Source organism: Chiloscyllium plagiosum, unplaced genomic scaffold, assembly GCF_037043375.1.
Source record: "Chiloscyllium plagiosum isolate Xiang-an unplaced genomic scaffold, Cpla_swu_hap1 HiC_scaffold_12, whole genome shotgun sequence".
Taxonomy (NCBI): domain Eukaryota; kingdom Metazoa; phylum Chordata; class Chondrichthyes; order Orectolobiformes; family Hemiscylliidae; genus Chiloscyllium; species Chiloscyllium plagiosum.
Genome location: NW_028270150.1, coordinates 47,336,806 through 47,480,984, shown reverse-complemented (window position 1 = coordinate 47,480,984; position 144,179 = coordinate 47,336,806). Strand labels below are relative to the sequence as shown.

The 144,179-nt window shown below is 39.9% G+C and overlaps 2 protein-coding genes across 9 annotated transcripts in view; one reads left to right on the top strand and one right to left on the bottom strand.

Moving 5' to 3' along the window:
- wdr3 (WD repeat domain 3) overlaps positions 1 to 30,975 on the top strand; it is a 107,940-nt gene extending 76,965 nt beyond the window's left edge. For both annotated transcript variants that reach the window (XM_087992780.1, XM_087992781.1), the window contains exons 11-27: positions 911 to 1,141; positions 5,126 to 5,219; positions 7,715 to 7,816; positions 8,695 to 8,780; positions 11,293 to 11,428; positions 12,714 to 12,770; positions 13,704 to 13,804; positions 16,600 to 16,711; positions 18,739 to 18,873; positions 21,375 to 21,425; positions 22,296 to 22,361; positions 22,471 to 22,563; positions 24,040 to 24,087; positions 26,911 to 26,954; positions 28,927 to 29,055; positions 29,247 to 29,340; positions 30,500 to 30,975. In XM_087992780.1, the coding sequence (XP_087848906.1) occupies positions 911 to 1,141; positions 5,126 to 5,219; positions 7,715 to 7,816; positions 8,695 to 8,780; positions 11,293 to 11,428; positions 12,714 to 12,770; positions 13,704 to 13,804; positions 16,600 to 16,711; positions 18,739 to 18,873; positions 21,375 to 21,425; positions 22,296 to 22,361; positions 22,471 to 22,563; positions 24,040 to 24,087; positions 26,911 to 26,954; positions 28,927 to 29,055; positions 29,247 to 29,340; positions 30,500 to 30,655 (1,735 nt within the window). In that variant the 3' untranslated portion in view covers positions 30,656 to 30,975. The remainder of the gene's footprint in view (positions 1 to 910; positions 1,142 to 5,125; positions 5,220 to 7,714; positions 7,817 to 8,694; positions 8,781 to 11,292; positions 11,429 to 12,713; positions 12,771 to 13,703; positions 13,805 to 16,599; positions 16,712 to 18,738; positions 18,874 to 21,374; positions 21,426 to 22,295; positions 22,362 to 22,470; positions 22,564 to 24,039; positions 24,088 to 26,910; positions 26,955 to 28,926; positions 29,056 to 29,246; positions 29,341 to 30,499) is intronic.
- Positions 30,976 to 56,575: 25,600 nt separating this feature from the next.
- On the bottom strand, positions 56,576 to 135,544 carry LOC122555198 (kelch-like protein 13). 7 transcript variants are annotated; one of them, XM_087992777.1, is made up of 11 exons: positions 135,419 to 135,544; positions 128,847 to 128,910; positions 114,370 to 114,597; positions 112,002 to 112,060; positions 102,068 to 102,102; positions 74,231 to 74,375; positions 73,723 to 73,855; positions 70,843 to 71,039; positions 68,827 to 69,622; positions 58,874 to 58,987; positions 56,576 to 57,662 (listed from the first exon to the last, which is right to left on the bottom strand). In XM_087992777.1, the coding sequence occupies exons 4-11, from the start codon at positions 112,002 to 112,004 to the stop codon at positions 57,163 to 57,165; spliced, it is 1,923 nt and encodes a 640-aa protein (XP_087848903.1). In that variant the 5' UTR covers positions 112,005 to 112,060; positions 114,370 to 114,597; positions 128,847 to 128,910; positions 135,419 to 135,544; the 3' UTR covers positions 56,576 to 57,162. The 7 variants fall into 7 exon arrangements, with proteins under 7 accessions (XP_087848903.1, XP_087848902.1, XP_087848904.1 ...); XM_087992776.1 differs by having other exon boundaries at positions 128,847 to 128,913; positions 135,419 to 135,507; XM_087992778.1 differs by lacking the exon at positions 112,002 to 112,060 and adding an exon at positions 94,745 to 94,810 and having other exon boundaries at positions 128,847 to 128,913; positions 135,419 to 135,507.
- Positions 135,545 to 144,179: the final 8,635 nt, after the last annotated feature.

The window sequence follows — 144,179 nt, the reverse complement described above, 5'->3', positions numbered from 1 at the left end:
CATTTCATCAGTATGATTTTAAAAGTTGTTCTGATTTCTTGGTGAAAACTAAAGTCAAGAAGAGTATGTTCAAAACAAAAGCTATAAAACTTACCTGGAGCAGGTGGGAATGTTGTGTTGAGGTCAACCATGATCTTATTGAATATAGAACATGCTAGAGAGACTGACTGACCAACTCCTAATTAATATTCACTCTCAGTTCAAACTCTGACATATCTGAAAATATGTTGGGCTTCGTATTTTTATTTAGACATGATTCTGTCAGCAAGAGAGAATCTCTGGAATGCAAAATCATTTCCTTTGGGCAATGTACCTTCCTGCTGTTTAGTACTGATGTCATACATGTATAAGAAAGTATGTTGTATATATAATTCCAGAGCGATACGTTTGGGCATTTCTCTTATTTTAAGCAATATCACCAAGTCCATAAAGGCAAGTCCATAGGTTCCTTCAGCTAGTATTGGTATAGCTCTAATGTATTAAAACTAGGAATGAAATTAAGTTTACATTTATTGTCTTGCTGAGTAGTCAGAAAAACATAAGGAACATATGATTTAGCAGAATGAGGCTGCTTGGTCCTTCAAGCCCATTCACTAAGATCATGGTTGATCTTGTACTCCAATGTCATTTTCTTATTCTGTAATACATGGGAATCTTTTCAATCAATGATTGAGCCTCCACAGCCCACTGCGGAAGAAAGCTCCAAAGATTCACTGCTTTTTGAATGAAGAAACTCCTCCCCATCTCAGTCCTAAATGGCCTGCCCATTGTTGTCATATTGCTTCCATCTTTAGAGGATTTCTTTAATCTTGAATTAACGTTAATGAATTCTAGTTTAGTTTGTTGACCCTGTGGCATAACTTATAGCTTATTGTAACTTTGGCCTTTTGATCTTGATTCACTTTTTTAGATCATTCAATTTTCTTTTATTGCCTAATGGGGAGCTTAAGGTTGTGATGCTGCTGCAAAACAACACTGTTGAGGCTTACAACCTGAACGTAACAGTGAAAGTGCCAGAGTGCACGAAGACAGCCAGGGTTACTATCGCAGGTCACAGGACAGATGCAAGAACCATCGCCTTCAGTTCTGACAACATTGCAGTACTCTCTGCATCTGCTGAAACAGTCAAGATATGGAACAGGTTTGAATATGTTTGTGCATTTGTGTGCGTGAGAGCTTGTTACTTCTGTGGCATCATTTTTGTGTCAGATTCTGACCATATTAAACTCTTGCATCTAAATTTAATATGGATTTTACTTCTGTAAGCATGTAAGGAAAGAAGAATGCCAGCAGTTACAGCCATTTCTTCCAGTTTGGCTTGGTCGCCCTGATTTTGTAGCACTGCTTAATTTTTTACTTTTACATTTAAGATTATATCCGTGTTGAATTTATAAGCTATTCACTTCATCTCTAATAGTTTGAAACTTTCTAACTTCAGCTGGATTCAGGTAGTTCTATTTCTTAGCTGCTTTGAATGCATGCACCACCTAACCAGTACCACATTGTTGACATCTCACACTGCGTACACTGCTTAATCTACCCCAACTTGTAGGGATGCCATGTAATGTGTGATGAGAGGTGAAAAACTCAAGCCAATTAAATGGGGAACAAAAATGAGAAATTCCTCTTTGACTCCTTTCAATGATTAACATTAGTCCAAGGGATTGACTGATCCTCTGAAGTATCTAATTTTGTATGGGTCAATCTGTACCCTGACCAGAAATGTGTCCAGCTTCATTTGAAGAAATTCAAAGATTTTGAATGAACGACATGAGTTTGCAACCTACTCCACATATTCACCACTTCTGAGCAAAGAACCACCTCCTGACATCACCCTAATTTGGCTTTGCATCATATAAGATTGTGATTTCTTAACCTATTTGAAAAATTGTTGACAGAAGCATAATTTATTTCCTTCTTTGTCCTATGCATGTTGTTCAAATCACTTCTTGATCTATGTTTTTTTGAAAATGGAGGCCAACCACTTTTTGAGTTTGTTTTGGCAACTAGGTTGCTTTAAATGCTGAATGAATCTTGTGGACCCCCTCTACTTTTTTTTTGAAGTCTTAAGATCACTCACCTGTATTGAGACAAAAATTGACACAGTATGCTGAGGACTGATGTCTTATACAAGGACAAGTAGTTTGTTTAACTCAAAGATTTTGTATAAAATGACTATTTCTCTGAAAAGTTTAAGATGTTCTCATTTTATCTTTCCAAATACAAACAGCTCATGTGACATTTTACCTCTGGGCTGCTTTGCTATTCTGAAAATGTGTTGCTGGAAAAGCGCAGCAGGTCAGGCAGCATCCAAGGAGCAGGAGAATCGACGTTTCGGGCATAAGACTTTGCTATTCTGTCATGATTTGGAGATGCCGGTGTTGGACTGGGGTGTACAAAGTTAAAAATCACACAACACCAGGTTATAGTCCAACAAGTTTAATTGGAAGTACACTAGCTTTCAGAGCGTCGCTCTATCAGCTGATGAGGGAGCGACGCTCTGAAAGCTAGAGTGCTTCCAATTAAACCTGTTGGACTATAACCTGGTGTTATGTGATTTTTAACTTTGCTATTCTGTGACTTTGTCTGAAATCATCTTACTTGTGGTTTGACTTCAGGCAGTAGATGCAAGGTGGATGAAGTGTATTCATTCATGAAAATTAGGTGCTAATTATGTTAGAAGCACCCTAGTACAATTCTAACCCAGGGCCTGAGCAAAATGAATGCAGGTAACAGGTTAGTAGCAAGTTTGGAGCTGAGAATAATGAGGAAGACCTCCAGGTAAGTCATTAGAAAATTCTTTGTGTGCTCAAGAGGAGTACGGGTGCTTCTGTGAGTCCTACAGGGAAAGCTGTGATATACTTGTCAGGCATTCCCCTTTTGTCTCCTGAAATCCTTTCCACATTACATGCTTAGAAAATGATTACCACATCTTTGCTAGCATGCCACCGCTGTATGTCCTTTTAGATTAGATTAGATTCCCTGCAGTGTGGTAATAGGCCCTTCGGTCCTTCTCTGACCATTCCCCTTAGCTCCAGCACCTTTCCAAGTGAGAAGTTAACCTCTCATTTATATTAGACTTGGCAATTCAAATAATTGGGAACAGAAACTTCTATATCCCATACTCGCTCTTGCCTGCTGTAAAGTTTTTCTAGATGAAAATCAGCCTTTTGGCCTTGACTTCACATGTGTTCATGTCACAGGAGATCAACTAACTTAAGTGAAAGGATGTTTAATACATATCTAATGTGCATATCACATTAGACGCATATCTAATGTGTAACACTAATTATCAAGGGATGAGAATATCACTTTATTCTTTCTTGCAATTTTAGGATCTAGTTGAGTAGCATAATGCTAATGGAATGAAAATGTCTTGCATACAATCACTCAAGATGCATGGTACTTGCTATGAACAAACAATGCAAAAATGTTTGAATTATTACAAATTACCCTAAGCCACAGAAAATGAATGCATAATGGAAATCCACTGCACTAAGTAGGCTGCAATGTGCTACAAGGGTCTTTCCCCTTAAAAAGTTACATACTTTTCCAACCCAGTTTCTTTTACATTTGTGATCCAGTACTATCCAAAGAAGTTGGAACTGTTCTTGCTTGTGTCTGCAGATATAGTGCCTTACCTTGGTGGGATGTGTCCTCCACTAAAAATGAAAATTGATCAGATTTTGAATTGTTTCACTTTGAAAATGAATGCATTGAAAATGAATTGGAATAATTGTGTGTATCTGCTGAAACCAGATGTTGGGACCAGAACTGATTTTATGATGCAATACTTATTCCTCAGATTTCTGTACCAGTTCAGCATACAAAACTGTTATTGTTCTAACGGTGTTCTACTACACGTCCTACTACTCAATATGTTGGAAAATATTCCTGATGAATTGGCATCATTTTTTTTAATGAGGTAACAGAGAGGGTTGATGAGGGTAATGGTGATATGATGTACAAGGGCTTTCAAAAACATTTATTAAAATAGGGCACAATAAACGTTAATGTTCTTGGAATTTAGGAGAGGTTAGAAACATTGAGGTGAAATTGGTTGATTGACAACAAAGTCGAAAGTGAGGATAGCAGATGCTGGAGAGCAGAGTTGAGAGTGTGGTGCTGGAAAAGCACGGCAGATCAGGCAGCATCCAAGGAGCAGGAGAATCGACGTTTTGGGTATACACCCTTCATCAGGATTCCTGACAAAGAGCTTATGCCCAAAACATCGATTCTCCTACTCCTTGGATGCTGCCTGACCTGCTGTGCTGATTAAAGAGTCTCTAATGGATGTTTTTAGTGGAGTTCTCCAGGTAAATGCTCTTCCTGATCTCTGTTAATGACATACACCTTGGTGTAAAGTGCAGATTTTCAAAATCTGTGATGATATAAAATTTGGAAGCATTGTGAAATATGAGGATTTTAACAAAGACCTTCAAAAGGGCATTTAAAAACCAGGAAGTGCTGGAGAAACTCAGCAGTTCTAGCAGCATCTACAGAGAAAGAAGCAGGACATATATGATTCTTTGAACCTAGAAAATGCTGAGTTTCCCCAGCATTTGTTTTTTTTTTCATTTACATTTACAATGGTTTACCTTTTATTTAAAGGATGTAGACAGGCTTGTAAAATGGGCAGACATTTGGGAATTAAATGTAATGCAAAAAGTGTAAAATGACTCATTTTGGTAGGAAGAGCACTGAGGTCCGACATCACAGAAAGGGCACAGTTACAGGTACGGAAGACCTTGGTGTTTTTAAGATATTGATGGTGACAGGACAGTGTGAGAAAGCGGTTAATAAAACATACAGCATTCTAAACTTTACTAATTGGGGAGGAAGCAAGGTGACTATGTTAAACATGTCTAGAGCACTGGTTTTGGCATTAACTGGAGAATTATGTCCAATTCTGGCATCCACATAGTAATGGCATTACTATACTTGCATACATATAGATGTAATTTCTGCAGTTTCTGGTACAAATCTAGATGACCTACTTCAAAATGTGGTAAACCATTGAAATAAACTGTCTATTCCGAAACTGTTTTCAAGCACTTACTTTATTTTTTAAAATGTGCAATGCTTGACTGTTGGATTCTGAGAATTATGTTTTGCCAATCCTCAGATCTACACTACAATGTATCAGGACCATGGCTTGTGATTACGCTCTCTGCTCTCTCTTTGTTCCTGGGGATAGGCAAATTATCTTGGGAACAAAGGTAAGGATTCTCTACGATACCCTGTCTCTAAATTTGAGCTGTGTCTGAGGTAATTACAGCATTATGTAGCAATAATTCACTTCTTGTTGTTATGAACTGAAATAAATTGGAGACAAATGGTCTTTGCTATGAGAAAGCAAATCTATTCTTCTGAAGGCATCAACTCTCAAATATGAGTTTACCCTAATCCGGGTTTGTATGGTTCTGATAGTCTTGGGAATGTATTTACCAGTGGACCATAAAATGGGATTCAATAAAGATATCATTTAACTCCCCACATGAGAATGATATTGATATCCTTAGAAGTGTATAAAGGAACTAGGAGTATACTTAAGAGGGAAATCAGGAGGGCAAAAAGAGGACATGAGATAGCTTTGGCAAATAGAATTAAATATGTTAAGGACAAAAGGGTAACTAGGGAGAGAATAGGGCCCCTCAAAGATCAGCAAGGCGACCTTTGTGTGGAGCCGCAGAAAATGGGGGAGATACTAAATGAATATATTGCATCAGTATTTACTGTGGAAAAGGATATGGAAGATATAGACTGTGGGGAAATAGATGGTGACATTTTGCAAAATGTCCAGATTACAGAGGAGGAAGTGCTGGATGTCTTGAAACGGTTAAAGGACCTGATCAGGTGTACCCGAGAACTGTGGGAAGCTAGAGAAGTGATTGCTGGGCCTCTTGCTAAGATATTTGTATGATTGATAGTCACAGGTGAGGTGCCAGAAGACTGGAGGTTGGCAAACGTGGTGCCACTGTTTAAGAAGGGTGATAAAGACAAGCCAGGGAACTATAGACTGGTGAGCCTGACCTCAGTGGTGGGCACGTTGTTGGTCGGAATCCTGAGGGACAGAATGTACATGTATTTGGAAAGGCAAGGACTGATTAGGGATAGTCTACATGGCTTTGTGCGTGGGAAATCATATCTCACAAACTTGATTGAATTTTTTGAAGAAGTAACAAAGAAGATTGATGAGGGCAGAGCAGTAGATGTGATCTTTATGGACTTCAGTAAGGCATTCAACAAGGTTCCCCATGGGAGACTGATTAGCAAGGTTAGATCTCATGGAATAAAGGGAGAACTAGCCATTTGGATACAGAACTGGCTCAAAGGTAGTAGACAGAGGGTGGTGGTGGAGGATTGTTTTTCAGACTGGAGGCCTGTGACCAGTGGAGTGCCACAAAAATCGGTGCTGAGTCCTCTACTTTTTGTCATTCACATAAATGATTTGGATGCGAGCATAAGAGGTACAGTTAGTAAGATTGCAGATGACACCAAAATTGGAGGTGTAGTGGACAGCGAAGAGGGTTACCTCAGATTACACCAAGATCTGGACCAGATGGGCCAATGGGCTGAGAAGTGGCAGATGGAGTTTAATTCAGATAAATGCGAGGTGCTGCATTTTGTGGAAGCAAATCTTAGCAGGACTTATACACTTAATGGTAAGGTCCTAGGGAGTGTTGCTGAACAAAGAAACCTTGGAGTGCAGGTTTTAGCTCCTTGAAAGTGGAGTCGCAGGTAGGTAGGATAGTGAAGAAGGTGTTTGGTCTGCTTTCCTTTATTGATCAGAGTATTGAGTGCAGGAGTTGGGAGGTCATGTTGCGGCTGTACAGGACATTGGTTTAGGCCACTGTTGGAATATTGCGTGCAATTCTGGTCTCCTTTCTATCGGAAAGATGTTGTGAAACCTGAAAGGGTTCAGAAAAGATTTACAAGGATGTTGCCAGGGTTGGAGGATTTGAGCTATAGGGAGAGGCTGAACAGGCTGGGGCTGTTTTCCCTGGAGCGTCGGAGGCTGAGGGGTGACCTTATAGAGGTTTGCAAAGTTATGAGGGGCATGGATAGGATAAATGGACAAAGTCTTTTCCCTGGGGTCGGGGAGTCCAGAACTAGAGGGCATAGGTTTAGGGTGAGAGGGGAAAGATACAAAAGAGACCTACGGGGCAACTTTTTCACGCAGAGGGTGGTACATGTATGGAATGAGCTGCCAGAGGATGTGGTGGAGGCTGGTACAATTGCCACATTTAAGAGGCATTTGGATGGGTATATGAATAGGAAGGGTTTGAAGGGATATGGGCCGGGTGCTGGCAGGTGGGACTAGATTGGTTTGGGATATCTGGTCGGCATGGACAGGTTGGACTGAAGGGTCTGTTTCCATGCTGTACATCTCTATGACTCTATAACTCATTGTTAGTGAATTGGTCAGTGAAAGGAAGAAGGGTATTGATGAGAAAAGACACATGTTGTCCAAGCTTTGTCTTGAAAATTTAGATTCTTAATGGTATTTTTCAAAGCTTGGAACACTTAAAAATTCTTAATCATCAACTGATGTGTCTTTGACAAAAAGTAAGAGACAGCAAATAAAAGACATTAATCTATATAACATATAAGTAACATCTCTGAATACTAACATACATCTGCATTACATTATGTATTGACTGCAATTGTATTTACTGTCCCTGAATTTACTGTCCCTGCTTTTTCACTGTAGTCTGGAAAGCTACAGCTCTTTGAGTTATCCTCTGGGAATTTGTTGGAGACACATGATGCCCATGATGGAGCAGTGTGGTCCATTTCATTGGCACCAGACCAGGTAATGCATCCTGCTGAATAGTTTATTTTAGGTAAGATTTTAAAATTACTCTTGTGTTGCCCTTACTCAAATTTCCTTGAAATCCATATCAAGCAAGCTGTCCGAGTCACACAATCTGGTACATGTACTTTTAAGAGTTAGTTTGTTGAAAATGAGGCCAATCTTTTGTTAGCAGGTAAGGATGAGTATGAAAATTTGATATGGTTTATGCATGCAGTGGTCATCTAAAGAATAAATTACGGCAACCAATGTATAATTCAGTGCATCTGTATGTAACATTCTGGCTGTGGAGGGAGCACGAAAGCTAACTGCTGAGTAAACCAACTACACCACTGTAAGATAGAGTATGGGTCTCAGCATTAATGTATTGTGTCATCTGCGCAGATAATAGCAACATCTTTCAAACGTTGACTGCAGTCGATTAAAAGGGGTGTAACCATTGCTTTCCTGAAATACATTTGAGATAAACTATATATGCTAGCTTTGCTAACAATGCCTTTTCGCTGTAAAAGAATAAGTTTAAAGAGAAAGTCCTCCTCTTCTACTCTTTTCTTCAGTTTAACATTTTTAGATTTCAAATGAATATCAAAAAGTACTCCTGCACCTTGACAACTGATTATTAATCAAATGGTTCTCAGTGGCAGAAGAAAAATTAATATACCATGGTTAGATATTGAATCTCATCTCCGCTATCCCTTCACAGTAAATGCAAAATGTCTTGATGATAGGAGAAAACTGTCATTGTCTCTGGGTTAAGTTTCAATTGAAAGCCAAGACGGAAAAATAATGGTTTTCTTTTGAACAATGTTGAACAACTTCATCCACTAACACATGTTTTATTGAGATTTAAAAATGTTATATATCATTCTTTATTCCAGCGTGGTTTTGTTTCCGGAAGTGCTGACAAGATGGTGAAGTTTTGGGAATTTGAATTGGTGAAAGATGAAAATACAACACAGACAAGGTATGTAATGAAAGGTAAAATAAAATCGAGCTACTTAATTAATTAACAAATAATGTTAAAGCTGATTGGACTATCATGATAGCTAAACATATTTATCCATTTAATAGACAAGTTATGTATTTCAGGAAGGTCTCAGCTATGACCATTACTCCGTGCTAAGTAATTGATCTCAGCCCCTGGTTCAAGAGAAAAACCTGTTAAGGTTTCCCCTTGTAATCCCTGCTGTGACAATATTCAACTAAACTTACACAAAACATCATGTGTTCAGCTTCTTTTGATCTGAAAATGTGAAATTCATAATCATGAAGGTATACATTATATGAATAAGAAGGGTTTGGAGGGATATGGGTTGGGTGCTGGCAGGTGGGACAGATTGGGTTGGGATATCTGGTCGGCATGGACGGGTTGGACTGAAGAGTCTGTTCTCATGATGTACATCTCTATGACTCTATGACATGTAGATATTAGACAAAGATTGAAGTATATACTCCGTCCAATCAGACGGTGAACACAAACATATCCTCCTAAAAATTTGCACTCCTATGGCACCTTTAATATTTAGAAGAGTCCCATAATGCTTCACAGAGACTATGCATAATTAAGCATTGAGCCAAAGAAAGACTCATTAGGAAGCGTGACTAAAAGCTTGAACAAACAAGCACGATTTAAGAAAGAAATGAAAACTGAAAGATGGAGGGATCTGAGGAGAGAATTTGTAACCGGAAGCGCAAATTTAAGTGTTAAGGGAAAGAAGGGATTGGAATACAAGAGTTTGGAGCAAGTCGATTGGGAAGTTTGAGAATGTGTGGAGCTGAAGGAGGTTACAATGGTAAAGATTTAGGTCATGAAGGGATTTAAAGATAAGACCTGTAAATTTAGAGATATTGGGACACTTGGAATTAATGTATTTCAGGAAGAAGGGGGATTATGCATGAGCAGGACTTTGGGGTGTTTATAGAATCTCGACTGTAGGATTTTACGTGGACTGATAGAAGTTGAAGAGGAGAGGGCAGGGCTCTGGCATTAGCAAATCAGTTCTGGATGATGCAGTACTTCGCCAGTTCAGTCCTGATGCATTCAAGTTTGTAGTCATTGGACTTGAGAATTTGGAGATCTACCAAAAGGAACAGCTAAAATGGGAGGTGGTGAAAGTTTTACTAGTGATGACAGCATCAAATTTGAAGTTACCAGCTATGGAATTATTATAGCAAATGACTGAACAAAGCTAGGCAGTTAGGAAAAAAATGATGTGGCTGGAAGCAACACAGTAGAATTTTGCCAGGGTAGATATAAGAAATGACATTGGAAGGCACCAGGCAGATGTGGATGGTAAGAATTCCAAGTGAGTAGTTAGAGGTGGCTTTGTTAATGATTAAGTCCACAGGAGATGATGAGATTGAGAGAATTATGGGTGGCAGGGTGGCACAGTGGTTAGCACTGCTGCCTCACAGCGCCAAGAGACTTGGGTTCAATTCCCGCCTCAGGCCACTCTCTGTGTGGAGTTTGCACATTCTCCCCGTGTCTACGTGGGTTTGCTCCGGTTTCCTCCCACAATCCAAAAATGTGCAGGTTAGGTGAATTGGCCATGCTAAATTGCCCTTAGTGTTAGGTGAAGGGGTAAATATAGGGGAAATGGGCCTGGGTGTGTTGCGCTTCGGCGGGTCGGTGTGGACTTGTTGGGCCGAAGGGCCTGTTTCCACACTGTAAGTAATTGTCATGAATCTTGGTAAGATAGTTTATATGGAGGGCGAGCTTTAGGCATTATTAGACAGCAATGAACTTGGAATGTTGCTAAGCATATTTTGAGAAGACCAAGGGAGGGACAGAGGATAAATATGTTTAAGCAGAAGGGGTGGCTGGTAGTTGAGGGCAACAACAGTGGAAGAGCACACAAATTGAAGATTAGCAATAAATTAGAGTCGGAAGGAGCAAGAGGTTTGAGATGAGAGAGATAACAATTAGAAGGAATGAGTGATTGGAAAGGGAGATGAGAAACGCCAAAACTATAAAAATAAGAGCCAACCATCTATCTACATAAGCTAACCATTTCATCAATGGTTCTAGATATTTTAACTCCACTACCCTTTTCAAAGTTTTTGTCCAGAGTCTGAAAAACATTCTGACGCTGTTTTTTTTAGATTAGATTATTTACAGTGTGGAAACAGGCCCTTCGGCCCAACAAGTCCACACCGACCCTCCAAAGGGCAACCCACCCAGACCCATTCCGCTACATTTGCCCCTTCACCTAACATTACGGGCAACTTAGCATGGCCAGTTCACCTAACCTGCACATCTTTGGACTGTGGAAGGAAACTGGAGCAAATTTTCCTCCTTGTCCTGCTGCCTTAATTTAGTTATATTTCAAATGTAATACAAATATGTTTTTTTTCCCAAATTGTCTCCTTTCGAACACAGGTCTTTGTAATAATTGATCATATTGATTTTACATATGCAATGTAGCAACTTCTAGGTTGCTTATCTTCACCTATGTTCTGTTATTCCTGAATTACAGACTCTCTTTGAATCATATTCGCACTCTGCAGCTCGATGAAGACATCTTGTCTGTCTGTTACAGCCCTAATCAGAGGTTGCTAGCGGTATCACTGCTTGATTGTACTGTTAAAGTATTCTACACAGACACGCTGAAGGTAAGCATTGCTTTAGGGACCCCATAAAACCTGGTGAAATGCATTTAGAAAATAAGTCCTTCCTCACTGAACAAAAGTTGCTACCTTCATATATAAAATAGATATATGCTTAAAGTCAAACAACCAAGAAGGGAGCAGTATTTAAATAAAGAAAAAAATGTTCTAACAAGCAAAATATTTGTTATCCTGATGCTTACCTTCAAAATGTGATACATGATTTAGAAGGTGGTCCCTTAAACCCACTATGCTATATCTAACCAATTAGTCCCATAACCCTTTCACTGTTTTCTTTTAGCTATTTAATTCATTTTTAAGGGTTGTTATTGCATCTGCTTTACAACTGCTTTTTTCAAAGGAAGATAACGTTATTCAGATCTATAAAGTTATGGCCTTTTCTTTGTTTTGTATTATTACAGGGTATGTAGTGTGTGAACTATTCTATCAGATTAACAATCTTAAAGTTGAAATTCTACCATGATAAAATGTGAATCAGGTGAAATATAGATCTAGGCAAATGCTGCCTGACCTGCTGTGCTTTTCCTGCACCACTCTAATCTAGACCCTGAAATATAGATCTGTAAATTGTAAAGTAACATGAAAAACAAACACAGACAGTTCTGGTGTGTCATAAAACTCCAACTGGTTTACTAATAACCTTTTCAAAAGAAGGCCTGTCCCCCTATGGAAGTTTGACCTACAGATTCAGAGTCCAGCCTGGTACTGCAACAAAACCGATTGAGACTTTGGAGAAAGTGATGTCATTCCACTTTAATTCAGAGCCATCTTAGGCTTTCACACTTGACCCAGGAGTTTAATGGCATTGCAAAATCAAAAGCAGTTTGTATAATCATTTAACTTAGAATTGCACTCTCAATAAATCTTTGCAGCAGAGGCATGCTTGGAATTGTAATGCTTTAAAATCCACAGAGAGGTAAGCCACTGTCCTATGCTGTGGTGTGCCCAAAGTAGACTGTGCAGATCACATCATCAATGATAGTACAAGCTGGAAAGAGAAACAAGATGTGTCAAGTTTATAGTTGAGAAAAAAGTGGTTGAATTTATTGTGATGACTTACAATGATGACCAAATACTGCAGAAGTGAGGCAGCTTCGTAAAATGCATGCAGATATTTCCAGATGCTTAATGTGGGGAATTTTACACTTCTATAAGCTGACTTTGTTTTAATAAAATGATCTTTTACACTTGTAGCGCGAAAAGAAAAACAGATAATGTGATCTAGAAAAATGGCCAGTTCTAATATTTATTCTTTTTGTTTTATGTCTAGTTTTTCCTGTCTCTTTATGGACACAAGCTCCCTGTGCTCTGTATGGATATCTCTGATGTAAGTTTGTGCATCTTTGTGACATCGGTTCAACATTAGTGTTTGTTGTGAAATAAAAAGACAATAAATTATTTCAAGATGTTTTGGACAAATTAAAATACAAATTCACATTTCTTTTATCTTATTACACTTTGGCATATGGTTGCACCCACCACCAGAAATAAAACGGAGGTGGATTTTTCGTGAAATCAAAGCAAAGCAATTGTGCACATCATTGAGTGATTGCTTCATTTCAACTAATTTAGCAAGTCTACTGGATCAGTTTTATTATTTCATGTTCCCAGTAGAGATTGCTCTTATCGGGTCAAAGATAAAGCTGCAACACAATCATGCAAATTATTGATCTGCATTCTTATCATGCAGGATTCCTGTTGTTAATGCAAGAAGCACTGACATGATGCTATTATTGATGAGGTATAGGTCTAAAAACATAATTGAGCTGTCTACTCATGATTCTTTTCTTACACAAAAATACTTTTAAGTGTACCTGGAGGAAAGGGTTTTCTGTGTGTTCTATTCACATAGCTGGTCTGTGTTTTGTTCACATCAATTATCTCCTACTTCTGCAGTGGAAGAATACGTTGAACATTTGCTTGGATAATTCTTCAAAATACAGAGAATTTGACTTTTGTTTTTTGAAAATGAGTTTTCTCTATTGAAAATCATAATTAAGAAGCTGGAAAGCAATAGCATTTATAGGTCACCTATCTGTCAGCATGTTTCCATATATACAGTAATAGGCTCAACATCTCTTTTTGGGACAGATATGAATGCAGGACTGTGTTTATTTTGGGTCCTGGTAACAAAATAACTTTAGAAAATTACCAAGCAATTGCTTTATTAATATGAGTACGTTTTACTTCTCAATTCTTCTTTATATAATGTTTTTCCCTGCTTTTGTTTTCAGTTCACTGTTTTTCGTATCTTTTGTAGGACAGCAATCTAATTGCAACTGGGTCAGCTGACCGGAATGTGAAAATTTGGGGATTGGAATTTGGTGACTGTCACAAATCTCTCTTTGCTCACGATGACAGGCATGTTTTAATTTTCTGATGGACTTAAATGTTTTGCTGCCAATATTGACTTCATGTGATCATGGGAGGAGCACTGACACACTATTTGAAAGACTGATTTTGTTAACAGCATTGTTCCTTTTCCAGATTGTACTAGGAAATTTTTTCAAAGTCTGTGCCAGTTTAATAATGCAATCATCAATGTAAAGGTGCAATATCTATTTCATGACTTGAGATTAATTTCAAGAATTATGTATAGTTAATACATTTGAAGGGTAATATTTGCTTTGGGCAGTGCTGCCATTTAAATGGATATCATTTGTATCTCATGTTGTGGGCTTGGTGAAATGTGATGCATATCTTACTTGTCAGAAAAGATCCAATCATTACTTACTTAAGCAATGTGCTGTTCTTACTCTTTTTTTTGTCTAAACTTAGATTTACATTTGTTGAGCACTAGTTAGGAGTAATCTATGTTCATCTTGCTATTCTGTTTCTGAATGTGTACTGTGTGGAAATAGATAAAAAGAGGAAGAAATATTGTAATTGATATATGGAAAAAGTAATTTGTATGAGTCCAAATAAGTTTAACATTTGTATAAAAGTATTTCGAAGAAATATATGGTAAAAAACATCAAAACTAAGTAGCTGACAGTATAAGAATCCAGGAACAATTAAAGTGCTATACATGTAGGTATATTCCTACCATGGTGACTATCAAGTCCTACATTGATATTAATCTGAAGTCATTACAATTGCTGTCAAATATTTCAAATGGTTGTAATTACTGGAACAGAAATTTTGCAGTTCTGGTAGTTTTTTTTTTAAACTTAAATGCTTTAACTTTTAAATGGTTACAACTGTAAACTTAAGCTGAAATAATTACAAGTTCAGAATGAGAATGCAATGGTGGAGTGGCAGGGTGAAAGACAGAATAACCAGTTAGTTGTAAGGACATTGAAAAACAGGGAGAAAGTGAGGACTGCAGATGCTGGAGATCAGAGTTGAGTGTGTGGTGCTGGAAAAGCACAGCCGGTCAGGTCAGGTAGCATCCAAGGAGTAAGAAAATTGATGTTTCAGGCAAAAAGCCCTTCATCAGGAACCTTCATCATAATTCCTGATGAAGCACTTATGCCCGAAACGTTGATTTTCCTGCTCCTTGGACGCTGCCTGACCAGCTAATCTTTTCCAGCAAAACACTCTTGACCCACATTGAATAACAGGTGATTTTTAAAAATTCACTATGAGTGAATTGAAATACAACTGCAACATACTTAATTATAAATGGAGCTATGTTTTAATATGTATTGAACACAATAAGTTTATAGAATTGGAATGTGTTAAAATATCTAGCTAACCTTTGCCTGGCAAATGTGGCTCATTTATTGAATTATATAACCAATTGGCACACATTTAAAAACTGAACTGCCCTTCAGTTAAAATGTTTTTAATGTGGAATGGGAATATGTTTCAATCTTCTCCAAGAAAATATCAGGAGACCAAAATCGGTGTCTCTGGTCCTTGTTACAAACTCTGTTTACAAGCCACAGCTGTGTTTCCCTCCGAGAACTTCCGGATGTTGAACTAGATTCTTTCCAACATTGGAGTCATACTTGACCATAAGGTGAACTTCTGACTACATGTATATATCATTATTATGACAGTCTAGTCCCAACTCTATGAAATTGGCCAACTTTGCCCTGACTCGGCTCTTCTCTGCTGAAACCTTCATCTGTGTCTTTATTACTTTGGACCTGACTACTCCTGGTTGGCCTCTATATTCCACCCATGTGTACTTGAGATGATCCATATCTTTAATACCCATGAACTAGACCCATGTCACAATTATCCTGACGATAGTCACCAATCTACATGCAACTCCTGATTAAATAACAGCTCTTTTACCTTTCCTATCCTTATAAACTCCTTAGATCCATGGACCTAAGATGTCTGTTCTCCTCTATTTCTGGAATCTTCAGTATACCCAGTTTTTTATTGAGGGTAGTGTTGTAGTAATTCTAAAATTCCAGTTCCAGTTCGGTGTGTTCAATGCATATTAAATATAGCTGTGTTTATAATTAAATACATTACAGCTATAGTATTTCCAAAATCTGTCCTCTACCTTTCAATCTTCCTTTAAGATGCTCTTAAGGCCTCACATTTGATCAAGCTTTTGATTATCTACCTGAATATTTTCTAACGTAACTTGATATCAAAGTGATTCAAAATACACCAGCTAAATATTTTGGGACAAACTGTTACCTGATAGGTGTTATATAAATCTTAGCCCTAATGTGGTCAACGTACATTAAAGAGAGCACTTGCAAAATTCTGCAGTCATATACAATTTGAGTGTTTCATGAAAAAAAATAAACTCATGGTTAATTACTAAGAAAAGGACTATTTTGTAGCAAAATCGAAAAGATCCAATCATTACTTTTTTCTTGTTGTGGTTCTGTTCGCCGAGCTGGGAATTTGTGTTGCAGACGTTTCGTCCCCTGTCTAGGTGACATCCTCAGTGCTTGGGAGCCTCCTGTGAAGCGCTTCTGTGATCTTTGCTCCGGCATTTGTAGTGGTTTGTCTCTGCCGCTTCCGGTTGTCAGTTCCGGCAGATATAAATCACTATAAATGCTGGAGGAAACATCACAGAAGCGCTTCACAGGAGGCTCCCAAGCACTGAGGATGTCACCTAGACAGGGGACGAAATGTCTGCAACACAAATTCCCAGCTCGGCGAACAGAACCACAACAACGAGCACCTGAGCTACAAATCTTCTCCAATCTTTGATTACTTTTTTCTTGCCTGTTTCCCTGCAGTGTAATGTCTTTGAGGTTTGTGCCAAAAACTCACCTCCTCTTTACTGCTGGGAAGGATCGGAAGATCAAACAATGGGATGCTGACAAGTTTGAGCACGTTCAGACATTGGAAGTGAGTATAGCTTCAACCATAGGAATACCAGCCTATACAAATGATAAAGAGTGTGGCTATTCAAATAGAAGTTACTAAGTTATTTTTCCATCTGAACGGTGGTTGGCTGCTTTAGAAAGCCTTTCCTATTTATATTTGTTCGAATAATTACACAGGGCACCATCATCACCTAGAAAAGAAGATTGCTCGAAAAATACTTGTTTTGAATTTATGTTCAAAACTAATTAACTCATTATCAAAGCGCACAGTAGTTAAAAGGTAAACTATAGCTCAAATCTACATGTTTTAATGATCCTTATTCAATCATTGGTCAAACTTAAATTTTTCTTTTAAATACAATGCACCCATCGGCTAAGCAGTATTGTTTTTGAATCCTACTCAGTGATGTTTCAGCGTGGAAAGACTGTACTTTGTACTTAATCGTCTTTTAAAACTCTTGTACTTCTACTCCTTAGCTGATTATCCCCTGTAAGCAGGATGTTAGAAATAAATGTTTTGGAAGCTTAAGATTATCTTTCTGTTTTGAATGACAGGTGGGGTTGGGATAACATCATTATTTTGTAACTATTGTATATATTGCTAGGCTTGGCTTTATTGTTATGGAGAGGGATTAAGCAAGGCATTGCCCCAGGGTCAAAGGGAATAACAATGCTAACTGCGCTGAGTCTATGACGTTTTTAGTTGATTTGCCGATCACCATCAGCACAGAGTGAAAAGTGTAAGATTGGAAAACTAATTTGTAGAAGCAAAGTAATTTAATGTGAGACTTACTTTTGATTGATTTTACTTATTTTGTGAAAGAACCAGAATACCCTATTTTGTACATCTGGTGTGATTCATCTTATGGAAAATGAATCATGTCAGATAGAACAAGCATTATCCAATGCATAGGAGGTTGAGGGATAACTTTATAGAGGTTTATAAAATCATGAGAGGCATAGATAAAGTGAATAGCAAAGGTCTTTTCTGGGGGAGTTCAAAACTAGGGCCCATGTTTTTAAGATGAAAAGAGAAAGGTTTAAAAGGAATCTGAGGAGCAACTTCTTCCACATAGAGGGCAGTCCATATGTTGAATGAACTGCTAGAGGAAGTGGTAATTGCAGTTACAGTTAAAACATTTAACAGAAATTTGGATAGGTACATGATTAGGAAAGGTTTGGAGGGATATGGGCTGAATGCAGGCAGATGGAACTAGTTTAGTTGGGAAACCTGGTCAGCATAGTTGAGTTGGACCTAAGCGTCTTTGTCCATGGGTTGCATGACTCTACAGTAAATTTATTTTGTTGAGTGGCAATGAAAGTATGTCCCAATTTAAGGAAGCGATATTTTCATGAGGCAGCCCTGACATCCCCAAAGGATGAAAGTACTGAAAAATATAAACTCACTAAGAAAATAACTTTGTAAGAAATAAATTTTAGAGATCACTAAGTTATAAGATTGGTTTTGAAAGTTCTTCATTACTTGTTTCATCACTTCACTGACAGGTTCCACAACACAGAATCTTAATCTTGTCATTCTAAATATCAGTGCTTTAATGAGTAAACTGCATATTGGAATCTAACTGGTGTTGGATATCTTAAGCATCATCACTATTGTAAGCAAACTAAAAGAGAAATTGATGGAGAAATTCAGCTGGTATGACAGCATCTGTGGTGAGAAAACATTATTAACATTTCAAGTCTAGTGATTCTTGTTTAGAGCTCTGAACTCAGAGCATTAATGCTGTTTTCTGCACACAGATGCTGCTAGACAGGCTGAGTTTCTCCAGCAATTTCTGTTCTTGTTTGTTTCCGAACTCCAGCATCAGCATTTCTTTGTTTTATATCACTATTGTAAGTATTGATTAGTATTTTCACATGAATTAGTTTTTGTGTTATCAGCAAACTAAATGCCTCTAGAGATATATGTACTCCTGTAATTGTTTGCAAATTATGATGCTTTTCTTGTTTTTTATATATTTGTGAAACCTGCATAATTGCCAATACGTCTGGCTATTGCTTTTTTTTTAATATTTGTTTTCCTAACAGGGCCACCATGGAGAAGTATGGTGTATTGCCATTAGTCCTAATGGAGATCACATTGTTTCTTCCTCTCATGATAAATCTCTTCGGCTGTGGGAACGAACAAGAGAACCGATCATCCTGGAGGAAGAGAGAGAAATGGTAATGTGTCTTTTACTGTTATTGGAGGGGAAAGCAGGTTTGCTTTATTTGAAATAGGTCTGTGAAGGAGCAGGGTTATGACAGAGCTTGTGAGTAATGCGTGTTTTCAAGGCAGCTGTTGCTCAAGGAAAATCTGTTTGTGTAGTGGAGAAACATTGCCTTCTGGAACCTGGGGCTAACTGCTAATGAGGAACTTGTGTTTTTGAGAATCTGGGTTGAAATTGGTTAAAATTAGACCATCTGTGTTTCAACATGTTCCTTTCAGGAATATATTAATTAAACAAAACATCAGTTAGCTGATGAAGAAACAGCGATCCAAAGGCCAGTGCTTCCAAATAAATCTGTTGGAATATAACCTGGTGTCCACCCCCAATCCCAACATTGGCTCTTCCACTTCTTGAACATCTTCAGTCTTTGAAATGTAGAGACATTCACAATACTATCATAAAAGAGGCTGAAGGATTTTGACCAAGAAACAGAGGTCACCATGGTGGAGCAATAAAAATAAGGTCCAGAGTTAGAGGTGTGCAGACATCGTAGAGGTTTGTAAGGCTAAAAGAAACTTTATCAAGGAGGGGTTGGGGAAGTGGATGTCTTAATGATCGAAGAGAAATAAACTCAAAAGCACATCTTGGAACACATATCAGATCTCATACCAGATAAATCGTCTAATTCCACATATTGGTGGTCACTAGGCAGAGGGTGGAATCAGTGTCGTAGGAAGGGTATTGTACCAGAAGGCGTTTAATTGCTGATTATTGCACAATGTTCAACATAATTCAGAACTCCTTAGATACTGAAGCAATCTGTGTCAATATGCAGCTAGACCTGGGCAATATCCATGTTGATAAGTGGCAAGTCACATTTATGCCATAGAAGTGCCAGGCAATGACCATATCCAACAAGAGAGAATCTCATCCGTCACTCCTTAACATTCAAAGGCATTGCCATCAGCGAATTCTTCACTGTCAACATCCTTTCGATTATCATTAACCAGAAACTAAACAGGACCAGCCATATACACTGTGTGGCAAATCAGAATCTAAGAATTCTGCATCAAGTAACTCCCCTCCTGTCTCCCCAATACTTAAAATCATCTACAAGGCAAAGGTCAGGAGTGTAGTGCGATAGCCCTCATTTGCCTGGGTGAGTGCAGCTGCACCAACATTTGAGGAACTTGACACTATCATGGACAAGGCATCCCGCTTGATTGGCATTTTATCCATTACCATCAACATTCACTCCCTACACCACTGACACATAGTGGCAGCGGTTTGTACCATATATAAGATACACTGCAGTAACTCACTAAGTCCTCCCTGACAGTGATGGAAATATATCACTGTCTATTGGTCAAAATCCCTAAACCCCTTTTCTGATAGTATTGTGAGTGTTCCTACATTCCAAAGACTGCGGAGATTCAAGAAAGCACTTCACCACCACCTAAGCAAAGGTAATTAGTGATGGGCAAAAAAATGCTGACCCAGCCAGCGATGCCAGTACCTTGAATGAATAAGAAAAAAAATTTGCTTTTGTTTGTTCCACTATGTAGTTGGAGAAAATTTATGCTGATCCAATACTGGAAATCAAGCAAGCAGTATGACAAATCAGAGTGGTGTGAGTGAGGTAGAGATGGTGCCATCTATGTGTATCTAGAACCTGTATTATGAAGATCAACATGTAGATGAGAAATAGGTGAGGCCAAAGATAAATCATTGAAGAACCTGCCTTGCATATGGAAAGAGAAGTCATATCTGATGATTGTCTGGATAGATGGCATTGAAAGCAAGTTCGAGCAGTCCCACCCAACATAAATTTGCACTGTAGAAAAGGTTCAGTAGTTATAAAGATAGATTAACAAAAGTTCAAATTCCACCTGAGCAAATTGTGAAACAAAATGAAATAAGTCTGGTCACTTGTAAGTAGGTCCCAAGGACATTGCTGTATTATTGTAAAAATCCATTTGCACCCCTAATGCTGTTGAGGGAAGAGAAACAGCCATCCCATCTTTGAACTATGTGGAACTCTGGGCTTACTCAATGTAGTTGATCCAATGCTTTCAGGTAATGTCTACCACCAGTCATTGGTCAAATGGTATAAGGACCCTGAAGTATCCTAATGAAGCACTGGGCTTGATAGTTGGTCTACTATATCTCAGTTTCTCTACCATCCTTACTGTAGGACTTGATTTTAGAGATTTACATCCCGGTAAGTGAGTTGGTCTAATTGCCTGAGCCAATAAATAAGAAAATGAGCTAGAATGCTATTAGTACTGGTTATTGTGGTGGGAAACACAACCAACTCTGTAGAGGAACAAGGCGGCTGATCAGGTCCGAAGCATTCTGCAATAAAGTTTTCAGAATTTAAGATAGATCCCTCAAGATGTACCTGCTAGACATATGGCAAATTAAGCTGCTAGTTTTGTGTTGAAAAATTTTGTCATTTGATTTAGAATTATTGTAACTTTCAAATCAATTCTTAATAAACTCTCTTGCCCACAGCAAAGGGAAGCAGAATTTGAAGAGAGTATGGCAAAAGGAAATGAACCTTTGGTGAGTGTCTTGTTGATGGAGCAATCTCATATGTTTGTTTTTATAATGTTCCATTGGAAATCTCATGTCAGAATTTGAGGTACAACCTGTGAGCTTCTACTGGCAACAATTATTTAAAAGCAGTGCACTAGTTCTATAATCTGTCCATTAGTCCAGTTATCCTTTGCATTGTAACTGTACCTGAAGGCTACATGCAGTATCATGGAGATCAGCTGTACTATTTCATTCTTTTGAATAGATTAGTTTGGCTAGAGAGTTGAACTGGAAAAAGCACAGCAGATTGAGCAGCATCAGAGGAGGAGGGGAGTCAACAATTCAGGTCGGAACCTTTCATTAGGACTGATGAAAGGTTCCAATCTGAAATATCAAATCCCCTCCTCCGTGATGCTGCTCAACCTGCTATGCTTTTTCCAGCTCAACTCTATCCACTCTGACTCTCCAGCATCTGCAGTTCTACTATCTCCAAGTTTTTGAAAAGATTATTCCTGTATGTTTTATTAACTGAGGTCCTTATTATTTATTAAATTCCATTGGAAATCTTGCTAAAATCTTTGTGTGTATGATACTGACATGGGCAAATTTCAATGAGTGTCCTTCCTACTTACTAAGTTGATCCTTGAAATTGCTCTCTTGCTTGTTTGTGGAAGTAGGTTGCAATTTTAGTGGAATAGAATTGTGAGATTTTTGTATTGCTCACTTAGCTGTTTGTTTCATTTCTTGTATTGTAGAATTATATGTAAGGCATCTATAGAAACCGTCAAAGCTGTTCTTCCACTTTTCTCGTCCGTTAACCATTTACTTGTCTGTGAGGTCTGGATAGATGTTGTAGAGTCAGTCATGTACCAATACACTGAACCTTTCACCTTACAGGTTCCTGGAGAGAAAGAAGGAGAAGCAGGCTTAGCTGGGAAGAAGACTATAGAAACTGTTAAAGCTGTAAGTGTGCCCAACCCTAATAGCATGTTACAAAATTGACAGAAAGTCATTCTTTCTAAAATGAGCAACACAATCCGCACTGTAATTACCTATTGAATGTTCTTGGCAGGCTGAGCGGATCATGGAAGCTATTGAATTGTACAGGGAAGAAAGCAAGAAACTGGAGGAATACAATCAAGCGTGCAAAGTTTCAGGCAAAAAGGTTGGATTTGTTCATTTTGTTATTTCATAGATCTTTACTTGGACAAATATTTGTCAAAATAATGAAATGTGAATGCCAAATAGCTCAGCAAATTCCAGAACTGCTACACTCCTATAGGGAAAAATCCATCTCGTCCCACGGAAATTCGATTTGACGGCGAGACTGGAAGCAAACTTGGGGTTTATGAGATTAACCAGCTTTTCAGCCTCTTTGAACCCCAGCTGTCATTTGTAACTGAACTATCTTTGCCTTTAGATTTGAGAAATGAAACAGAGCAAATCACTAATGTGACATTGGTAAACCTATTTGTAAATAGTGATCAGAGGGGCGGCGCGGTGGCTCAGTGGTTAGCATTGCTGCCTCACAGCACCAGGGTCATACAAAATCCAGCCTCTGGCAACTGTCTGTGTGGAGTTTGCAAATTCTCCGGGTGCTCCAGTTTCCTCCCACATTCCAAAGATGTGCAGGTCAGGTGAATTGGCCATGCTAAGTTGCCCATAGTGTTAAGTGCGTTAGTCAGAGGGAAATGGGTCTGGATGGGTTACTCTTCGGAGGGTCGGTTGTGGACTGGTTGGGCTGAAGGGCCTGTTTCCACACTGTAGGGAATCTAATATAATCTAATATAAAACATTGTAGTGTTTGATGCAAGAATGAAGAAGGGTAAAGAATTGAAAATAAATCTGTTGGTCTGGGGAAAATAAATTTAAATCTAGTCAGAAAGAAGGAAAACTGGGCAAAAATGTTTCCATACAGATCAACAGAACATCTTCAGGATGGAAAGAATGCTTTGGTTTTGTTATGTATTTTCATTGCATATTACTATTTGCATATTCTTTTGTCCTTTCAGTTTCTTTTCAGCACCTCAGTGATGGTGTTTAAGTTGTCTCTCAATTTTCTACGAATCAGATAATTCAGTCCATTAGCCACTTCCAGCTTTTCATCTGCTGATTAACTATTACTTTCTAACACCACTAAAATGCTTGTTGTTCATAGTTTCAGTCCTGATGAAGAATTCACACCCAAACTGTACACATTATTTTGTTCTTGTCTTGCCAGATTTGACTGGCCTCTTCCTAGTATTTCTTTGCTCACATCTCCAATTTTCAACATTTGCATGTACTTCCTTTAAATGAATCATAGGGCGCTTTTGTGTATCCAGTGGTGTCAAAGTAACACAGCGCCTTCAGGTTCAAGAAATGGGTTGTACAATTGTATGTTTCTCCCAGCTTAGCTTATGGTGAAGCTTATTAATGGAAAGTAAGTGTATTTTAGATATAGGACAATATGGTGATAGCTTCTTCAAAACAAAGGTAAGTAACGTGCAGTTTCAGCACTATCTATAAAGAAAATTCTTCATCAGAACTTATTGAGAATGATAATCTCTCCTTGCGTTGTTGAAAAATGGATTATCTCTGGCTTTGGTAGTTAGCATTGACGATGTGTGGAATATAATTTGGATGAATTTTCCATCCCCAGCTGCCTCCACCTACTAACCCTATACTGGCTGCGTGTGGAAACATTTCAGTAAGTACTTTTTCCTGGCTGTTTATCATTTTTAATTTTTACTCTACTGTACTATTTAACAATCTACATAAGTTTTGAATTATTTTGTAGGCGTAATCCTCATACAAAATCAGCACATAGTCAATATAATGTTTTGCGACTTTAGGGGAGGTATGATGATTTCTGATGTTCAGCCATATACAGAGTTAACAGGAATGGAGGTGTGTTCAAGGGCACAATCCACCATATCTCTGTCTGCCCATTCTTTTAGAAGGCAGGTGTCTGCTACAAAAGGAGGTAAAAGCAGTGCAGCCTGAAGATATTGTTTCTCCACATTTTACATGCTGTTGCAGAACTTGCACATAGTTTCATGCTGTGAGCCATTTCCAACTATCTCTTCAGTAGTTCCTACGTGATCTTTGCATACTGGGGTCTAGCAGACAGACACCCTAACACCAGGCCTCAAACTAAGCAAGAGACAAATCCTAGTGGGATTTCCCTTATTGAAGTGTTACTTGCTTTGCCAGTTTTGGGAATTCAATGAGATGACCATCTGGAAATGGTGACAGGGAGAAGTAGAATTCAGATTTCTAAGCCATTTCCAATCTACCTGAGACAAGTTCAGTCGTGAATAGGGAAGGAAAGCTATGGTTAATAATAAGTCAACATTCTTAAAAGTGAATTAGAGTCATAGAGATGTACAGCGCGGAAACAGACCTTTCGGTTCAACTCGTCCGTGCCAAGCAGATATGCCACCCTAATCTAGTCGCATTTGCCAGCACCAGGCCCACATCCCTCCAAACCCCTCCCATTCAAAGACCCATCCAGATGCCCTTCAAATGCTGCAACTGCACCAGCCTCCACCACCCCACCCCCGGCAGCCCACCCACACATGCACCACCCTCTGCGCGAAAAGGTTGCTCCCCAGGTCCTTTCCATATCTTGCCCCTCTCACCTATGCCCTCTCGTTCTGGACTTCCCCCACCCCAGGGAAAATACTTTGTCTATTTATTCTATCCATGCCCGTCATGATTTTATAAACCTCTGTGAAGTCACCACTTAGCCTTCGATGCTCCAGGGAAAACAACCCCAGCCTATTCAGACTCTCCCTATAGCTAAAATCCTCCAATCCTGGCAACATCCTTGTAAATCTTTTCTGTACCTTTTCAAGTTTCACATCATCTTTCCAAAAGGAAGGAGACCAGAATTGCATGCAATATTCCAAAAGTGGCCAAAGCAATGTCCTGTACAGTCGCAACATGACCTCCCAACTCCCGTACTCAATACTCTGACCAATAAAGGAAAGTAAACCAAATGCCTTCTTCACTATCCTAGCTACCCACAACTCCACTTTCAGGGAGCTATGAACCTGCACTCCAAGGTCTCTTTGTTCAACAACTTCTACTGGCGCTGATCATATTGAATAGTATTGACATTGCCTTGGATGCTCACCTATGAGAGATTAAAAGGAAGTATTTTCATATTTAGATCCAGTCACATCTCAAGACAGAAACAGATCTGAGGAAACTGTCACCATAGAATCCCTACTGTGCGGAAACAGGACCTTCAGCCCAACAAATCCACACCGATTCTCTGAAGAGTATCCCACCAAAACCCATTTATCAGTGACTAATACACCTTACCTACAGATTCCTTAACACTATGGGCAATTTAGCATAGCCAATTCACCTAACCTACATGTCATTTGGATTGTGGGAGGAAACCAGGGCACCCGGAGGAAACCCACACATACACAGGGAGAATGTGTAAACTCCATACAGACAGTCACCTGAGACTGGAATCGAACCCAGCTCCCATTCATTGCTGGACCTGTGACGCAGCAGTGTGAACCACTAAGCCACCGTGCCGTCCCATACTAAGAGTACTGCCAAAGAATCATGGAATGGTTAGAATCGTAGAACCACAAAAAGAAAGGAAGGAGCTATTTGGCCCATCTTGTCCATGCTGACCCAAAGACGCCAGATGTTCTTTCTTATCCCATCTTCCTGCAAACAGCCCATAGCTCTGCAGCGTCCAGCACTTAAGATGTAGATCCAGGGAGATTTTAGGGTCTCTGCCTCAATCACCAACTCAGGCAATGAATTCCAGGCATCCCCCACCTCAGCAAAAACAACATTTCTTTCTCATATTCCTCTCTAATCCTTCTGCTGCTTATCTTGAATCAATGACCACTGGTTTTTGAACTCTCTACAAAAAGAAACATGTCTAATCAACTTCGATCCCTCACAATTTTATATACCTCAATCATGTCACCCCTCAACATTCTCCGTTCGAAGGAAAATAATCCTAATGTTTCTCCTTTTGGAGCTACATTTCTACAGCCCTGGCAACATTCTAATAAATTTCCCCTGAACTCCCTCCAGCTTAATATATACTTCGTTCGTAAATACCTTATGGTTAAAATTCTGTTGTTACTATTTTAGGTCTTCATTATATTAATTTTTATGTCTATTTGAAAGAATACTATACCTGGATTCTGCTGCATTTGATTAAAGTGTATTGCGTTTGAGGCTGTTATTACCTTAAATTTAGGAAATTATGTTTCCTGTAATTTGCATATTTGAAACAATGCCACTTTCCCAAAATATTTTGTTTCAAGGCTGTGGAGTTATTAAGGTTGGAAAGGAAATTGTCAATTATAAACCATTTTGTTTATATTGTCCCAGAGAATACGATAGCTATTTGTAAAGCAATTTAAACTTATCATGAAAAAGTTTCTTAATTGAATTTATGTAGCAGGAAAAATTCAGCAAGTGTTATATTGAATGATTGTGTGTGTCGCACTGGTTTTGGTTTTTATATAATATCTTATATCTTTCTTAGCCATCCCTCTATGTTTTAGATGTCATTCGAAAAGTCAAATCAAGGTGAGTAATAATTTAATAGACACCTACATTTCAACAAAATCTTGTAGCAAATTAAACCCACTTCTGAAATCAAATGGGTTTTACCTCTGAGTCAAAAGTTTTTGGGCTGTAGTCCCATGCCAAATACCTGAGCACAAAAATTAGACTGATATCCCTGTGCCATGATACAAGGGAACATCATTGTCTAAGGTTCTGTTGTTTGGATGAGACATAGCTCTCTATAGCCCTCGCAGGTGAATGTATAAAATTCTTAGGAGATTTTTTTGACAAAAAAAATTCTGGTTTCAAAGCCAATGTTTTATCCCTTATCAATATTACATAAAAGATAATCCTCCAGTGTCTAACATTATGAGGCGCTTAGAGATATCCTGAGTTGATGAAAATTCCTGTGTAATTGCAATGTAACAGTGATTTGTGCCCAGCTGTTAATGCCTCTACTTCCATAACCCAAGCTGCAGGATAGATTTTTATTTAAATCAGCTTCTTCAGAAATGTTGTTATACACCTCTGAAACAGGTAGGACTTGAACCATCCTGCCTCAGATGTGGGGACGCTACCACTGCACCACACAAGCCTTTCAAGCTGTAGACTAGAAATTTTTAAATAACCTGATCAGAGACGTTATTACATACTTCTGAAGCAAATGAGGCTTGAACCCAGGTCTTCTGGCTCAGAACAAAGCACAGGAACAGGCTCTTCAGTGCACAAAGTCTGCATGGACACATGATGCTTTTTCGAAACCGAAAACCTTTTTGCCTGTTTGCGGTCCATATCCCTCCATTGTCTGTCTATTCATGTATCTGTCAAGATTACTCGTAAACATAACTACTGTATCTGCTTTTACCACCTCCTCTGGTTGTGCATTGCAGGCACTTACCATTTTCTGTGTAAATAACTTACCTCTCATCTCCTTTAAACTTGCCCTCTTTACTTTAAACTTGTGTCTCCTATTGACATTTCTACCCTGGGAAAAAGACTGACTATCCAGACCTCCTCATAATTTTGTAAACCTCTGTAAAGTCACCCCTCAGCCCCTGATGTTCAAATGATAACAAACCAAGTTTGTCCAATATCTCCTTATTATTAATACCTTCCAAACCAGGGAACTTCTGGTAAACTTTTTCTGTACCCTATTGAAAGCATCCACATCCTTCTGGCAACCAGAATTGTCTGTAATATTTCAGGTGTGGCCTAACTTAAAGTTCTGTATAGCTGCAACATGACTTGCCAATTCTTTATGCTCTGACCACCTTATACACGTGTGTTGTCACTTTGAGGGAACTGTGGCCCTGTATGCTGAGATCCCTTTGTATGTTAATGCTTGTAAGGCACACAACCACTGTACGTAATGTCATTCAGCTGCTTATCTTCAAATCCAATTCACCTTTTATTGTATTTCCATTAATACCACAATAGATTTCTCTATGGCTTTTGCTCTGTGAAAAGTTTGTACTGGAGACAGTCACCATGGTATACACTTTTTGGTGACGATAAGGAACAAGAGTCAACATTTTGCAATGGTTTTGTTTGTTCCATTCTTGACCACCAAATCCAGGGACCTTATAGTCACAAATGTATTACAACAGCAGAAGATTCCACAGTTTAATGACCGGGGTGATTTTGCCTCCTTTGGCTGAGCAACTGGGTTAAGTGACTATGATATGAAGCTTTCTACCATAAAGTGAATTATTTTTCATAATATACTTACAGTTGTAAAACTATTTCTGGACTGAAAGACTTGTTTGTTTAGAATTATTCAGAATTAACATATTTGATTGCAGTCCAATTTAGTCCATTTTTTAAACTCAAAGAGTTATTATGGTATATGCTTAAACATTTTCGTGTCATAGCAAAAAGCATGTTTGTAAATACTCACTGAAGGGAGATAGATACTCTGCGCTTTGAAATTACGTGCACTTACAGTTTGAAACATATATTATTTTGGTTATTTTTGTCTTCGCTTCTTTTCTAGTGAAATGGAGGAATCCTTGCTCGTCCTACCATTTTCCTACATTCCTGATCTGCTCACACTTTTTAATGAGTACATTCAACTTTCTCTAGAGGTTGAACTCATTTGCCGCTGCCTTTTCTTCCTGCTGAGGTAAGACGAGAACAGTTTTATTCCCTTTTCCCCACCACTATAAAGTTCCTTTAGGCTCTTTCAATTGGTAGTGGGATGGATAAGTTATTGTTAATTTTGTTTTACTTTAAAACAGAGCAAAATTCAAATTGGACATGAGTTGTAGAGATGTAATGGACTCCTGTTGTTGTTCTGCTTTTTGTTTTCATCAGGATTCATTTTGGCCAGATCACAAGCAACCAGATGCTCCTTACAGTCATTGACAGCTTGAGAAAAAACACAATAGGAAAGATTAATGAAATGAAGGTAAGGTTTCTGTTCTTCCATAGCTAGGTAATAGTTATTGAGCATAAACACTCAGAGAACACCTCTGGGACACCCACACCAACCAACCCAACCGCCCCGTGGCTGAACACTTTAACTCCCCCTCCCACTCCGCCAAGGACATGTAGGTCCTTGGCCTCCTCCATCGCCAGACCATGGCAACACGACGCCTGGAGGAAGAGCGCCTCATCTTCCGCCTAGGACTCCTCCAACCACAAGGGATGAATGCAGATTTCTCCAGCTTCCTCATTTCCCCTCCCCCCACCTTATCTCAGTCCCAACCCTCGGACTCAGCACCGCCCTCTTGACCTGCAATCTTCTTCCTGACCTCTCCGTCCCTACCCCCTCCTCCGGTCTATCACCCTCACCTTAACCTCCTTCCGCCTATCGCATTCCCAATGCCCCTTCCCCAAGTCCCTCCTCCCTACCTTTAATCTTAGCCTGCTTGGCACACCTTCCAAAAAAAAAGATGTTCCTAATGATTAGATTAGATTAGATTACAGTGTGGAAACAGGCCCTTCGGCCCAACAAGTCCACACCGACCCGCCGAAGCGAAACCCTCCCATACTCCTACATTTACCCTTTACCTAACACTATGGGCAATTTAGTATGGCCAATTCACCTGACCCTGCACATCTTTGGACTGTGGGAGGAAACCGGAGCACCCGGAGGAAACCCACGCAGACACGGGGAGAACGTGCAAACTCCACACAGTCAGTCGCCTGAGGCGGGAATTGAACCCGGATCTCTGGCGCTGTGAGGCAGCAGTGCTAACCACTGTGCCACCGTGCCGCCCACAAATGACTAGGGAGTCCAGAAGCAGGGATTGCAGTCTAAGAGTAGACAATTTAGGATTGAGATGAAGAGAAATTCCTTCATCAAGGGAGTAGTGTACCTATGGAATTCTCTGCCACAGAATGTGGTTGAGGTCAAAACGTTGAATGTTTTCAAGAAGGAGTTGGGTATAGTCCTTGGGGGCTAGAGGAGCCAATGGGTATAGGGAAAAAGCAGGGACAAGGTACTGAATTGGCTTATCAGCCATGATCATATTGAATAGTGGAGCATACTTGAGGAATCTACTCTTGTAGCCTACTCTTATTCCTATTTTCTGTGTTTCATTTATATGTCTGTTTTGTAACAGGATGTCCTTGGCTTTAATATGGCTGGACTACAATTTTTACAAAGAGAGATAGAAGCTAAAGAAGATGTAAGCTTTTTTGCTGATGCAACTGAGAAATTCCAAGAGAAGAAGAGAAAAAGAAAGAAGCAAGAGAGAGCTATTCTGATGGTCATGTAGGATTGCTGCAAGGATCTTCAAACTTTATTTAATGATGGACCTTTTAATATCACATAAGACTGATGAGGTTGGCAAAACAGAATCGAAAAAAGAAATGTGCATCTGATCCAAAAACCTGGAAAAATGCTAACTTCCCATTCCACAATATTCACTCGGATTTATACCAGACAAAACATGATTACCTATTGACAATTAATTATGCATCTATTTGGATTCTTTTATGCACAAACACCAGCTCAGCAGCTCATGTATAAGTGTGGTTTAATAAATGCTTAGTTTTGTTTGCATTCCTTCTATGAAATATAACAGTATGCAACAAGTTCCCCATTTTGATTATTCTAATTGAGGTGGTCACTGGAATTCCTGCAAAAAGTTAGATGTAATTTCTATCCCTTTTGGCTACATTTATCTTCAACATTTAGAGAACGTGAGTTCTTATTTCAACAAGGCAGTTTAAAAGCTTTAGCTTGATTTCTTAAAAGAAATCAGATTTTCCATGACACTGCAGGGAAAAAAGTCCTAGCTTTGCTTGCTTGATCTAATTTATAGGATTCCAGTTCCACATCATGGTGGCTGACTTCATGGCACTTTGAATTGGTCATCTAGTTGCAAATGATTTTTATCAGCAACATCCATATTTTTAGGGCTTTCCAACAATTTCTAACTAATTTCTTAATGATCAGTGTGAGCAAAACACAGAAGCTGCCACAGAAGCAGACTTGGAGAAGCATGCAGAGGTCAGTATCACTGTGAAACAGGCTGGAAGGATTGTGCATCATGTTAGCATCACTGTGAGAAGCAAAGAAACTGCAGGTGCTGGAATCCAAGGTAGGCATGCAGGAGGCTGAAAGAACACAACATGCCAGGCAACATCAGGAGGTGGAGAAGTCAACGTTTCACATGTGACCCATCTTCAGGATTGGGGGAGAGTGTAAGGGGAGCTGCAGATAAGGGGGAGGGCAGGGTGGTGAGGTAGGGATTGGTGAACACAGGTAGAGGGTATGACCTGGTTGGTCGATGGGAGGAATGAATTGGGTTGGTAGCTGCAAGAAATGATTGGTCAGAAGAATGGATGTGAGGAGGGGCTTGGAAGGGAGTCAGGGAATGGGGAGGGAGGTTATTTGAAATCGGAGAACTCCATGTTGAGTCCTCCTGGCATCACTGTGAAGCAGACAGGGATAGCGGACCTATATGAGAAGGGCAGCAGCTGCAGGAGTTGAAAACTTACATCAGTTTCTACCTGAGAGATGAGGTTGGAGGAAAACCGGAAGTTGATTCTGTGTCTCTTTTGATTGGCCAGTTGACATAAATAAGGAGACCTTTATTCCAACTCAAGCGTGAAGTTAGGAATTTGACTTGAAAAATATTTAACATGCTAATTTATGAAATAAATAGAGTAGAGATCGCAGGGTAGGCAATGTGTAGCATCTATCAGATACCAAAACAGTTCACAGATTACATCTGCAGCAGGGGTTGGCTGATCGAGGAATCTCAGCTCAGCTTTGATGAGCCGAACTGCAGGCACTACAACATTTCAGGGAGGAGGAAACATTGTTTTAGGAGATGATTGTACCTTTTAGATAAATCACATTATATTTGTTCCCTGGTCAGAACAGTCTGTTACGACTGTGAGTAATGCAGGTTTTGGAATCCAGAGTGTAACTTCAGAGGATACTTATCCAATAGGTTCTTACTCCTGATGTTGATGAGTGTGCAGACCGGTGAGGCGAAGTGAATGATAAATAAGTGGGCTGCCAGGCTGGAGAGGAACTTGGAACAAGGGGGAAAGGATCAAGTTGTTGTGATCCATGTAGTTTCCAATAGCACTGGTAAAACCAGGAAAGAGTTTCTGCCGAGCAATTACAAACAGCTCAGGACTAAATTCAAAAGTGGAACCACTAAGGTAGTAATTCCCAGCTCCACATGCAAACTTGCATAAACAGCTGTAGAGATTGTAGGTGGAATGGATTCTAATTCATGGGGCACTGGCCCCATTTCTGGGGAGAGGGAGGCAGGCTCTGTTTGAACCATACTGATATCAGTGTCCTCGTGAGTCGTATGCCTAGGGTTGTAGACAAGGTTTTAAATTAATTAGGAAGGGGTGGAGGTTCAATTTAAAGGAAATTTTTAAAACTTAAAAAGAAACTAGAGCTGAAATACAGGGTAGTGAAGACAATAAATTGTGACAGGAAGGGGCAGAAAATACAAGCAGAAGAGTACATTAGAAATTAGAACAAGAACAAATAATAGTAAAAAATTAAAACTTAAGGCTCTTTATTTGAATGCATGCAGCATGAGTTGACAGCACAAATAGAAACAAATGAAGATGATTTGTTAGCTTTTACAGAAATATAGTTGCAGGGTGATCAAGATCTGGAACTCAATATTCAGGGGTATTCAACATTTCGGAAAAATAGACCAAAGGAGCTGAGGTAATGCTATTAATAAGGACAAGTCCAGTGGTTAACAGTAAATAGGTGCAATAGATCATGATGTGGAATCAGTTTGGGTAGAAATGAACAATAGCAAGGGAAAGAAGTCCCAGGTCAGTGTCTACTATAGACCTCCTGAGAAACTGCCTCATTGTAGAACAAAGTGTAAATTATGAAAAGATGGAAGTGTGTAAGAAGGGCATGACAATTGTCATGGGTGATTTTAATCAGCATATTGACTGAAAAAATCAGACAGATAAGGGAAGACAAATTTGTCGAATGCCTCAGGGATTATTTCTTGAAGCAGTGTGTTGCACAACTTACCAGGGAACCAGCTATTTTAGACTTAGTAATGTTTAGGTGGGATTAATAAGAAATGTGTTAGTAAAAAGGTCCTTTAGGTAATGGTCACAAAATAACAGAATTTTAAATTCAGGGAGAGCAAATCTAGTCTCAAACCAGTGTCCTCACCTTAAATACAGAGGTATGAGGAAAGAATGTGGGCGGCACGGTGGCACAGTGGTTAGCACTGCTGCCTCACAGAGCCAGAGACCCGGGTTCAATTCCCGCCTCAGGTGACTGACTGTGTGGAGTTTGCACATTCTCCCCGTATCTGCGTGGGTTTCCTCCGGGTGCTCCGGTTTCCTCCCACAGTCCAAAGATGTGCAGGCCAGGTGAATTGGCCATGCTAAATTGCCCGTAGTGTTGGGTAAAGGTAGGGGTATGGGTGGGTTGCGCTTCGGCGGGGCGGTGTGGACTTGTTGGGCCGAAGGGCCTGTTTCCACACTGTAAGTAATCTAATCTAATTGTCCAAAGCAGGCTGAAAGTGAAAATCAATAGGTGAGCAGGGACAGACAGTTAAACAAATATTTCCTAATATTCAGCAAAATGTTTAGCAAAAAGTGACTGGATGAATTATCTTTGTTAACAAATGCATTTAAGTATCCAATTACAAACTTCTTTATATTCATTTGCAGGATGTTAATGTCACTGGCAAGTCCAGCATTTATAGCCCATCCCTAATTGCCCAGATTGCGAGTTAAGAGTTAACCATGTTGCTGTGGGTCTAGAATTCACATGAAGGCCAGACTGAGTCAGGAGGGCAGATTTCCTTCCCTTTGTGGCATTAGTGAACCAGATGGTTTTGCCAGACAATTGGCAACACCTTCATGGTCATCATTAGACTCTTAATCTCATTCCACCATCTGCCATAGGGGCATTGGAACCCAGGTCCACAATCTCTAGATTAATAGTCTAGCGATAAGGCCACTGGGCCATCACCTTCCCAATAATTAAGACATACAGCCCTATGAAAAGAAGAGGTAGATCTGTGCATGAGCATAAAAAAAAGTTAGCATGCAGGTGCATCTAGTAACTAAAGCAAATAGAATTTTGTCTATTACTAGGTGTTAGAGTTTAAAAGTAGGGAAGCCTTTTTCAACTATTAATGAGATGTTGGTGAGGCTGTGCCGAGAGTACTGTGTACATTTCTGGTCCCCATATTTATGACAGGATATGCTGGTATTGGAAACAATTCAAAAATGATTCACTAGACTGATTCCTGGGATGAAAAGTTTGACTTATCAAGAATGGCTAAACTGGCCTTAATTCATTACCTTTTAGATTGTCCTGAAGCATACAAGACTCTGAGTGCGCTTGACTGGCTGGGCATTATGAAGATGTACCCATTTTTGGGGATGTCTTGAAATAGGAGACATTGTTACAGAATATGGGGACTTTAATTTAAAATCAATAAAAAAAAAATTCTTCTCTAAAAGTTGTACAGCACGGAAACAGACCCTTCAATTCAATAGTCCATGCTGAACATAATCCCAAACTAAAGTAGCCCCACCTACCTGCTCCTGGCCATACCCCAACAAACCTTTCCTATTCATGTACTTATCCAAAGGGTAGTGAATGTCTGGGATTATCTGATCCAGATAGTAGTGGAAGCTGGATCACTGAAATCATTTAAAGAGGGAGTATATAGACTTGTAAAATATCGAGGGCTTCAGGGCTTTGAGGAGCTAGCATGAGGAGTTGAGCATTTGAACAAATCCTTAATGATTTTATGGAATGGCAGACAGACAGGCTTTAATGGGCTAAATGGTTTACTCCTACTTTTATTTCTTGTGCATTGGGAGGTGAATTCAGAGATAGCTGCCAGCAGCACAGTACTCATAAATCCACAGCTGCTCAGATTTTCCCTGAGCAACCCAAAGCAACACTCCTTACTTTCTGGACTCACAAAGCATTTTCAATTTACTGTAAAGGGCTTTGCTAGATTCTTCAGTACTTCATACCAGTTTGTATTGATTAGTGAGTGTCCTGTCAGATCCCAGCAGGAGCTTCACCTGTAACCTCACCAAATCTGAACCCAGTGATTGGTACTGTGTCAAAGGACGAAATGGACCTGCTCTATTTTACTGCTTCTCAGTCTATAGCCACCAATCAGGAAGAAGAAGTGGGGCTCTGAAAGCTTGTGTTTTCAAGTAAACCTGTTGAACTATAACCTGGTGTCGTGTGATTTTTGACCTTGACCAATCAGGAAAAGAAGTGTCCTTTTCAATGTTAGTGGGCTGCTGTTTCAGAATGGCCACCACTTCAAGTCTGTACCATTCCAGTAGGGACCACAAGATAATGATTAATGTCAAGTAGGTGGTGATTCATATCAGAAAGGTTATGGTCAGTATCAGGAAAATATTGCTCTTTTATAAGAATATATCATGAACACAAGGCAATTTATAAAGTATTCAAGTTTTGTTTGACTTCAGGGCAAAATAACTTATAATTTCTCAAATCTGTGTGGAGTTTCATTTTTAAATATTCAGTAGATACATTTTCCATTTGCTTTTTAAAATGTACAACACACAAAGGGCCACTTTAGTTATTTAAGCAATGCTCCTAACGATGATATTACCTAAGTATTTTTGTATTGTGCTGACTGCACGTGGGCTTGACACTAGAGGGGGCTATTGCTTTGATAATGGTTATTGAGGAACAGCAGAGGCATCTTGGTTTTTGGCAATATATATGCACAAGTGGGAGGGAGAATGATGTCAGAAATGGCCATAACTTGGCCAGGTATGTCCATTCTGTTCAAATATTCGTACAAGTAGCTCAATCTGGACAGAATCAACTAAAAGAGTGTAGAACATGAAACAGGCTAAATTTAACACGTAGCTATTTATGCTCGAGTTTTCCTGATTTTATGCACTGGTTCACAAATCAATTTGCTCAACGCACAAAATTTTGCTCATCCCTTCATGGTGAGTTTCCACCAATTATGCCTGTCTGATGCCATTAAAAACTATGCACTTAGAATTTTGGTTTCGCAAGCATCCAGAGTCATATTAATCCATTGCTAATAATTTGCAACGGCACTGAGCAGGGGTTAAATAAAATCTCACATAATACTAATTTCTCCTCATAATAATGTTAAAATTCAAAGCAGTTTCAATGAGTTCAGATTCAGATAATTATTCTGTCCTTGAAACAATAACCCGTGACCAGCAATCAATTGAAATCTTTGGTCTTTTCTTTATTAAGGTGTAGCACAATGTTAGATTAAACTAATTTAATCTAAAGCAATCTTGAAATCCACATTCCAGTCAATAATCCATGTGCTCATTAACACTGTTTACTTTTGTTGACTCAAACGAGACTTTATGGTAGAATTTATGTGAATAAATTGCAGTGAAAAATTGAGCATGATTGCGCCTTAGCAAAACAGACATCATTTCCAGCATATTTTAAATGCATTGCATGATGTGTCCAAAAAGTGAAAACTCTTGACCAGTATGCTTAAGGTTATAGTTATTGCTGCTATGACATCTTGTAATATTCTTGGAGTACATACAGATCTTCATACAGATGAAGGGGTTGACTATTCAGCACCAAGGTAAGAAGTTTGTTCATTCAAGGAGTTTGATCGTTTGGAATTCTTTAGCTTTGGATGCTGTTGTTGAGCATCTTCAAGGCTAAGAGCAATCAATTTTGAGTACAGTAGGAAATCAAAACATTTATTGAAATTGTGAGAAAGTGTAGCTGAGGTAGATAATCAGCTATGATCTGTAAGGGCTCCTATGGTCGAAGCCCTCTGGAATAGGAGGGCTTCAAGTCAAACATGCTCCAGAGGTATGTAATATTATTTCTGAGATGGTTAATTAGGAAACATCTGTAACTGTATTTGTTGTGAGCCCAGTTGGTAGAGCATCATAGTTTCCTTACAGTCAGAATCCAGGGAAATTATACTGAACAAGGACACATACTTTGGTTCTGTTTTCAGAAATATAAATAACCTTCCAGTAATGTTAGGGAGCCAAGAGCCTAATGAGAGGATTGAATTGAAGGCAATCAGTGCTGGTATGGAAGTAGTTCTGTAGAAATTAATAGAGTTAAAAGCTGACAACTCACCAGGGCCTGTTAATGTACATCCCAGAGTACTAAAGGAAATGATCCTGTAAATGTTGGGTGCTTTGCTGGTCATCTTACAAAATTCTGTAGACTCTGGAGTAGATTTTGTAGATTGGAGAGTGACAAATGTAACCCTACTATTTATAAAAGAAGGAAGAGAAAAAAAGTAGTGAATTACAGACCAGTTGCACTCTCATCAGGAGTGGGAAAAATGTTTGAGTCTACTATAAAAGCTGTGATAACATTACATTTGGAAGCCATTAATGGGACTGGGCAAAGCCAGCATTGGTTTATGAAAGGCAAATTGTGCTTAATAGGTCTACCTTACACCTTTGAGGATTTAACTAATAAAATAGATAAGGGAAAGCCAGTGCATGTGGTCAATTTGGATTTCAGAATGCTTTTAATAAGGTCTGTCATAAATTGCCAGGTAAAATTAAATCTTAACTCTTTCTTGAATATAGTCAGTGACTTGACCTCCACGTTGTTCTGTGGTAGAGAATTCCATACGTTCACTACACTCTGAATGAAAAAAATCATTCCTCATCTCAGTCCTAAATGGCCAGCCCCACATGCTAATACTGTCACCTCTGGTTCTCGACTCCCAGCCAGGGAAAACATTTTCCCTGTACCTAGTCTGTCCTGTTAGAATGCTATACATTTCAGTCAGATTCCCTCACCTTCTAAACTCTTCTATAAGCCTGGTCAGGGACAGTAGGAGATATCATATTGGAATGGATCAAGAATTGGTTAACAGACTGGAACTAGGATGGGAATAGTTGGGTCTTTTTCTGAGTAAATGACAGTGAGATACTGCAAGGAACAGGTCCTGGGCCCCAGCTATTCACATATATAAACATTACCAGGGTGAGGCAACCAAATACAACATGTCCAAGTTTGCTGATGAAACAAACCGGGCAGGATTGTGAATTGAAAGGAGGATGCAAGAAGGCAGTAAGGTGATTTAGACAATTTAAGTGAAGTGGACCATCACACAACAGATGCATACAATATACAGTGTAACATTATAATCTTCAGTGTGAAAACAGAAAATCAGCCTGTATTTAAATTGTGTGATATTGGGAAGTGTGGAAATACAAAGGGATCTGAGTGTCGTTGTGCACCAGTCAATGAAAGTAGACAGGCAGGTGCTGGGAGCAATTAGAAAGGCAAATAATATATTGGTCTTCATTACAAAAGGATTTGAATTTAATTGGATTAAATTGATTGTCACGTGTACTGAGGCACAGTGAAAAACTTGGTCTTGCGAGCAATACAGGCAGATCATATAGTTAAGTAGCATAGATAGTAAATAATAGGTAAACAACAGCAAAAACAAAAACACAGGCACAGGCAAATGTTAAGAGTTTGTGAGTCCATTCAGTATTCTAACAACAGTAGGGTAGAAACTGTACGAAACTTTCTGGTGCGTGCATACAGGCTTCTGTACTTTCTTCCCGATGTTAGAGGTTGTAGAAAAACATTGGATAAAAGCAAATTATTGTGGATTCTGGAATCTGAAACCAGAAGAGAAAATGTTGGAAAATCTCAGCAGGTCTGGCAGCATCTGTAAGGAGAGAAAAGAGCTGACGTTTTGAGTCTAACTGACCCTTTGTCAAAGCTGACAAAGGGTAAGTTAGACTCAAAATGTCAGTAATCGATGGAGAGCTGGAGCCATCAAATTGCTTCCAGGCAGACATTGCAGCTTCTCAGTCCAGCACTTGGGGCCTGTCCTTATTTAAAATGATACATAAAGAAGATTCACAAATTGTGCGGCACAAAATGCTAATTTTGCAACACTAATTTTCTGACAAGTACCTAGAAGTTATTTCTCGAATAAAGTACGAGTAATTCTTTTTGACAGTTTGTCAGCTAATTGGAACAGAAACCTGGGGCTATCAAATTGTACATGGAAGCCACTCCAAACACAAATAATGGTCACTCATTCATATATTTCTTCAGGCATTAACTGCAACAGTACCAATTTCCATCAGGAAATAACTTGAAAGAAAATAACCTCATGCAATTATATGTAATTTTTGGATCATGGTAAATATGCTTTTAGCAACATGGCTGGAGAAGCATTTCCCCTTGGATTGATTGGAGAAAATACAGCCAGAATTTTGCTGCAAATTAAGATAATGAGCTTACAGCTTAGCTCCCCATTAAAACACTCCACCAGTTTGCACCATTACCTTGGTATCTCAAATTATTTTGCTCCCTACCTCTCCTAATGATTGTGATTGCTTTGTTCATTTAGGGTTTTACAAATATGTGTCATCTTTGCAAATATAATTATGTCACACCTATTTATTTATCACCCACAATCATACCAATTCTCTCATTGTTGAAGGCTTACCTCTATTTTCTTCATCTGACAGAAATCTACAATTACATTGTTACAGAGTCAAAGTCTTACAGCATGGAGACAGGCCCTTTGGCTCATATTGATCCATGCTGACCAAAATGTCCATCCGTGCTAACCCCATTTCCCTGCACTTGGCCCATATCCTTCTAAGCCTTTCCTATCCATATATTTGTTCAAATACCTTTTAAATGTTGTTAGTGTACCCATCTCAGCCACTTCCGCTGCATTTCATTCCATATACGTACCGCCCTCTGTGTAAAAATGTTGCCCCTCAGGTTCCCTTTTATTCTTTCCCTTCTAACCTTAAACTGATGCCCTCTGGTCCTTGATTCCCCAAACCTGGGAAAAAGCTTGAATGTTTGAAAGCTATGCCTGTCATGATCTTACACATCTCTATAGGGTCCCCTTTGGTCTCCACGCTCTTAAGTAAAATGTCCTAGCTTGTCCAACCTCTCCCTATAACTCAGACCATTGAGTCCAGGAAACACCCTGGTAAATTTCTTCTGCACTCTTTCTAGTTTAATATCATCCTTCCTACAACAAAGTAACCAAAACTGAACACAATACTCCAAGTGCAGCCTCACCAATGTCCTGTATAACTGCAACATAACTTCCCAACTTCTATACTCAAAGCCCTGACTGATGAACGTCAGTGTGCCAAAAGACTTCTTCACTGCCCTGCCTACCTGTGACTCCACTTTTAGAGAACTATGAACCTTGACTCCACGATCCTTCTGGTCTCCTTAGGGCTCTATCATTCACCAAGAAACTCCTACCTTGATTTGACTTTCCAAAATACAAGACCTCACACTTATCTATACTAAACTCCATTTGCTATTTCACAGCCCACTTCCCGAGCTGATCAAGGTCCTGATAACTGTCCCTACTCTCCATGATACTGCCTATTTTAGTATCATCAGCAAACTTACTAATTATGTGTTGCTGGAAAAGAGCAGCAGGTCAGGCAGCGTCAAAGGAGCAGGAGAATCGACGTTTCGGGCTCCTTTGATGCTGCCTGACCTGCTGCACTTTTCCAGCAACACATTTTTCAGCTCTGATCTCCAGCATCTGCAGTCCTCACTTTCTCCTAAACTTACTAATTATGCCTTGTACATTGTCATACAAATCATTGAAATAGATTACAAACAGTAATGGGCCCAGCATTGACCCCTGAGGCACTCCACTAGTCATAGGCCTCCAGTCCAGTCCAATATTAGACTGTTAAACTCCATTCCTCTGAGTCTGGCCTATTGGTATTTCCCCTCCGATTGTCTACCATTGCTGACATCATTAGATGTCTACACCCTTCGTTATGAAATTCCCTATTTAAGACCCCTGACTTGATTTCCATCCTTTGATCCCACCATATAAAACCAGTTCTTGCTCAAAGCATTTGGTCGCCCCTTATAATATTTCTTGTTTGTCATTTTTTCCTTATGACTGTGAAGCAATTTAGCGTCATTTTCACATTAAAGGCACTTTATAAAATAAGTTGTTTTCTACTATATTTATTTTAGCAAATGTGTGAAAAAAAACAATCAGAGGGTGGAAAATGCAGCATAGTACCTTTCTAATTTCATCTACCCTCCCTCCTCTGTATTTATCTTGTCCATAAAGCAAATTAGAATCAGTGTCAAACTGTTCATCCATTGTTGTTTAGTTGTGGTAAGGCTGCTGCTAATTGATTTGACATGGAGACAATATTCCTTGCACATAAATCAGTGTTTCTAAATGTCTGGGCTGCAATGACATTCATTAATTTATCAATTTCCAAAACTCATAAAGCCTATTCTTAATTAGCGTTTTAAATGCTAATTAAAATGTAGAATAACAGTAAAAAATCTTTTTTATCGAGTCAACACTTTCCAATTACTTCGGTGAAATGCACAAATATAACCATATAAACTAAACTAATGAACTGCTTTGTGTATACTTAGAAACATTTATATATGATTTGCTGTATTTTAGTGTTCATTCTGCATCTGTGGAAATCTTGCTATTTTATCCTATTGGAGTTTTGTATGTTTATAAATCAGCAATGAAAATGCCAATACATATAGAGTTTGGCCTATCTGACAATGGTGATTGATCGATGGACCATTTCAGTTAAAATAGTATTTGCATTTTTCTGCTTGGGGACCCTGCAATCTCCTGGGCTCAATGTCAAATTCAATAGGGGAGCAAATTACTGCAGATGCTAGAATCTGAACTGAAAACAACAAATGCTGGAAATCACAGCAACTCAGACAGCATTCATGGTGAGAGAGCAAGTTAACGTTTCGAGTCTAGATGACTCTTCAAGAGAGCTGAAGTCAAGTGTGGAGCGGACAGCATTTATTACCGACGGAGGGAAAACCAAAACAGCGTCAGAGTAAAATTCAATACTTCAGAGTTGGAACTCTCCCATGTCCTTAACCCAATCCCCACATACTAGGCCTGGTTATCACATGGTCTGCTATTACACTCTACCCACTGTTGGCCACTAACAGTCTCCATTAATAGCTATTCACCCTCCTGGCCAGATTGATATCCACTTCTTTGTCTAGGCAAGAGTGAGGACTGCAGATGCTGGAAATCAGAGTCTAGATTGGAGTGGTGCTGGAAAAACACTACAGGTCAGGCAGCATCCGAGGAGCAGGAAAATCAACATTTCGGGCAAAAGCCCTTCATCAGGAATGCGTTCCTAATGAAGGGCTTGTGCCCGAAATGTCGATTTTCCTGCTCCTCGGATGCTGCCTGACCTGTTTTCTTTTCCACTTCTTTATCTGTCTAACCGTTCTTCTCTCTCTTTGGAGTCTATCCCCACCTATTGTTTACTCCTCAACCCCTCCCCTCACCTTATCTTCTGCATTTAACCAACAGTTTCCTAGCTACCATCAGCTCTGAGGAAAGGTCACTCAACCTGAAACATTAACTCTGATCTCTTTCCATTGTTGTTGCCAGACCCGGTGAGCTTTTCCAGCAATTATCTGCTTTTGTTTCTGCAACTGCCCCATTCATGGCAGTCCCCACACACTTCAGAGAAATAGCTGAGATAGCATCAGCTGTCACAGTGGATTCACAATTGAGGAGTTGTCAGAAATGTTCTCTCCAGCATTGTTGGATGGCATTGTCATCCTTAAGAAGAAATGCCATCCAGTGAACAAGGGATTGTTTTCCATTTGACCTTGGTGAAGAGATGGTGCAAGTGTAGCTACAAAACTGTTCACACATCAGGACTGTCAACATTGTGCTTAATTTCTTGGGCTTTCTCTTCCCATCATTTGTCTTTAATGTTCCAGATTTGTCTTTGAGTGTCAACCTTGAGAAGTTAGAATGTGCGTGACTTGTAACCAAGCACACAGTGTGACTTTGAACAGTGGGTAGGAAGTTGGGTAATTAGGGGAGTTAGGTGAGCAGGAAACAAAGCTACTCCTTTGTTTGTGCCTTTTCCAACTTCTTTCGCCCTCTTGGAATTGGGTCTTAATCCACTACAGTGGAAGAAGCGAGCTAATCGGTTAATATCTGCTAAATGTGTAAGGTCCATTCTATTCCTAAGATTAAAATTATACAGGCAGTGGTAGTAAAGTTAGTAGAAAATATAAAAGAGGAAAATAAATAATTGAAAAAATTAATTAAAGCACATTAAGTTGTTGTGTCATGGCTGCATCTTCTGGGAATCCTGAAAGCCTGAATTCTGGCAAACATCCCTGTGGTAAATAGAATTTCCAAAGCTCCTTTGATGCCAGATGACACTTGATGGGTCGGTACTTAGTGGATTGGGTTTCCTCTGTGCTGGATTTTGGCTTAGTGTCTAGTTCTACCTCTGTCTTACATCCCAAAGCACTTAGCAGGTAAATCTTATGACTAATTGATTTCAAACATAAAAAAAACCTCTTCATTGCAAGACAAAACTGTCTGAAATCAATTGTGAAGTGCTGCCCAACTATACCTGATTATGAGGTGAGCTTTCGATCAGGCATTTAAAAACACAAAAGAACAAGATGGAAAGGTGAGGATCAAATGGACTAGAAACTTGGATAATTGAGTTTAAAACTGTATTATTTGCTTATGCTTCTGTTTTTGTAGATTCAATGTGCAGAGGTAAATGGTACAATGGACAGCAAAGAAGGTTACCTTAGAGTACAATAGGACCTTGATCAGATGGGCTAATGGGCTGAGGAGTGGCAGATGGAGTTTAATTTAGATAACTGTTAAGTGCTATGTTTTGGTAAGACAAATCAGGGCAGGACTTATACACTTAATAGTAAGGTCTTGGGCACTGTTGCCAAACAATGAGACTTTGGAGTGCAGGTTAGTAGTTCCTTGAAAGTAGAGTCACAGGTAGACAGGATAGTGAAGAAGGTGTTTGGTATGCTTGCCATTATTGGTCAGTGCATTGAGTATGGAATTTGGGAGGACATGTTGCATTTGTACAAGACATTGGTTATGCCTCTTTTAGACTATTGTGTTCAATTCTGGTCTCCCTGCTATAAGATCATAGAATCTCTACAGTGTGGAAATGGGCCATTTGGCCCAACCTTCTGAAGAGTATCCCACCTATAGGAAAGATGTTATTAAACTTGAAAGGGTTCAGAAAAGATTTACAAGAATGTTGCAAGGGTTTGAGAGCTTTGGAGCTTTCTTTGGAGTGTTGGAGAATGAGGGGTGACTTTATAGAAGCTCATAAAATCTTGAGAGGCATGGATAGGCTGAATAGTCAATGTCTTTTCCCCAGCATAGAGGAGTCCAAAACTAGAGGGCATAGGTTTAAGGTGAGAGGGGAAAGATTTAAAAGGGGCCTAACGGTAACATTTTCATGGAGAAGGTGGTGCATATATGGAATGAGCTGCCAGAGAAGGTGGTGGAGGCTGGAATGATTACAACATTTCAAAGTTATCTGGATGGGTATATGAAAAGTAAGGGTTTGAAAGGGTATAGGCCAATGCTGGCAAATAAGACTAAATTAATGTAGAATATCTCATCAACATAGACGAGTTGGACCAAAGGGTTTGTTTTCATGCTGTACAACACTATGACTCTAAATGCCTACACTGGAGGAGCTTTAGTTGTGAGCTGGAGGCCAAGCTGTAAACATTGCAGCACATCAGGGTAGGGATAAGTTACCATAAATTTCCTTGTACCAGGAAATAGTCACACCCCTTAGTACAGGGTCTTCTGATTTGATCCTTAGTCAAGGACAGGCGACTGTGACTGCAAAGGAGGTAAGTAGACCCAAAAGACAAGAGGTCAGGAGCTGGATTAGTGGTGCTGGAAGAGCACAGCAGTTCAGGCAGCATCCAAGGAGCTTCGAAATTGACGTTTCGGGCAAAATTCTTTCATCAGGAATAAAGGCAGTGAGCCTGAAGCGTGGAAAGATAAGCTAGAGGAGGGTGGGGGTGGGGAGAAAGTAGCATAGAGTACAATGGGTGAGTGGGGGAGGGGATGAAGGTGATAGGTCAGGGAGGAGAGGGTGGAATGGATAGGTGGAAAAGGAGATAGGCAGGTAGGACAAGTCATGGGGACAGTGCTGAGCTGGAAGTTTGGAACTAGGGTGAGGTGGGGGAAGGGGAAATGAGGAAACTGTTGAAGTCTACATTGATGCCCTGGGGTTGAAGTGTTCCGAGGCGGAAGATGAGGCGTTCTTCCTCCAGGCGTCTGGTGGTGAGGGAGTGGTGGTGAAGGAGGCCCAGGATCTCCATGTCCTCGGCAAAGTGGGAGGGGGAGTTGAAATGTTGGGCCACGGGGCGGTGTGGTTGATTGGTGCGGGTGTCCCGGAGATGTTCCCTGAAGCGCTCTGCTAGGAGGCGCCCAGTCCCAATGTAGAGGAGATCGCATTGGGAGCAACGGATATAATAAGTGATATTAGTGGATGTGCAAGTAAAACTTTGATGGATGTGGAAGGCTCCTTTAGGGCCTTGGATAGAGGTGAGGGAGGAGGTGTGGGCGCAGGTTTTACAGTTCCTGCGGTGGCAAGGGAAAGTGCCAGGATGGGAGGATGGGTTGTAGGGGGGCGTGGACCTGACCAGGTAGTCACGGAGGTCAGGAGCCTCAGCCTTTTCAATTGACCAACCTTTTGGCATCTATTGGCTCTGTACAGATTTTTTTACAAGAATCTCTTTGCTTCACAGCCCTGTTGCTGTTGTCAATCCTTGATCATCACAGATCTTGGCAACAGGGGCCTGGTAGAAAACTTCACGTGACTTTGTTTAATTTGGGACATCATTCATTATTCTTCACACAATTTTGACAGGTCAGTAGTCCGACTTTGTTGATGTATTGAGCTATAATTACCAGGACTACCTTGCAGTTAAATCCTTCTTCAGCCTTTAAAGCCATAATCATTAGAAGCTAAGCTTGTTCTATCTGACAAGCACCTCATCAATATCAAACTCTAATCTCACAACTAATTTGGATTCTTATGGACTCCAATCACCCCCTTTCAAAACAATGAATTACACAGAGGGGAAACAAAAGATGTGACTTGTGGAAATGAGTAACTGCTGGTGCTATCTCCCTCAACAGGATGTCAGTACAGATTAAGCCAGAGCAGTATTCTTTGGTCTATATGATTAATGATCTGATGTCTTACAAATAATAGCCCCAAGGCCATATTTCGAGGCAGCTTGTTTGAGTGTCAGCATGAAAACAGTATTTTCTCTGTTTACAAATTGAGAGTGTATCCCAATCTTCTTGACATTCTATTCTTTTCTGCAATTTTTCTTCTCTATTATTATAGCTGTGATATTATATCTTTAACTTAAAATGGGTCAATGCCTCTAAATAATAGCTAAGAAAGGAAATTTCAGACAAAAACATGAAAATAGATTATTTGCTGGCCCACCTCTGCGATCTTGCTGAGCTAAGTATGCTTCACTGGAAGTCAAAGCAAGATTCAAGACAAAAGCACAGTGATATTTTCCTACATTACTTCAGTGACTACCCCACAAAAGTATGTAATTAATTCAGACATTGCGTAACTGAAGTGTACAATATTTTCCAAAATAGTCATGAAAGGTTTGGGGTTCATTGTAACATTGATAATTGTACAATTTTAGTGAATTCCAATCATAGATAATTTTCCTCATCGATCTCTGAGGAGATGCTATTACACATTTCTGGAGCAGGTGGACTTGAACTCAGGCCTTGTACTTCAGACATGGAGACACTTACACTCAACCACTTGGGCCCTGAGGTCCAATTCTATTTGTAGACTGAGTTTGAGAGAGCCAATGTAAAAGATCTGCGACTCCTGATTAGTTACAAAACCATATAGAATTCAATATTTTTATAACAATAAATACAGAACTGCAATGGATTCAGTTGATTCACAATGGAAAACCAGCCTGTGACCTCTGATTGACTGGATGCATGTCTCTTGTTCTCTTCTGTTAATGAAAATTTCCCTTTTGTCTTTCATCTTATCACACATTGAACTGGCAAGAGTTACAGTTCATTAACCCTTTCTAGTCACTGCGTATGGTCACAGCTATCCTAATTCGGTTGGGTTGCCAATGCATCAGCAGCACCTGACAATCTCAGATGGTTTAAGTACGGTGTGCCTGATATCTGATTGGTTCCTTTAAGCGTGATGGGAATCTTGCTGACACCATTTCCCGTGATCTCCAGACTTTTTTCTGAAATGTCACTCACTTATAATTAGATTTTATTGTCACATGTGCTCAAGTATAGGAATACATACAGGCCTTTCTGCTATAACACATGTTTCGTTAACACAAATTTGCTGTATCGCAATTGACAAATTGAGAATGCTGTTTCTAAAGCATGAACTTTTAGAACTTTTTTAAAAAACACCGCCAACACTTTAAGTGTTGTTTCTAAAGCACGATCTTTCTGTAATGCAGAGTTGCACAAGAACATAGCCATCGCGTCATACAAGACTTACCTATATGAACGCAGTGAAAAGTGTACAAAGTCATCAATCTCCAACACCAACTTGGTTACAAAGTCAGAAAATCAAAAAAAAAATTTTTTAAATGGAGCCAAAAGATAAGACAACATCTAGATTTTAAGTGTAAAGTCTTATCTCCATTAAGATGTTTGGAATACTCAGCCACAGACGCAGGTACCCAGGCCTAACCATAGCCTGGAGTCTAGGACAGCTGATTGCTGGGAGGCAAAAGTGAGGACTGCAGATGCTGGAGTTCAGAGTCTAGATTATAGTGGTGCTGGAAAAGCTCAGCAGGTCAGGCAGCATCCGAGGAGCAGGAAAATCAATGTTTTGGGCAAAAGCCCTTCATTAGGAACGAAGGCGGGGGTGGGGCTGGGGAGAAAGTAGCCAAGAGTACAATGGGTGGATGGAGGTGGGGATGAAGGTGGTAGGTCGGAGATGAGGGTGGAGCAGATAAGTGGGACGGAAGATTGGCAGGTAGGACAGGTCATGAGGATGGTGCTGAGCTGGCAGGTTGGAACTGGGGGAAGGTGGGGGGAGGGGAAATGAGGAAACTGGACTTCACCCAGTTCTAACCTGCCAGCTCAGCACCATCCTATCACCCTCCCATTTATCTCTCCACCCCAGGGGCTCCCTGTCTTCAATCCTGATAAAGGGTTTTTGCCCGAAACGTTGATTTTCCAGCTCCTCGGATGCTGCCTGACCTGCTGTGCTTTTCCAGCACCACTCTAATCCTGATTGCTGGGAGGCCCCACATTCTTGTTGCCATTGATGATGCCGCTGCCTCTGATCGCTGAGAGGAGCTTTGCCACACCTGCCCCTGCCGCCCCCGAATGCTGGAATGAACTGTGTTGTTGCTGCCTTTGACACTGTCACATCCAATCGCTGAGATGGCTGGGAAGCTGCCACTCACACTGCCAATATCATGCTGCTGCCTTCTCCGATCACCAAGAAGAACCCAGGAGGCTGCTGCTTCTAATCATGCCACCACCTTTGACCACAGGGAGGCTGCTGCCATTGCACACAGGTCCTGCTTTCACTGCTGCCAATCACTGCAAAACCCACTTGTTGGTTTATCCCTTCCATTACAGTTTGTCTATGTCAACTTGCTAACTCTGTTGGACTCTATTTAGACAACCAGAGTAAATTGTGTTTCAGAGGATATGGAATATTACTTCCAAATCCCAAAAATCTGAACTGAGATTTCTGTGTTCTGGGATATTCAAAAGCCTATCAACATCTTTTAGTGAAAAGAACAGTGACTGTTGATGCCTGAAACATGTGAAATACAATTACTTTCAAAAGACCACACTCACTTCTTTGTTCTTCAAAAGGAGTCACATTTGCAAAAATCAACTCTTGTTATTGAACTGAATCTCTACAACCCAGATTGCCTTAACATATTATTGCATGAAACTGCTTACAGAACTTTATTTCAAATTATGTGCGTGCATAGGGCAGTTACATCCTTTAAGTTAAAACCTAAACCAGTTTTAAAAACATAAGCTGTATCCTGAAACCAAGAAGCTATTTTCACATCAAAGGGATTTCACATTTGTCAGCCTGAGTTTATAAAACTTTAAGGTGCAAAAGCAACTTCCAGCATTTGTTCATTTGACCTGAGGGCATTGGAAACCTTCCACTTAGCACACAGGCACACATGAAAGACAAAGGGTTACATAAAACCAGTATCTTTCATTGACCCAAATTAAACAGAATACAATTTGATTCTATGCTTGCTGGATCAGGGTCAAAATTATTGAATTATAATACAATCCTACAACCTATCAATTCCATATTTATGATAACACATCAGGAACATATTATATGGGGAGCATTAAAACTAACCTAGGTGATCAGGCCTACTTGTACACTTATCCTGTAGTAAAATTATTTAACCAGTTGATGAAATAAAGAGGGAGCTGTAGTTTTCAGGATATCCAATTAGCTGCTGCTCTGTAACTGCTGTAATGTTGTCAGTTATAGCTATTTCTTTGGAACAGATTGGAAAAGTCATTGCAAATTAAGTGGCTTGCTTCTATCTTGATTCACCAATGAGATTATGAGCTGAGAAGTTTCATCGAGGTCATATTATTCTCAGCTGACAGAAACATCACCATTGTACGTGGGTGCTGGTGGGATCAACAGTGACCACATCTGCAGCAAGTGTTGGCTGCATGAGAAACTACAGCTCAGAGGTGATGAGTTGGAGTCTGAGCTCCACACACTGTGACAGATCAGGAAGGGAAGAGTTACTTGGACACTGTTTCAATGGACAGTCACCCCCTTTAGATTAATAACATCGCATTTGGTTGTGGTCAGTAGAAGGAGGATGTAATGATGAGTGAGGCAGCTATGGTGTCCCGGAATTTAACTTTGGAGGAGGCTCAGCCACTCCCCTTTTCCAATAGGTACAAGGTTCTTGCTCCCACTCTGGAAAAGGGCACAGTCTGCTGGAGGATAAACAAATTGACTACAGTGCTGCATTTCACATCACTGTTTAAATATGCAGAGAAAATGGAAATGTTGTAGTAATAGGGGTTAACATAGTCAGGGAGTAAGTACAGCTCTGTGCAGCAAAGTCAGTGTCCCAAAAAAGGTATCCCAAAGTCTGTGTTGCCTATCTTGCCAAAGTTCAGGGCAACTCTTCTGGGCTAGCAAGGAACTTATTGTGGGAGGGGAAGAACCCGTTATTGATCCTGGCCCACGTAACTACCAATAACATAGGTAGGACTAGGAAAGAAGTTCAGATTAAAGCCAACATTTTTTTTAATCAGTCCTCGCAGTGAAGGATATTATAAGCAGCTCAAAGGTAACTGGTGAGAAAGGTGTTAATAGGAGGAGAAATCTTGGAATGGTCTCGATCACAAGGGAGAAAGTATTTGACAAACTAATGGGACCTGATTGCCTACATCCAACAGTGAGCTGGACATCGTAGAATATGCGTGGAGCTATTAACCTGGACCCATCAGAAATTCCTGGCTAACATACAAAAGGGGGAGGGTCAGTGATATTAACACTTTGGTGTCTGACTCTATTTGAGGCAGCATTATAGTTTAGGGCAGCTGCTTATATATAATTAAAGGGTGACGAGATACTGGCCTCTGTGGAGTTATTTCATATTGGTCAAAATATTCCTCCACTCACTGGATTCTATGGGGCTTCCAGTGGATTGGAAAATCACTAATGCGATGCCCCTGTACAAGAAGGGCGGGAGACAAAGCAGGAACCTACAGGCCAGCTCACCTAACATTTGTCATTGATAGAATGTTAGAGGCCATTTTTAAAGAAGAAATAGCAAGACATTTGGAAAAGCTTAAAGCGATCAAGCAGAGTTAACATGTTTTTGTGAAAGGCCAATCATTTTTCATGAATTTTCTAGAGTTCATTGAGCATACATCAAACCAATTGATAAAGAGAAATTGGTAGATGCAGTGATTTTGGATTTCCAGAAGGCATTCAATAAAGTGCCATGTAAAGGTACTTACACAAGTTAGGAGCTCATGGTATCGTTGGTAATGTATCAGCATGGGTTGACGATTGGTTAATACGTGGAAACAGAGTCAGGATCAATGGCCTCTTTCAGATTGGAAAGGTATAACTAATGAAGTGACATAAGGTTCATGCCTAGTTCAAATATTTACTATCTATATTAATGGGAATGGAAAAAAGGGCAGAGTGTAACGTATCCGTAATTGGGGATGATACAAAAAATTAAGAACAGGTATATTGTGACAAAGACATAAGGAATTGGCAAAGGAATATTGATCACTTGAGTAAGTGGGCAAAAAGCTTGGCAGGCAGAGTGATATCATCCAGGTTGGTAGGAAGCATCAAAAGGCACCAGTTATTTACATTGAGAGCGAATATTAAACAAAATGTTGCCCAGAGGGAGCTGGATGTTTTTATGTTTAAACCACATTGTATTAGTATGCAGTATCTGCAAGTAATTAAGAAAGATTTTGGCTTTTATTGCTGAAGATTTGGGGTTCAGAAATGGGAAAGCTTTGTTATAATTGTGCAAGGTGTGGGTGAGGCTGTGTACAATTTTGGACCCTGTATTTAAGAGAGGTTGTACTGGCTTTGGAGGCAGTTCAAAAGAGATTCAGTAAGTTGATTGCTGTGATGAAGGTGTTGATACATTGAGAATCGTGAAATGGCTTCGACCTTTATTCATTAGAATTTAGGAGAATGAGGGATGATCTTATTGAAATGTAAGATTTTGAGGGGAGTTGACAGAGCAGATGTTGAGAAGTTGTTTCCATGTGTGGGCAGATCTTGAACTGGGGACTTAATTACAGAATAAAAGGATGTTCATTTATGCTGGTGATGGGAACAATTTCTTCATTGAGGGGAGTGAATGTCTGCATTCTCTTCCGCCGTGAGTTGTGAGGGCTTGATCAATGTAATCATTTAAATAGAAGATAGATAAATGTAATCATTTAAATAGAAGATAGATAAATTTGATGGCTAAGTTAAGCTGTCACAAACATGGAATTAAGGACTGAGGCAGATCAGCCATGATCATATAGAATAGTGGGACAGGCTTCAAGAGCTGAATAGTTTACTCCTGCTCCTGTTTCCTATGTTCTTATGATGTCCAGACAATTCAGAAAATCTACTGTATAGTAATTATAATTTAATATTCCCTTAACCTTCTCTGTCTTCTGAAACTTTGCTTTCCATACTACAGTCACCCTAGTTTTGAGAATTGCTGAAGGCCCTGACTTATCATTACCAACCCCAACTTACCACATTACAATTTTCCATTATTATTTCTTGGCATCTGTGGTCATAGTGATTACCCTGTAAAATTCAAACTAGTGAGGAAATTAATATTAACATGATGAAAAGCCAATATCTATCTTCTTTATAAGATATACCCATTGGTAAACTGACTCTAGGACTGCAAATAGTGCCCAGAGATTGGTATGTTACTAGTCAGGTTAGTAGTCTAATTTTCCATGCGAGTCTCTTTAAGCCTCTGTTTATAAGTGTACAACAGTATTAGTTGCAAATGATTCTCCCCTTTCTACCCACCACCTATCTTAATGTTCCAGCTCATATCACTGGATGTACTCTATTTGGGACAATAGATCAGTTATTTGAAAAAGACTTCTGATTTAAAATAGCATTTTTCAAAAGTCATACAATCCCATACATCATAGTTAAGACCATCGATTCTGAAATGTAAAGATTGGAGCAAGATATTTTATTTATGACAAGGCCCGTACAGTGCTGGAGGAAGAAAATAAGAAATTCTGGAGGCTCAAATAAAATAAGCGTTGGAGAGCACATCATGAATGAAGGTATACTCAGATTTAATGTAACAGCGTATGCTGATGTGGGAAAGAGCTGGGCCCTCTTGCTGTAACAAAATAAATCTTTCAAGCCTCTTATAAAATTGGTGTCAGCTTCTCAGACATAAGAAAAAGTTCAATAGAGAACTTACCGTTGCAGTCAATTACAGTCACTGTTCTGTCTAGTAATTAAGACCAAATCAATATCAGTAGATAAATAAAAGAATAAACCTTTGCTTCAAATGAATAAAGTCCTCTGAATCACAATAGCTTTACTAAATGTACGCCTGGCCTAGTATTTCACTTTTGTTGAACCTAATTCTTCAAAGCATCTGAGATAAATAATTGTTAAAAAAATATTAAGGCTTTAACATCATATTGAAGAATGAAGTGCATGTTATCAAATAAAGATTAGTCACAAGACAATTACTCACTATCTAGGTGTTGTACAGACAATCTTTTAATCAAGTGTTTTGTTCATCCTGCCAGCCTTGCACTTCAGCATTTCCAAATGTTTTGAGTTTTGGCTCCCAAACAGGCAGAATGATTACATTAACCATTTGGAAAGAGAATCATATTAATTTTAATTATAAAGATTATTTCTAAGGCTAAGGATTTGGCATGGGGTCACAGTTATCCTATGCACAATCATTTTCATTGAGGCATACAGCAATAAATGCAGTGTTGCGCTATCATTCACCAAGCATTGAGTTGATCCCTGAGCTGCTAGATGCCTGAATGTTCAGCAAGGAGTGGAACATGATGCAGTTTGTCTTACTTCAACAAATGAAGGACTCCATCCCACTGCCATTTTGATTTAAGAAAGAGCAGAAAAGGCCTACTCTCAATGTGTAACTTGAAGACTTAATCCAGGTCAGTGATGAGGTGAGAGAGCTGTCTCCTTTCTGTACACTCTCAATTCCACTCTCCAGGGACACTGGGGAAATTTAATGCCATTCCCCCTCCCCCAACTGCATGCAAACTCCTTGGTGGGTGTTAGATTAGATTAGATTACATTACAGTGTGGAAACAGGCCCTTCGGCCCAACAAGTCCACACCGACCCGCCGAAGCACAACCCACCCAAACCCCTACATTTACCCCTTACCTAACACTAAGGGCAATTTAGCATGGCCAATTCACCTGACCTGCACATCTTTGGACTGTGGGAGGAAACCGGAGCACCCGGAGGAAACCCACGCAGACACGGGGAGAACGTGCAAACTCCACACAGTCAGTCGCCTGAGGCGGGAATTGAACCCGGGTCTCAGGCGCTGTGAGGCAGCAGTGCTAACCACTGTGCCACCGTGCCGCCCACGGTAAGGTAATAGTTCTGAAATGGTGAATGTTGGACATTGTACTAAGATCCACTCAGTGATAATTATGTTATAGTCTCAGTTTGGGAAATTGGAGATTAGCTTGGATCTTGAAGCAGTCAGGAGTCATCTGTGTCTCTCTTGAATGGAATCTTGTCGGAGTCTGAACAATGTAGGCTATGCCAAGAGTCATGACAGTATCGGAAAGGGGTGAAGGGGGTTTGCCAATGTTAGGCAGAGTCCTATTTAAGGTTACAGTCCACATGTGGCCCGTGGTCATGGTGTCGTCACGGTGTGTCATCTGTTTATGATACTTATGTTCAGCAGCATTGTGCCAACACAATCTGGAGCAGTCAGTGGTCAGTCCTGTGGAGTCAACACAAACAGAGAATTTCGTATTGTCAGGCAGAGAGCTGAAAGCAACAGTCAACCATCTGGTCAGCCTTGTCTAGTTGTTGGTTATTTGGTCAGAGGTCTGGGGAAATCGAGTCCTGGGTGTTAGCCACTGGGCAGTTTGGAATTTCTTGACAATGTGTATGTCCTAGGACACTGGAACTGAACTATGCCGGATGCTGGAGTGGGAGTCTATCCTCTCCCTGTGGCTGTGTAGGTCACTGTCACTCTGAACTTCAGTACATCTGACTCCTTCCAGGCAGTGACTGGTGACCTCTCAGTCCTGCAATCACAATGCATCAGGACAGTGATCAATGCCATCTATGCAAGGTCACACCGATTCATTTCGTTTCATTCCCTGTCACGAGGTCAGTGCTGCAACCGGGGCTGTAGGATTCAGGAATATAGCTGGGTTTCCCCAGGGAGGGTGCCATCGATTGTGCACACACTGCATTGAGAGGGCTGAAACATATTACTATGGAATTTACAAAGCTGGTCACTTAGGGACAAGAGCTACTCACTGCGACCATGGCTCATGACACAATTGTGCAATCCCCCGACTGATGTGGAGCACAGATACAATGCGGCCCATGTTTCAACCAGGCGATAGGGCTGCTAAAGGTACATTCCAGCTGCTTGGACCAGTGTGGAAGGGCACTGTCCATTATAGCTCAGGCAGAATGTCATGCTTCAGCCTGGCTTGTGGGGTCTGCACTATTAGAGCAGGCAATGTGCTGGGATGCTGAGGAACTAGGGGAGTAGGAACAGTCTTCTGAGGGGGACAGTTGTACATTGGGGCGGAGGAAGCCGTCATCATCCATGATGGGGCTCAGCTGGATTGGGGATGCTGAAGGTCAGACAGAAATTCATTGATACCATGAGAGCTGAGATGCAGGAGACAAGTGTTAACCGTAACGTATTCATTGGCTATGATGCTGAAACCTGGTTTATGTTGTTGGGGTGAACTGTAACCCCTACTGGTTTTGTTTGTGCTCCATTTTGCTCACTGTAAATAAAAGCTCATTGCTGGAATTATCTGAATCCTTGCCTGAATGTGACAGTCCTTGACTGGACAATGATATGTTACAGGTTTGCAGTGGGCATTAGGGATAGGATAGCTCTAAATCAGAAAGTGTTCAGGTGGGATGTAGCTAAACAGCAGTAAAGTGTGTGGTCTGGTGGATAAACAGTGACTATGGTGAGAGGATGGTGTTCTATGTGTAAGGCAGTGTCAGCCATGCTGGCTCTGTGCTGTGCGCAATATGGCTACTTTGTGCCATTATATTGCTGGTAAGGTGGGCAATGCCAGATTACCAACATTTATCTGGTTGTAGTGCAGCCTTTTAAAGATTATTTGGGTGCAAATGATGCTGATTTTACAGCAGATATCCACTGTGGCTAGTTGTTCTTGGAATGGCACGTGGTGAGGTAAGGTAGGTGCTCCCAAGGCCGGTTGGAATGTTGCCTGACCTGCTGTACTTTTCCAGCACCCTCTAATCTAGACTCTGGTTTCCAGCATCTGCTCACTTTTGCCTGGGAGCTGCATATGCTCCTCAACACGCAGCAAACTTACAAAGTCAGCCCTGATCAGCAAACTCTCCAGGGCAGAATTTCATCAACAAACTGTCCTAAAATGTTTCCCTTCCACTTTCACAGATCCACACTTCCAAATTCATCACCACAGGGTCAGGAACATTCGGATCTCTTTTTCATGGACACTTCGTGTTGATAAGACAGTGAATATTTAGTTTGTTGAAACCCAGCTGAGAACAGAGAGACTTCTGAAGAAGTGAAAGAGTCAATAACTTCTAGTTTAATTCAAATCTTTATTTTTACTTCCCCTTTAAAACATGGTGTTTTGACAATACAATGACCAAATATACTATATTACCACAAAGTAAACTTCCTCAGATATATTTTTAAAACTCAAAATACAAAGACGATATTCATTGTTACCTCCTTTTCGTTTACAGAAAGCTGGTCAGTTTTAGTAGTCTCCCAACTAATGCAGGATAATGCAATAAGATGGCAAATGTCTGTACAGATAGAGGTTTCAGAGAAGTTTCATGTTAGTAAAGCAGCAAGAAATACGTTCAATTTGGATTTCTGGGTAGTACAGATATGACATCCAGAGGCCCAGAAATATTTAGCATTTTCTTTTCACCCTGTAGTTAATGATAGAGGTTATTTTACAGTTTGAACAATTTTCATTAGTTGACAGCACATGGTTAATTGCAAACCAATTCACAGTAAGTTCACACGGCATCTTTGCCTTTCATAACCATGTGCACTGTAGACTATTGGACCATATTAAATAGTGCTTGTTGAATGAACGCAATTAATAGATGGCACAATAAAGAGAAACACATAGCAGTCAAGGGTTAAGATTCAAATCACAAAGTAGCATGTGAAGTAACAAGTGGAGATTCACGAGACTGCAACTCTAAGTCATCCTCTGGCAAATGGACTGTCAGAGTACATGCTCGAATACCTCCAAGTGGTTCAGGCACATCGAAAACTTTCTTCCACTCATCCTTTTCAGGATCATACTTCTGGACAATTTCTACCATACAGCGATTGTTCCACGAGTAGCCCCCAATGACGTAAATGTTATTGTTAAAAACTGTTACACCAACATCACTCTGTCCACGTAGCATTGGAGCAATGTGAGTCCATTGATCTGCAATTGGGCTATAGTACTCACAGGACAATACATCATCATAGTCATTTACCCCTTGGAAATGGTTCCCACCAATAACATAAAGCCGATCTTCAATTGAGCACATACAATGTAGCCCACGCACCGTAGACATGTCTGATTTTCGGGACCAGCAGTTAGTTTTGGGATCATAACACTGTAGTTCTTTCTGAAATGTATCATGAGTAATTCCACCTACAGGTATACATCAATAGAGGTTATAAGTTGTTAGAATGAGAAGACAAATGTTAGTATGACAAGATTATCTGTTATATTTGCAGATCCCTTAATTTTTTTCAATCTTCTTGGAAAATCCAATTCTTCCAATTGACTAAATAGTGATATACTTTTAGATGATTTGCTTATGGGTTGAGCTACTTGGATTACCATTGTCCTCATATAACAACAGGAAATATATACCATCAGGTTTATCCTGTTGCAACGTTTGATTGATTTATTGTAAATGATAAATTCTATTCCAGATATGCACCTCAAGTGTTATAACCTTCAGGGTTGCAAACAAAATGCTGGAAAATGTCTTTAGGCTGTTTTTCAGCCAGCAGAGACACAATGGGTCAAGTAACTCATTCTGTGCTATAAATGTGATTTAATTTGGATTTAAGAATCATCCTCCATACATTACAAATACAGATGTTTAAACATCTCTGATGTAGAGAAAATGTGGAATTTATCCACTGAAAATAATGTGTTCCTCTTATTACAGTGCTTCCCAATCTTGGTGAGACAATACAAAACCATGAATTCTAACTCATTAAATTTCTATTGAATTATTGACCAAATCAAAATTGGAAAAAAGGAAATAAATGCATAATTTGATTATTAAAATGATGCAAAATGGAGACTTGAATTCATTTAGCATTTTTCACAACCAACAAATGTCTCAAAGCGCTTTCCAATTTATCAAGTACTTTTTGAAACTAATTTACACTTTGTGAAACCCCACAAGCATAACCTCTTTGGGGATATTGACAGAGGGAATAGATAATTAGCCAAGACAGCAGGGAAAACATAATTGACTTTTAGTGACATGGGATTTTTTGCATCTACCCAAGTAAGGGGATGTTTAAAGTCTTATCAAATTCAACAGCTCCAACAGTGCAACACTCCCCTCTGCATTGCATCCGCATGTTAACTTTGAATATTTGTTTGCACAGGCCTGAGAGAGGGATTTAAATCTGGAACTTTGTGATTCAGAGGTGAGAGTGCTGCCAACTGAGCTGGCATTCAAGTATTCTCTTCTCTGCATCAAAACATCAATACAGAATTAATCATCTTGATGTTTTGATAGAAAAGAATAATTATTTTCTCCTAAGCAAAATAATGTTGTTGCAAACAATTTGTTATGTTGCAAAATATCAGAGTGGTGTTAATTTTTTTTAATCTACCTGATATGTACATGTATCCACCGTAAACAGTTCCGGCATGTCCATAGTGAGGTTCATTCATTCGAGTGGCATAACTCCATTCATTGGTAGCTGGGTTGTACCGTTCCACTGTTGCTGTTAAAGTACAACAATAATAGACAGTTTTAACATTTGTATTCCTCACAATTGATGTCTTAACTGATGATTAACAAAAGAAGTAGCTTATTTAAAAAGTTATAATATAGAGCAGCAATCATTCACAAACAAAGCACGCAGAACTGTGTCCTTCAGATTCTTTCCCAGTAGAACAATATTGGGAATATCAACTAAGCAAATACCAATTATAATGTCAACGTCAACAAAATAACCACCGATGGGTAAATTGAATAGATTTGAATAGAATAGATTTTCACTGCCTGCCGATGTCATTGAACCAAAAATTGGATTGTGCTTTGCGTGGTATTCGTACTTCTTTTGCAGCCTATTGATTGTATGATGCCTCATTTTGTTACATGTTGATCGATATGCATGTGTGAGGAGAAAGTGAGGACTGCAGATGCTGGAGATCAGAGCTGAAAAATGTGTTGCTTGAAAAGCGCAGCAGATCAGGCAGCATCCAAGGAGCAGGAGAATCGACGTTTCGGGCATAAGCCCTTCTTCAGCGCTGACCTGCTGCGCTTTTCCAGCAACACATTTTTCAGCTGCTCCTTGGATGCTGCCTGACCTGCTGCGCTTTTCCAGCAACACATTTTTCAGCAGCGATATGCATGTGTACTTGGAATGTCACATCATACACTACTGCACGGCCCCAAAGTAACAAAACATCGCTCTACATTCAGTATTACCTCGTGTATCCATGTAAAATAATGTTATTATTTCAAACTTCTGAGAGTGACAAGTTGATAGCTGCATGTGTCTATCTATGCTTAGTATCCAAACAATTTAAAAGGATTTAGTGTTGAATTTGGTTGAGAAAATTCAACCTGAACTCGTACCAGAGAAAGAGAAAAAAATCTGAGTGAGTCATGTGTGTCAAAATGACCACAGGAAGGTACACACAGCTCCAGCCCATGTTAAGTTGGGAAGCCAATGATATCATTGGGATATGCGGGAAATGGAAATAAAAATGCAGAGTGACATTCAATGGTTTTTGAAAGGCATCAGCGAAGAAGTGGTCAACTGCACCCTTTCGTAAGCAGGAGAGACAAGTTCACATCTTTTTACGAGCTAGGAAATAAGTAAAGCTGACAGTGAAAATTCATACAGATGTTTTGAGAACATCTGTGCACCGGGTATAGATAAGGTGAATAGCAAAGGTCTTTTCCCTAGGGCAGGGCAGTTCACAACGAGACAGCATATTTTTAAGGTGAGAAGAAAGACTTAAAAAGGGACCTGAGGAGCAACTGTTTCACACTGAGGATGCTTTATATGTGGAATGGACTGTGGATGCATATACATTTACAACATTTTAGACATTTGGATAGATACATGAATAGTATAGGTTTATAGGGATATAGGCCAAATGCAGGAAAATGGGACTGGTCAGCAAGGATGAATTGGACCAAACGTTTCCGTGCTGTATGATTCTGACTCTCCAACCATTATCAAAATGTTGGATCTACAGGTATGAATTTCCTGAGCTTGAGGCATGGACTGGGTGAGACCACTGAGAATTACTTAATGATTAAGAAACATAAACTGCAAATGTGAATTTAAAAAAGGATGTTGCCAGGGTTGGAGGACTTGAGCTATAGGGAGAGGTTGAATAGGCTGGGGCTGTTTTCCCTGGAGCGTCGGAGGCTGAGGGGTGACCTTATAAAGGTTTACAAAATTATGAGGGGCATAGATAGGATAAATAGACACAGTCTTTTCCCTGGGGTGGGGAAGTCCAGAACTAGAGGGCATAGGTTTAGGACGAGAGGGGAAAGATATAAAAGAGACCTGACGGACATTCTTTTCTCATAGAGGGTGGTATGTGTATGGAATGAGTTGCCAGGGAAGTGGTGGAGGCTAGCACGATTGCAACATTTAAAAGGCATCTGGATGGGTATATGAATAGGAAGGGGTTAGAGAGATAGGGACAGGTGGGACGAGATTGGTCTGGTAGGCATGGATGGGTTGGACCAAAGGGTCTGTTTCTGTGCTATACATCTCTATGACAATGACTTTATAACTGAATGAAAGGCTGGTAGACTAAACCATACAGGGCACACCCTAATGTACAAACAGTTCTAATTGGAAAGGACAAGCTCACAATATAGTGTGCCTTAGAGACTGCCAGTCCCCAGGAAGTCATGAGTATACAGATGAAAATGCTAACTACTTAATGGCTATTCTGCAGACGATTCATTTGAGAAAGTTGATGCAGTGAAACAGCAACAAAATAATATATATCAAATGGGAGAGAAAAATATACAAAAGCTACAGATGACTGTATGAATTTACAGGCAAGAACTCTCCCATGTACGGTTCAAATTGCAGGGCTTGTAGAAAGTCCAGTGTTTTGATCTCTGTAGAGACCATTAACGTTTAAAGAGCAATTCAACACACAGTGATTAACTGACAGAAATTATGCCACATGATTTCCCGTTTTGAAACAATAATAAATGTTACCGTACATAAAATAATAAGCAAAGCATTCACTATTAACATAATACTATAGTTTGTCAAAATCAGTTGTTGTTCTTTATTCTTTCATGGGATTTAGATGTTGCTCACAAGGTCAGTATTTGCTGGCAATTTCTAATAGTCCTTGAGGGGGTGTACCATTTCAGAGGACAGTTAAGAATTGACCACATTATTTTAGATCTGGAGTCACATGGGAATTTCTTTCTCTAAGCAACATTAGTGAATGAGGTGGGTTTTTACAACTACTGGTGGTAGTTTCATGGCACCATTTCTGAACCTAGCTTTATTCCAGATTGACTAATGGATTTTAAATGCCACCGGCCGTTATGCTCAGATTATTATCCATGTCTCCAGAGCATTAGCCTTGGCCTCTGGATTACCAGTCCCCTGATATTACCACTATGCCACCATCTTCTCTTTCACTTCCTACATCCACCCAACAGTTAAACATTATAAGACATTCATCATTCCATTCTCCTTCTTGATCCACACCAAGTATTCCAGAGCACTCTGGAATTCACTTTGATTTCTCCTCAGCATACCAGCTATTTCATGGGAATCTTTCCATTAGCTTTTTGCTACGTAACTTTCCAATTATTGTCAAAAGTCTCTTAACTGTGGGCTTCTCAGGTCAAACATAGACCTCACTGCATTTACGTTTAATGATTTAAAAATCAGGAACAACATTATTTTGAATCTTCTAGCTCCTTGTCCTGGCTTTGGACGGATACAGACTGCTTTACAACTCCTTTACACTTCTGGGCAGATTGTATCTCTGCTGGTTCTCAGGCTGAACTATTGTTGTCCTTTTGAGAGTTACTCTAAGCTTTTTTTAGCTACAAGCGAGAGAAATTCAGCATCATTTTCCCTCAGTTCATTCATTCCTTAATTCTTTTGCTCACTTTATCCTCATGACTCAGAGATTAGGAGACATTGTGGATCTTAAAATATGGAAACTGAAACCCAATTCTGGGTTTCGTGGTAGAATAAGGGTGAAGGTGAGTGTAGATTCCAAGCTCACAACTTCTACTCCCACATGGTTGGTTCCATTGCTAAGGCAGGAATCCTAGCTGTTCCTAATTTTTAGGAGTTAGGTCAGCTTTGAAAAATGTCATGGTTCACAGCCCCTCAAAAATATTGCGAACCATGGTCTGGACAAGGAACTTTCCAAAAGGTTTTATACATGCCCTCATGCCAACCTCTATCTCCATACTTACTCCAAGGCCCATCATACAGTCAGTGCCAATCCCTTATATTCTCTATATCCTCCATATATTCTCCATACTGCTTAATACTGTCCATGCTTACCTATCATTCATCCATAACCATTCATCCTGACAGTAAAAATGTATGAAAAAATTTTAAAATACCCATTCATAATTTTATTTAAAAGCTGCTTTTACTACAGCCTTACACAATCTTGAAGCAACCAGGGATATATAATAGCAATAGTAGAAACTGCAAGCACTTGTCACCTCGTTAAATACACTAACCAGTTTAAGTAAGTATTTTATTTTCTCTTAGCTGCAGCTGTTTCAACAAACTATTGGATGTCTGAGCTCTCAGCCAAGAAAGTCGAATAGGTATTTGACTTCCTTGCTCTGGAAATTGCATGAATATTTTAAACTGTTATTGGAGTAACTGTAGAATTCATGTCCTTACTGAAAGCTCAAAGATGGGTTATCCACTGTTAAATTTTCTCATTCCTAACCCTAATATTATTAAATAAATATAGATTAGTCTTTAAAGTATAACTACTACAGCTGTCTCCCAGTTCCTGAATAAAGTGTTTCAATCATATTCAAACTAAATTCTGCAATTAAAAGTTATATTCTTTAGTGTATGTAGTACAAAATCAGAAATTTCTAGTATCAATCGCTGGCAAAATATATGCAAAAGAAAGAAAAATGATAGTAAAGTGGGTGCCAGAGGCAGAGGAACAGGGTGAATAAGAAGGAAAAGTAAAGCAAACCACTGATACTCTGGGAAATGTGTTGAAGAGCAGAATAGACATCAAAGCCATCAAAGTGCATGAAATATCTGGATGGGTCAGTTCCCAGAGAGAAAATAAATGTCACAACAATTCAGATCAGGTAAAATATGAGAAATCAGTCTACAACTGTAAATTTGAAGGTGAAACTTGATATGGGTGTGAACATAGGAGGTATAGTTAGTAAGTGTGCAGATGATACCAAAATTGGAGGTGTAGTGGACAGCGAAGAAGGTTACCTCAGAGTACAACAGGATCTTGATCAGGTGGGCTAATGGGATGAGGAGTGGCAGATAGAGTTTAATTTAGATAAATGCGAGGTGCTGCATTTTGGAAAAGCAAATGAGAGCAGGACCTATGCAATTAATAGTAAAGTCCTGGAGAGTGTTGCTGAACAAAGAGACCTTGGAGTATAGGTTCATAGTTCCTTGAAAGTAGAGTCGTAGGAAGATAGGATAGTGAAGAAGGTGTTTAGTATGCTTGCCTTTATTGGTCAGAGCATTCAGTACAGGAGTTGGAAGGTTATGTTGCAGCTGTACAGGACATTGGTTAGGCCACTTTTGGAATACTGCATGAAAGTCTGATCTCCTTCCTATCGGAAGGATGTTGTGAAACTTGAAAGGGTTAAGAAAAGATTTACAAGGACATTGCCAGCGTTGGAGGATTTGAGCTACAGGGAGAGGCTGAATAGGCTGGAGCTGTTTTCCCTGGAGCATCGGAAGCTGAGGGGTGACCTTATAGAGGTTTATAAAATCATGAGGGGCATGAATAGGATGAATAGACAAGATCTTTTCTTGGGGTTGGGGAGTCCAGAACTAGAGGGCATAGGTTTATGGTGAGGGGGGAAATATATAAAAGGGACCTAAGAGGCAACTTTTTCACACAGAGGGGGATGCATGTACGGTATGAGCTGCCAGAGAAAGTGGTGGAGGCTGATACAGTTACAGCATTTAAAAGGCATCTGGATGGGTATATGAATAGGAAGGGTTCAGAGGGATATGGGCCAAGTGCTGGCAAATGGGATGAGATGAGGTTAGGATATCTGGTCTGCATGGATGAGTTGGACCAAAGGGTCTGTTTCCATGCTGTACATCTCTACGACACTATGAGATGTGTTATGGACCAGACCAGACCCACTCAAAATGTATTTAGAACTTTTCTTTATTTTAAAGGTAAGTCCCCTGGTCTGGATGGGATTTATCCGAGGATTCTCTGGGAAGCTAGGGAGGAGATAACAGAGCCTTTGGCTTTGATATTTGAGTTGTCATTGTCTACAGGTTTGGTACCAGAGGACTGCAAATGTTGTGCCCTTGTTCAAGAAGGGCAGTAGAGATGACCCAGGTAATTATAGACCAGTGAGCCTTACTTCTGTTGTAGGATAGGTTTTGGGAAGGAGTATAAGAGATAACATTTATAATAATCTAGCAAGCAACAATTTGATTTCAGAAAGTCAACATGGTTTCATCAAGGGCAGATCGTGTCTCATAAACCTCATTGAGTTTTTTGAGAAGGTGACCAAACATGTGGATGAGGGTAGGGCAGTTGATGTGATATACATCGATTTCAGTAAAGCCTTTAATAAAGTTTCATATGGTAGGCTGTTGGAGGAAATGCAGAGGCATGGGATTGAGCAGTTTGGATTAGAAATTGGCTTTCTGAAAGAAGACAGCGAGTGGTAGTTGATGGAAAATATTCAGTCTGGAGTCCGGTTACTAGTGGTGTGCCACAAGGATTTGTTTTGGGACCAATGCTGTTTGTCATTTTTGTAAATGACTTAGACGCAGGCATAGGTGGATGGATTAGTACATTTGCAGACGACACTAAAGTCGGTGGAGTAGTGGACAGTGTGGAAGAATGTTACAGGTTGCAGGGGGACTTGGATAAACTGCAGAATTGGGCTGACAGGTAGCAAATGGAGTTCAATGCAGCTAAATGAGGTGATACACTTTGGGAAGCATAGCAGGAAGGCAGAGTACTGGGTCAATGGAAAGATTCTTGGTAGTGTGGATGTGCAGAGGGATCTTGAAGTCCATGTACATAGATCCCTAAAAGTTGCCACCCAGGTGGATAGTGCTGTAAGGAAGGCATATGGTGTATTAGGTTTCATTCGTAGAGGGATTGAGTTCCAGAGCCGCAATATCATGCTGCAACTATACAAAACGCTGGTGCGGCCACACTTGGAATACTGTGTACAGTTCTGGTTCCCATATTTTGGGAAGGATGTGGAAGCATTGGAAAAGGTGCAGAGGAGATTTACCAGGATGTTGCCTGGTCTGGAGGGAAGATCTTATGAGGAAAGGCTGAGAGACTTGAACCTGTTCTTATTGGCAAGAAGAAGGCTAAGAGGGGATTTGATAGAGACATACAAGATGATCGAAAGATTAGACAGGGTAGACAGTGAAAGTCGTTTTCCTAGGATGATGATTTCAGTGTATACAAGGGGGCATAACTACAAATTGAGGGATGATAGATTTAAGATTTATGTCAGAGGCAGGTTCTTTATGCAGAGTGTGGTAAGGGCGTGGAATGCCCTACCTGCTAATGTAGTCAACTCAGCTTCTGGTTCTGAGGAAGCTTCATCCCACCCAACCTTTAAAAAGAAACCCAAGCCTTCACAAGCTGTTTACTTTATTGGCTTTGAGCAGTTCGGCCCCTCTTTCTCAATGTTTCATCTTAAAATAAAAACCAGCACAAAATACACCTCTTAAAGCCATAACAAGAGCTCAGAATAACAATTATTCCACTCAAGCAACACCAGAAGATCATTCCTGAAAATTTGAAAGATGAAGACAGATGCTCTATAATTGAGCAAAGTCACACTAATAGCCTATAGAGAACTGATATTTAATAAAAAGGAACAACTCAAATCAAGGGGATACACAAGGGAAAAGATAGTAGCAGGAAATTCACAATAAATAGTTCTGTAATATAGAGCAATTGTGACGAGGCTGCAGTTGATCTCAGTCAATTATAAGGCAATGAAGACAGCTCCGAGATTTGAAAGTAGTACATTTGAAAGTGTCCTCTTTCTGGAAGTATGGATCTGATCTCGAAGTATCCAATGTATTTTGACAGATGGTTGAATTCTTTGAAGATTTTGTGTATCACATCACCATTGCTTCTGACAAGAAACCAGTGATAAAATGCCAAATCTCTTGTTCACCCTTTGAGGTGAAGATGACCATGTTAATCATCTTGAGATATTTGCTAGGGTTCAAGGTGGTACATGCTTGACTGCACCCTAAGAATTCTTCTACAAATAAGACAGGACATAACAAATGACTGTGGCTTGCCATTGCTCTCCTCATGTTTGCTCTCAACTACTGATGTGGATTTTCTTTCAAAGGTGTAGCAATGCTGGGCAGGTTCTCCCAGAACTCAAAGTCAACGTCAAAACTAAGTAAAGCCTTCAGGGTATCCTTATACGGTTTGTTTTGATTGCCATGACAGCATGAGCTCCCAATAAAAGATTTATAAGGGTAGTGAATGTCTGGCATTCTGGTGAGCTATAGGGAGAGGCTGAATAAGGCTGCAGCTATTTTCCCCTGAGTGTGAGACTCTGAGGGGTGACTTTATAGAGGTTTATAAAATCATGAGGGCATGGATAGAATAAATAGACAAGGTCTTTTTTCCAAGGGTAGGGTAGTCCAGAATTAGAGGGCATAGAGTTTACAGTGAGAGTGGAAGGATTTAAAAGGGGCCTAAGGGGCAACTTTTTCATGCAAAAGATAGTGCGTGTATGGAATGAGCTGCCAGAGGAAGTGGTGGAGGCTGGTACAATTGCAACATTTAAAAAGCATCTGGATGGGTATATGAATAGGAAGGGTTTAGGATATCTGGTTGGTACGAATGAATTTGACTGAAGGGTCTGTTCCAAGTTGTATAGCTCTAAGACTCTATGACTCTACAACTCTACCTGAGCATCCTAATTCGGTTTGTCTGTCTCAATGTGACATGGAAGGAGCAGGTAAGTGGTGACGAATACGGTGATGAATAGCTCACCTCCTGACTCCTCAAAGTCTGTCCACCATCTACATGTCAGAAGTCAGTAGTTTGATGGAATACCCCTCTTTTTCCTGGATGAGTGCAGCTCCAACAATACTCAAGAAGCTTGACACCATTCAGGACAAAGCAGCCTGGTCAATGGCATCAATTCTCCCCATTTATTATTCCTACTCTGGCTTGTCTTTTGTCATTTTCTATCATCATCTTGAATATTACAATGCAGTGATCACTGTTTCCTAAATGATCCCCCACTGACACTTAGGTCTGCTTGACCCAGGTCATTTCTAAGAATCAGGTCAAACAATGCATCCATTCTTGTTGAACTGGACACATACTGTTGTAGGAAATTCAACTGAACACAGTCAAGGAATGATAGACCTTCTCCATCCTTTACACTACCACTGTCCGAGTCTACATTCAGGTAGTTAAAGACCTCATTTTAACTACTCTATAATGTTGACATCTCTTTGTAATTTCCTTGCAAATGTATTCCTCTAATTCCTTTCCACTACTTGGTGGCCTACAAACTACATCAAGCAATGTAATTGTGCTCTTTTTATTCCCTACCTCTAACCAGATTGAAACTTTCCTTAAACTCCTTGGGATGTCTTCTTTCTTCAGCCCTTCAGTATGCTCCCTGACAAATATTGTCCTCCTCCTCCTTTCCTATCATTAGCTAACATCTTGTATCCAAGAATATTTGGCATCCAATCCTTCCCTTTCTTAATTCAGGTCTCTGTTATTGTCATAATGCCATTTTCGCTAATGTCACTCTGTGCCTGTAACTTCCCAATCTTATTGACTAAACCCTGTGCATCCACATTTTTATGTGCAGTAACCCTGATGTAGATTTCAGTACTTTTTCACTTACACCAACATCACCAGTTGTTGTTCTATTCTCTACACGAATATTACTCTCTCTCCTAGTATTTTGCGAAGCCTGGTATCCTTTTATAATTTTCTTTCTTGGTTCCCAAAACATTGCAGAGTGAGTTTAAAGTAAAGTTTAAGGCACGAGCAAAATATCCCTCAAGGAACTCAGTCGCAGCTCTGTCCAGTTGCAATCTGTCCAGAGAGAGAATAAAACTGCTTGCTTTTTTCCATCTGAACTCTGGCGATATTAGAATGAAGAGGAGGTGATCATTTTAATCACACATTTTTGAAGAAGTAAGTCAGGATCAATCTAAACTACAGGAGGTATTCTTGACAGTTCCAATTTACAATTGCAATTTGCAACCTGCAGCTAAGATTGACAGATGGAATTTATATTCATTTTCCTCTGCTTTAACAGTAAAATGTTTTCCAAAGGTCCAACCGAGTAATAAGAGGATATAAATAGATCGTCGTTTACCTAATTCTCCAGCAACATTCCGGCCTCCCACTGCATACAGATTTCCCTCAAGAGCACTTAAATGGAAGAACGTTCTTTTCTCATTTAAGGAGCCCATCTGTTTCCACTTGTTGTAGCGGGGATCATATCGATACGTTGTATCAACAGCTGTTTTTCCTTTTGTGTCATAGTTGCTCTGCCCACCAACTACAAACAGGAAATTTCCAATTACAGCTACACCATGCTGGTAACGTGGCACATCCATGGCAGCCAATGATTTCCACATTTGCGTGTTCTCATCAAACAAGCGCAGCTCCTTGCTCACCAGAAGCTGCTGGCGGAGAACACCACCCAGGGTGACCAGGTGTGTGGAGTTGGAACGGATCCTAGTCCTTTCGGATTGCATGATTGGTTGCATGTAGGGCAACATCTGGTAGTTGCTAGCTTCAAGTAGAAGGTTAACACAGGTGGTATCAGTCCGCATGAACTCAACTGTCTGAACATGTTCAAGAAGCTCCTCTGGTGACATCAAGGGAAAGCGAATGTGCTTCATCAGTTTTGCAGCAAACTGCATTCGACATTCGTCATGCTGCAGCCACTGACAGGCAGCTTTAAATAGCTGAAGCTCAGTGCAGTTCTTCAGGCCATCGTTGCCAAGTGCAAAGACAAGCTGGTCATATGACAGCAAAATAAATTCCTTGTTGTTTAATATTGTTGAGAAGTTCTTCAGTACAAAGTCTTTGATATAACCATCTACTGTTGTCAAGTGGTATGCATTGGCAATGCGACCAATTTCAACGCAGTTTTCAAATGAAATCTGGAAAATGAATTCAAGAATGGTTACTTACTGCACACAAACTGCCATCAATAGCTCAAGACCAGCATAATTCTACATCATCTCAATGTCATGAGCCATGCAGCATCTTATTTCATTGTGAGGTCATGTTAAGGTGCAAAGTTCCTATGTCACAATGTTAAGCATCAGTTGTGAATCCACATTTCTACTGATTTTTGATATGCTTTTATAGAATGTGTATTTGTACAAACAATTAATCAGTGTATTGATCCATAAAGCAAACAGCTCATGCATATTGGTTGCTAATATAATTGTGTGTGTGTGGGGGGGGGGGGGGGGCAAGATTTCTGTGCATTCTAGCTCTACCATCAATTATAATGACTGAAGTCACATCTTTATTGAAACAAATGACATAAATTTCAATATATCTTCAACTTCAAAAGTGCATGAAATATGTTGTAGTTTCATTTTGTTCTGGCGGGTTAATATACATGGGAGACTTTTCTATTTGAGATGTTAATACACTCAGGTTTACATTTGCTCTTTAATAGTGTACTGGAACATGAAATGCGTCATTCAGTGCCTTAGGCAAAACTGAACTTATTTTATTCAACAGTGCAAAGAACCATTTCATACGGGCGGGTAAATTCATGAGATAATTTAAATTAATCACTTTTATGGTATTGCAATTTTACTGAAGCAGAAGTAATCTCATTGCTTATGAACCTGGTACTACATCCAGAAACAACATCTTAGCTTCAGATTGAGCAAAGTGAACAGACAAAAAAGTTTGCTAAGTTTTTCCACAGGAACAAATCAAAGAAACAAAGAAATGACACAAAGATTTTAGACATCTGTCCAACACGTGTAAAAAAATTTGAAAAATTGCAGCTTGTTAGCTGGCTGTATGACTTGTTTGTTTAAGTGAGGAACAACTCCCTTTTACAAAAAAGCGTACACACACCAAAAATTCTATTGAGGGTGGAATCATGTTTGTAATCCAAAATTTCAACACTGACGGGGGAGTGATCAAGCTCCTAACAAAGGAGATGGACAAAGGCAAAATTAACCAGCCTGGAAGTTGAGTATAAACCCAAATCTCTGACACACACTGTAATAGATCGTGGAAAATGATAACATTGCAAACATTGGCCTTTCCAACACAAATCCCCACTATTGAAGTAAATTGAAAAGTTGAAGCCATCATTTTGTTGGGCCATCAAAGTAGTAGTGAGACAAACCTGAGAAATTAGAAACTCTTTGCAGAACTCAATGATAGGCATAATCTGGAGGAAGCTGGCTGCTTCAAGGATATCCTGGAGATTGTCCATATTGAGAGATAGCTTTGATGTATAGCTGAACTCTATGATACTTTTCAGTCCTACTTTGCTTACTCCATGTAGCTTGATTGACATCAGTTCCTGTTCTTTCATGCCACCTAAAGAGCAATTGAACTAGAGGTCAGATATACAATGGTTCCAAAAGCTAGGGCATGTACTTATTAACTTGTCATAGTCTCACAAATTTAATCTGTAAACTCTCCTTAGAAACAGCACTGAAAACTAAAGAAATCCTGGTTCCTTCAATCCTGTAAGACGCAGAAGAATGATTTGTAATTGTTGACATAAAATACAAAATACTGGCCTTTTCTTGGAACTACAGAAGAAAAATAGATGAACCGCTTTATAAAATTGAATAAAAAAGATTAAAAAGAACAAGGCCGTAACGGTCATGATCTTCTTTAATATCAGCAATTGGAATCAAGCATCACAGTGCCTTTCACTGATAAGTCATATGAGAGCATGTAATTTATAGGGAACAGGTGGACACAGACACTGTTGAGTGTACATATTATGCTAGCAGACTATGTTCCTGTGCTTGCCGGATACTCTGGTGTCCATTCATGGAGGAACAGATTGTCAATTTCACCATGGGGCCTGACCATCAGGCCATAATTCCTGATGGCATGTATGTGCAAAATATTTCCTTATGTGCCTGAAGAGATTGAATGGGTTTAATGTTTGAGTTACAGCAACACACTGTACGGCCACGTCCAAAGGAAAGTCAGACATTTTCTCTTGAAATATACTAATTCCTAATACAAGTTAACATCTAATGAGTTTAATAGATCATGAGCTGATTTTTCTTTTACACTATAGAAAGGGATAAAAAACGGATGGATGATCTGCATTAGTCAATGCAACGTCACTAGAAGAACTGAAGGTGAGTAAAACAACAGAGAAAGAAACAGAGATTCTAGAATAAGCAGTGATGTGGAGGTGCTGGTGTTGGACTGGGATGGACAAAGTTAAAAATCACACAACACCAGGTTATAGTCCAACAGGCTTATTTGGAAGCATATCAGGTAGCTATAGAGCAGGGTAGAAGACACAGAATTTATAGCAAAAGAAAGACCACAGTGTCATGCGACTGATATGATATATTGAACAAACCTAGATTGCTGTTAAATCTTTCGTCTTTTGGAATGGGTTGCAGGTTTCGATTCATTAATATGCAAATCCCAGAACTTCTTTCAAGTCACATTCTTGAGATAACTTAAGGTTTTACAAAAAAAGGTGACATCTCAGTTCAGACAATGAATTAAAGATTTAAGATTAGAGTCTGTCTATATCCCAATCTTGAGTCAGACTGGTTCTATTTCTAAAGTAGGAATTTATAAAATGTTACATGGATTGACTGCCTGCAGATTGTGTGCTTTTTGAACAAAGTAGAATGTATCTGCAATTACAATTCTGCAAATGCAAATTCACCCCATGGACTTGTGTGTGTGTGTGCGTGTGAGGGGGAGAGAAAGAGGGAATGTATGGGTGTGTGTGGGAGAGAGGATGAGTGTGTGCATGAGTGTGCATGTGAGCGTGTGCGCACATCTCGTGCACGTGTGTGAGAGAGAGAGAGGGAGAGAGAGAGAGGGTCTGCATCAGTGTGTGAGTATGTAAGAGTGTGTGTGTATATGTGTATGTGAGAGAGAGAGAGTGTGTATAGTGCAGTGGGGTCACCTGTAGTGTGACATGAACCCAAGGTCCTGATTGAGGCCATCCCCATGGGTACTGAACTTGGCTATCAACCTCTGCTCAGCCATTTTGCGTCGTTGCATGTCCCAAAGTCCGCCTTGGAGGATGGTCACCCGAAGATCCAAGGCCGAATATCCCTGACTATTGAAGTGCTCGTCAACTGTTCTCCCCCACATGCATGCACACACACAAGTCTATTGGGTGAATTTGCATTTGCAGAATTGTAATTGCAGATACACCCTATCTTGTTCAAAAAGCACACAATCTGCAGGCAGTCAATCCAAGTAACATTTTATGAATCCCTACTTTGGAAACAGAACCAGTCTGACTCAAGATTGGGATACAGACAGACTCTAACCTCACACCTTTAATGGATTGTCTGACCTGAGATGTCACTTTCTCCTCCTTAACAGCAATCTAAGTTTGTTGAGCATATTGTGTCAATTGCATTCATGACATTGTGATCTCTTGATATAAATTCTGTGCCTTATGATCCAGCTCTACAGCTACCTGATGAAGGAGCAGCGCTCCAAAAGCTAGTACTTCCAAATAAATATGTTGGGCTATAATCTGGTGTTGTATGATTTTTAACTTGGAGCAAGCAGGTGAGTGGGAATGATAAGTAAGGTGTGCGTTGAAATTGTTTCATTTTCAGAAAGCCCTCAAAAAAGATGAGTTAATGTTCTTCAAGAAAGGCTCATCTGACTGGGACATTCATTATTGTAAGATCGGGGGAGGGTCTGCCTGACAATGACAGGTACTGAGTCTACTAGGAGCTCATCTAGAAATTTCTCTCTGAACATCTGAGTGAACAGCAGCTGGTTGAGAAGCTGAAATACATTATTGTAGCTTGGCCATACATTTTTTGCTCAGGTTGTCTTGAAATAATTTTGCTGGATGATTTGCAAAAATCCAATTGAAATTGTTTAATTAAAGGTCCATTGCAGAAGGCAGATATTTTACCTCATGGTTGCTGGAAGGTATGGATCAGGAATTTATTGTTTAGGTGTATGCTGATCTTACTTTATTGTAAAATAATGAAAGCAGAGTTTGACTACCCAATTGATGATTGACAAAAATTCTAAATACCTGTGAACATAGCCTTAAAATAATCACTTGTTGATGCCATCATGGCTCTGTGAACAGGAAACCTCTCATCTCCATCCGCCGGCACTAGAGTGACATCACAGAGCAAACCATTATTCCTCAGAGTATTAAATCCCTACGGTAGGGGGGAGAACACGTAAATTAGAATTTAAATAATGAAAATATTAATGACAAGAATGTAAACATCAGAGGTAAACATAATTGAACCAAAACTGTCTAAACATTAGCAAACTTTTATATGACCTTATAAGACGCAAATGTTAACTCATTATTATCAACGCGATAGGACAGTCCTAAATGATGAGCAATTCTTAAAGGATATAAAAGCTCAATACCTCATACTTGTCTGCTTGATAATAATGACAAATTGATTTACAAAGAATTGATTTTGCAAACTCTGCTGGGTATGACTACGTGGAAATTAATTATATTACTCACAGACACAAAGCAACTGTGTGCTTGACAGTAGTGAAAATATTTTTGAATATACCTGTAGCACTGCTGAGCTGTGTGTCTCACTGTTGAAGTCTTGAGAGCTCCCAAGAGATGCAGAAAACTGGCAGTTTTTTACTACTCCCATCTTACTCTGGTTCAAAGACACTTTCAAAGGCAAGGTGTCCTCTTCTAAAAGTGAACTGAAAAGCAGGACAACATAGACTGACATTTACTTAAATTATAAGAGTAAGTTACACCTGCCACAGATACACCTGTTCCTCTATGATCCATCAGAAGAAAATATTAAATGTTTTTTTATATTAGCATTTGTAATTGCGAAAGTATCACGAAACAGCATTGTTGTAGGCCAAGTTATCAATAACTGAGATTACTCAAGTTCTGAGGGAGAGTCATATTTAATTTGAAACTAACTCTGTCTCTCTCCACAGATGCTATTATACCTGCTAAAGTATTTCTAGCATATTCTTATTTATTTCATAGTTTCAGCATCTTTAATATTTTTCTTCTATTGTATACAGGAATACTAAAGATCTTCACAAATTCACATTTACTGCCTCCCATTCATTTGCCTCTGCATCATTCCCAGTTGTAAGAGGCATTTAATTTAATACGCTCCTCAAATGCATAACAAATGTTTTTATTTTACTTGCTCTGAGAGTTTACAGCTTTCCAGATCCCACCCTTACTCTGGGTACAAAATTCATCTTCAATTCTATTCTGATTCTTCCACCAACTACTTTTACCTTATGCCCTCTGGTTATCGACTCCTCTACTGAGGGACGTAGGTCTTTCCTGTCTGCTCTCTCTAAGCTCTTCATGATTTTATACAGCTCAATTAAATAGTCATAGTCATAGAGTTATACAACACAAAAGTATCCCCTTATCTTCCTTCATTCCATAGAAAACAGCCCCAGCATGGCCAACATTTCCTCATAACTGTGTTTTTTCCATTTGTTTAGCAATGTCTTTGTAAATCTTCTATTCCCTAACCCTTCTTGTAATGCAGTGACCAGAAGCACATGTAGTACTCTTGCTACAATCTAACTAATGACATATATAGTCCTAACACGACCTCCCTCTATCCTGTGCCATAGATAATAGAACATAGAACATTACAGCACAGTACAGGCGCTTCAGCCCTCGATGTTGCACCGATCTGTGAAACCAATCTGAAGCCCATCTAACCTACGCTATTCTATTTTCATCCATATGTTTATCCAATGACCATTTAAATGCCCTTAAAGTTGGCGAGTCTACTATTGTTGAAGGCAGGGTGTTCCACTACTTACTACTCTCTGAGTAAAGAAACTATCTCTGACATCTGTCCTATATCTATCACTCCTCAGTTTAAAGGTATGTCCCCTCGTGCTAGCCATCACCGTCCGAAGAAAAAGGGATCTCACTGTCCACCCTATCTAACCCTCTGATTATCTTATATGTCTCAATTAAGCCACCTCTCAACCTTCTTCTCTCTAACTGAAAACAGCCTCAAGTCCCTCCATCTTTCCACTTAAAACCTTCCCTCCATACCAGGCAACATTCTAGTAAATCTCCTCTGCATCCTTTCCAAAGTTTCCACATCCTTCTTATACTGCAGCGACAAGAACTATACGAAATACTCCAAGTGCGGCCGCAGCAGAGTTTTGTACAGCTGCAGCATGACCTCATGGCTCTAAAATTCAATCCTTCTACCAATAAAAGCTAACACACCGTAAACTTTCTTAACAACCCTATCAACCTGGGTGACAACTTTCAGGGATCTATGTACATCGACATGGAGATCTCTCTGCTCATCCACGCTACCAAGAACCTTACCATTAGGCCAGTACTCTTTATTCCAGCTGCTCCCTCCAAAGTGAATCACCTCATTTGTTACCTCTCAGTCCAGCTTTGCAGCGTATCTACGTCCCTCTGTAACTTGCAGCATCCTTCAGCACTATCCACAACTCCACTGACCTTAGTGTCATCCGCAAATTTACTAGCTTCTACTCCTTCATCCAGGTCATTTATAAAAATGACAAACAGCAGTGGCCCCAAAACAGATCCTTGCAGTACACCACTAGTAACTGAACTCCAGGATGAACATTTCCCATCAACCACCACCCTCTGTCTTCTATCAGCTATCCAATTCCTGATCCAAACCCCAAAATCACCTTCAATCCCATGCCGCCATATTTTGGTGCAATAGCCTACCATTGGGAACCTTACCAACCTTACCAAATGCCTTACTGAAATCCATATACATAACATCAACCGCTTTACCCTCATGGACCTGTTTGGCCACTTTCTCAAATAACTCAATAACATTTGTGAGACATGACATACCTTTCACAAAACCATGTTGATTATCCCTAATCAACTTATTCCTTTCCAGATGATTATAAACCCTATTTCTTATAACCTTTTCCAACACTTTAACCATAACCAAAGTAAAGCTCATTGATCTATAATTAGCAGGGCTGTCTCTGCTCCCTTTCTTGAACAAGGGGACAACATTTGCTATCCTCCAGCCTTCTGGCACTTTTCCTGTTGACAATGATGACATAAAGATCAAAGCCAAATGCTCTGCAATCTCCGCTCTAGCTTCCCAGAGAATTCTAGGTTAAATCCCATCTAGCTCCTGGATTTATCTATTTTCACACTTTCCAAAATTGCTAACATCTTCTCCTTGCGAACCTCAATCCCGTCAAGTCTAGTAGCCTGTATCTCAGTACTCTGACGAAAAGTATTCACTTAGCGCTTCCCCTATCTCCTCGGACTCCACGCACAATTTCCCTCTCCTGTCCTTGATTGGCCCTAATCTTACACTAGTAATTCTTTTATTCCTGATATACCTATACAAAGCTTTAGGGTTTTCCTTGATCCTACCTGCCACCGACTTTTTATGTCCCCTGCTGGCTCTTCTCAGGTCTCTCTTTTGTTCTTTCATGGCTAACTTGTAACTTTCAAGCACCCTAACTGAGCCTTCACATCTCATCATAACATAAGCCGCCTTCTTCCTCTTGACAAGATATTCAACTTCTTTAGTAAGCCACGGTTCCCTTGCTCGACCACTTCCTCCCTGTCCTTATCTAGGACATGCAGTAGCTGTTCCTTGAATAAGCTCCACATTTCAATTGTGCCAAACCCCTGTAGTTTCCTTCCCCATCCTATGCATCCTAAAACTTGCCTAATCGCATCATAATTGTCTTTCCCCCAGCAATAACTCTTGCCCTGCATTATATACTTATCCCTTTCCAACACTAAAGTAAACATAACCAAATTGGTGGTCACTATCACCAAAGTGCTCACCTACCTCCAAATCTAACACCTGCCCGGGTTCATTGTCCAGTATCAAATCCAATATGGCCTCGCCCCTTGTTGGCTTATCTACATACTGTGTCAGGAAACCTCCTGCACACATTGATCAAAAACTGACCCATCCAAAGTACTCAAACTGCAGTAAATAATCAAAGTATGTACCTTGCCTTACTGACTCTATTCTCATTCATTAATATCTTCCCGCAGTTTCTTTCCCACTTTTAACCACATTGTCCATTGATATATCGTGTGTAAACTTCTTAAGCATTGAAATAGTTGCTGATACAGAGCAAGAATATGAAGACTCTGGACTGAGCCCCGTAAGTCCCCACTGGAAACAAATTTCCAAGCATGAAATGACTGGCACCTTTATTTCCTACTACGTTCCTTTGGAACTCATGAGATTTTAATCATCAGACCACGCTGTCATGTTCGGACTTTGTCAAAAGCTTTATCTAACTCCATAGAGGCTATGTCAAACATGTTAGTTGCATTGACCCTCTTGCTACTTCCTCAACTAACACAGCAACTGAAGAGATTTTTATGAAAATGTTCCCAAACAGCATATTGTAATTTCTCCCCAAACACATGCAAGTGGTATATTAGAATCTCTCCACCCAAATCTCCATAGTATCTTGAGCACAATTTTTCCTTCCCTGATTGTTGCTGAGCAAAGTGATATGAAGGGGAAGTAAATAGGCATTGAAGATATAATCATCCCCTTCTCACCACCTCGTAATTATGCAGTGAGTCAGAAGGTCAATTTATGGTCAGCAAAAAGCTTTGTTTGTCAGTTGCCTTCCTAGCAGTCACAGAAAATGGAAACAGAGTTTGACCTGTTTTTCTCAGTTTGGGGTGGGATTTTTTTATTTACCCCAATATGGCTATTTAGGGATAGGTATGGAATGCTAGAGGACGGTCAATGAAACACACTCCTATGCAATTGTTTATGATCTCACCATGATCCCCACACCCACAAAATGGCCACATTCTCACTAGCTCCTGAAGGTCAGATCTCTAGTAGCAATCTCTAAGTCACAGAAGCTACCAACATTCTGTAGCAACTTGTAGCCAATCTAGTTAGGACAGGATTTTAGTATCAAAGCGCATGATTTGCCAAGCTAATCACTATCAGCTCCTAGTTACCTGATTAGTGTTTGCTCCAGTGGGCTTGGTGGGGATGGAGAGTCACCACTGCACACATTCTTCCTATACTTAGTCTGTTGAGCACCAAATCTCAGGTTTGTAATCTCTCCCTCCAATTTACACAGACACTGCATTGTAATCTCTCCCTCAAACCTACATAAATATTACATTGTAATCTCTCCCTCAAAACTTGCACATATAGCACATGGAATCTCTCCCCCAAGCCTACGCACATCTCATTGTACTCTCTGCCCCAAACTTACAAGTACAAAGCAATGTAATGTACTGTTTCCCAAACTAGTTTCTTATGTTGCCCTCACTTGGGCCTTTGCTTTGCTCTTGGCTGGCAGTGCAGAGTTGGAACAATTCCTGCCTCCACAAAACTGATGTTTGAAAAAAGTACCCTGGAACACAGATTTGTTTTCCAGGAGGATCCGGTTTAATGAGAATCATGGTGGCTGACCCTGCATATAGTGTGGAAGGTGGGCAGAAATTCTATCTTGACGTACTGTCAATTTCTAGAAGATATGAAAACAAAGCAACAAAATTAGATCCAGCCCTTATCCGTCACACCCCCACAATATTCTCCAAGCTCCAGCCATGCCAACTCACATCCAGCACCCACCAACTATGGTCCCTCAAACCCACAATGCTAACCTATATCCTTCTTTGCTCATTTTTGCGATAGCACCATATGATTTTGTAGGCTGATCCGAGAGGGGAGGCATGGCCAACATTTGAAGTCTAATCCAGAAGACAGTGTATCTGACCAATGTGGTACCCATCACTGGAGTATCAGCTGAGAAATAAGTGCCCAAGGTCATGGGGTGGGTCATTAATCTACAATCTTCTGATTTAGAGGTTACCCTGAACCACAACTGACAAATGAGAAAAAGAAATATTGATTGTCTAATATCTGGAACAAAAACAAGTTAATGTTATGAATGGATGACTAAAGCACATCAGCTTTAGGGCACTAAACAACTAATATGACAAACTTGAAGCAATGTCATCTTCTCATAAAGTTCAGAAAGCTATGTGACAAATAATATTTAAAATGTGATTATTATAAAACAATTATTTATTTATATTTATACACAATTGTACAATCACCAATTATTTTGGCACGAACCCTTAGAAGTTAGTTTGACAACGTCAGCAGAACAGTCACTTAACATACCTACTTTATCCAGGAATGTTTGGCAGGGTCTCAATAAGGTAGGATGAGGAGAATTTTGATTTCACTTTGTTATTATTATCAGATGTATCTAAATACAGCTTAAAAGTTTTGTTTTGCATACAGTGCAGCACATCATAACTACAAGGACATACAGATCATGGGGTAACAGAACATAGCAAGGAATACAAAGTTACGCCTGCAAAGAAGGAGTACAAAAAGATCAACATTAGATTTGAAATTTAAAAGGTCCATTCAGATGTCAAATAACAGCAGGGAAGAAACTGTTCTTGGATGTTGTTCATACATATATTTAAGCTGTCGGAAGAGATTAAGACTGGGGTGGGAGGGGTCTTTGATATTGGCTGTGTTTCTGTGGCAATGAGATGTTTAGATGGAGTCAATGGACAGAAAGTTGGCTTGTTTGGACTGTGCTCACAATTTTCTGTAATTTATTATGATCCTGGGCAGAGCAATTGCTGTACCAAGCCATGATGCATCCAGGCAGAATGTTTTCTATGGTGTATCTGTAAACATTGGTGCAGTTTGTTATGGATATGCCAAATTTCCTCAGCTTCCTGAGGAAGAGGAGGCATTGTTGCGCCTTCTTGACCATCACATTGTGAGTGACAGAGAGGAAAGGTAGCAAAGACTTCAAGGTCCAGACGCTCCTTATGTAACTTGTTCTGTTCTTGGCCCCACAAAAGAAAGTTCAAGACTGGCCACTGCCAAGACTTGGATGTGTTCTTTCACAGCAGGTTCAATGCCGTAGCAATTGTCCTGCAAGCATTTAAAATATCATTAGGATCCTGTGAGCATTGTGATTGTATGAGCTCCTTTATATGTGGGAGGAAATCATGTTTGCCCAACAAAACGTAGATCTGGGTTGGGGGGTGATGGAGAGGAAAATTACCTTGTTCCATTTTTTAAACTCAAGCTTGGATCCAGCAGATTGCTGTAGCTGAAAGTGGTAGCATTCTCTGGTAAGAAATAGAATAGATTCCTTTCCCACCCACACAACCTATTGTGATACTAACTTGGATAATAATAATAATAATAAAGCCAAGAACTGCAGATGTTGTAAATCTGAAACAAAGACAAAAATTGCTGGAGAAACTCAGCAGATCTGGCAGCATCTGTCCAGAGAAAGCAGGGTCAATATTTCAATACCAGTGATCTTTCATCAGATCTAACTTGGTGTCACCAGAGAAATTATGGATTTTCTCTGTTCAAATTGAATCCCAGAATAAGATTGAAGGGCTAAATGTTCTTCTTCTGCTCTGGTCTTTCTACATTCCCATACACTTACTCAGCTCCACTGAATATTGTTGTACAATAGCCCTGCCAAAGGACTCAGAATTTTATTGAACAAACATTCTCAATTGCCATTTTAACTCAGAGTCATAGAAAAAGACCCTTCCGTCCAACTTGTCTATGCCAACCACATATTCTAACCTAATCTAGTCCTATTTGCCAACACCTGGACCATATCCCTGTAATATCTTCCTATTCATAACCCATCCAGATGACTTATAAATATTGTAAAAGTACCAGCCTACACCACTTCTTCTGGCAGCTCATTCCATACACGCATGAAAAAGTTGCCCCTATGGTCCCTTTAAATCTTTCCCCTCTTACCCTGAACCTATGCCCTCAAGTTTTGGATTCCCCCACCTGAGGAAAATCATGCCCCTCATGATTTTATAAATCTTTACTACGTCACCCCTCAGCCTTTGATGCTCGAGGGAAAACAGCCCCAGCCTACTCAGTCTCTCATTATAGCTTAAACCGTCCAATCCTGGCAACATCTTTGTAAATCTTCTCAGAACCCTTTCAGGTTTCACAATATCCTTCCGATAGGAGGTAGACCTGAATTGCATACGATATTCCAAAAGTTGCCTGACCAATGTTCTCCTAACTCCCAATCTCAATGCTCTGACCAGTAAAGGAAAGTGTACCAAATGACTTCTTCACTATCCTATCTACCTGCAACTCCACTTTCAAGGAGCTATGAACCTGCACTCCAAGGTCTCTCTGTTCAGCAACACTCCCTAGGACCTTACCATTAAGGGTATAAGTCCTTCCCTGATTTGCCTTTCCAAAATGCAGCACCTCACATTTATCTAAATTAAATTCCATCTGCCACTCCTCAGCCCATTGGCCAATCTAATCAAGATCCCGTTGCACTCTGAGGTAAACTCCTTCATTGTCCACGACACCTCCAATTTTGGTGTCATCTGCAAATTTACTAATTATACCTCCTATGTTCATATCCAAATCATTTATATAAATGACAAAAAGCAGTGGACTCAGGACCAATCCTTGTGGCACTCCACTGGTTGCAGGCCTCCAGTCTGAAAAGCAACCCTGCACTACCATCCTCTGTCTTCTACCTTTGAGCCAGTTCTATATCCAAATGGCTAGTTCTCCCTGTATTCCATTGATCTAACTTTGTTATCCAGTCTCCTATGAGGAACCTTGCCGAACGCTTTACTGAAGTCCATATAGATCTCATCCACCACTCTGCCCTCATCAATTCTCTTTGTTATTTATTCAAAAAACTCATTTAAGTTAGTGAGACATGGTTTCCCAAGCAGAAAGCCATGTTGACTATCCCTAATCAGTCCTTGCCTTTCTAAATACATGTAAATCATATCCCTCAGGATTCCCTTCAACAACTTGCCCACCACCAATGTCAGGCTCACCGGTCTATAGTCCCCTGGCTTTTCCTTTCCACCTTTCTTAAACAGTGACACCATGTTAGCCAACGTCCAGTCTCCCTGCACTTCACCTATGACAATCGATGATACAAATATCTCAGCAAGAGGCCCAGCAATCACTTCCCTAGCTTTCCAGAGATCTAGAGTACACCTGATCAGATCCTGGGGATTAAGCAACCTTTTTGTGTTTTAATACATCCAGTACCACCTCCTCTGTAATATGGACATTTCTCAAGATGTCACCACTTAATTGCCCACATTCTATATCTTCCATATCCTTCTCCACAGTAAACACTATGCAAAATACCCATTTAGAATCTCCCCCTTCTCCTGTGGTTCCACATGTAAGCTGCCTTGCAGATCTTTGAGGGGCCCTATTCTTTTCCTAGTTACCCTTTTGTCCCTGAATGTATTTTAAAAATCTCTTTGGATTCTCCTTAACCCTATTTGCCAAGGCTATCTCATGTCCCCTTTTACCAATCTTGATTTCCTTCTTCACTATACTCCTACTGCCTTTATACACTAAGCATTCACCTGATTTCTGCTGTCTATACCAGATATGTGCTTCCTTCTTTTTCTTGACCAAAACATCAATTTCTCTAGTCACCCAGCAATCCTTAAATCTACCAACCTTGCCTTTCACCCTAACAGAAAAATACTGTCTCTGGACTCCTGTTATCTCATTTTTGAAGGCTTCCCATTTTCTAGCCGTCCCTTCACCTGTGAACATCTGCCCCCAATCAGCTTTTGGAAGTTCTTACCTAATACTGTGAAAATTAACCTCCCTCCAATGTAGAACTTCAACTTTTGGATCCGGTCTATCCTTTTCCATCACTATTTTACAACTAATAGAATTATGGTCGCTGGTCCCAAAGTACTCCTCCACTGACACCTCAGTCACCTGCCCTGCCTTATTTCCCAAGAGTAGGTCAAGATTTGCACCTTCTCTAGTAGGTACATCCACGTACTGCATCAGATAATTTTCTTGTGTATACTTAACAAATTCCTCTCCTTCTAAACCTTTAACACTATGACAGTCCCAGTTTATGTTTGTAAAGTTAAAATCCCTGACCATAACCACCCCATTATTCTTACAGATAACTGAGATTTCTTTGCAAATTTGTTACTCAATTTCTGGCTGACTGTTGTGGGGGGGTCTACATTAAAATCCCAATAAGGTGGGATCCATTTCGTATTTCTGAGTTCTCCCAAATAACTTCCCTGGATGTATTCCTAGAAATATCCTCCCTCAATACAGCCATAATGTCATCCCTTGTCCAAAACGCCACTCCACCTCCTCTCTTACGCACCCCCCCCAAAACCTTTCTATCCTTCCTGTAGCACTTGTATCCTGGAACATCAAATTGCTAGTCCTGTCCATCCCTGAGTCATCCCTGTGCAATGATATCCCAGTCCCATGTTCCTAACCGTGCCCTGAGTTCATCTGCCTTCCCTGTTAGGCTTATTGCATTGAAGTAAATGCAGTTTAATTGATCAGTCCTATCTCATTCTCTGCTTTGTTCCTGCTGGTCCTGACTGTTTGACTTGTTTCTTTTCCCAACTGCACTAGTCTCATACTGACCTCTTTTCTCTCTATCTCCCTGAGTCCCACCACCCCCACCTTAATAATCTAAATACTCCTAAGCAGCTCTAGCTAACCTCCCTGCCAAAATATTAATCCCCTTGCAATTCAGGTGAAATCCATCCTTCTTATACAGATCACTTATGCTCCAGAAGAGATTCCATTCATCCAAAAATGTGAACCCTTCCCCCCCGCACCAGGTCCTCAGCCATGCATTAACTTGCTATATCCTCCTATTCCTACCCTCACTAGCTCATAGCACTGGGAGTAATCCAGATATTTCTACCCTCAAGGACCTTTTTATATTCCTGTCTAACTTTCAATATTCAGAATATTATCCTTTTCCCTTCCTACGTCATTATTTCCAATGTGCACAATACCTCCTATTGGCCTTTCTCTCCTTTGAGAATATTCTGCACTCTCTCCGAGATATCCTTGATCCTGGCACCAGGGAAACAACACAACATTCTGATTTCTCAGCTACAGGATCATTTGTCTGTGCCTCTGATTAGAGAGTCCCCTATCACAATCGATCGCTTTGAACCTGACGTACCCCTCATTACATTAGAGCCTTTCTCAGTATCATAAACATGGCTGTCCATGCGCCATTTCCCTGAGAATCTATCACCCTCTACATTTTCCAAAACGGTATACTTGCTTGAGATGAGTATAGCCACAGAAGGCTCCTGCCTCCTTCATCTACTTTCCTGGAGGCATCCCATCTACCTGACTGTATTTGCCTTCCATCACACTCCCAACTCCTGTGGGAGAGGGCGGCACGGTGGCCCAGTGGTTAGCACTATTGCCTCACAGCGCCAGAGACCCGGGTTCAATTCCCGCCTCAGACGACTGACTATGTGGAGTTTGCACGTTCTCCCCATGTCTGCGTGGGTTTCCTCCGGGTGCTCCGGTTTCCTCCCACAGTCCAAAAATGTGTAGGTCAGGTGAATTGGCCATGCTAAATTGCCTGTAGTGTTAGGTGCAGGGGTAAATATAGGGGAATGGGTCTGGGTGGGTTGTGCTTCGGCAGGTCGGTGTGGACTTGTTGGGCCGAAGGGCTGTTTCCACACTGTAAGTAATCTAATCTAGTAATCTAATCTAAATTCTTCATTGTCTCTAACTACTGCTCCAACTGAGCCATGTGATCCAAGAAGATTCGTAACCAAGCACACTTACTGCTGACATGATCATCAGTAACATGGAAAATCTCCCTGAACTCTGGAGAAAGTGAGGATGGCAGATGCTGGAAAGCAGAGTCGAAGAGTCTGGCGCTGCAAAAGCACCAGGCAGCATGTAAGGAACAGGAGAGTCAATGTTTCAAGCATAAGCCATTCATCAGGAATGAGGCTTGTTGGCCAGGGGGCTGAGAGATAAATGGGAGAAGGTGGGGCTGGGGGAAAGGTAGCTGGGAATGTGATAGGTAAATGAAGGTGGGGGTGAAGGTGATAGTCGGAGAGGAGGGTGGAGCAGATAGGTGGGAAGGAAGATGGACAGGTAGGACCATTCAACAGGGTAAGTTGGGAGATTGGGACTGGGATAAGGTGGGGGGGAGGGGAAAGAGGGAAACAGGTAAAATCCACATTGTTCCTGTGTGGTTGGAGGGTCCTAAGATGGAAGATGAGATGTTCTTCCTCCAGGCGTCGGGTGGTTGGGGAGTCGCGATGGGTTGGGAGGTTGGGACTGAGATAAGGTGAGGGGAGGAGAAGTGGCAAGGACAGAATCCCCTGGTCCTCACATTCCACCCTACCAATCTCTCCACCATTTCTGTCAACTACAAACAGACCTGACCACCAGAGAAATATTTCCCTCTCCACCCCTATCTGCGGTTCGGAGGAAATGGCCTCTCTGTGTCTCCCTTGTCAGATCCATCAACCCACCCTCCCCTTCCAGCACTTTCCCCGCCATCGCAAATTGCAAACACCTCCCCCCTCACCTTCATCCAAGGCCCCAAACAATCCTTCGACATCTGACAGAAATTTGTCTGTACTTCCACACACGTCACCTACTGCATCAGTTGAACCCGATATGGTCTCCTCTACATTGTAGAGACAGGATGCCAACTTGCAGATCATTTCAGAGAACACCTTTGGGACACTAGTACTGAACAACCCCACCACCCTGTGGCCGAACACTTCATCTCCCCCTCCCACTCCGTCAAGGACATGCAGGTCCTGGGCCTCCTCCATCGCCAAACCTTAACCACCTGATGCCTGGATGAAGAATGCCTCATCTTCTGTCTTGGGACCCTCCAACCACACAGGATCAATGTGGATTTCACCGGTTTTCTCATTCCCCTCACCCCACCTTATCCCAGTCCAAACCTCCCAACTTGGCACCGCCCTCTTGAACGGTCCTACCTGTCCATCTTCCTTCCCACCTATCTGCTCCACCCTCCTCTCCGAAATATCACTTTCACCCCAATATTCATCTACCTATCGCATTCCCAGCTACCTACCCCCCAGCCCCACCACCCTCCCATTTATCTCTCAGCCCTCTTGACCCACAAGTCTCATTCCTGATGAAGGGCTTATACCTGAAATGTCAACTCTCCTGCTCCTCACATGCTGCCTAACCAGCTGTCCATTTCCAGCGCCACACTCTTGACTCTCCCTAAACTCCCACATCCAACAGGAAGGGTACATCTCTCTACTAAAGGCCATCTTTGCACCTTAACAATCTACAGACTCAGAAAATAGCACCGCCTTACTACTCTTAAAATCACTGCTCAAAGCTAACTCAGTATCTATGTTTTATATTGTTAAAATTTAATCAAGAGACAGATCTCAATAAAACATATAATAAAAAAAAAACCCACTCTGCTCACTATTGTAGATTTACAAAAAACAACAAGGTTACACTTAAAAAACTATGCGCTTAGCTGCTCCCATGCTGAGAACTCTCCCACACAGGTTCCTCTAAGATCAGCTTTGAATTTCACTGTTTGTTAATTTTTCTTAGATGCACTCCGATGTTCAGAGATTCTTGAACTCAAACAGCATAGGCAGAAGCTGTGCAGACTCATTGCTGTCTCAGACAACGATGTTGGTTTCTTTCTCATTTGATTCACTGACCATGTGGTCACTGCCTTTGTCCCTCTTCCTCACTTTTAAAGTTGTTGTTTTGATTTTTTTTCTCCAAAGTTTCAAAACAATGCAATTACTGTTCCTGTAATTCGAGGAAAACAGCTCAAGCAGCTAAAATACCTCAAAAAGGAGCAGCTGTTACAGCCACAATTATTTTCTCATCCTCCAGCTTGAATTACCCAGAATCCAACTAGAGAGTGTATTTTTATGCAAGGCCGTGTCATGCTGCTGTGTCTCACTCCTCAAGTCTGGACCAGTACTGTAATGACTCACAATCAATGCATTGCATGCTTTTGATACGTTTGTTCCTATCTTTATAAGGGAGGATTCATGCTTTAGTTCATAACACTTGCCTTGAAATTGGAATGTTACAGATTTACATCCCACTTCAGGTAGATTTTGAACACAAAATCTCAAATGTTGTGCCAGTGCTACACAGTTGAGGTGATATCTTTCTGATGAGATTTTAAACTGAAGCCCCTTTGCCCTGTGTGCTGTTTGAGGATCTTGTTCTACCTAGAAGCGGTTATGTCTCCTGTATTAAAGCTGTTACTATGCTTTAAGTGTAGTTCCTGGTTGTGAAATGCTGTGGGACATTCTGAAGTTCTGAATGCTGATTTGTAGATGCATTTTTTGTGGTATTTAATTAATGCTATTTTTGAGTATTGCTGTGGAGGTTGGTGACTTGGATCCTTGAGGATTATGTTCATTATAGCACCAGTCATTAAGAAATGTGTTTGCAAGGTGCAGGGAATAACTATGTAAAACTGATATGATTTCGTTAACATTTTGTTAAAGGAAATTTTATCAGATACCAGCTTTGAAATCAAGAGACTTGAGACAATAGGTCAGTTGTTAACGAGCATGATGGAGTTGAAGGATTGCAGGGTCAATTTAGAAAGACATGCCCTTTAACAAAAGTTATAAAATTTCATTTCTGTGTTCAACTGAAGTTGAAATTTGGCAAAATTAACTCCCTATGTGAGACATTGTTAATCCTATATTGTCAGCTCTCAGCTTTGCTCCATTGAATTATTTAAAAATAATTAACTGGAGAACAAAGGAGAGATACTGATTTGCAGCATTTGAACCTTTGTTAGAACTATGAAAAGATCACTATTGATCACTCCAGCTTAATTCCTAATCAGCTCGCCTGAGCAACAAAAGATAACCCGTGTTCTTTAATTTGGTTGGCAGTGAAATGACTGAATAGATTAAAACCATAAGATTGCAGGAACTGAAGTAGACCATTCAACCAACTGAGTCTGCTTTGCCATTCCGTGAATTCATAGTTGATTTGACAATTCTCAACTGCGCTTTCCTGCCTTTTCCCCATAAGCCTTGACTCCCTTCCTGATTAAAAATCTCAACTTTGAATATACCTAACATCCTAAACTCGACAGTTCTCAGCAGCAAATAATTCCACAGATTGACTGCTTGAGAGAGGAAATTTTCCCACAACTCCATCTTAAATGTATGACCTCTTATTCTATGCCCTCTGATCCTAGACCCTCACAGAAGGGGAAATGGCCTTTCCATATCCATCCTGTCAAATCCCCAGAAAACAGTGTATATTTTAGTAAGGTCACATCTCATTATTCTAAATGAGTATAGGCCCAAACTATTCGGCTCTCATCATGAGACAGTCTCTCCCTATCTGGTATGAGCCTACTGAACTTTGTTGTGGTTCTGTTCGCCGAGCTGGATGTTTTTGTTGCAAACGTTTCGTCCCCTGGCTAGGCGACATCATCAGTGCTTGGGAGCCTCCTGCGAAGCGCTTTTTTGATGTTTCCTCCGGTGTTTATAGTGGTCTGTCCCTGCCGCTTCCGGTTGCCTACTGAACTTTCTCTGGAAATCCACCAGGAGCAGATCAATTACCTAATACATGCTCAGATGAAGGGCTTATGCCCGAAACATCAATTCTCCTGCTACTTGGGTGCTGCCTGATCTGCTGTGCTTTTCCAGCACCACACTCTCGACTCTGATCTCCAGCATCTGCAGTCCTCACTTTTTTCCCCTCAGATCAGTGACTGTTATATACTTACATTGTACACTTGTACATACCCAAATCAACTTTTCCTTATATTCTTGGATCCATGCTCATTTTATACCAAGACACAACTACTAGATATTTGAATCAATACTGGTTACATACCTAGATTACCTTTATTATATATTTAGTCCAGTGCCCATTGCATGCTCAGACTAATGCCTGTCACATACCTAGATGAGTATCCATTGCATGTTTGCAGCAGTGCCGTTTACATATTTGGATCTACTCTGTTATTGAAGTAGATCAGTGCACATTACATACCCAAATCAGTGGTTATTACATAGCGAGCTAATTGCCTGTTACAAATCTGAATCAGTGCTCATTGTATATCCAGGTGTGTACTCTTAGATCCTTGCTTGGATCAGTGCCTATTACATATCCAGAGCAACTCTGTTTTACGTTGTATATGTGGATTAATGTACATTACATACCCATTCCTGTGCCCTTCGCACACAGCAGCACCGATACCTACTTAAATTAGTACCATTACATAGCCAATGCAGTTTCCTATTATGTATCTAGATCAGGTTACACACTTGGATCAGTGTTCATTACACACTTGGGCCCAACAAGGTGGATAGAAAAGAAGAAGAGATTTCTGCCGGTATCCTGTTCAACCTTCAACCTTCTACCATATCACTAACATAGATTATTGGACCATTTATTCAATTGCTGTGTTGCCTTGTTGTGGGCAGTTTAGCAAGTACAGTTCAAATGTACTTCATCAATGGTGAAGATCTGCTGGACCTTCTGAGGTTGCGAATAGTGCATTATTAAGACAGGTCCGATCTTTTTTCTTTTATTCTAAGCTTTGCAGCTTTGGCAAATGTTTTCTAACAAATGGAAAGATCTTCTAACATGTTGATCAGATGATGTTGGCAGAGCCCCTTCATCCACCTATCCACTTGGCCACAGTTTGTAAAAAGCTGGGATTAGCAGGAGGAAAGGAGGATGGAAACAACACATTCCGTATGTGCCATCATAATAATAAAGGGAAAAATCCGATGTTTGAGTGGAAAAAATGTCCTGTTAACAGTAATAATCTCCAGCAATTGAAATTATGGGAAGCATACATTAAAGCTCTTTATTAGTAATTGTGCCTAAGGCATGATAATAGTAATTTTTATGTTGCTGAAAAATATGTAAGCTGCTTATTCCAAAAAAGCCTACTTATTTATTTAACCAGCTAAACAACAAGAGAAGGGGAATGTTCTTCCCCAAAAGATTTTCACATCAGTAACAAATGTGTGAACCTGGACTGAGTTAAAACTCAAGAGTAATGCATACCTGTTCCTCTCATCAGTATTTTAATAGCTACCTACTAATTTGCTAATCAATTAACTCTTATTAAATGAAGAGAGACTTTGCCTTCAGTAATGGAATTCCCTCAATTGATACATACAAAACTCCAAAGTATATTGTTGCAAGTGTACTTTCCTTTGTGCATCTGACATAACAACTTTGTAAATATGCTTTTATAAGTGAACTTAGATATTCTGTTGTACACAGAGGAAACCTTAATTAGTGAACCAGGCAACTTTAGAATGGTTACTGAAATGAAGAAAAGTTTGGATATCAACATGCCATGTACCATACCTGGCTAAGATGAATAGAAAATGCTCAGCATCTAAGCATCTTGAAACCATCAATTCCAGAACTGTACAAGAGAATTCTGACAACTCTCTAAATTTTCTTGCCTCTATTTCATAAAGCATCTGGCTTCAACTTGTCACAAAACTCAGGGCTGAGATTGCTGACTTGACGTATAAATGTGCAACTCCATACAGTGTGTGATCTACTAAAGCATCACACCTTTCTTAATCCTACAAGATTCTGTGATTACAAAATGGTAGAACATGCCTGATCAGCAGGTTCGTGTTCAATTTGGTCTGTGCAAGATTAATAAGAACTTGCTCATATAGTCACATAAAATTCCTATTACAAGTTAACTCATTTCAAGCCAATAGGTTAATGTAATATATAAATGAATTTTATACAAATATGCAAGTGTTCATTATCAATGCTACATTGGACAATGTATGCTGCTTAAACATTTCTCACTTTCTCAGAGTTTGCACCTGAATGATGTCAGCAGGAATGTCAGTGGGAATATATGGGAGGTCAGTTAGGAATATATGGTGAGATTGGTAGGTATGAGATTATTGATGTCGAGAAAATATAGTCTGATCCTGCAGCAAAGGTTTAAACAGAAAAATGAGAATCGTGCCTGTGAGCAGTGAGAGGCATGCTATTAGTATCTAATCTTGTCTCAATTAAACGCATTGTCAGGCACTGGAGAAAAAGTGAATGTTGACAGTTCCTGACATGAAAGTCAGAACAAATCTCTGGCAACTCCAGCTCGCCATTTGCTCTTCCAGGCCTCCATTTGGACAGTAAACCACAATATTTCACATTATCTTACACGGACAGGATTACCCGTCACATACGTGTCATCCGTCCGAAGAAATTTGCATCAGACTTGCACCAGCCTCTCCACATTATTATGACACATCTCCAACTCACGTACAATGCACTTCTCCACTTTGTGACTGCACTTTAGAGTGCACCAGTACCTTTCATTTGAATGTCACTGCTAGGACACTTTGTATGTACAAACAAGCTTCTATCTCCTGGATTGGGCCAGAGTGCATCTCAGGCTTCCTCACTTACTCTTTTCGTGCTCACTTACGTTATACCTACTTGGATGTTTGGAATATCTTTGACTTGTTTTGCCTTTTTGTGCTTTACTCCCTCATTCAGAAGTTAAAGGATCACAGTACGCATGTCTTACCCTGCCATTTCCTACAGAAACAAAGCCAGACAGCTTGTCATGGTTGTCAGCAATGATCAGGCAAGGGGGAGACTATGTTGCTGTAGAGCACTGAGCTACATCAGTATTACATCTACATGTGGTGGCTGCTTATGCAGCAAATACACTGCAATCAAATGACCACATCTCAAAGTGTAAGGGGCACAGTCCTTGGTTAAGTAAAAGAAGAAAGCCTTCAATCAAGGGGTGAAGAAGTCAGTCGGGGATTGGAGGCAGCATGGTGGGATGCAGAGGGGACAGTAATTGTGAAGGGGACTGTGCAATTTATGTATATTTTTAATACAATTTATTGTAATTTGGAGTTTTAGTTTTGAGTTGGTAACATGGGGGCTTTCTGGGTGTCTGAAGTTAATACACAACTTGCAAATATTTCTGTAGACATGATGATTTCTTTTGAAACAGCTTTTACACTCTAGATTTAGACTTAATGGTTCTTGTTTCACCATTATTGGATTTCTTGTTTATCTAAGGTAGTCAAAGGGCCATGTAGAGATAGTCCACGGAGGATATACTAAACCATCAAGAACCAGAAGTCGAACAATGATGGTCATTAGGAGACAAGGGATACTCTTTGCAACCATAGCAGATTACTCTGTTAGGTATCCCCGACTGAAGGCAAGCAGAGTTACAATGCTGCCTATTCTTCGATCCTGGCCATCATGAAGCAGCTGATAATTCTGCTGGGAATATGGTTCTGATGCTTGGATTAGTCTGGGAGTGGGGAAAGGGGCCTTATAGCATAATGCTTTAATATTCACAGCTGGGCTCTGCACAACTGAGCTGAGAATTTGGCAGCAGTGTTCAGGGGAGGACACTGAAGACATTGAGGAAGAGGAACTTCTGCAAAGATAGACCACTGCAGCATCAGGCTCAAAAGCCATACACGACTGGTAATCCAATAGGTGTGAGCAAGACGTAGTGATCATCCATTGATTGTCATTTGTCCCTATCTATTCCCAACAGTAAATGTAGTTTTTCTTTGTTGTTTTCTTAGTTTCTGCAGCTGCTGAAGAAAAGTGAATGTTTTCAGCCATTTGAAAGTTTTTCAGAGTATGATGCTCCTACATTGAACTATGAGGAGATGTTAGGCTACACTGGATCTGAGGGAAAGAATAGTATTCCTTAAAATGGGAAAATACAAAGGTTGGGTAAACTGCATAACTTGGTTCTTATTGCCACTGTTACAAAAAGCGTTGATCAGATAGGGATGATGTAAAATAGCAATAGATTTAGGAACATACACATGTATTTGCAATGAAATGTTAGCTATGCCACTTATGTACCCTCAGAAGCACTTTGTTCAATCCCCCTCCTACTATCTGCACTGGGAAAGAGCAACTCTTGTCTGGCAGTGCTTGACTTGGTGCATAGTTGGACTTTATAAATAGTGCTGATACTGGGAGTCCCAAGAAACGTTGGTCATGGTGAATACTTCCACATTGCTGAGCAGAAGGTAGTGTGAGTGTAGTCCATGGAGGCATGGTACATGAGTAATAAGGCAAACTGCAGAGAATAGCTTGAAAAAACACCTGAGGGCTCATGGAGAGAGTCCCTCCATAGAGTTAACTCTTCGTGAACTCCTGGTAAAATTAACCCTTAGAATTTATTTTCAAATATAAAAGAATAATATAGGGTTAATATTTAAAGCCTTCAATAATTTGGTACAAATTAAAAAAATAAAGAAATGATGTATATTGCAGAGAACATGACCAGCATGGCTTGCAGCTGAATACAAAATGTGCAATCTCAGCCAGAAGTCATTCACTTATATTGAAATGAATACATTGGGGATAGATAGAAAACAATCTATTAGTTTTAGTTACCAGATTGTCACTAACATAGGATCCAATTATAAGTATTTGCACACCAACATGTTATTTTTGATTTTGAGTGCTGACAGCTCCATTGGGAGAACATATCTGCTTTGCCAAGAGAATTTACTTTAAGACAGCAGAACCCAAGGCCTGTTGTCTGGTTATGACCAAATTTCAAACCTATTTCTTGCTGATTAATAGCATATTTCCATTATTTAACTTATTGATATAAAAGTTTTATTTTTAAGAAGTATCAAAATGCTGTCCACTGAATAAAAGTATTTTAGTGAACAGTTTAATCACCTAACATTTACATTTTTAGAACTATGGTTTAAAAATTTCTACTTTATTCAAAGAGTATGACCGCACAGTGGCACAGTAGCCAGCACAGTGGCTCAGTGGTTAGCACTGCAGCCTCAAAGTGCCAAACACCTGGGTTCGATTCAAACCTTGGGCCTATCTGTATGGAGTTTGCATGTTATCTCTGTGTCTGTGTGAGTTTGCTCTGGTTTGCTCACACAATCGAAAGATGTACAGGTTAGGTGAATTGGCCATGCTAAATAGCCCATAGTGTTACATACATTAGTCAGGGGTAAATGTAGGGAAATGGGTCTGGCAGGGTTACTCTTCGGATGGTAGGTGTGGACTTATTGGGCCGAAGGGCCTGTTTCCACACTGTAGGGAATCTATAATTGTATAAAGAGCTCTTACACTGAAATAGAAGCCTCTGTGCATCCCTGTTCAACTATTTAAATATAAAAAGACTTGGTTTAAAGCCAAACATTGTTAATATGTTTCTGGTGGGAAGAAAGCATTTTATTATTGCTAAAAATATTGTCCTACCTATGCTGTTCCATGGTGCTGATCAAACATGGCCCAATTATATCCTAGACTGAACTGATTTATCACCTGGAACAACAACAGATGTTTTTCATTATTGGTACAACACATTTATTTCATAATTCTGTTCCTTAAAAAAAGTGTTTGATGTGAGAGCCAGCCACAGAATTACACCAGGCTATCGTGAATGCAGGACAGTAGATAATGTAAACTGAACTGTCAATAGCAAGCTAATTTATGCATTTTTAAAAATAATGTAGAGTTTTGAGAGTTTGACTAGTTCATAGGCAAATCTTACTGTGTTTGATTCTTCTACCAAGACCATTCCTTTCTCTTAAACTAGAAAGAAGTTTGGTGAAAAAGAAATTCAGCTTCATTTTACAGTGTACAATGGGGACAAGAAAGATCATGTTTTCAAATATCATGCTGGAGCACTCCTTCCGCAGGTACAAAAACCAGCCCATAAATACTCATGGACACATTTCCAAAAGTGCCTTGGTTAAATTTGGTTTGATTGCTTTAATTACATTGTAGTTAATACATATCAGATGTAGATATATAGTTTTATGGAGCAATATGTGTAAGCTTTATCTCCATTCTTTTCACTAGTTTTAAGTTATACCTTTAGTATTGTGGAATGGAGCACAGCGAAAATTGAAAATAAAAAATGCTGGAAATCACAGCGGGTCAGGCAGCTTCCATGGAGAGAAAGCAAGCTAACGTTTCGAGGTTAGATGACGGTTAATCAGAGCTGAAGCCCAGCTCTGATGAAGAGTCATCTTGAGTTGAACTGTTAGCTTGCTTTCTTTCCATCATGTTGCCTGATCAGCTGAGATCTCTAGCATTTTTTGTTTTCAGTTCCAATTCCAGCAGCTGCAGTAATTTGCTCCTACGCTTAGAAAATTGTTGCATCAGGGAGACCACTCAAACTTACCGCATTCAATAACAGTCAGGCGAATACTTAGCTGACATTAGTCTTTGGATTTGATATTGTTACAAATTCCTTTTGTATGACAGCATTTATCTGAGCTGTGCAGGAGCTAGCTATCTGTGAATTGTAACATTTAAAAGAATCAAGTTTCCAGTGGTTGCTAAGGGGTAAACATTTAAACGTGTGTATGGGTGGGGGCTTGTTGCGAGGTTTTCAAAAGGTCCCTCGAGGAACACTGAGGAGCAGTTCAAAGATTACAGGCAGTTGATGGAGATACAATAAGACAGTATGTGAGAGATAAACAGACAGAAATAGTTTTCATGTTAAGTAGGATTGTTTCAGCTAGACTGAAGGTAGCTGAGCTACATTGGTTCTGTGTGTTAGGGCTCCAGAAGAAATCTCTAAATATTTGGACCGTTTGGTGCCATTGTCACTTAGTATAAAGTTTTCAAACCTGTTTGATGCATGTGAACAAGATCTACTAGTGGAAGGCTGCTGTTGTGCCTGTGAGTAAGTGCTGGAGTGCCGTTTCCAGATTGCCTGAGTGATATAGTCTCAGGATCAACCAGAATGTGATTAGTCATCAAGGCAATCCATGACTGAATGGCTCATGGGAAAAACTCAAGGCCAGATCATCAAACGTGGAGCATTAGAATCTTTATGACATTTTAAAGAGATTTCATGATCCACTGTGCAACCAACACCTGGAGAGGATTGCTGAGAAATCTGAGACCTGTCTTGATCACATTTGCTATTTTATATACTCTGTGGGCTGACTGATTGTAGTTGTTGCTAGTATTTGCCTCAAGGTAATTCTGACTGTTAGAAACGAGTGGGAGTGGCCAAAGATTTGGAAAATAAGGTATAATGTGGGGAAAAGTAAAATTGTCCATTTTAGCAAGAAGAAGAAAAAGAGAAACATTATCTAAATGGTGAGAGATTGCATAACTCTGAGATGCAGAGGGACTTAGATATCCTTGTATATGAATCCCAAAAGGTCAGTTTGCAATACAGCAAGTAATTAGGAAAGCTTATAGAATGTCATTGTTTATTGTGAGGGGAAGTGAATACAAAAGTAGTAAAGCTACGCAATAGTTATACAGAGCATTACTGACATCAATAGACAATAGACAACAGACAATAGGTGCAGGAGCAGGCCATTCTGCCCTTCGAGTCTCCACCACCATTCAATATGATCATGGCTGATCATCCTTAATCAGTATCCTGTTCCTGCCTTATCTCCATAACCCTTGATTCCACTATCTTTGAGAGCTCTATCCAACTCTTTCTTAAATGAATCCAGAGAGTGGGCCTGCACTGCCCTCTGGAGTAGAACATTACACACAGCCACCACTCTCTGGGTGAAGAAGTTTCTCCTCATCTCTGTCCTAAATGGTCTGCCCCGTATTTTTAAGCTGTGTCCTCTGGTTCGGCACTCACCCATCAGCGGAAACATGTTTCCTGCTGCCAGAGTGTTCAATCCTTTCATAATCTTATATGTTTCAATCAGATCCCCTCTCAGTCTTCTAAACTCAAGGGTATACAAGCCCAGTCGCTTCAGTCTTTCCGTGTAAGGTAATCCCGCCATTCTAGGAATTGACCTCGTGAACCTACGCTGCACTCCCTCAATAGCCAGAATGTCTTTCCTCAAATTTGGAGACCAGAACTGCACACTGTACTCCAGGTGTGGTCTCACCAGGGCCCTGTACAGCTGCAGAAGCACCTCTTTGCTTCTATACTCAATCCCTCTTGTTATGAAGGCCAGCATGCTATTAGCTTTCTTCACTACCTGCTGTACCTGCATGCTTGTCTTCATTGACTGGTGTACAAGAACACCCAGATCTCTCTGTACTGCCCCTTTACCTAAATTGATTCCATTGAGGTAGTAATCTGCCTTCCTGTTCTTGCCACCAAAGTGGATGACCATACATTTATCCACATTAAACTGCATCTGTCATGCATCTGCCCACTCACCTAACTTGTCCAGGTCACCCTGTAATCTCCTAACATCCTCATCACATTTCACCCTGCCACCCAGCTTTGTATCATCAGCAAATTTGCTAATGTTATTGCTGATACCATCTTCTATATCATTAACATATATTGTAAAAAGCTGCGGTCCCAGCACGGATCCCTGCGGTACCCCACTGGTCACTGCCTGCCATTCTGAAATGGAGCCGTTTATCACTACCCTTTGTTTCCTATCAGCCAACCAATTTTCAATCCAATCTAGTACTTTGCCCCAATACCATGCGCCCTAATTTTGCTCACTAACCTCCTATGTGGGACTTTATCAAAAGCTTTCTGAAAGTCCAGGTACACTACATCTACTGGATCTCCCTCGTCCATCTTCAGAGTTACATCCTCAAAAAATTCAAGAAGATTAGTCAAGCATGATTTCCCCTTCATAAATCCATGCTGACTCTGTCCTATCCTGTTACTACTATCCAGATGTGCCGTAATTTCATCCTTTATAATAGACTCCAGCATCTTTCCCACCACTGAGGTCAGACTAACTGGTCTATAATTTCCTGCTTTCTCTCTCCCACCTTTCTTAAAAAGTGGTATAACATTAGCCACCCTCCAATCCTCAGGAACCGAATTCGAATCTATCGCACTCTGGAAAATAATCACCAACGCATCCACGATTTCTCGAGCCACCTCCTTCAGTACCCTGGGATGTAGACCATCAGGCCCCAGAGACTTATCAACCTTCAGACCTAACAGTCTCTCTAACACCAAATCCTGGCAAATATAAATTCCCTTAAGTTCAGGTCCTTCAGCCACTGTTACCTCAGGGAGATTGCTTGTGTCTTCCCCAGTGAACACAGATCTGAAGTACCCATTTAATTCTTCTGCCATTTCTTTGTTCCCCGTAATATATTCCCCTGTTTCTGTCTTCAAGGGCCCAATTTTAGTCCTAACCATTTTTTTGCCTTGCATATACCTAAAAAAGCTTTTACTATCCTCCTTTATATTATTGGCCAGTTTACCTTCATACCTCATTTTTCCTCTGCCTATTTCCTTCTTAGTAATCCTCTGTTGCTCTTCAAAAGCTTCCCAGTCCTCCGTTTTCCCACTTACCTTTGCTATGTTATGCTTTTTCTCTTTTAACTTTATATGTTTCTTAACTTCCCTCATCAGCCACGGTCGCCCATGCCTCCTCCTGGGATCTTTCTTCCTTTTAGGAATGAACTGATCCTGCAACTTCTGCATTATACACAGAAATATCCGCCATTGTTCCTCCACGGTCATCCCTGCTAAGGTATTGCACCATTGAACTTTGGCCAGCTCCTCCCTCATAGCTCCATAGTTCCCTTTATTCAACAGAAGTACTGTCACTTCCGACTGTACTCTCTCCCTCTCAAATTGCAGATTGAAGCTTAATGTATTATGGTCACTACTTCTCAATGGCTCCTTCACTTCGAGGTCTCTGACCAATTCTGGTTCGTTACACAATACCAGATCAGAATTGCCTTCTCCCTGGTCGGCTCCAGCACCAGCTGCTCTAAGAATCCATGTCTGAGGCACTCCACAAAGTCTCTTTCTTGAGGTCCAATACCATCCTGATTCTCCCATTCTACCTGCATGTTAAAATCCCCCATAACAACTGCAGTAACATCTTTGCGACAGGCCAATTTCAGCTCCTGAGTCAACTTACATCCGACATCCAGACTACTGTTTGGGGGCCTGTAGATGACTCCCAAGAGGGTCTTTTTATCCTTAGTATTTCGCAGCTCTATCCACACTGACTCTACATCCCCTGACTCTAGGTCCCCCCGCGCAAGGGACTGAATATCATCCCCTACCAACATGGCCACCCCACCCCCTCTGCCCGTCAGTCTGTCCTTACGATAGCACATGTAGCCTTGAATATTCATTTCCCAGGCCCTGTCCACTTGAAACCACGTCTCAGTTATCCCCACAATATCGTATCTGCCAATTTCCAAAAGAGCCTCAAGCTCATCCATCTTATGTCTAATGCTTCGTGCATTCATGTATAGTATTTTTAATTTGTTACTGCTTTTACCCTTCCCATCAACCCCTATTTCACTCAACCTTACAGCACGATCCCTTTCCGAGTTTTCTGCCTCATTGATATAGTTGTCTTTCTTGACTTCTCTTGTTCTAACTTTCCCTTCAATTTCCTTTTTAAACATCCAGTTTTTCCCCTCCCCCGCTGCTACTTAGTTTAAATGTAGCGGTGTTGCAGTAGAAAACCTGCATCAGTAATACTACACACTGTACTAATCTTTCATTTAATGTAAATTGATTGGAAGCATTTCAAATAAGTTTTGACTAATGTCTGGAATGGGTGAGTTCTCTTACATGGAAATAAGTTGTTTAGGCTACGCTTTTAACCACTGTAGTTGAGAAGAGGTGATGTGGTGTGGTAGATGTGGAAAGGATGTTTCCTCTTGTGGGAAAATCTAGTACTAGTTTTATATTAAGGAGTTCCCCATTTAAGATACTGATAAGGAATTTTTTTTAACAATGGTTCTGACTCTTTGGAAACCCTCTCTCTCAAAAAGCGATGGAAGTAGTACTTGTAAGGCAAAGGCAGATAGAATTTTGAGAAGCTAAGGGGAATGGTGGTAGAAGATCATTGTGGGGTGGGCAAGAAGGTGGAACAGTTTGATCAATCATGGTTATACAGCAGGTGCGAGGGGCTGAATGGCCGACTGCTGCACCCAGTTTGTATTACTGATTGTGTTACTGCTCTATCCTTCTGTAATAAAGCACATGGTTTTTTATTAAAAGCCATTGAATCTTTATTCTCTGAGAAAATGTCTGCGATTTCACCCTTCATCAACTTTAACCTTAGTTCCTAGCCAGATCAAAGTATGAATTTGATGGTTTGATCCAGAAATGATAACAATATTTATTGTTCCTGCCAGCAGGGAAGTTAATGCAAATGGAAAGTTGAGTTGGGTGTAAAATGAGGGATCCTCTTGCTGCCACCCATTTCCTATTTTGAAAGAATGGTCGAAATCAACCCCATAAATAGGATTTGAACTCAACAGTTAACGAGCAGCAGATGATGAAAAAATGAGAGAGTTATACTGATCGGGTTAGATAACAAAGCGTGCAGAGCAGAACAACACATTGTAGGTATTTTGCCTTGTTTCTGTGCTATGGATTCTATGAAGAAAACAGTCAAATGTACAACTTCTATCTGTTGCAACTTTAGGGAAAACAAAGTCTGAGTCGTGGAAAATGCAATTCTTTTCCCCTCATTTCCTAAAGATGCTGACTAATGCTGGAATTATTCCATTGGCACCAGCGTAGATTGTCCAAGTAACCTAGCCTATGAGATTGCAAGTGATGTCAGATATAAGCCCAATTTTAACTTAAACTCACATCCATAAACATACAGCTACAGCAGATTTAACCAGACAGCGATTAGGAGTTGAAACCCTGACTTACTCCTTCCAATTAAACAAGAGCTGGTCTGGCTAATTGGCACATCTCCAAGAGCTAGCTGTGACCAGGAAACTCAGTATTCAACTTTAACTTTCTCTGTCTATGTAGCTTAGTTCTAGACAAGTGCATTTATTTGCTGAGCCATCAAGTGAGTGAGTTGAAGCACCATCTTTTATCTGGCATATTGAGGATGAGAGAAGAATCCAAGGTGAGCAGGAAAAAGGCCAAATGATTCCAGAGATTTCCACTAAGTCCCTTGTATCTGAGAACATTGCAACACTTCAAAACTTTATTGATTAGGCAATCCTGCACAAAGGGTTAGAGAGCAGGAAATCAAAGCCAAAAAAGGAGAAATACAACTTGATACTGTTGCTAAAAGCTAACATAGAAGACACCCATTAACAGCTGTAAGTGGTAAGTGGGTATGTTAAAAAAAAAGTTATGGTTAAAGGAAAGCCACTGGATAAAGGTAAACTGTTTATCATTGCAATGTTGTCATTTTAGAACATTCACTATCTATTTTCCAAAATATAAAAATGTTGTAGTTGTGGACATTTAAAAGGAGAGTCAGCAATCAAAGAGTTAAGGCACCATTCCAAAATGATATGATTTATTCATATTTTAAAATAATGAAACCTTTAAAACTACATGTATAAATATGGACCACAGTACTGGCTCAGACCAACACAGGAAAATTACTGTCTCATCACATCAAATTAACAGGATGATTGCTTTTGATCAACATTATCAGAACCCTGCTAGCTTTTCAGAACGACATCTTATTTACGCCACAATTCATAAGTCTATATGAATGTATTATCATCAAAATAATTCCATACTGTTTTTCCTTTGCTTCTTACATACAATTTTTTGAGGTAGTTTGCACACATTTTGTATTAGTAACTTATAGATCCTGTTCTGGTCATCTGGTGACAGACATGTTAGCTGAAGAAAAATAAAATTCCACTTACATGTATGTTGGAGAGGCTGTAGCTGTTCTGAAAGCCTTGAGAATAGAAACCAGAAATCTTTTGTCACTGGGGCTATTACAGAGTTTCCATTTCAATGGCATGGTGAGTTCAATAAGGCAGCAAACAATGCCATACGTTTTTATTTACAGCAGCTGCTGTCCTTTCACTCCCTCGGTTTAGTCCTTCTCCCCTCTAGGTAACTTAATTCTGAAGCCTATTCTAAAAATAGCAGGACATGATCTAGGTAACACCATCAGCTTCTAAACTAGGCAGATTGAGGAACGTAAGCTTTCAATTGTCAGAAGCTTTTCTCACTGGCTCCCTCTCTCTTTACTTCCCCATTCTGTGTTATTGACAAACTGCTTACTGTAGATTCTATATGAGACAACATTTGATAGTTGTTTCAACAAAGTCACATAGGAACAAGCTTTTTGATTTCAGGCTTTATAGGACAGTAAGGGAGCATTGAAGAATGCCAACCATTGTTAAGGAGAGTACATATGAAATCCAGAAAATATCTGATAACCCTATAGGTATTTAACTTTTAAATAATCATCAGGAGGAAAACTTGTAACCAATGTTTTTATTCTCACTGGATGGACACAGTTTTAACAGATTCGGCACTTGGTACAAGTACACTTGTAAAAAGTGAATGTAATTTAAACAAGTGGATAAAGGGATGCCAACTGCAAACATTGTGGTAATAAATCTGGACCCCTAAGTGAAAAAACAAAGCACAACGAAAAGGTCAGTATGGGATTCCCCAAATGATAGATATTAAAACACAGTTGTTACACACTTGACCAAATTTTCCTTTAGAATGCCCTGTATGCTGGAGCAGAACTCAGTTAAGTGAAAGGTTCAGAGTTCCTGCTAAGCTTTGGGAAAGCGTTTACTTTCAATCTTACTAAGCTGTGAAAAAAAAATTTGTCATTGTGAGTGTATGCATGTTACTTCACACAGCACAGAATCAAACATTTACAGTACATTCTAATTGCAATTTTTCACCCCTTCCAGCAGCCTGTAACCTCTCCTCTTGGTGTGGGTTTTTAAAAATTTAAAATGATCTTGGATCATATGCCTAGCATTTTAAATTGAGCATGATGATAGTTGACAACATGGGCACTTGCATCACTGCTTTCCCTGGACATTTCAGCATTGTGAAAAAAAGACAATTTGGAGGGCAAGACAGTGATTAGACCAACAAATCCACATTACACAATATATATTACAGGTAATTGAGGGAAAGAAATTGAATTTAATTAGTTGCAAAGGCAGAAGTGATTCAGAATATGCTTTCAGTGACAACTTGATTTAATTAGAAGCACTCTCACATTTGATTCAGAAAGATATGTGATTAAGTTCCACTCCAGGGCTTTAAAACAAAATTGAGACGTCAGAGAGGCCATCTTGAGAGTGAACCCACAGAAAGTGACTGGTCCGGATAGAGTCCCTGGCTGTTTACTCGGATCCTGAGCAAAGCAGCTGGTGGGAGTATTTGCTGACATCTTTAACCTCGCCATACTTACTACAATGTGAGGTTGTCACCTGCTTCAAAAAGACCATCATCATCCCAGTGCCAAAAGAAAAATCAAGTAATGTACCTCAGTGACTAACACCGAGTGGCTCTGACTTCCATAATTATGAAGTGCTTCGAGAGGTTAGTTATGGCTCACATCAATTCCAGCCTCCCAGAACATCTTGATCCCTTGCAATTTGCCTACTGGTGCAATAGTTCCATGGCAGACAGTTTCTCCCTGACCCTACACTCATCCCTGGAATATTTGAATAATAAGGACACCTATGTCTGATTCCTATTTATTGGCTTTAGCTCTGTTTTCAACACCATAATTCCAGCTAATCTTCTCTCCAAGCTCCGAGACGTGGGACTCTGCTCCCACCTTTGCAACTGGAGCCTCGATTTCCTGGCTCACAGACTGCAATCGATGAGGATAGGAAATAACACCTTCCTATAGGATAATCCTCCATACTGGGGCCCCACAAGGCTACATACTCAGCCCTTTACTCTCTTTACAGTCACTACTGTGTGGCCAAATTCAGCTCTAACTCCATTTACAAGTTTGCCGATGGCACCACCATAGTGGGTCAGATTTCATGCAATGACAAGACAGAGTACAGGAGGGAGATACAGAGCTTAGTGGCATGGTGTAAAGACACCAACCTCTCCCTCAAAATCAGCAAAACAAAGGAGCCAGTCATCGAAGTGGAGTAGAGAACAGACCCATGTCTGTATTAATAATGCTGAAGTGGAGATGGTCAAGAGGTTCAAGTTCCTAGGAGTAAATATCACCAACAATCTGTCCTGGTCCATACACATCGAAGCTACAGTCAAGAAAACACACCAATGCCTCTACTTTCTCCCAATGCAAAAGAATTTGGCTTGTCCACAATGACTCTTACTAATTTTTACAGACGTATCATACAAGGCATTCTATCCAGATGCATCACAGCTTAGTATGATAACTGCTCTGCCCAAGAAATTGCAAGAAATTACTGAGAGTTATGAATGCATCCCAGTCCATTATGCAAACTAACCTTCCTTCCATTGACTGCATCTACACTTCCCACCTCCTCCAGGAATACAACCAACACAATCAAAGATCTCTCCCATCCCTTATACTCTTCCAACAGGCAGAAAAAAAGAGTTTGAAAACGCATACCAATAGATTTAAGAAAGTTTCTTCCCCAATGTTAGCAGACTTACGAATGAACCTCTCATATTAGAGTGATTTGCTTCTCTGTAGATGTACCACAGTATTCTGCTTTCTGTTATTTTACCCTGATGTATTTATGTAAGCAATGATTTGTCTGGTTAGCATGTAATACAATACTTTTCCCACTGTATCTCAGTACATGTGACAATAAATCAAGATCATGTGAATCGGCTGACTTCCTCATGGGGTTGGGTACAGTAGCAGTGATAGATTGACTATGAGGAATTGGAGAAAAAACATAGAACATATAGCAATGAGCACGAGAACAGGCCCTTTGGCCCACCATGTCTGTATTGACTATGTTGCCACACTAAACTAATACTATTTGCTTGCCCAAGGTTGCACTTGACCTCCCAAAATGATCGCCTCATATTTACCTAGATTAAAGTCTATCTGCCATTTCTGTTGTGGCATTTATACTAGCAGAGTGCAAAAGACATGACCTTCTTCTGACTGTACTGGGCATTTCTCCAGATGGCTATGACTGCTCTAACCCAGATGACAAACTTGGATCAGTCTGGCATGGTCTGGCACCATGGTCTCCACTACTGATCCTGGGAAATGAGGAAGCCCTCTCTGTCCACCACCTCTTCCAACTGGAAATCCAGTACCGAATCCTCCAAAAGGGGGCACTGTTTTCCCAGGCAGCTTCAGAATTACAATGCTTGTCTGGATGCACAACAGCTTTTCAAAGATGGTGCCCAGATCTGGGAAGCAGGTCAATTCCAGAATCTTCGGTGTGTGGTGAGTGGCTCCGGGAACTTCATATGGTACTGGTGTAAATTGGATACAATACTCGCCATAAGGGCTGAAGCGCCAATTAAATTGGCTAAGTCAGTAAGATACAGTGAGAAAATTCACAAGAACCATTCCTCCAAACACAATGCATCCAAAAAATGTTAGGATGCAACCCCACTTCTTTCTGCCTGTAAAACAATGGTGACTTCATTTCAAAGTCATCAGCGTGGATGAAATGTTTGGGATTTTTTTATTTTAGCCATGTTTATCCACTATTTAAATTCAAGCCCTTTCTGAAAATGGTAATACCATTCCCTCACCACCTTCACATACAAATGGGGTAGCCAGAATTGCTTTACATTCACTGTCCTTATCAATCTGAAAGAAGTGTCTTTTTAGAGCTATTGATAAAAGTACAGAATTTCTTTCAAGTGCAAATGAGTAAACTCTGAAATAAAAATGTTGGAAAAGTACAACTATCTGGAGAAAAAAAGTTATATTGTGGGTATGGGGGTTTTTGAGAGCTATATATATCAGCTGTCATTGTACTCTACCAACAATTGATTGTGTGAAGCATTATCTCACTTACAATCTGACAAGACAAAGCAAAAATGCAAACATCATGAAAAGCTGCAACTAAGACATTAACCTCTTTCATATGCCTCCATGCATTTCCGGCATATTCATTTTGTAATTAGTTCAGCTGATGTTGTATTTGTGTTATGAACTGAAAGGAGTGGGAAGCTCAGTGCAATGGCTGTTAATACGAACTTTCATTTGAAACAACCCAAGGGTTTCACTTTCAGAACTGAATGCTGCTCATAGATGGCTTCCCTGGAGAAGCCTTTGTCCAAGATAATTTCATCCTCCCGACCGGGACACAGCTTCACAGCCTGTGGCACTATTGGGAAGCTGAGAGGGGAGCAGCAGGATAGATATGATAATAAGGCAACAGAGATACAATTCTGGACAAAGATGTTCAGCACAATTTCTGCTTTAGCTCATTCAATCAAATAAAAACTGATCAGTCAGTATCAGTTAAGGCTCTCAATCATCCACTGTTTGAGGTGCTAGTGGATGCAGATTCCGCATGAACAGAAGTAATTGCATAGTTGCCAAGAAAGTTCCATTGAAGCAAATGATGTCTCTAAACCAAGCAGCCACTATCTCACTTTAAAATAGTCATCATGGGTTGAGGACAAGACGTACACCTCCACAGCATTCAGTTGCTATCTGGGGTGATGCTGATAGAATCCCGACAGCATGGAAGCAGACCATTCAGCCCATCAATTCTGCACCAACCTCTGAAGAGCATTCCATCCAGACCCATTCCATCACCCTATATTTTCCATGGCTAATCCACCCAACCTGCATACCTTTGGACTGTGAGAGGAAGCCCACACAGACACAGGGAGAATGTGCAAGCACCAGGCAGTTATCAGAGGCTGGAATTGAACCCAGGTCCCTCACTGCTGTGAGGCCACAGTGCTAGCGACTGAGCCACTGTGCCGTCATGTTTTAGATCAGAAATTTTTTTGTTTTATTCATTCACAGGATAAGTGCATTGCTGGCAAGGTCAGCATTTATTGCCCAGCCCTAATTGCTCTGAGAGCACTTAAGAGTCAACCACATTACTGTGGCTCTGGAGTCACATGTAAGCTAGGCGAGGTAAGGATTGCAGCTTCCTTCCCAGAAGGACGTTAATGAATTATCCAGTTGAGTTTAAAAAAAAAAGTTTTAATTTTCAGAATAATTTATTATTAAAATTCAACAATTGTCACCACTTAGTTCACAAAATTAAATTAAAAGCTGTAGTTGCAGCTTTTCTTGCCTAATAATAAAATAAAGAAATAGGAATCAGAAATCTTGTCTTAAAGCATCAGATTCCTGTTAAGGTAAAGAATTTCAGAAATGGAAATTTAAAGGGCTGTTTCATAAAAGCTAGCAAATGTATTTTTATCTATTTACGAACAAAATGGTGCTGGGGCACACTGCATGAGCACCTCTCTAACTTCTTTCCCTTCTGAATTAAACCCAGGCAGAAAGCCAATGACCTGCTTGATTTAATAAAAATCATTTCAGACAGCTTCAAATATCCACTTTTCAAGTATTCTATCCGTAAATAGCTTCAAAACTGTGATGCAGGAGATCTTTTCTCTCATTTGTATTTATTTGCAGTGAAAATTTTAACTCACTATAAATGTCGGTTTTACAAATTTCCCACAAGTAGTGAACAGGGAGATCTTCATCATAAAATCTTTAAAATAAAAACTGTGGAAACCTTGGAATAAAAACTAAATTAGAAGTATGGACCATTCAAAGCTTTTACAAGCATTGACTCACTACCTATTCTTTCTAGGAATTATTGCCGAGTGGCAAATAGAGTTTAATTTCAATAAATGGGAGGTGGTGAGATCTTTTCACAAATCTTGTCACCCAGGAAAGCAAGATGTCTGGCAGACATGCCGCTCCTTAATGCCTGCCTGCATTTTACATTGTGGAAATGATTTTATTGGTGATGTATGAAGTAACAGGAATGCTATTACTAGTCAGTTATTGCAATGGCTTGGGAATGGATAAACCATTTGGTGGAGAGGTGAATGGTATTCGAGTTGGTTTTATAGATCTTTCAGGAGAGCTGTGTTCCCTTCGTGGTCCCTCTCAAAATAATGGAAATTTAATATCCAGTCAGTTCAACTGGACCATCAGCTGAAATTGTACAAAGACCACTCAATACATGTTTCACCCAGTTGTGTCATAAAATGGCAATCAGTGTCTTAAGTATATAGAACACAGATGTTGCCCTCGATGTTGCGCCGATCCAAGCCCACCTAACCTACACTAGCCCACTATCCTCCATATGCCTATCCAATGCCCATTTAAATGCCCATAAAGAGGGAGAGTCCACCACTGCTACTGGCAGGGCATTCCATGAACTCATGACTCGCTGAGTAAAGAATCTACCCCTAATATCTGTCCTATACCTACCACCCCTTAATTTAAAGCTATGCCCCCTCGTAATAGCTGACTCCATACGTGGAAAAAGGTTCTCATGGTCAACCCTATCTAAACCCCTAATCATCTTGTACACCTCTATCAAGTCACCCCTAAACCTTCTTTTCTCCAATGAAAACAACCTCAAGTGCCTCAGCCTTTCCTCATACGATCTTCCTACCATACCAGGCAACATCCTGGTAAACCTCCTCTGCACCCGTTCCAGTGCCTCCACATCCTTCCTATAGTATGGCGACCAAAACTGCACACAATACTCCAGATGCGGCTGCACCAGAGTATTATACAACTGCAACATATCAAATGATTCTACTCAGCATATTGAAAGGGTAACTCAGGCAGGTACTCACATTACTGGCAGATAGATCCTTAAATCTAAAAATATAGAGGTGTTCACACTGTCAATGAGAATGTTATTGAAAAAAGAGAAACACTGCAGAAGATTTTTGACTTGTAGTCACCCGGACCAAAGCACAAGAATATCAAATTTCCAAGGGACTAATAACTTATAATGCCAAAGTAGAGAGTATTGATTGACTCATGAATTCTATTTGCTGGAGATTTTGTCATGGTAACAGTTAACTTCGAGGGTTTATTTGAATTTGAACCAGGTACGTTGATTCTGATTGGCAAGGCATTGCCATGGGAAATACAACAAGGGATAGCATTCCCCCCGAAGCTTTTGTTTAGTTGAAAAAAGCATAATGCATGGGTATATTTGTAAAAGACAGGGCCTTGTATATCAACAAATGCTGTTTCCAGAAAAACGTAAGTGAGCTATGGTGATGATAGCCAAACTGATAATCATTAATTAGTTGTTAGTATAATAGACTAGATTAGTTTCGATTCCCTACAGTGTGGAAACAGGCCCTTCGGCCCAACAAGTCCACACCGACCCTCGGAAGAGTAACCCACTCCCCCTCTGACTAATGCTCCTAACAACTATGGACAATTTACCGTGGCCAATTCACCTGACCTGCAAAATACTTAGAATATACTTATACTTGGAATATACTTAGCATAATCAGGATTATTTACTAAGTGTTGTCCAATCATGAATTGCATTTAATGTTGGACACAATAAGTTTGCAAGTGCTTTGTAATGTGTTTCTTTATGAAGTTAAAAGCATGGGCTGGTTGATCATAGCCAACACTCTTGCTAATATGAGTAGCAGAAGGAATGTACAACTTGATACAACTGACAAGTGTGTGCATAGTCTACACACCTGGCATCACACCAGTACTGAAGTTTATTTATTACATAATGCATTTGTGTGGCAGGCATCACGTATTTATGGATTGACAGCAACATCTTGTTAATGAAGAATGCCACTTGTATTGCTATTGTATAGTAGCAGTGTAAAGCAGCTAGCTAGCTTCACCAATATGACAGAATAATGGCTACCCCAATCAGACCAATGGTCACTGTTTGACACACAAATTCAAGAATGGGCCTATAACCACCATGTTCAGTTCTGAAAAGTGCCAAATCTATCGCAGATTACCCAGGAATGTCAAAGTATCTCATGAAAAAAAAGGAATAGATGAAGCTAATCATTTCACATGAAAATGTCACAATTCAGAGGCCCTGGCACATACTAATTCCATCAGTGTATATATAAAGCTAATAATGTTTGTGGCTTGGTGATATTAAGTGGCTTGATGACAGTGATACACCCAAATACCTTCTCTGCAGTGAACTGGCTACTGAGCCAGAACCACCTCCCCTCCCCCCCCCCTCTCACCCCCACCCGAGCCTCCATGCCTCTGCTTGGACCTGGAAATGAGATATGAAGATGATGGACATTGACACCAACAAGTGGGAGGTAGTCACTGACAGCAGTGCCCCCTTGGAGGCTGACTGGTTGGTCGAATGCTGAAAAGGTTAACAGAAACTAAAAAGATCAGCTGGCCAAGAAGAAGGCTGAGAGAAAACAGCAGTCAATGAGTCATGCACCTTCTCAATGGGCTGATACAAATGCAGGAAATGCAGCAGTGAGCACCATGTCAAAATGGGTCTTCAAAGCCAGACCATGTGAAGTTTAAGAGTTGACCATCGTGGAGCTAATCAACATTTTAGGAAACTTAAGGCTGTCAGCATTTAGCCTATTTAAGGTACTAAATGAAATTCATTTTCAGAATGATACTCATCTTCTGAATTGTGACCAAGAGCTCATGTTGAGCTTTAAACATGTACACAGTCAAGGATGAGTCAATATTAATAACAGTTCACACCTGAATCAAACAATTTTTTGAAATGAGATTTTAGTAAAGTTAGATTAAAAGTGAGATGTTCCAAACCAAAGCCCAAAATTTGCTCTTGCAGTCTAATGGCCATGATTAGTGCCCATTGGCAATTAAACAAGTGCTTGATGGTTTAATGTTGATAGTATTCTTCTGGAAGTGGCATGGTGCCATCCATAGGACAACTGGCATCTGAGAATCTGACAAGTAACTGTGTATCCATTAATTTAATCAATTTGATGGAAGGACTGTGAATTGAAAAATGCAAGGTGAGAACATATGGATATAAAATCACTTCAAGATTGAGAAGGTGTGGGAGTAAGTGAGTTCAATAACAAATCAGATCTATTAAAAGAAGAAAGCAAAGGAAGGAAGAAGAGGGATAAAAAGATAGAAAGAGAAAAATAAACAAAATGTAACTTTCTGAAACAATTATAACGTGAAGGAATGAAATCCACATCCGTGAAAGATCATTTTTAATGCCAGAAGGGTTACCTTGAAAAAAAACTAACATTTATCATGCAGATAAAATAATTCTTGGATGTCTGTACCGAATTTGATTTGTGTCTATCATATAAACAGCAGCTTCACATGACAATGCATTTGAATGAAGCACCAGACATCCAAAAGTTGTATTTGGAGAATTTAACAGACAAAGCTCTGATAGCAATTTAGATTTAGATTAATTGCACATTTGTACTTGCTTGCAGATACTGTAGCATTTAGACTTAAATAATCATTGACAGATCATGTCACTCATTTTCAATAGTTAATAAACAATATAGTTCAGTACCTGTAATATAGGAATGATGTTGATTTGTAATTTGTAATGTTTTTATTCAAATTTCCTTCTTTTAATATTGCATTCACTACTTTCCTGCCACTTTTTGCCGAATACTTGTGTCTATGATTTATAATTGTGTCACTTAGCTTATATATGATTGTTTCTTTTGTTGCATATGACTATGCATTCAGCAGTAAACATCTTTTCTGAATAAAATGCTGTTAATCAATCACCTTTTATCTAAGATGGGGCGGTTTGCTAGGTTATTTGGCTCATAATCTAGAAAATATGAATTTAAATCAAACAGTTCCAAAACTTACTAAACAGAAGTACAGGCACTTTTAAACATTTAATTACATAAAAGTAAAATGTGGGATGAGTAGGTTGCTAATTTTATACTTCAGAAAAAGAATGGGCTCACCATAATCTTTGGCGATGGTTAATATGAAACGGGTCCATTTCCCATTCTACCCCGTTGATCTATGAAAATGTATTCATTAAGAAGATGTAGGGATCACAGGAAAAGTCACTGTTTATTCACTCATCACCTCATTTGGATCTTTCCAAGATATAATCCTTCTTTAGTGTTCTAATTGATTCTTTGATTCTAAACCATCCTTGTGAACCTTTGTTGTCTCTGTGTTGCAAATACTCCCACAATATGCTTAAAGACTCAGTGACTCAGTTGTTTACAGCACTAAAGGAGGCCATTTTGGCTTACCATGTCCAAGTGGTCCACAAGGATCTAACTACACATTTCATTTTCCAGCTTTTGGTCCATGGTCCTGGTGACTATGTCAATGCAAGTTAATATCTCAATACAACTGAAATATAGCTGGAATTTCTGACATAAGCACATTCCAGCAATGGGTTCCAGACTTCCACCACCCTCAGTGAAAAAAATCTCTTCTCAACTTCTCACACTGGTCTTCTACCTCTTGCCTTAAATCTATGTCCCCTGGCTATTGACTGCTGAAATCATGAAAAAAAACCTTCCCATCCACCCTATGTCACTTATGATCTTATTCATCTCTATCAGGTCCCCTATCAATCTTTGCTGTTCCAAGAAACACAACCCCATTCAATCCAATCTTTCCTCAAAGCTCATACTCTCCTCGGATGCTGCCTGACCTGCTGTGCTTTTCCAGCACCTCTCTAATCTAGGCTCTGATCTCCAGCATCTGTAGTCCTCACATGCGCCTGCATTCCATTTCCTATCTGTTTGTTTGGTGGTCTGGAGTGCATATGATATTTTCCCATTTTGATTTATTTTTGACTTCATTCATCACCTCATTTGGATCTGTCCAAGATATAATCCTTCTTTAGTGTTCTAATTGATTCTTTGATCAATTCATCTTACGAGCTCACACTCCTCTTCTATCCCTCTCTCTATCTTATCTAAATACCTAATACAGGAAAGTCAAGTTGCCAATGCTGCATATCTTTCAGCTATGTCTCAGTCATAGCTATGATATCATATTCCCATGTGCCCGACTTCCCTCAGCTTATTCCATAGGCTCCTTGCATTGAAATGTATTCCATTTAGCCTTACTAAACTCACTTCTTACTTAATTAGCTTATGTTTCCCCTGCCTTTCAGACTCATTTGCTTGTGTTTTAATTTCTCATGTCATCTCAGCTTCCCTGCCCTCTGAATGATTTGTCAGGAGCCCATCCCCTGTCAATCCAGGTTAAGTCCACCCAACAATAATAGAAAACCTGCCTACGAGGATGTTGATTCCATTCTTATGCAGATATAACCCATCCAAGTTGTACAGGTTTCAGCTCCCCCAGGAATGCTCCCAATGCCTCAGGAACCTAAAGCCTTCCATTCTGTACTCTCTCTCCATGCACACGTTCTTCTGCTCTACCTTTCTTTTCATCCATTCTACTGTGTGACAATGCGAGTAATTTGAGGTTGCTATCTTTGAAGTCCTGTTTTTCAATTTCCTAATTAACTCTCTGAAAGTCTGCTTACAGGACACCATTTCTCTTTCTTCCTATGTCATTGATTCCAACATGGAGAATGACCTCTAACTGTTCACCTTCTCCCTTTCAGAATGTCCTGCAGCTATTTTTTTGACATTCTTGACCCTTATGCCTGAATGGCAGCACATCATCATGGAGTCACCTATATAGCCAAAGAAGTGCCTATCTACTCCCCTCACTAATTATTCCCCAAACACTATTGCCTTCAAAACCTCCTCTTCCTCCACACACAGTGTCATGGCCCCTAACTGTGGCTGGTCTGCACAGAAGGACTGACCCTCTTCCTATTTTCCAACATCACCAATGAGTTGCAGGTACTCAGGAGATTTCCTGACTATCTGCCTGATTTGCCTTCTTCTATCTGGTGGTCCACCATTCCCTCTCTTCCTTACATTGTGGATGAACCACATTATCCATGAACCTCTCCAGCCTCTCAGCTGCTGTTCAAGCTGCAAAACCTGAAACTGGAGTTGCAGCAGTTGGAGGCACTTCCTGCTCATCAGGAACATCGATGATTTCCCACATTGTGCAATGTGGGCCTGAGCTACTGAGACAAATAAATAGAATGTGGAGTCTTGTTCTTACTTCACCCTTACTCCTATTTAAGTATAGACTAGAAAAAATATCTTATTCTTGGTTGTGTTGGACAAACATCCAAAATTCCTTAACTCTATCAAGTGAAAACAATTCATCATGAAGTTATAAAATATTTCTTATTAGGTAAAGTGTTTAATCTGTACTTGAGATCTTAACATTCATCAGTGTCAGGTCACAAGAAAGGAGTATCCTAAAATTACTTACCTGCTCCCTGCAACGTCACCCTTTGGGTTTTTTTTGAAGCAGCTTCACTGCCAGTCTGCCTGCTTATGGGATCTCTCCACTCTTACTGCAACTTTTCCCCTCACTCCTACTGTTTCCGAGGCCCAAACAGCTCTACCACCAGTCTGACATCTATCCCACTTATTTAGGTGTTGGCGTGTGTGTCCAGTCCTCTTCTCTGTTTTGCTATGGATTTGCATAATCTTGACTCTGTGGGAAGGAAGAAATAATTAGATTAGATTACATTACAGTGTGGAAACAGGCCCTTTCGGCCCAACAAGTCCACACCGACCCGCTGAAGCACAACCCTCCCATACCCCTACATTTACCCCTTACCTAACACTACGGGCAATTTAGCATGGCCAATTCACCTGACCTGCACATCTTTGGACTGTGGGAGGAAACCGGAGCACCCGGAGGAAACCCACGCAGACACGGGGAGAACGTGCAAACTCCACACAGTCAGTCGCCTGAGGCGGGAATTATATACTTTAAAGTCAGGATTTTGTTTTCGTTAAAGAAGAACTTGGGGCTAGTGGTGATTCCTGCTCCACTTTTGTCCTTCTAGCTAGCAGAAGTTTGGGTTTGAGAAATATTGCTGAAGACGACTTGACAAATTATTATGGTTTATCTTGGGAATGGACCCAGTGGAACCACACCAAACCTGAAATGGGAGGAATGAATGTTTGAGGGTGGTGCCTGATGGGGTCCTGAGTAAATGGTTAGCTTTTGTTCTGGATGCTGTTGGCAGGGTGGGGGCAGGTGCTGAGAGTGCTTAGGCATGTGCATTCATCCAGACAAGCGGAGAGTATTGTACCACACTAGCTGTATGTGGCGGTCAGGCTTTGGGGAGGCAAAACTCCCTAGTAACCATAGTATTTATGCATCATATGCAGTTAGATTTGCCACTAGGTGTTGATGGTGGTGGAATATAGGAAGATAAGAGCATTAAATGTCAAGTGAAGTTGATCAACTCTTTCCCAGTTACTGATGGTAATTACTGATATTTCTGAGGTGTGGATGTTGTGTGGCATTTATCAGCCCAAATCCAAATATTGTCCAAGTCTGTGTCTTATAATATTACTGACTTTATTACTGCATGTTATCCTGGTGGACACCTCACTAATAATCCAAGTCTGGGTCCCATGTTACAGTTAGGACAGTGATGGCATTTTAACCTGCTCCAGGGTAAAGTCCTGACTGAAGTTAAAACTATCAGTCTGATATATTTTGCATTTTGGGGAAGGTGGGAGCATAGCAGAGCAGTAACTAGACCAGTTATCCAGAACCCATTGTACTCTGGATATTCTGGGTTCTAACCCCACCAGAACAAAGTGAAAAACTGTAATTCAACTTGAAAAGGAAATTTGAAATTAAATGTTGGCCTAATGGTGATCATTTAACCAATATCAATTGTTGTGGATGCTCATTTTTTAGCTGGCCCAGTTTGCGTGTGACTCCAGACCTCTCTCAATGTAGTGACACTTAATTACCCTCTGAAATGTAGTGTACAAAATCCCATGCAAGGACTGCACAAAACACTATATAGGACAAACAGGAAGACAGCTAACGATCCGCATCCATGAACATCAATTAGCCATGAAACGCCACGACCAGCTATCCTTAGTAGACACACACGCAGACGACAAGCAACATGAATTCGACTGGGACAACACTACCATTATAGGGCAAGCCAAACAAAGAACAGCCAGGGAATTCCTAGAAGCATGGCATTCATCCACAAACTCCATCAACAAACACATCGACCTGGACCCAATATACCGGCCACTACAGCAGACAGCTGAAACTGACAACCGGAAGCGGCAGGGACAGGCCACTATAAATGCCGGAGGAAACACCACAGAAGCACTTCACAGGAGGCTCCCAAGCACTGAGGATGTCACCTAGACAGGGGACGAAACGTTTGCAACAAAAATTTCCAGCTTGGCGAACAGAACCACAACAACAAGCACCCGAGCTACAAATCTTCACCTAAACTTTGATCAAGTTAAATTACTTTATAGTGTTATCTAAATTCTAAAGACTATTCAGCTGAAACCTTTTACATCATACTTTATCCAGTTACCAGCCATGTTTTATTGTTAAAAAATGACCTCTTTGCTGTGATACACTTAAATTATTTTGGCAGGCTTTCAGTTGTCCATTTGCCTTTTCTGTGCAGTTCAGTTTGCTATGGTTTGACCTGGGACAGATTATTGAGCCATACAGCATGTGCCAGCTATTTCAGGACTGTTTTAATCATTAATATGTTACAGCTGCTGTAAATGAGCATAAGATATGCAGAAAAGTAAAATCCAAGCAGTAAGGTAATAATATACATTTATTTGTCACCAAGCTGATAAATATATTTGTTTAATAATGTCAATTACGTCAAGGCATTGATAAATTGGCTTCTGGAAAGGGTACTGTCTATTGAGACATTAATGTAGTACATGTCAAATTCCTAATTAACGTAACAAACTTTAGATATCAATGCTTTGACAATAAAATAAAGTTAAATGACTTTTGCTAAATTAATCAGGTCCATGAAATTAAATATTTCTTAAAGTTTCATTTATGAGATTATGTTCCTTCGCAATGCAGAGCTATAAATAAGTAGAACAGAAAAAACACAAATAAATAAAATGCTACATGTAATACCTTGATTCATTTGCAGAATTAAAATTAACTGGCATATGTGGGATACCACTTGCTAAAGGAGAAACTGAAAGAAATCTCAACACCCTACTTGCTTCATCACACACTGAACAGTGAGGACTCTTCTCTCGAGGTGTGGAACAGTCATGGCTACCTGTTATGTGCTGGTGAATGGTAATAATACCTCTAAGCTAGGAATCCACAGACCCCGGGCATAGATTTTAAATCCTTTGATGACAATTGAATTTAAATTCAATTGAAATTAAATATCATTTTGGAATTTAAATTCAATTGAAATTAAATATCATTTTGGAATTTGAGTAAGTTGTTAAAAGCCCATCTGGTTTATTAATGCCCTTTAGGGAAGAAAAACTACTATTGTTACCTGGTCTGGCCCACGAGTGACGTCAGACCCACAAAAATGTGCTTAACTACCTCTTGGACAATTAGAGATAGGCAATAAATGTAGCCAATGCCATCCAGATCCCATGACTGAATATAACGAAGAATTCATTTCAAATATTGAGGTGATAATTAACATAGCAACTTGGATAATGTATCATGTTCATGCATTTAACAGATGGCAGAAAGTAACATTTTCTATAGAGAATGATCAGCTATAAGAATGAAAGTGTCAGGAGTTGTGGTAGGAGACTAAACCATTTTAAGTAACTTTTCCTTTCATGCAGACAGAGAACAATTGGTTACATAAAAGTTGAGTTGAATCTAGTTCATAATCGGAGGTGTTCACACATCATCAAAATTATAGCAAAATGACAACTCATTTTATTGCTTGCTCAGTTTTCTATCACTGGAAGAGAAAATTAAATGGATTGTGGCATGTGTGGTTAAATCAATACAGCTCAGTTTGTGCTGATGACCAAGTCAAATTTCACCTCTACTAGTCCAAAGTCTGCAGAAGTGTAGATCAGGAAGAATTCTCTAACACCACAGAGTCTTTTTTTATGTATAGGATCTAAGGTTAGTAGATCAGTGACACATTGATCATGACGCCAAGGCTTTGCAAGGCCAGCTTCAACACAAGTAAATGGCCTGATGGGATCTGACATCGGGAGCAGGAGAGCAGAGCATACAGTGGAAATCAAAATAGGTGGCCTAGAAATACAATTGCTCCCTAATTCTGCTGTAGTCACTAATAGACTGATGATAGGCCCATGAGAATTGGTTCACCAGCTTCATTATTGGTGGGTGGCATAGTGGCACAGTGGTGCCTCACAGCGCCAGAGACTTGGGTTCAATTCCCACCTTAGGCGACTGACTGTGTGGAATTTGCACATTCTCCCTGTGTCTGTGTGGGATTGCTCCGGTTTCTTCCCACAGTCCAAAAATGTGCAGATTGGGTGAATTGGCCATGCTAAATTGCCTGTAGTGTTAGGGGAATGGGTCAATGTGGACTTGTTGGGCTGAAGGGCCTGTTTCCACATTGTAAGTAATCTAATTTTTTAAAAAATTATCTTAGCTGTGGGTGCTATGCATGACCCCAGAGGGAGACAAATGCTACGGCAGTAGTCAGCAGGGGCTGAGAGCTTCTGAAGCTTTGGTTAATGACAGCAGCAACCACAAAAGGAAGTTGCCAGTTTCACAAAAGCTTAGAAGGACCGTTAAAACTAAATCAATTTTGTAACTTAAGTGTTAAATTATTTGTGACAGCACTGTCCTCCCACACTGTGCTATGAGTATATGCCTGGCTCTTGATAAGATCTTAAGAACAGATGTTGTTCAAACCACTAGCCTAAAATCAGTTTCCTGTGTTATCCTCTGCAGTTAGAAGTAGGTTAGACATTTCTGAGTAACATTGCAATTTTTATTGTCCTCACTAGAATGTTCTCACAGTGCATGTCCTCCCAAATAGGTGCTATAAGGACTGATTTCTACAGCACTGTGTTTAACGTTCAAGAGGGATTGATTTCCATGGCAATCAGGTTTAATAACCAAAATGAAACTGCAGATATATATCAATTTCACTGAATAACAACCCCAACATAATTCAATTCTGGATCTTTTAAAGTTCAGATAATAATTTAAATTCCAAATCATTCAGGGTGTCAAATCTGTTCCATTCTTAATTTGATACAATGTGTTTTCTACAGTCAAGTAATCAGATAACTGAATAGAAGCCTAAGTAGCAAACATTTTGACAGGAACAAGCGGAAGCCATTTAACCTCATAAATCTAATCTATATTCAATATGATTCGGACTGAAATCTGCCTTAGCTGCAATTACCTGATCTGGCTCTATAGCTGTGACACCCTTATCTAACAAAAATCCAACAACCTCAGTCTTGAAAATATCAATTGATTCAGTTCAACTCTTGAAATGCATTTTCATCAAACTTATTCACCACAATAAAATGATAGAACTGCTATTATGAAGAGATCCAATGATTTGCAGGTATGAAAAGTTAGATATTAAACCTCGCTGTGCTCATTTTACAGAATACAAAAACGACTGCAATGGGGTCCAGGTCTGACAACCAATATCTGGTACTCCAAGGTTACCTAAAAAAAAATGGCTGACAGGGCATTATTTAAGCATCCCCACCTGTCACCTAAGACATGTGAGAGTTTCATTACATTGGCGATTAAGGTGTCTAACACCAGTTTTAAATATTCTTTTAAAATTAAGCAAGGATGCTTGCTGGGCTGGCCTGCTCAAGATTATGGTTGCAACTGCACTAAAAACATTTGTGTTGTGTTTGCAAAAATCTTCCGCTGGAACCCAAAGAAGCAGGAATGCTCCTGGTATTCCACAATCATCAGATTTCTCATCGCCTGTTGCCTCTCTTCATTGCCCAACTCTCACACTTCTCCGGTTAAATAGGAAAAGGAAAGATCACACTAATTGGGATATTCTTTTGACCTCTATAAAGTGTGAGAGAGTGAGAAACATATCTACAGGAGGATTTTCAGAAATTGTAAAGTGCTGATACTCCATGATTTTACTTATTCAAATAGCAATTGGGATTGTCTAAGCATAGAAGGGGAAGTAGTTCAGGAGAACTTGCTTAATAAGTAAATTCTGTGAGCTCAGCTGGAGAGGAAGCAATGCTAGATCCGGTGCTGGGGGATGTGGTGCGTCACATGGACCAAGTGTCTGGGAACATCTGGGAAAAATTGGTCATCATATCATAAGGCTTCAATTAGCAACGGAGAAAAACACAAAATAGTCTATTATAGGGCTTGTTAATTGGAAGAAGGAACATTTCAATGTGACAAAAGAGAGACTAAAAATGGAACCAGAGACTGAGAGGGAAAGCTGTAATGGAACAATAGGTAAAAGAAGATTCAGGTACAGGCTAGGTACATTCCAACAGACGTGAAATTTTAAGGGAGCAAAGCAATGAATGATGTGGGAGAAAGAGATTATAATAAACCAAAGAAATGATGCATATCATGTAAATTTTTCAAGTGGATATCAGCTTGGATAATTTAAGTTGAGAGGGGAGATAAAAAGGAAAGTACAACATAATGAAAGAAAATAAGCATAGAATGGAAGTCAACATAAAAGGGAATTTAAAAACTAATTACCACAAATAAATAATAGCAACTGGGTAGTAAGAGGTGACACTGGTACTTTTGGAGACAAAGACAGTGATGCCTGTTCAGAGGTATGGGGCAAGGCTAGAATATGTAATGATTAATAAATTCTTCATGTTTGTGTTTACTAAAGAAGAAGAATCTGACGAATTGTAGGAAGAGGTGGAGATAATGGATAGTATGGAACTTGAAAGGGAGAAAGCACTGGAAAAATGGTCTGTTTTGGGTGAATTAGTTCCTGCATCTGGATGCCTTGCATCTGAGACTGCAAAAGAACAAGGGAGGAGAAAAAGGAAAGGGTTACCTTAATTATTCAATTTTTCTTAGATAGAAGGAAAGTACAAGAGGGTTGGAGAGTGAAAATGTGACACCATTATTAAAGGAAACTTTAAGATTAATCTTAGAAATTAAAGTCCAGTTAGTTTAACATTGGTGGGTAAAAACTTGGAATGCATAGCTTTACAACAAAATGACAAGGGGTCAAATATCTCCCCTCTTTATCCATTCGCTTTTTCAATCAAAACATTTTTTAATTGAGAAAGGTTATACTCAATAAATCAATGACCTCTTAGCCGCTAATATGCTAATAATAAAAGAAAGGATCAATTGGAAAGATTTTCTTGAGGTTAACAAAACAAGACAGTTTAATTATAGCAGTACTCTAACTGATTTAAATAGAACAAAGATAAATTCTGATATCATGCACACATGTAGACACATTCCCAGTTCATATACAGAAATACAGTCTGCAGATGAGGGGAGGATAGATCAGCCAAATTAGAATGCGCAGAATAGGAGTTTGCAGTTCATAGCCTGAAATCTGTATTGGCTGAAGGCAGGCCCTAGTCATTTCACCTTCAGTGCTGAGGCAGTTTAAATCTGGATGATGCAATTGTAGAATTGAATTATTTCCTTTTAAGAACTTGATTCAACTTCAAAATGGAGACAAAGTCATTGACAAAATCCAAGGATGGAATATCAAAGAGAGTACAGACACTTAATGATCTCTAAAGGCTTTTGATAAATACTTCAATTTAAGAATATAAGGTTCTTGAATGAACAAAATTTAACCGAACGTATCAACTTCCAGAAGAATCTGTAAACAGCCTCTTTAATGATCTCCACAGTTTAGTATTGAAATTGAAATCAGAACTCATAAGTGACAGAAATGTGTCAGAATTCTTGATGAATCCTCATCAGATTTTGTTTTCAACAGTGCAAAGAAGATTTAACTTTGGAGTAAGCTATTCAAATCATGCTAGAAGGAAAAAAACCCCAGCAAAGTCTAATGACTGATCCTGAGAGGAGAAGATCGATATTAATGTAGAAACGATTCTAATAAGGTATGGTCACTCTAAAGAGCCATGTGACAAGCTTATACTGAAAACAAACTAAAGACCTAATATTAAGAATTCATTTCAGTGCTGTCAGATTGTTACTGGCCCCACACATGTAAACAATATCTAGCCATTTCTAGGACTGCTACATTTCCTAGAGAATGGGCAGACAAAAAAGTTTCAGGACCACAAAAATATTAATGTCGTACATGTAAAGAGGTCTACATATTTAGAACACCCGTGAGCATGTGATAGGATACCTCCATTAGAACATATCTAAGGCACTGGGGAATCAAGTACAGTTGTACATATTGCTATCCCTTCTTGCTATCTAAGAATAGTGTCCCTTTTGTCAAAATTTGACTGTGTATATCCTCTACAACTAATCACTAGAAAAGCCCAAGACAAAAAAATACAAAACGAGGAAAGATGGCACCAAACCAGCTCAAAACAATCCTAACACACTACCACATACTGGTTGAGGTAGCAAAAAAATCACAAAGTATCACCCACACACTCCCATTTTTTGTCTCCTCCTATTCAACCTTCCATCCTAATGTTATCCCGTCTTCCCTCTATCTCTCTCTGCTCGTTTATGCTCCCAGATTACAAGCTGGGGAAACCGGCTTACCTGCACCTTATTCAGAGCTTTGTGATACTAAAGGACACCCGCTCCTCACCCAACACAACCCCATCTGCACAGCCCTGTCCTGAATTCCCTGATCCATCATCCAAGTTAATACTGAGACCCAATGATTCCACAGACTTGTTGGGAGTTACCTCCTTTCAAATGCAGGTCGTGCCACCTGATCCTATTGTTTTGGACAAGATGACACCAGCTTGTCATGTTTACTGCTGAGTAAGTTCACAACTGTCAAAGTGGTAGGTGTTCTTATGCAACCTGTCATCCCTGTCCCCATGATGTTTCTGTCCACAGTATTGTCCTTCCCAATTGGCTTGCCTTTCTCCAGTTCTACTTCCCAGTTCAGACACTTTAACATTTACTTTCAGACTCAGGTCCACGATTGGTAGTGGAGCCTCCAGCCATACTCGGGAATTGTTTGATTAGATCTTTCCTCTTGTACATCTCTCTATGTAACATTACTTAATTTTATCCTTAGTCTTCCTTCCAATTTCTTTATAACATCTGGTTGCTACTTGGAATGGCTTGGGATGTCTCACTAATCACTGGAACTTTTTACATCAATGGGGACATGCACTGGGAAAAAAAGAATTACATGGTCAGCTCTTTTACATGCCACCTGAAAGCTTCTGAAATGTATATCCTGAGTTACAATCTTAGTGGAGGGTTGGTAATGTTTCCAGGTCACACTGATGGATTTTTTTTTTGTTTTTGCTCCTATCATTTTTTTTTAAATGTGCTGTTACTCAAAACCCTCAGGGAATTGCTGTTTTATCAATCCCTGATGTTGTAGCTCTTTCTCTGATCATGCTCACAAAAAAATTCTAGATTGTGTTAAGGAGTTTTCTCAATCGCTGCTGCCCCAGCTCTATAACATACGGCTGTCTGCTACTTCCTGGGGCAAGATGGGGGACACCCAGATTATCTGACTTGACTGACAGTAAGTAGCATTTCTATTGCATTACTAATGAAACAATGCAGATAAACTAAAGCAAATCCAAAAAAATATCCTGGCTCTGGACTCCTACTGAATATGAGCCAAAGTTATAATTTAAGTATGTAGGGCTGCTATGACTATACCATGACCGACATGAGAACATTTTATCTATTCATTCCCTCGATATAGGTGTCACAGCCAAGGCAAGTATTTGTTGTCTATGTCTAATTACCTTTGAGTTACGGCTAAGTGAGCAAACCATTTCAGGGCACGGGCCTGGAGTCACAAATAGTCACACTCGTGAATCAGATTTGGTTTTACACCAAGAGTTCAGTTTCAAAGTTTGCATTACTGACCATTTTTGTATGACTGAATTTAATTTTTTCCAGTGGCATGATAGGCTCTGAATTCATGTCCCTGAATCATTCATTCAGAATCACTAATCCAGTAACTTATCTCAAAGCTACTTAGAATGCTTTGTTTCGGTTGTCACAGTGCTGACAAATAGTCCCACTTTGATCAATTTATTTAAGTTTGGGGATTTGGTTATTCTTTAATTTATTTTTATTTGCATGCCTCCTTCTCTGAAGGCTAGCAATTCCAGACAATAGCAAGTGATGAGACAGATGTGGGTTGTTGCTTATTGTCATTGTTAAGCTTTGAGAACATATTTTTAGACAAATATCATCAAAACAGTGTAGTTAATCTGTTTACTGAGTGCACATTATTCATTGATTTTGGGTCCAGTTTTACAATGGCTTAACATTCAACCCTGTGGTAGCACCAGCAGCACGAAGCAAGCACTTCTCTTTATAATATTGTCTTTCCTCATCTGTTATCTTAAAGTTAATGTTAGTGTTTTGAAAACACAAGTTCTCTCAAAGGCTTTGGCTGGGACCTTGCAGCTCATAGACTAAGTCCAAAAGCAGGAGAGTTTCCAGGAAGGAAATCCATGGCCCATTAAGCTTAAATTTCAAAGTAAGAGATTTCCATTGGGAACTCCTTTAAGCTGCCTGGATGTCCTGACTGCTGATCAGGTGCAAGTGGAATTTCTACAGGAACGAGGACCCTGGGTCAGGAAGTCTCATGTCTGGAGTAGCTGGCAAAGCAGAAGACTGCATCTCCTGATCAAACAGTGTCATGGTGGAGATCTTGACCTCTGGAGGACAACATCCACCAAATCACAAAATGGAGGGTCACTGACAGGAAAGGTAAGTGCTGTTTGGTGGGATTTCTGGATGTGATGGTCACAGTTAGGGGGTAGTAGGATCTGAAGCAATAGTAGGGAGGTGGCTCTGAATAGCCATCCCTTAGTCCTTGGTTCAGTTTCTCAGTCATGCACAAATTAGAGAAGAGTCAGGGACTGCCAGCCCACAAACTGCCAGCCTGCCATCTTTCGTAACCATGCCTGAGCTGATATAATGACAGCCCAGGTAGGAGGAGGCCCTTAGGTTATTCAGTGGCTACTTCAGTGGTTCAATTGGCCATGGGGGAGGGAGGCCAAGCTTGACCTTCAACATTACAATCTTTTGAGAACTCTACACTTTTAACACTGCCCTCGTGTATACTGTCCACCTGTATTGCTCCAAGCACCAGCAAGCTGTGCCCTAGGCTGGACCTTATGATCTGGAATTACTCCCATATTCTGTTCATCTCTCCAGCTCTCTCTTGTTTAAGATCTTCTGTTAAACCTGTCTCCTGTTAAACCGCCCAAGGTACTCGGAGTGCTGACTAGTATTTCCTTCCTTTCTCATTTACATTTGATTACATTCCTATGGAATGCCTGAGGGTGGTTTTCTATTTCAAAGATACTATATAAATGCAAGTTACTGTTGTTGTTAAGTGCCTCTTTACTTTCTCCCTCTCTCTTACTCCCTCTCTTTCTCCCCCTTATATTTCTATTGATTTTATTTTAAGTTGTTAGGAGAATGAATGTTATTGTTATGACAGGGTAAAGCTAGCTCAGAGGAACCTGCATGTCTGCTTGTGTGGAAAACATGATCTGACATGTAGAGTAGAAATTACACTGAAGGCTACAGTACTCTAGGCTATAAACTATATCCAGTCTAATGTTCAATCAGCTCCTTATTGAGCTCTCTAGTGACAAAGGACCTCGAAATGCAACAACACTATGGCCTAAAATGGATAACAAAGTATTTAATGTGCTGACTAGCATGTTCAGACATATTCTATGCCAAAAGTGCAACCTCCACCATACTAGAATTTTAAAAAGTGTCCAGAAGCCAGGCTCGAGAGAAAGGTTCGGCCCCTTGCATTTACTAAATTAGGCAGTTGATGTCCTTTTCATAAAATTGGTTAGTTCTGCATTCAGCAAAACCTGGTCTACATGTGATCTAACCAGCTTCAGGCTAAATAAGCTGAACTTATTATTCCTCTTTTAACAGAACAGTCGTATGATCTTCAAGATAGTGAAAATAGAAGGTCAAAGGACAGGAATGGGAATTGAGACCAATTTTCATTGACAGAATCAAATTGAATGGGCCATGATATAAGTTAAGTGCTGAAAGCAGCTGCCCAAACAAATACTGGTATGAGGAAGGGGAAGGGAGGGAGGGGTAGGGCTGGTGAAACCTGAGGGTCTTCCCTTGTTCATTGGCAATTGGCCATTGACAGGAAGATCAGGCGGAATGTGTTTCATTCAGATTTAACTGAGCCCGGTAATCATGTCCAAAGATTTCCACACACAAATCTCTCTCCTGCTGCTGATAATTCACATGAGAAACATGAAGTTGGCATTTGGAAAGTGACACCCCAAATCTGTTAATCACTTAATTCATTGGAAAATCATAAATTGCCCATGTAATTGATGCTGTCGGACTCAACAATCAATCCCAATAAATTAATCCATAAATCAACTGTACCACCAACTTGTACCAACAGGTTTAATACTTGTCTTTATTGCATTACATTTTGCAGAGGGTTGATTAGCTGAGCTGGCTTGCACTGCAGAATGATGCCAAGAGTGTGGGTTCAATTCCAACACCAGCTGAGGTTACCATAGAGAATTCTCCTTCTCATCCTCCTGCCTCAAGTTAAACTACCACCAGTCATCTCTCCCTCTCGCTTCAAAGAGAGAGTGAAATTTTACCTTTCGGTTTTGCAGCAGATATGTGATATATGATTGAGGGACATATTCATTATGTCATCCATCTGACCAAATGATATAAAGCTCTCAGTCTCATCTATTGCAAAGTGATATACTGAAGGAAGTGTGCTCCAGTACACCCAACTTGAGCTCAGACCCGCAAGTGCCTGTAATTGTAGTCTACGCATGTCAATACCAGGAGCTGGAATAAGAGTTGATTGAGCTCTCTTGTACTACATGACCCACATGTCGTACTTACATTCTGAGGGCTGACATTAGTATCACTGCATGATAGTTAAGGTAATCACTTGCCATGCCTTACTATCACGTCAGATTTATCGATTCAAAAGCGATTATTGCCAATTTTTCTTGATATCACACTGAGGACTTGTCTTCTCTCTGGCTATCATTTCACTTTATGTTGTTCTTTGTAGCAGTATTAAAAGAGTATGAGTAGGCATTTTGTTTCAAATGCTCCTGTGCTTCAGATGCACGAATGACCTGACCTCTTGATTTCTGCTGCTCTTAGGATGCCTGGTAGGTGCCTGCAAGCAGTGATTCATGGATTTAGAAATGGAATAAGGATGTAGTATGGTTCAAGACTATTTGGCCAAATGTATGAAGAATGAAGATATAATGTGTCACAAAGGTTCCAACTAGATTTTCTAACCTTCACAGGGATTGTTGGAGATTGCCGAAGAAATTGGAAAGTACATTGTTGGTACTTTCCCTCCTGAAGTCATAGCACTACTTTCAACTCCACAGTGCTCTTCTCGGTCACTACCTACCTACACGTTGCTTCCACTCCCAAACGCATTTTCCTCACTTATTGCTCCCCAAAACCTAGATGAGGGTCACTGTCAGTGAGGGAACAGAGCTGAGTCCACTCGTTCACACTGGTGAACTGCCTTTGGGAGGTATGATAGGCTCTCCTCTAATATTAAAACGAGGTCTGAAGTTCAGACTTTTAAGGGCTATCAACAAGGCTACAAACTGTATGCTAAGTCTGATATGGTTACAATTTTGCTGCAGTACCTTTGCTAAATGTCTTCAAAACTATGCAAATTTTTGATTACCACTCTATCTTCAGTGGAAAGTAAAATATACAGCTTACTTCCTCAACATAAATATGCTCTTGCAGGAATAAGTTTCTTTCAGTAAATGTTAAGCACAAAGAAACAAGAGGATGTGGGTTAGTGTGGTTACTGCGTTCTGGGCTCCTCATTGAGTAAGCTTTTCCATCTTCACATAATTCACATCTGTTGCAATACATTTTACAACAGTCAACAGTTTAAAAATACTTAATGATTTCTATTAACTAATTAAAAACACAAAGGAACATGTTAATGAACAATAATACTTTGCTTTCTCAAGCAGTAGTTGTGTGATTACTTTAGAAGCTTGTGGCAACTTCTAGTCACTTTCATTTTGTATCAGGTTACATTTTTTAAGATGTCTGTATATTCTAACTTCCTGTCTTCAAATGCTGTTGCATTACCAGTTTACAAATTACTGTGCTCACATATTCTCCTCAGGGACTGTACAGGTTAAACCTAGCAGAACTCAAGGCTCCGATGACTTAAAAACACAATGATTGCATTTGAAAAGAATCGCCTTTTCTATGAACAAAGATGGGTTAAAATCTGTCGCATCTAAGTATCTAGGCTTGCTCTTGATAAGGTAGATTATTTGGACAGATAGTTCGAAGCTGAGGGATTCTAAAAACACAGGGCAACAGTTTTTAACTTTGTTGTGATCATGTCTGTTTATACAGTACAATTACATTTACAATAGGAAATGTAATATTAGATTATTGGACAGTCTGTGGGTGAAGTTCAGGAAATAATTTACCTTACATATTCTAGAGTCTATTTATTTTATAGCCAACTAATTCATTTCAGTCACTGTTAGCTTTTAGCAAACGCAACGGCCAATTTACACACAACGTCCAACAAACAGAAAGTAGATCAAGTTTATACTTTGCTTTGTGCCATACCATCCACCACCCTATTAGCATGCAAAACTATCCCTGATGCTGTAGACTCTTTTTTTACACTGTGGTCTGATTTTTAAGCACAGGAGTAGTCAAATAGCTGTGTGAATTCAACTCTTGGCCTAAATTCAGGCCATTTCTAACATAAAACAGCTTTATAAAATAAAATAACTTCATATCATCTTAAAATTGGATTTTACATTCTGAAAATACTATAACAAAGTTACCTTTATTCTGATGCTGTCTGAAAGGGGAAGTATTTTGTCCTCCTCTCTCAATGTTGTGCGATACCTGCTGGAAGAAACAGAATAATCCATTGGGTGCCTTTTCTCTACTACCGCAGACTTCTGTACTCAAGTTATTGTTAATCCTAGGGTTTCCTGCTTTGGTGACAAAGCACAAATTTAACAGCTGGGCTAAGAACAGGAGCCCTAGGGATTATGGAACATAGAAATACCATCATTGCCAGAACGCTGTGAGTTAAAAAATTTCAACACGATGGTAAATTTTATTCAAGTAAAATGACTGAACTCCAAAACATTATTATGAACAGAGCATATTAATAGGTTGGCGAAGGATTGGTGATAAATATAATACTTCCAACTCCTGGTGAACGTCACCCTTTTTACTACAACTCTTGCCAAATCACCACATAATGTACAGCTATCTGTACTCAAAGGGCTTTTTTCATCGATCCATTGGTCTTCAAAGGAAAACAGAAAGCCATAACAATCCCTTGACTGGGCATTGCTCCCAGCTCTGTGTACTAATCCATAGCCTTATTTAATTGTTTCTAGAGCCAGTGAGGAAGATGAAAGTTTGTTGCTGCGTCTTTGGGGTGAAGAGGGGTTGGGGGGGGGATAAGGGTGGTGGATATGGTCTCACAACTGCCTGGTAGAACTGTAGAATAACCTCCCTAATTTTTTGGATGTACATTTCTAATCAAACCTTCACTCTGAATATCTGCCCTCATGTCCTAGTCTCTCCTACTAGTGGAGACATCTTCTCCTTGTCCATTCTATCCAGGTTTCTCAGTATTTTGAAAGTTTCAATGAGATCCCCTCATCTTTCTAAACTCCACTGAGTACAGATCTAGAGTCCTCAATTGTTCCTCATACGATAAGCGCTTCATCCACAAGATCATTCTTGTAAACCTCCTCTGGACTCCCTCCAGCATCAGCCAATCCTTCTTTAGATATGGAGCCCAAAACTGAACATGTCACACTTTTTACTGCAACTTTTGCCAAATTGCCAAATAATGTATAGCTATCTGTACTCAAATGGCTTTTTTCATATTTGCGTTCCTCACTGCCAACTAAACCTGAATATTGACCTTGAGATTCCTGAAGTAGGACTCCCAAATCCCTTTGTGCTTTGGATTTCCAAAGCCTTTCCCTGTTTAGAAAATAGTCTACGCCTCTATTCTTCCTACCAAAGTGCATACCTCACACTTTTACACATTGTATTATATCAGTCACTTCTTTGTCCTCTCTCTGAGCCTGTGCAAGTCCTGTAGAGCCTCCCTGCTTCCTCAGCGTCACTTACTTTTATATCAGCTGCAAGCTTAGCAACAATGCTCTCTTCCTTAAACAGATCATTCATGTATAACACAAATAGTTTTGGTCCCAATACGGACCCCTGCAGATTTCCACTAGTCACTGTCTGTCATCCTGAAAAACACCCCTTTATCTCCACCTTCTGCCAGTCAGTCAATCCTCTATCCAAGAGAAATGAGAACTGCAGATGCTAGTGATCAGAGTTGAAAAGTGTGATGCTGGAAAAGCACAGCAGGTCTGGCATCATCCGAGGAGCAGCAGAGTCGACGTTTCGGAAAGGCTTATGCCCAAAATGTCAATTCTCCTGCTCCTCACATGGTGCCTGACCTGCTGTGCTTTTCTAGCACCACACTTTTCAAATCCTTTATTCATCCCAGCATCTTCCCCAAGAAGGAAGGAACTATCATGATAGACCATGATGGATCACTGTCCATTCTTCAAGGTAGTCTTTGCTTCCTTGGTAAGACTTTGTTTTTCAATAAGAACACTCAGGTATTGTTTTGAATTCAATTTCAGAGTTAGCAGCTTGGTATAACTTCTATAATTCCTAATATGTTTCTTGTATTTCTGTTGAAGAAGATGGGAAAATGTATCAGCCTCAATTCATCCTTCTCAGTTAAATATTTTAAAAATTTTATCTAATAGATGAATTGTATCTAATTGTATCACATCATCTCTCTGTATCATATTCTCCTTTCCTCCTTATCTACTCATATTGGCTTGAGATCTACTCACAACAGAGTCAGGAGTAAAAACTAGGTTTCGTTTTGTAACGTTACAGTTTCTTTTAACTCCATTAGTTGTTTTATTAGTGCCAAAGCCAATTGTTGACCCGGGTTCAAATCTTGCCATGGCAGATGATGCAATTTGAATTCAATAAGTGGCATTGTGAGTTAGCATCAGTCCCGGACTTGCTCCAATATTCTCAATATCTTTATTGGCTTAGCTGAATGATTCAAAGCAAAAGGTCTTGAATGTACAAAGTAATTTCACAAAAACAAAGTCAATTCCTTCAATAGAAATTTATTTCGCTAGTCAAACTACAATTTTTTTCTATTTACCATATCACTTTTAATCCAATCCTGTAATGAGATTGATTTATAACCTCCATGTATACCTCAATTAGTAGTTTTATTGACGTAACCCGTCTGAATCCTGAGCTCCCAAACAGTCTCCAAATGTTACAAGCCATCTGAAGTCGTAATTGGAAAAAATCTGGTCCCAATCTAAAATCTGGTTTGATAGATCATGTTTTGTTTTATTTTGATTTTAAAAAACTGGCCTCTCACTGGAATATAAGCACTCTGTTTTGCAGTTTTGATTTTAATAATGGGGAGGCTTAGTGGTATTATCACTTGACTGTTAACTCAGATAATGTTCAGGAGACCCAGGTTCAAATCCTGCCATGGCAGATGGTGGAATTTGAATTTAATAAGTGGCATTGTGAGTTAGCATCAGTCCCGGACTTGCTCCAATATTCTCAATATCTTTATTGGCTTAGCTGCATGATTCAAAGCAAAAGGAAATAAATTCCATTTTGAGATGATATGTCTCAGAACCTCCAGCTGCCTGATATTTTCTTGTCAATATTTGAAAGGTTTACATGACTGTCCTGAATCATCCCTCCCTTTTTAGTATATTTCAAGGAAGCACATTCTCTTTGTATCACTGCTACAGTTTTAGCATCTATTCCATTTTCTAATGCCCCCTTTTTTTGAAAACCCCTTAGACATCCTTACTACTGCAATTGGTCTTCCATTTAATATTCAGCAGTTGCTTTTGGTATATCTAATCTTGCGACAATACAAGCATTTAATTTCTTACATTGCTTTTTGATTCTAGTACTTCTCTTTTATTAACTTCTGTTTGTTCTCTGAAATCATCACCTCTTCCACCCTGATTCTTCTTCTTTTCTTGAAGCTGTATTACGACTGTCTCATGTTCTCTAATGACCTTCGTTGTTTGTAGTTCACATCTTTTTTTAAAAACTCCCTCCCCTTCTGCTTTTCATTTTGTTCCTTTCCATCAGCCTCTATTTTTCATTTTCCAAAATTCAAAGTTTTCTTAAGTGTATTTTCCTTTGTTTTTTTTTCCCTGCTCAAATTCAAGTCTTTTCACTTCCTATTCTCTCTCTAGTTCTCCTTTCATTCTAACTGTATCTTAATTAATACCAGCACTGACACACAATTTCAGGTTTATTTTCTTCCAGTTTTAAAATATTGGATAATCACCTTTTAGAAATTCATTTAGGGATGTGGCTGACACTGGCTGGACGAGCATTTATTCCCCATTCCTATCTGTCCAGACAGCACTTAAGGTTCTCCCATATTCTGGACTTCCTGATGAAGGGCTTATACCCGAAATATCAACTCTCCTGCTCCTCAGATGCTGCCTGACCTGCTGTGCTTTTCCGGTGCTACAATGTTTGACTCTGATCTCCAGCATCTGCAATCCTCACTTTCTTCCAGATCAGGTAAGGATGGCATATTTCTTTCCCTAAAAGATATTAATGAACTAGATGGTTTTTTTTCTTGGCAACCAACAGCAGTTTCATGGTCATTAGACTCTTAATTTCATATTTTTTTAAAATTAAAATTGCACCATCTGCCTGACTGGGATTCAAATCTGGGTCCCCAGCATATTACCTCAGTCTCTGAATTAATATTCAGGTGATAATACCATTCTGCTATCATCTCACCTAAACTTGAAGCATCTCAGCCTTTTCAGAGCCTACCTTTACTTCAATGTATTTTTCAGTTTAACTTTTGACATAGATTTTAAATAATTTTCTATTATTCACTGTTGAATCCAGCAAATTCAAAGATTCTGAGCTCCCAAAGAGCCTCCAAATGTAACAAGCCATCTGATGTCGTAATTGGAAAAAATCTGATCCCAATCTAAAATCTGGTTTGATAGGTCATGTTTTGTTTTATTTTGATTTTAAGGAACTGGCCTCTCACTGGAATATAAGCACTCAGTTTTGCAGTTTTGATTTTAATAATGGGGAGGAAATTGCCTAGTGGTATTCAACATTAACTCAGATAATGTTCAGGAGACCAGGGTTCAAATCCTACCGTGGCAGATGGTGGAATTTGAATTCAATAAATATCTGGAAATAAAGAGTCTAATGATCACCATGAATCCATTGTTGATTGTTGGAAAAAACCCATCTGGTTCACTAATGTCCTTTAGGGAAGGAAACTGCCATCCTTACCTGGTCTGGTCTACACATGACTCCAGTCGCACAGTAATGTGGTGAACTCTTAACTGCCCTCTGGGCAATTAGGGATGGGCAATAAATGCTGCCTGACCAGTGACAGCCTCAGCCCATGAATGAATAAAAAAATATACAACAGATGTTTATTCAGTAAAAATCTATTTACTTATAACATAAAACTAGAATTTTAAAACATATTGTGGAATATAGTGTCATTCATCCTAAAACCATTCCATTACAAACCCAAATTCACCCTTCTACGATACTCAAAAGACCTCTTATACAGTACTCAGACTAGAAAATCCCTTTCTCTAACACCTCAAATGAGTTTAATTTGATTTCAACTCCCAGTCTGGAAAATCTGATAGCTGCTTCTTGAAATATTATACACCTGACCTTAAATGTACTCAGATTCAAATAAACTCTTCGGGGTTTGCTGCCAACACTTCTGTTCTGGAACTAGTACTAATTCCTTACTGTAAGGTAATACAAGATTATGATATCTACCTAACCTCTTCCCTTTTCTCAGGAGTAACTTGCCACATGAAAAGAAACTTCTGCACAACTGCCCAAAACTGAAAATAAAACTGAATAAGTCTCTGTCTCTAACTATAAGAAATAAAAATTCTGAAAGTTCTAATAGCAAACCAGATGCATATTTGTTTATATGCCCAGTCATGAACTCCAAAGGAAATTACAAATCTATTAGTTCTAAAAACTAGCCCTCACAAACTGTTATCTTAAAAATAATCAGCATGACTATAGGAACACTGATAAGATAATTATTACTTCCATCAAATTTGCAGAAAAAAACATGTCACTAATTCAAATCAAAACTCCAAACTTAACACAGTCTATATCACAACATACATGAGTAAATTTTCCAATTTGTTTGCTAGAAGTCAGTGTTACACTTGACTAGAGGTGCCAATTAGAACTATAATTGCAAGTGATGCTCATTTCCTCATTGCACAACATTACAGCAGAAAATACAACTGACACAACACACTGAAAAGTCAAAATGATAGAATAGAATCATTGAACATGGCAGCACAGTCACAATGCTTGCATCTATCAGCTCTCAGAAACAACTAATTATGTGAACAGATTGCTCTGCCCCTTCCATCCAGATTTTTCAGCTTTCCTTTTTAAAATATTTATCCAGTTCTTTTTTAAACATTGTTACCTTAGAGAAGAAGTGGTTGCTTAGTCACTGAATCTATTCATGTCCCAGATTTCAGTGGATTTTAGGCTAACAACGGAAGAGAAATGGAGGTAGCGTGGGTAGGAAACAAAAGATCAGTCATGTTCTTAAAATGGAGGATAAGGCTCAAAGCTGTGAATGTGACTTCTGCTCAAGATTTCATGTTCATATGTTTGTTTGAATTCTGCTTTTTTTTTGCCATTTATTTGCAATTATCAACTTCAAAAAAATCCAACCCATCACATCAATATTTCTTTGACCTTTTGTCAAGGATCACAGATTAATGCTGTTATGTTACTTGTTGACCAGTCCAAATAGTTTTCACCAAATCATTTGGTTTTGAACGCCCCTTTCAGATCTAATTTAAGCTTCTTTTGTTTGAATTAAGCGAGTCTCAGTTTTGAATCTTTGTTCAGGACTAGGTTCACACTTTAGATCATCTTAGTGGAGGTCTTCTATGTGTCCTTAAAATATTTCCTTAAGGAAGTCTTCCAAAATTGAGCACTATTCTGAATGAAATCGAATTAATGATCTTTATAGTGAGACATTACCTCTTTACTTTGCATTTTAAAGGAAACATAAAAGCCTCAATGTATGAAGACCATGGAACCAATTATTCTATATTTCCACGAGAATCTTTTGGCTGAAGAATTTTTATTTGACTTGGTACAACCCTTTACTTCTTATTTGCAAAAGAAGGTCCAATTATGAGATCATGGGCATCTTGAACATATTTATAAAGCAATCGATAAATTTGGCATAATTATCATTAATTACTTAATTTGTAATTTTATACTTGACGAAAACTAGAAAACTACTTACCAATGATGCCTGTAGGTACATTTTCCAGAACAAAAACCAATAGTTGTTTCTTAGCCTTTTTCATTCCAAGATTGAATGTGTGCAACAAATGCTGTGACAACTAACAATGTATCTACAAAGTGCAGCAATTAACAGCACCGTCTGTTATCTGTTAAATCTGTGGTTTATGACGTCTGCAAAGAGCATGCTCCTGCAGTGCTTGAAAAAATATCCATGGATTCAGCAGGTATGATTTGTCTGTCTTCTCTGAATATACCACTAGCCAGAGATGATTATCTTATTCCCAAAATAAGTCTGACTATTGTCTGACCCAAGGTTGACTTGGACTATTTCTCAGGTGTTTTGCTGGCAGTCACTTAAAACTCACGCAGCTATTTAGCATTTAATTACTAAATGCTGGCCCAGTCAATCATGTCCATGTCCCATGAGTTACTGAACGAAAATGATACCGTGTGCCAAAACTAAATAGAATAGTGTCTGTTCTGTTTAGGATTCTTAGGAAATAGCTATAACAAAATCAGTGACAAGCAGCAAAACTTCAATGCTTGTTCCTGTCTATGCATGATGTGGAGGGGCCAATGTTGGACTGGGGTAGACAGAGTCAAAGATCACATGACACCAGGTTATAGTCTGGTTACTAATACACTTTTTGGACTATAACCTGCTATCGTGTGATTTTTGACCCCGTCTATGCAGGAAGAGCAGGAGTGACTCTGACACCACAATTTCTCCTAATTCCTGTTGCCTATTTAGTCCTCACTCTTCAGATGTGCTTTGGGCTGTTCCGTGAGATGTGAATTTATCCAATTTAAACAGTCGAGTTGCCTGTGCAAGTGTGAATGTCAAAGATGATATACGAGATCCTCACTACTGTCAGCCAACTATATTTTCAGATAACAGTTCTGTCAGCATTGTAGCTGCTGTTGACATCCATCAAGTCCATCTGGGATGCCTTGGGCAGATTCTTAAGTTACTGATACAAAATAAGGAAGGACACCTACACAGTTGGCAGAAGATTGACTTTGTCCTGGGAAAAAAATAGGTTTGCTATGTGGTACATAAGTTAATTATTTTGCAGCTGTATCTGAGATACCTGAAATTCTTTGGCAGGATGTCAGGTCAGATTTCAGAGCAAGTACACATTACTGTTACTGAAGTATTCCAGTACACAATAGATATCTAAACAACAATCAGAACACTTGCGCATAAAAACAACACTCGTTAAAGCCTCTTAGGAACATGCATTATATCTTGATTAGCTGAGATTAATTCATAATATCAAAGTTAAAAATCACACAACACGCTATGACACTATAATCTTTTGCTATAAATTCTGTGTCTTATGGTCCTGCTCCACAGCTACCTCATGAAAGAGCAGAACTCCGAAAGCTAGTGCTTCCAAATAAACCTGTTGGACTATAACCTGGTGTTGCGCAATTTTAACTTTGTTCACCTCTGTCCAACACTAGCCCCTCCACATCATAATATCAGTTAACCCTTTCAGGTACTAACTGCCTGTTACAAGCAATAACACTGGGCTGGTCTCAGGCCATCTGGTTATGGTGCGTAGTTCATGGTGTAGCATCTATTTCAGGCCTGAAACTAGGCCAAAATGAACTTCCCATTTCAGATGCTTTACTCTGCAGGTCTCACTAACTTAAACAAGACACAAGGAAAATGGCAAATGAAGTAATCAAAAATGTACAGGATTAAATAAAGAATAAAAAGGCATCTTATAGTAAATATTGACAGCTCAATCAGGAGAAGCCCCAGGGCATATAGAAACTGCAGTGGTTAAGTTTCAAAATAAATTAAGAGAGTGAAAAGGGGATAAATAAGAGAGCAAAGAAAGTCTGGCACGTACAATACAGAATAATCCAAAGGTATTTTCTAAGTGCATTAAGCAAAAGATAACAAAGGATAGAGTTGAACCCATTATGGATCAAAGTCACAATCTTTCTGCAGAGATGGGAGATGTAGGTGAAGTTATAAATGATTACGTTGGATCTGTATCCACAATCAAGAAGGTAGCAAATCAGGGAGAAGTCTAATATATTTGAACAAAATAACATTGAGAAAGAAGAGGTATTAGCGGTTTTACAGGGGGCCAAAATGCTAAAAATTTCAGAAGAGGTCATTGTGGGAAGCCAGAAAGGAGATTGCAAGCACCTTGACATTAGTATTTAAATCGTCTCTGGACACAGGAGCGTTGCCAGAGGATTAGAAAGTAGGTAAAGTGGTGCTCTCCTTCAATAAGGATGGTAATGATAAACCAAGGAATTATAGACCCGTGGGTTTAATATTGATGATAGGGAAGCATTTGGAAAAAACTTCTGAGAAACAAAATTTATCTCCACTTGGAGAGACAAGCATTAGTCGAGAATAGTCAACATTGCTTTATCAGGGGAAGATCGTATTTAAAAAATTTATTTCCATAGATGAAACAAAAATTGGTGGTGTGCTAAATAGGAGGAGGAAAGCTTTACACTGAATGATGATATAAATGGACTAGTGAAATAGCAGCTAAAGTTTAATCCTGAAAAGTGTGAAGCAATGCATTTTGGGAGGACTAAAAGTCAAGGGAGTACTGATGAATGGTAGGACCCTGGGAAATACTGAGGATCAGTGGGACCATGGTGGGTTTGTATATAGATCCTTTAAGGAAACAGGATACTTCCCTTTCTTAGCTGAGGGATAGAATACAAGAACTAGGAGTTTATGTTGAAGCTGTATACAACATTAGTTAGACCACTGTCGGAGTTCTGTGAGACCTCTGGTAACCACATGACAGGAGGGATGTGAGTGCACTGGAGATGATACAGATGAGATTCACCAGGGTGTTATCTTTTAGAATTATTGTCATTCAGATTTATATGTATACATAAATACAGTGAAAAGAATTTTTTTTTGTATTTTATATGCAAAGTGACGCCATATTTTGGTGCCATCTCGAAGCACTGAATAAAGTGCAAGACTTTACTGCTATAGATACATCTTTCTCTCTTCTTGTTCTTCCGCTGCTCCCCCGGACACTGCTTGAAATCAGCTGGGGCCTCTGTAACGAGCTCTGGTGTCGTCTCACTTACAGGCCTCCGCCACCACCACTCCCATAACCGCTGGAGCAATGGGCCGAGGGATGCATGGTCACGGGACTGGTGGTGTTCCCTGAGCTGCAGTGTTTCAGCTACAAAGAGAGACTATGTAGGCAGAGCAGAGAAAGCTGAGGGAGGACCTGACTGAGGAGTACAAAATTGAGTAGCATAGATTCGGTCATTGAGAATGAACTTATCCCAGTTGCCAGGGGGCATAATATTAAGGTAAAAAGTAGGAGGTTTAGAGGGGATTTAAGGAGGATTTGTTTCATCCAGAGGGCTGTGATTATCTGGAACTGACTGTCTAAAAGGGTGATAGAGATGGAAACCATCACAACATCGAAGGCGTATTTATATGAACACATGAATTGCAATAGCATATAACACTATGGGCTACTTGCTGGAAAATGGGATTAGAGTAGATAGGTGCTTGATGGGTCCAAACACCTCTTTACAGGCTGTAATAATCCATGACTGTATGACTCTTTTCAAACTGCTGCATTCATTAACATTAGCAAGAACTCATAGGACTGTCATTTTGGGTTTTGTCAGTCTGTCCTTTCTCCAGTGTGAAAACAGGCCAACCAGCCCAACAAGTCTGCACTGACTCTCTGAAGAGCATCCCACCCAGCCTCACCCTATCTGTTGGACCCTGCATTTCCCATGGCCAATCCACCAAACCTGGACATCTTTGAACTGTGGGAGGAAACCAGAGCACCCAGAGGAAACCCATGCAGACATGGGAGAATATGCAAACTCCACAAGACAGTCGCCCGAAGGTGGAATTGAACCCTGGTCCCTGGCGCTGAGGCAGCAGTGCTAACCACTCAGCCACCGTGCCACCCAGGGGTGTCGACCACAGAGATCTATTGATTGCTCCATGCCTATGCAATGCATTGTAATACTGCAGACATTTGCCATTGCCTCCTGCAGAAAAGCTGAGCCGGAACATCTCTTTCTCTTACTGCCATCAGGCTGTGTCTAATGGGTTTAAGAGAGACACGTTCTGCGCTGTTTCTGTTGCGGGGGTATGGGGTGGTTACCACAGTGGTGCCAGAATGTCAGCTTCGAACAGGCAGTTGATAAACAGCATTTGAGTTCTCTCTAGGTATACTTCTAAAAATGAGACAAAAAGATCATGAATGGATGGGGTCAGAAATCACACAGACCCAGGAAGACTTTTGGTTTGGCTTCCGTTTGGTTTAAGATTGCTGATGAGCTAACAGACTGAGTTCCAGGTTGTCAAGTGAAGTCTTGGATGGTGAGGCTTCTTCTTACAAGGCTGGACTGTAGATAGACAGCACGTGAGAATACACCTGTTTTGCTAAATTGACATGCCTAGGGGTGTTTATGGGATGCTGCCTACATTGGAACAGTTCATGATTAGTGGTTACATCATATATTACCTTGTTAAGTATTTCAATAGAATTAAAGTTATGCCAGTTCTTTTCATTTGTACTTTCACTGTGTCGTAAGAAAAAAGCGTATTTTTCTTAAAGCTAGTGATGGACCAATCAAATTACATCTGGAACACAGCTCCTTACACTTGCCTTTGAATAAATATAAAAGTTAGGGTATAGGCTATCTCCTTGCTAGTTTAGAGGTGTCTGGTCTGGTCCATAACAGAATATATTTGGAAGGGTATATATGCAATGGTCACCTTGTTTGTCCATGCTGTAAATGCACTACAGTCATCAAGTCAACAACTGGAATTCAAACCTGGAGCTTTTGTTTCAGAGGTGACAACACTACCACTGTATCTGTAGATCTCAAAAGGAGGCTTTTACTAAGCCTTAAATGTTTCAGGAGTTGTAACTGAGACTGCAATATTGGAATCAGAAAATTACCTCAGTTAAACAGCATATCTCAGCTGAAATCTAAGCAGTTGCACAACATATTGTGAAAGATCTAAAAGATTACTGGTAGGATACTTTAACAGACTATTCTTTGCATTGTTAGTTAGAGAGCAACAGAGGTGAATCACGTTCTGTACTTCAGAGAGTCAATGTTTAGAATTTTTGTCTATGATAACGGAAGTTCATTTTTCATTTGGGTTTGTGTATTCAGCTTGGTGCAAAATGATTTTCAGTCTCTGTTGTTGGAGCGCAGTACTGAGAAAGTCAGACCCTCTCTTACTGGAGTTCTCTTGAAATGCAAAATAAAGGAACCATGAAGAAAGGAAATGACTGGGTGAATCTTGCAAAATATTTTGACCAGCTGGAACTGAGTGTACATTCTGTGCATCGAGCACATTTACCAGAGTTATAAGAATCGGAAGTGAAATAGAAAATGACCCCTTTTCAGAAGAAGCCAAGAACTATGCTTCTTAACAGAGCTGCAGGATTGAGAAATCATTTGTACTTGTGTGAAAATATAAGAACTGAAGTCAGTCTTTAAGGATTGTTTCTGGAGAAGGAAGTCAGCTAGTTTTGAAATCGGACAGCCTGTTCACTGTCACCCATTTTCTATCCAGTGATAAAAGCCAAAATTACTCTATCTTGTCATTTACTGTAACTAATTTAAATGTATCAGTTCACAGTTCTGCTACATAGTGGGATGGTAACACTTACTGGAAAAATAGGAATAAGGCACTAATATTTATTTGTAGATCTCAGTACTGACTAAAATACACACAACCTTAAAGGAAGAAAGAAAATATCAAAAATTAAAAAAAAACAAAAAATTGAGAAAACAGTAACTCTCTGGAATCCTGATCTATGTGGGAATTGCCTGGAAAATTTAATCTTTGACAATTTCCCTGCTCCCCAGGACCCTCTACGAATGTCTCAGAATTTAAACTAGGGCTGATACTTTGGTCAGTTCTGCAGTACAGTCCGTCCATGGATAGTTTCCTGCAAAATTTTACCTTGTTTTTACCTAATTTAAACCTGGCCTAACATCTGTGTAACTCCCCAAATGACCCTCCCCCACGTCACTCCCTGATTGTCATACACTCTACTCAACTAAAACTTGGCTACCCTCAATCTGACCTGATGGCCACACAAATGCTCTTTTAAACTGACCCAACTACACCCTGTCTACTCCTGATTGCTGCCTCGCAAAATATCACAAACAGGTCCAGAAAGTAAACAAGAAAGCGAAAGAAATTTTGGCCTTTACATCTAGAGGACTGTAGTACAAGGACGCAGATGTCATGCTGGAGTTATACAAAACCCTGGTTTGACCACACTTGGAGTACTGTGAGGAGATCTAGGCATCACAACTTAGAAGGATATATTGGGCTTGGATGGATTACAATGTAGCCATGATCTCATTGATTGATAAAGCAGACCAAACAACTTGTCCCTGTTCCAAACTTTCATCTATTACTCTGATGAAGTGGTGCTGTTCTGGTGAAGAGTAGCTGGACTCAAAACGCCACCTCTGTTTTCTCCCCACAGATGCAGCCAGACTTGCTTGAGCTTCCCCAGCAATTTTTGTTTTGTTTCAGTTCTCCAGCATCCACAGTTCTTTGTTTTATTTTACGTATTATGCTTCATGAGTCTAATGTGGGATATCCCAGGCCATGAGGTTACACATTATGGTTGAATACAATTCTGCTGTTGCTGATGGCCAACAGAACCTCATGTAAACCTAATCTTGTGCTGTTAGTCACAGTGTTAGTGCCGCGCAGTATGATGGAGGGTTTCATCGATGTGAAGAAGGGTCGTCTTCTCCACGAACAGCTGTATGCTGATTGCTCTTACCAACAGTGACATGGACTGATCCATCTCTCTTTTTATTCACTCTTGGCTGGCCAGCATTTATTGCTCTTCTCTAGTTGCCCTTGAGAAGGTGGGGATGATCTGCCTTCCTGAATCATTACAGTCCACATGCTATGGGTTGACCCACAATGCCCCTAGGGAGGAAATTCCAGGATTTTGACCCAGCAATACTGAAAGAACGGCGATTTCCGAGTCAGGATGCTGAGTGGCCTGGAGGGAAACTTGCAGGTGGTGGTGTTCCTGTGTATCTGTTGCCCTTGTCCTTCTAAGTGGAAGGGGTCGTTGGTTTAGAAGGTACTGTCTAAGGATGTTTGGTGAATTTCTGCAGAGCATCTTGTAGATGGTACACACTGCTGCTACTGAGCATCAGTGGTGAAGAAGTGGATGTTTCTGGATGTAGTGCCAATCAAGTGGGCTGCTTTGTCCTGGATGGGGTCAAGCTTCTTGAGTGTTCTTGGAGCTGCACCCATCCAGACAAATAAAGAGTATTCTATCATGCGCCTGACATGTGTCTTGTAGATGATGGACAGGTTTCAAGGAGTCAGGAAGTGAGATACTTGCCATAGTATTCCTAGCCTCTGATCTGCTCTTGTAGCCACTGTGTTTATATGGCAAGTTAAGTAGTGTTTTTGCGCAATGATAACTTCGACAATGTTGATAATGGGGAATTCAGTGACAGGAACACCATAAAATGTCTAGAGTGGTGGTTATATTGTCTCTTCTTACAGATAGTCATTGCCTGGCATTTGTGTCCGGCGAATGTTATTGCCATTTGTCAGCCCAAGCCTGGATATTGTCCAGATCATATTACAAGTGAACATGGACCGCTTCAGTATTTCAGGAATTGCAAAGGGTGCTGAACATTGTGCAATCATTGGCGAACATTCCTTCCTAATGAAGGGATGGTAATTGATGATGTCGCTGAAGATGGCTGAACCTAGGACACTACCAAAATGAACTCCTGCAGAGATGTCCTGGAGCTGAGTCCATTGACTTCAAACACCTTCCTATGCACTAGATATGACTCCAACCAGCAGAGAGTTTACCTCCTGGTTTCCCATTGATTCCAGATTATCTAGGCTCCTTGATACCACACTCGGTCAAATGGGATCTTGATGTCAAAGACTCTCACCTCACCACTGGAATTCAGCTCCTTTGTGCACGTTTGAACTGAAGCTGTAATGAGATCAGGAGCTGAGTGGCCCTGGCAGAACCAAAACCTGGGCATCAGTGAGCAAGTTATTGCTGAGCAGATGCTCCTGGATAGCACTGTTGATGGCTCCATCTATCAATTTACTGATGCTCGAGAGTAGGCTGATGGGGCAGTAAGTGACCAGGTTGGATTTGTCCTGCTTTTTATGTGCAGGACATACTTGGGTCATTTCTTGCATATCAGGTAGATGTGAGTAACTCTATTGGACAGTTTGGCAAGGGAAGCAGCAAGTTCTAGAGCACATGTCTTCAGTACTATTGCCAGAATGTTGTCAGGGCTGATAGTCTTTGCAGTACACATAGTCTCCAACCATTTCTTGATATCACATGCAGTGAATCGAATTAGAATCATAGACATAGAGTCACAGAGATATACAGCATGGAAACAGACCCTTCGGTCCAACTCGTCCATGCCAACTAGTTATCCGAACTTAATCTAGTCCCATTTGCCAGCATTTGGTCCAAATCCCTCTAAACCTTTCTTATTCATGTACCCATCCAGATGCCTTTTAAATGCTGTAATTGTACCAGCCTCCACCACAACCTCTGACAGTTCATTCCACACACGCACCACCTCTGTGTGAAACAATTTTCTCTTAGGTCCTTTTTATATCCTTCCCCCCCTCACCCTAAACCTATGCCCTCTCGTTCTGGATTCCCCCACCCCATGGAAACGACCTTGTCTATTTATCCTTTCCTTCATGATTTTATAAACCTCTATAAGGTCACCCC

Bases quoted from the DNA above. Each gene is read 5' to 3' on its own strand.
- LOC122555198 (XM_043700946.2), bottom strand. From the start codon at position 102,168: ATGCCATTGAAATGGAAACTCTGTAATAGCCCCAGTGACAAAAGATTT. The intron at 74,376-102,067 runs GTAAGTGGAATT...CCTGCTTTTCAG, and splicing joins ACAGCCTCTCCAACATACAT to TTCACTTTTAGAAGAGGACA. The intron at 73,856-74,230 runs GTATATTCAAAA...CCCCTACCGTAG, and splicing joins ACAGCTCAGCAGTGCTACAG to GGATTTAATACTCTGAGGAA.